Source organism: Felis catus, chromosome B1 (genome assembly GCF_018350175.1).
Source record: "Felis catus isolate Fca126 chromosome B1, F.catus_Fca126_mat1.0, whole genome shotgun sequence".
Lineage (NCBI taxonomy): Eukaryota > Metazoa > Chordata > Mammalia > Carnivora > Felidae > Felis > Felis catus.
In genome coordinates this window covers 121774880-121919058 of record NC_058371.1, presented here as the reverse complement: position 1 = coordinate 121919058, position 144179 = coordinate 121774880, and the positions used below count along the sequence as shown (strand labels likewise).

General features: G+C 41.6%; 2 protein-coding genes, 1 long non-coding RNA gene and 1 pseudogene across 4 annotated transcripts; 2 read left to right on the top strand and 2 right to left on the bottom strand.

The window, feature by feature from the left end:
• Positions 1 to 41435: 41435 nt before the first annotated feature.
• Positions 41436 to 45317, bottom strand: LOC123385150 (annotated as a pseudogene).
• Positions 45318 to 52770: 7453 nt separating this feature from the next.
• DAPP1 (dual adaptor of phosphotyrosine and 3-phosphoinositides 1) lies at positions 52771 to 111613 on the top strand. The gene is made up of 9 exons (XM_003985144.6): positions 52771 to 53023; positions 80349 to 80471; positions 84400 to 84533; positions 97377 to 97507; positions 103373 to 103420; positions 104672 to 104734; positions 106084 to 106169; positions 108781 to 108868; positions 111120 to 111613. Exons 1-9 carry the CDS (start codon positions 52923 to 52925, stop codon positions 111186 to 111188), a joined length of 843 nt encoding a protein of 280 aa, XP_003985193.1. The 5' UTR covers positions 52771 to 52922; the 3' UTR covers positions 111189 to 111613.
• A 7000-nt stretch (positions 111614 to 118613) lies between these two features.
• On the bottom strand, positions 118614 to 139081 carry LAMTOR3 (late endosomal/lysosomal adaptor, MAPK and MTOR activator 3). Of its 2 annotated transcripts, none has more exons than XM_019829168.3 (7): positions 138939 to 139081; positions 138573 to 138618; positions 135419 to 135453; positions 129140 to 129198; positions 127416 to 127549; positions 125018 to 125081; positions 118614 to 119523 (listed from the first exon to the last, which is right to left on the bottom strand). In XM_019829168.3, exons 2-7 carry the CDS (start codon positions 138579 to 138581, stop codon positions 119462 to 119464), a joined length of 363 nt encoding a protein of 120 aa, XP_019684727.1. In that variant the 5' UTR covers positions 138582 to 138618; positions 138939 to 139081; the 3' UTR covers positions 118614 to 119461. The 2 variants fall into 2 exon arrangements, with proteins under 2 accessions (XP_019684727.1, XP_003985192.1); XM_003985143.6 differs by lacking the exon at positions 118614 to 119523 and adding an exon at positions 121350 to 122214.
• Positions 139069 to 140213, top strand: LOC102902180. Its single transcript, XR_002156175.2, has 2 exons — positions 139069 to 139873; positions 140053 to 140213. It is a non-coding gene; the product is annotated as an uncharacterized LOC102902180 (long non-coding RNA).
• Positions 140214 to 144179: the final 3966 nt, after the last annotated feature.

Here is a 144179-nt window from a genome sequence, read left to right as displayed (position 1 = left end):
GCAGGAATCAAGCCAGCAGTCCTATCCAGCTGTTCTCAGCCTGTGGCTCCCCCCACCCCTATCCACAGAGCTCAAACAGTTGCCTTACCCCAAAATAGCCCATAATAGCAGCTCCCACCTGTCCAAGGACATTACTAGCAAATACACCCAGAAACCCAAACTGAGCTGACTGTGAAAGAACTTTCTATGCCAAAGTGAACCTGTAAAGTCTGGGGGAGGAACCCAGTTACCCAAATGCACAGATACCAACACAAAGAATCAAGGATCACAGGGCGCCTGGGTGGCTCAGCTGGTTAAGCATCCAACTTCGGCTCAGGTCATGATCTCCTGGTTTGTGGGCCTGAGCCCCATATGGGGCTCTGTGCTGACAGCTCAGAACCTGGAGCCTACTTCGGATTCTGTGTCTCCCTGTCTCTCTCTGCCCCTCCCCCACTCACACTGTCTCTCCTTCTCTCAAAACCAAATAAACATTAAAAAAATTTTTTTAATTAAAAAAAAAAGAATCAGGATCACAAAAATTCAGGTAAATATGACACCACCAAGGGAAAATTATAAAGCTCAAATAACTCACCTAAAAATAAAGAAAATAGAGATCTACAAACTGTCAGACAAAAAATTCAGAATAACCCTCAGAGTTTGGGAATTTTTCTCAGAAAACTTCTAAGGAGGAGTTCGAAAACTCCTCAGGAGTTCCTCAGAGTTCAGAAATTTTAGTGAACTACAAGAAAACACAGATAACTAAACAAAATTAGGAAAAAAAACTAAACAAAATTAGGAAAACAATGCATGAACAAAATGAGAAATTTGACAAGGAAGTAGCAACTATCAAAAAACAAACAAAATCACAGACATCTTAGAGTTGAATAATTCAATAACTGAAGAATTCAATAGAGAATTGCAAAAGTAGATCAGTGATCTGGAATATAAAGTATTAGAAATTATCCAGAGGAGCAAAAAGGAAAAGAATTTTTTTTTTAAGTAAATAAAGCCTATGGGAATTTTAGGACACAATGAAAAGAAACACTATTTGCATTATGGGAATTTCACAAGGAGAAAAGAAAGAAAAGGGAACAGAAAGTATATTTAAAGCATTAATGGTTGAAAACTTCCTGAACTTGGGGAGAAAAATGAACATCCAGATCCATTATACACATTGTAATTAAATTGTCAAAAGGCAAAGACAAAGAATTTTAAGAGTAGCAAGAGAAAAGAGAGAAGTTACGTACAAGGGAACCCCCATAAGACTAGTTGCAATTTTCTTAACAGAAACTTTTCAAGGCAGGAGAGAAAGGGATGACATATTTAAAATATTGAAACTGTCAACGAAGAAGTCTCTACTTGGCAAAGTTGTCCTTCAGAAATGATAAAAATGTTCCCAAACAAAAAAGCTGAGAGAGTTTATTGCCATCAGAGCTGCCTTACAAGATATACTAAAGGAAGTTCTTTGAGTGGAAGTAAAAGAATGCTAATTAACACCATTAAAGCATAAAGAGGTAGTGTAAATATCACTGGTAATAGTAAATATATAGTAATTCACATAGTAATTCACAACATAGTAATTCACAATTACTTACATAATTCACTTACAATTCTAGTTTAAAAGTTTTAAAAAATGTAGTAAAAATAACCAAAACTATAATAGTATGTTATTAGTAACACAGTATAAAAACATGTGAATTATAACAGCAATCATTTAAAATGTGAAAGGAACGGGGTGCCTGGGTAGCTCAGTTGGTTGAGCGTCTGACTCTTGATTTCGGCTCAGGTCATGATCCCAGAGTCATGGGACAGAGCCCCACATCAGGCTCCTTGCTGAGTGAGGAGCCTGCTTAAGATTCTCCCTCTGCCCTTCTCCCCTGCTCACACACTCTCTCTCTCTCTAATAAGAAAGAAAGAAAGAAAGAAAGAAAGAAAGAAAGAAAGAAAGAAAGAAAGAAAGAAAATATATGAGGGAAAGAAGTAGCAATGTGAAGTTTACTAATTTTATTGAAGTTAACTGCAATCAGTTTTTAAAAAGGTGTTATATATTTAAGATTTTCTGTAAGCCTCATGGTAGCTACAAAGGAAAATCCTATAGTAATTACACAAAAGAACAGGATAAAGAAATAAAAACACACTCATACTAAAAGACATCAAAAAAAAAAAAAAAACCAAAAAACAAAAAACAAGAAAAGATAGCAAGATAAGAAATGAGAAACAATGGATCTACAAAACAACCAGAAAACAATTAACAAAATGGCAATAGTAAGTTCTTACCTATAGATAATTATTTTAAACATAAAAGGATTACATTCTCCAATTAAAAGACATAGAATGGCTGAGTGGATTAAAAAAAGCAAGATACAATAATATGCTGCTTATAAGAGACTCATTTTAGCCTCAAAGACACATATACACTGAGAGTGAAGGGATCGAAAAGACATTTTGAGCAAATAGTAATCCCCATAAAGCTGTACTTATTTCAGACAAAATAGACTTTAAATTGAAAAGGATAAAAGGAGACAAAGAAAATAATTATGTAATGATAAAGGGGCAATACATCAAGAAGAGACAACAATCATAAATATTTATGCACCCAATATGGAAGCACCTACATATATAAAGCAAAAACTAACAGAACTAAAAGGACAAATAAATTGCAATACAATAATAGTTAAGGACTTTACTGCTTCACCCTCACCAACAGAGAGATCATCTAGACAGAGAATCAATATGGAAACAGCGAATTTAAACAGCACTATAGACCAAATGGATCTAACAGATCTATACAGAATATTCTATCCAACAACAGCAGAATACACATTCTTCCCAAATGCACATGAAACATTTTCTAGGATAGACCATATGTTAGGCCACAAAACAAGTCTCAGCAAACTCAGGAAGATTGAAATCATACCAAGTATCTTCTCTGACCACCATGGCATAAAACCAGAAATCAATAAGAGGAAAACTGGAATATTCATGAGCACATGGAAATTAAATGACAGTCTTCTGAACAACCAATGGAGCAAAGAAGAAACTCAAGAGGAAATAAAAATGTTTCTTTTTAAAAAAAATTTTTTTTAAATTTTTTTTTTAATTTTTATTTTTGAAGGAGAGAGAGACAGAGCATGAGCCAGGGAGGAGCAGAGAGAGAGGGAGACATAGAATTTGAAGCAGGCTCCAGGCTCTGAGCTGCCAGCACAGAGCCTGACGTGGAGCTGGAACTCACAAACCGTGAGATCATGACCCGAGCCGAAGTCGGACGCTCAACCGACTGAGCCACCCAGGCGCCCCAAATGTTTCTTGAAATAAGTGAAAATGGAAACAAAACATACCGGAACTTGTGGCATGCAACAAAAACAATTCTAAGAGGGAAGTTCATAGCAATAAACACCTACATTAAGAAGCAAGAAGAATCCCAAATAAACAACCTAATTCTATATCTTAAGACACTAGAGAAAGAAAAACAAACTAAGCCCAAAGTTAGCAGGAAAAAAACAATAAAAATTAAAGCAGAAATAAATGAAATACAGAATAGAAAAAAATAGGAAAGATTAACCAAACTAAGAGTTGTTTCTTTGAAAGTATTTTTTTAATTGACAAACCCTTAGCTAGACTAACCAAGGGAAAAAGAGAAAGTTCCCAAGTCAACACAACAAATTAAAAAGGAAACATTACAACTAATTACGCAGAAATTCAACGGATCATAAGAGGCTACTATGAAAAACTATATGCAACAAACTGAACAACCTTGAAAAATTCGTAGAAGTATACAACTTTCCAAGAATGAATCAGGAAGAAATAGAAAATCTGAATAACCCAATTATTAGTTGGAAGATCAAAGCAGTAATAAAAAATCTCCCAATGAAGAAAAGCCCAAGACCAGACAGTTTTACTGGTGAATTTTAGCAAACATTTAAAGAAGAATTAACACCAATCTTTCTCAAATCCTTACAATAAATTAAGGAGGAGGGAACACTCCCAAACTTATTTTACAAAGCCAGTATTATCCTGATATCAAAGTCAGAAAAGGATACTACTACAAAACAAAACTTCAGGACAATACCCTTGTTGAATATGGTTGTAAAAATTCTCAATAAAATACTCCACACTGAATTGAACAGTACTTTAAAAGCATTATATACCACGATCAAGTGGGATTTATCCCTGGGATGCAAGAATGGTTCAACATATGCAAATCAATTACTATAATACATCATATTCATAGATTGGGTAAGATTGGGTGCCCACTCTCACCACTCCTATTCAACATAGTACTAGAAGTCCTAGCTAAAGCAATCAGTCAAGATAGGGAAATAAAAGGCATCAGAATCGGAAAATTGTCTCTATTTGAAGATGACATGATTTTATATATAGAAAATCTTAGAAACTCCACAAGAAAACTGCTAGATCTAATGAATAAAATTAGTGTAGTTGCAGGATACAAAATTAATATAAAAATCGGTAGTGTTTCTCTACACTAACAACAAATTTTCTGAAAAAGAAAAAGAACTTAATTGCATTTACAATATCATCAGCACCAATAAAATGCTTAGGAATATATTTAACTAAAGAAGTGAAAGATCTCTACTCTGAAAACTATAAGACATTGATGAAATAAATTGAAGAAATGGAATAGTACCCTATATTCATGGGTTGAAAGAATCAATACTATTAAAACATCAACACTACCAAAGCCATCTACGATCCAGTGCAATTTACATTAAGATTCTAACGGCATTTTTAACGCAAGTAGACAAACAATCCTGAAATGCATATGGAACCACAAAAAGACCTTGAAGAGCCAAAGCAATCCTGAGAAAGAAGACCAAAGCAGGAGACATCATACTTCCTGATTTCAAGCTATACTATAAAAGCCACAGTCATCAAAACAGTATAGTACTAGCATAAAAACAGACAAATAGCCCACTGGAGCAGAACTGAGAGCCAGGAAGAAACCCAAGCATTTTTGGTCAACTAATATTTGGCAAAGGGGCCAAGAATAATCAATGGAGAAAAGACAGTCTTTTCAATAAATGGTGCTGGAATGATTGCATATTGTCATGTAAATGAATGAAACTGGACCCAGGTCTTACAGCACTTACAAGAATTAGCTGAAAATGGATTAAAGACTTAAATGTAAAACCTAAACTCCTAGGGGAAAAAAAAATAGGAATAAAGCTCCTTGACATAGGTCTTGGTAATAATTTTTTGGATATGACACCTAAAGTACAAGCAACAAAATTAAAAATAAACACTTAGGACCACATTAAAAAACTTCTACATGGGAAAAGAAGCCATCAACAAAATGCAAAAACAACCTACAGAGTAGGAAAAAATATTTGCAAATTATATATCTGATAAGGGGTTAATTTCCAAAATATATAAAGAACTCATACAACCCAATAGCAAAAAAAAGCCAAGTAACCCAATTTAAAAATTGGCAAAGGATCTGAATAGACATTTCTCTAAGGAAGATATACAATAGCCCAACAAGGATATTCAAAGATGCTCATCACTAGTCGTTAGGAAATGCAAATTAAAACCATAAAGAGGTATCACCTCACGCCTATTAGAATAGCTATCATGAAAAAAAATAATAAATGCTGGCAGGATGTGGAGAAAAGAGAACACTTGTACACCATTAGTGGGAAGGTAAATTGGTGCAGCCACTATGGAAACAAGATGAAGTATCCTGAAAAAATTAAAGATAGAACTATCATATGATCCAGCAATTCCACTTCTGGGAATATATCCAAAGAAAATGAAACTTGAAAAGCTATCTGCACTGCCATGTTTGTAGCAGTGTTATTTACAGTAGCCGGGACATAGGAACAACTTAATTGTCCATCAGTGGATGAATAGATAAATTATGCAGTGGAATATTACCCAGCCATTAAAAAAAACAAGGAAATCCTACCACTTGTGATAACCTTGAAGGCATTGTGCTAAGGAAAATATATCAGAGAAAACAAATACCATATGATCTCACTACCATACGGAATCTAAAACAAAACAAAACAAAAACAAAACAAAGTCAAAAACAAAAAATCAAACTCATAAAAAAGAGATTAGACTTGTGGTTGCTTGCCAGAGGGCGGGGAGTGGGGAGAGAAGAAGGTAGTCGAAAGGTAGAAACTTCCGGTTTTAAGATAATTAAGTGCTAGGGATGCAATGTACCACATGATGAGTGTAGCTAACACTGCTGCATGATATATAGGAAAGTTATTAAGAGAGTAAATCCTATGAGTTCTCATCACAAAAAGAATTTTTTCCTTTTTTCTTTTTTCTTTTCTTTTTATTGTATCTATATGAAAAGATGAATATGTAAGCTGAATCTATAGTGGTGATAATTTCATTCTACCTGTAAATCAAACTATCATGCTGGACACCTTAAACTTATACAGTGATATATGTCAATTATTTCTCAAAAACAAACAAACAAACCTGGAAAGGAAAAGAACTTGTTGAACTAATTAACTCATTTAAGAATGTTAATACTATCAAGTCACACCTAATACTGCAAAAGAAATCTAGTATTGAAATTTCTTTAAAACATCTCAATCAAATGACCGAGAGACCATCGTTATTTGATAGCTCAATATGTTAGCGCATTAGGGTTTGTGATAAGACAACTAAAGCGATTGAATCTGGTTAATTACTGTACCATGGAGCTCTCATCTAGAGAGAATGACCATGAACATCTGAGAAAGTGTGTGTTAGTTTCTGAGGCTGAACTGAACTCCTTTCCTAAGTAGGGCAGTAGGAATGAGGCAGAAGAGCTGACTCTATTTGTCTCATGTTGGTCTTCTTTCCCTCTCTGGCCTCCTGGGCGTAACAGATGCAAAAGAAAGGCTTTGCACAGTTATAGCTAAGCCAGGAGAACCATCCCCAGGGAGGGTTCAGTTAACCTTCATTAGTTGCTAACTATCTTTTGCAGGTTGTTTCTAAATTAAGTTCTGTAGATTAGTGGCTTTCAGTCTTTCCATGCACAAAGCAGACTGTTCTTGCTCCTGTGAGTAATCCCTAAGGAAGTCATAGCCACAATGATCCATGCGGGGGTGAAAGCTAAACTCAAGACCGGAGGGGTTTTTAGGGTAATAAGATTTTTTTTTATGTCATTTTCAGTTAGGAATGTAACATAATGATGTAGAATGCTAGCCAATTAAAATGCAGTTACTGTCCAAACAAGAGCGTTTACAGAATGACTTACAAAGAAAAGACAGTGTGTCTGTTTCATCTGACATTTGGCTATCAGCCACAAAGACCATGGGGGTAAATGGAGAACCTCCTTCCCTGCTTGTCTCAGATTTCACTCTATCTGGAAACATAAATGTCAGACCTCTTGTTCCAGGTGGAGCTTCTTTGATTCACAGCAGAATTTTATCTTGCCATGAATTGTAGTTGCATTGCCAAGGATGAAAAAGGATGTGAAATTGGACATGTTTTTGCTGAATTTGTTACAAGGCACCATAATTTTGAGGTCAGCCTTACTGGAAAGCAATCTGGAAATATGTATTCAAAGTTTCAAAATTGGCCTGTCCTTTAACCAAGAAACTGAACTTCTGGAAAATTAATCTAAAGAAACAGATAAAGATTTGTTTTAAATATGTACCTCCAAGAATATTTGTATGAGAACAATTTGTAGCAATGAAAAGTCAGAAATAACCTAAATGCTCAACAATAGAGGGTCGGTTAAATCAACTTTGGTCCAGCCATATCCTTGAGTACTTTTCAACTCTTCAGAGTGATGTCATACAAAAATTATGTATTGAAATAAAAAGATATTCTCTATATATTCTTTTAAAATTGTATCTTATGCCCATTTTTGTAAGAAAAACAAATGGCTAAAATGTGTTGAATATTTACTTTGCACTAACATTCATATGCATCTTCATATTTAATCCTAATGCAGTTCTATGAAGTAGATATTAACATTGCTACTACCTTCACTTTACAAATGATGAATGTTCTCAAGGTCACATGAGTAGTAAATGTCAGAGAGAGAGAGAGAGAGAGAGAGAGAGAGAGGAGGAGGAGGGGGACAGTAAGGACAGAGAGAGATTGGGAGGTATAGATTAGTATATTACATTGTAAAGGATCTGCTCCAAGATGTCAAAAGCTGTTATCTATGATTATATGGGATTATGAATATTGTTGTTTCCTTCTTTTTGTGCATGTATTCTGGGTTTTTTTTCCTATGAGACTGAGTTGGTTTCATAATTAGAATTGCTTAGTCTATCGAACATCTTTTCTTTTCCTTGATCCTTTTCAAGATAGCCTCATATGTATGGGAGAGAGCACTGGCTCCTGTGACTTCTTGGTTACAGGGCTGGTGGGGAGGGCAAGAATTCATGAAGAATCCTCTAGATCTTGCCAAGCTCTGTTGCAGAGTGGCTGGTCCCAGCTGCTCCTTGGACTGGTGAATAGAGAGATAAAATGAGTCCAATTTGACTTGTGGATAAATCAGATAAGTGGATAAATATCCACTACTAATGACTACATGGTCTTTGGTCATTGGGTTGTCCATTCTCAGAGGCCTCCTTTTCCCAACACCAGACTTTGCTCACCAATGATGCTCTAAGAAACACTGTGCTCCTCTAAGTCAGCACCTGGGCACATTTGCACCCCATGAAAATTCTGTGTAAACTGAGGCTTTACCTCTTTTTTCAATTGTATCAAGAACAGATAACATGGGGTGCGTGGCTGGCTCATTCAGTAGAGCATTTTGATCTCGGGGTTGTAAGTTTGAGCCCCATGTTGGGTGTAGGGATTACTTAAAAAAAATCTTAAAAAAATATATATATGTTTAATAACAGAGAACATGAGATCTATCCTTTTAGCAAATTTTTAAGTGTACAATACGGCATTGTTAACTGTAAACTCAGTGCTATACAGCAGATCTCTAGAACTTACTCATCTTGCATAACTAAAATTTTATACTTTATATAAAGTTTTATATGGACAGTAACTCTCCATCCCCTGCCTAAGCCCTTCTACTTTCTGCTCCTATGAGTTTGACTATTTTACCTTATTATTTTTTTAATTTTTGTTTTCAACGTTTATTTATTTTTGGAACAGAGAGAGACAGAGCATGAACGGGGGAGGGGCAGAGAGAGAGGGAGACACAGAATCGGAAACAGGCTCCAGGCTCCGAGCCATCAGCCCAGAGCCTGACGTGGGGCTCGAACTCACGGACCGCGAGATCGTGACCTGGCTGAAGTCGGACGCCTAACCGACTGCGCCACCCAGGCACCCCTATTTTTTTAATTTTTTAACATTTATACATTTTTTTCAATATATGAAATTTATTGTCAAATTGGTTTCCATACAACACCCAGTGATCATCCCAAAAGGTGCCCTCCTCAATACCCATCACCCACCCTCCCCTCCCTCCCACCCCCCATCAACCCTCAGTTTGTTCTCAGTTTTTAAGAGTCTCTTATGCTTTGGCTCTCTCCCACTCTAACCTCTTTTTTTTTTCCTTCCCCTCCCCCATGGGTTTCTGTTAAGTTTCTAAGGATCCACATAAGAGTGAAAACATATGGTAGCTGTCTTTCTCTGCATGGCTTATTTCACTTTTGAGAGATAGAGTGTGAGTGAGGGAGGCACAGAAAGAGAGGGAGACACAGAATCTGAAGAGGCTCTAGACTGTGAGCTGTCTGCACAGAGCCTGATGTGGGGCTCGAACTCACAAACCATGAGATCATGACCTGAGCTGAAGTGGGACGTTTAACTGACTGAGCCACCCAGGTGCCCCTAAAAGTATAATCTCTCAAGCTCACTCCTGCCGGTACCTCTCCACTATCTCTCTGAATCTTCCTGGACGACATTGCAAATCTGGCTTCTCTTAGCACCTTGTACCCTTTCTCCAGCATGCTCAGGCGAGTAGGATTCCTCCAGGTGGTTCCTTCCCTGTCACCATCTGCATCTCCCTTCTTCTCTTACAGCCCATCCCCAGATGAACGAAATCTTTCCTTTATTCTTTTTTCTGTCAGATCAGCGCTTTCCTTTCATAAATCTTTACGAAGAGGTGCACCAGGCCTGATTCACGATATGCTAAAGGTGGGGACATTGGAATGTTACAATTTTCTCTTTCTAAAATGACTACCTTCCAGAATTGTTATTGCAAAATTATGTTTAGGCACCAGAAGAGGAATATTAACTCTTTATCTCTCTTGATATTCCTTCTGCAACAATTTGAAAACATCCCTAATGAATCAGTCAGAGGTATCAAATGAATTTCTTCAGAAGATATAGTTCAAGAAAATTCAAAGACCTAATATTTATATTTCCTTAGTACATAGTTACAGAAAAGATTGAAATCTGGCATAATGATTATATAATTAGGGAACAGGACAAGTTATGTGGGCGTCTGGAGTTATAGAAAACATCTCAGTTAGTGAGGGTTTGAGAAAAATGATCAGATGCTTTGTCTTTCTATAAACATCTGGAAACAATATTCTGAGAACACTCTCTGAGAATGCTAGGTAGTGGTGTTCAATGAAGGAGAGTTGGAACAGAAAGGCAAATTTGAAAATAGTCGTAAAAAAGTACTAAATGAAATATGTAGGATACTTTGAAAGAAAAGTCAAGAAGCCAACTCAGAAATAAAGGAACTGAAAGAGATGATAGTAGAGAACCATATGCAACTACTTGCAACAAAAGTTGTCAAGTACAAGGAGCTTGATTTTTGAGGTCAAACAGAACACGAATTAAATGCAGCTTTGCTAGTTACTGACTATATGACAACCAGAAGTGATCAATCCTGTCTCTTGCCAACCATTTATTCATCTAAAACATGGGGTCCCTGGGTGGCTCAGTTGGTTAAGTTCCCAACTCCTGATTTCAGCTCATGTCATGTTCTCATGGTTGTGAGATTGAGCCCTGCATCATACTCCATGATGATCATGCAGCCTGTGTAAGATTCTCTCCCTCTCTTCCTCTGCACTTCCCATGCTTATGCTCTCTCTCTCTTTCTCTCTCTCTCTCTCTCTCTCTCTCTCTCTCAAAATACAAGACTTCCTAAAGAAAAGAAAAGAAAAAATAAAAGATAGAGATGAGAATATCTAACTCATTGAATTATACAGAGAATAAAAATCAGATAATGAGTAAATGACATATGTAAATTCTTCAAAGTAATGTGGGGCATATAATACCTGTTCAGTAAGACTGGCTAAACACATATCATCATCATCATCATCATCATCATCGTCATCATCACTACCACTATCATTAGAAAAGGCACAGAATATCTGAAAAACAACTAGAAAAAAGGTTATGGTCCAGGCTTAGGAGAAGCCATGTGAGATCATCGCAAGAATGATGAGTGAGAGCCACAAAAGAAGATAGGAGATAAGCCAGACACTCAAGAAACTCCAAGCGAAAGCACAAGGAAAATGGGGATATATATGATTTCCTTATGGATATGGAACCAGGTGTGGTAGTAAATCCAGAGTCTATGCAACTGAGTTTAAAAAGGTCATCTTGCTTCCTCTGCTGAGTCACACAACTCTGAAACAAGAGAGGAAGAAGAGGAAGAAGAGGGGAAAAACAGCACCCACTATAGTTGGATTTTACACTGATCACGATAAGAGCCGTGAAATCCTAAATGCATCCTCCGCACATGTGGCTTCAATATCCAGAACATGAAGCCCTCTCTGAACACAGGATATGTTGCAACCTGGATGTTCTCCTGGAGCTTCGACGCAGGGCCTCTTCCTCCCATCCCGGTCTTCATTTCTTTGTCTGCCTGTGCAAGAGAGTTTTAACTATTGCAAAACCTTTACGAATTGCTATGCCTGGTGCTGTGCTAGGGACACGGCTCCTGACACTTACGGGAGCAAGATGGCCTAATGTTTGCGACTGGCATGCCAAGAAAAGGGAAGGGTGCCACAGTGAGGCTTAATCTGTGAGAGCCCCCCTTCAGGCACAGTACCTAGGAGAGGTGTTCAATACTTGCCCTTTGTTTAAATCTGCTATTTTTTGATGTTTCACTGCACTTCTTCAAATTTGTGGAGCCTTGTTTCTAGCCTACAGTGTGCAAGGTCCAGGACCCCACAATGAATATGCTGACGAATTACTGCCTTCTTCCTTGGGCTCTCTTGTCTCGGAGCTTGCATAACTATGTGACCAATTAGCAGGTGCGTCTGCTGTCTGGTTTGTTGTCTATTTCTCCACCAGGCAGGAAAGCTTTATTTGGGAACATTCTATCCTGGCATGAATAATTTTGCTTACCTCTGCCAACAGCCCAATATATATGTCTGTTCCCACACTGCATATAGGTCCACAGCTGAGCTGCTATAATTATGATTGGGAATTATTTTTGATCTAAACTAATATTACTATTTGCCTACAATGTATTTTTAGGAGAGGGGAGCTGAAATATCTCGTCTTCATTAATGCAAACCTGTATGTAAAGAGGAGATACAGAAAAAAGCAATTTGCACATTCAGAGAACTTGGAAATGAAAGTTTGCATTATTTATACTATAAGAATGCTTTTCTCCCACAATAGAACTCCAGAAATCCTTTATTCAAATCACTTACTGTGATATAAATATTGTGGATAAAAGTACTAGCCTTTGGCTTTTTCTATCCTCCAACTCTCAAAGCTATCTGTTCATTTAATTAATGCTTCATGCCTCAAATCACATTTATTAGCATATGAAAACACAAGTCAGGTTCAAATCCCCAAACACTTCTGAAACTCAAACACAATCATGAAATCCGAAGTCAGTTCAATTTATTAGTGATCAGTATTTGTTAAGAAATTGCTAGTCTCATTCCATTCCATTCAGTTCAACAAATAGAATGCGTCATGCCAGGAAGAGGGGAAACAAAGGTGTCCTCAAAGACCTGAAGGTCTCCTGGGGAGACTGGAGCATGAACGGATCATTTCAACCCGAAGGTTAAGTGCTTTCATTGGCCTTTGCACAAGTTGCTATGGAAACATGGAGAGGGAACCTTTTACCAGTCGGCCATTTGGAGAAGATCTGGACAAAATGTCCACCAGAACTAAGATGTGAAAGTTGTATATGAATTGATCAGGCCAGTGGGGATGATGGGCATGTGTATTCCAGCAAAGGAATTCACCCTTATATGTGAAGTGTGAGTGAGAAAATGACAGTAGGTTAGGTCAGAGTTTTAGGTGAACCATAACACATTCCTAGAGTCAATCATTTTGACCTACAGAAGTGGCAATTTCGTATGGTTCCTCCTATCAGTAAGGGTCAGTTACAGACAACTTTGTATTAATTCCAGGTTGAACAACATGTGCTTGATCTTGCATGGGGTAGAAACTAATGAATTTTAATGAGGCGAGTTTCTGTCTAAAGTACAGATCTGTGTCACAGATGAGGTGACTCGTCTGTGGGTGGCCCAAGCCAGGTTACTCTTCAAGTCGTTTCTCCCTCTCATTTTTTCTCATCAGGTAATAGCCCAGATGAGAGCTAGTGGAGGCCTGAACTAAGACCGAGGTACTAATGCATAGAACAATTGGAAAAGGTAATCACAAGATAAAATCTGTCAGGTTTTCAGTGGAGTAGAAGAGAGAGAAGAAAGGCTCAGGTTTCTGGTTTGTGTCACCAGAGGGAATGTGGAGCCATTAACTCAAATGAAGAAAGAGAAAAGGAGCCGGACTGGGGTGAACATAATGAGTTACATTTTGGATGCATAGATTAGGAGGTGCCTGTGGAACATTCCAACAGAGATAGTTATCTGGAAGGAAAGTGAATATAGGAGGCTAATCCAGGAGGACTCTGAACTGGAACGAGAAATCTGGGGACCATCAGATCATCAGCAGGGTGGGAACGGGAGGGCCAAAGCATAAGAGCAGCCGACACTACTTAGAGGCACACAATTGTCAAGGGAACTTCAGAGAGCTGATGTTTTCTTTACATGCTTTTCAGCTGAAGAAGCTTTAGAAATAATCTTATTTGTGGGGTGCCTGGGTGGCTCAGTCGGGTAAGCATCCAACTTTCAGCTCAGGTCACGGTCTCACGGTTCGCAAGTTCGAGCCCATGTTGGGCTCTGTGCTGACAGCTCAGAGCCTGGAACCTGCTTCGGATTCTGCATCTCCCTCTCTCTTTGCCCCTCCCCTGCTTGTGTTCTGTCTCTTTCTCTCTCAAAAGTAAACATTAAAAAAAATCTTATTTGTAAATATGAAAGAGTTGCCCCAGTTGAAATGGGGGCAAGAGTCACAGAGCCCCGCTTGCTCAGACTCCCTCCTCCTCCTCCTTCTCTTAAGACAGCCCCCAGAGATCTCTGAGGAACACTTGGGAAGTGATTGATCTGGATCAGGGCTCAGAAAACCAAGTCTCACGGGCCACATGCCTACTTTTGTGAATCAAGCTATATTGGAACACAGCTACACACATCCTATTTCTTATTGTCTGACTGCATTCATGCTTTGGTAGCAGAGTTGAGTTGTGGCAGGGACTGTGTCGACCACCAGAGCCTAAAATATTTACTATCTGGCCCTTTACAGAAAACAGTTTACTGACCCCTGATCTAGACTAAACCCTTTAGTTCACAAACGAGGAAGCGGAAGCCCAGAGAATTTAAAAACATCTGACAAGCTGTTCAGGCTAGAACCCATCTTGGGATCAAAGCTCCCACTGTCCTAATTAAAAAAAAAAAAAGGCAGAATTAGCAATTAACATGCCAAACAATGAACTGGATGCATTGCCCACCCACAATAATTCTCGTAAGAACAGCAAACGAATAGCTCTTTTACTGAACTTCCTTTCACCATCCAGCAAAATACAGTTTTTAGTATTTCTTTGTTGCTATTATCTTAGAAATGAACTCCCTTTGTCTATTTTACTGATTATTCTACTACTTTTTCTTGCCTAATTCGATGAACTTAATTCTTCCCTAATTTAACATTTTATGTTAAAACGTGAAGTAGGGTATCCTCTTTCCTACAGTAAGGAGCATGGATTGAGATGTTAGTTCTCCAAGGTGGAGTCAGTATGGTGGTTCACAGAGGTGTAACACCTGCTGTTCCAGGTCACACTACACAACCTCATTACACTGCCCCCCCCCCCCCGCCACGTGTAGCTCCTTCCCCTTCCTTACATGTCACTCCTTTTACACATCACTCCCATCAGCAGATGCCATGTAAGTGGGACCAGAAACGAGCTGGCGCAGAAAGGTGCCCGGAGCTGCAGAAGTGGACAGGTGGACGTGAGGTGGGAGGGTCAGGGAGGGAAGCACAGGGACCAGTCGTTCCAGCAGGTGCACGCGCCATAGTCCTGCCTCTGGGTCCTCCCCCTCACTGGAGTCCAGCTCCCACACTTGGGCAGAGAGGAGAAACACAAGGCAGGAGGCACACATTGCAGAGTTCTAAATGTAGTTCAGACAGCACCAACTGGGAAGGGAAATTTTTCCCACGGCTTTCCAGAAGGATTTTCATGTAGTCAGAGGTCTGGCGGTGAAGAGACTTGATCTTGGTTCATCTGCTGATGACAAAGCAGTATTGAAGAGCCTCCATTTTCTCCAATCCATATCCTGTTTTTCTAGAGTGATAAAATGAATATAGAGGCATGAATAATAAACACTTATTTGTTATGTTTCTTTTAAGAACAACAAGGGAGAAGTGATCAGCAACTAATGAAAAGGAAGAGGTTATTTTTATAGATAAAAAGAACTACAGTGTTTAAGAATATCAGAATAAAGTTCCCGCTGTGTTTAGTTAAGACTTTGTCTGGACACATGAGGTGGGGAAGAGAAGTGTGAAGGAGGAGCATCGAATAAAGGAGGTCTTTGTAAGAAAATGAGACAGTTAACTCTTTTATTTACAAGCTTACCAGCCCTCTTAACATACTCCACTGGTTTTGTAACTCATCAGTTCCATTTCTTATCGTTAGCCATGTTGATTTCAAGTAAAATGAAGAAAAGCATATGGGGATAAATTCTTATCTTGAGGGTGGATATTTTAGTATCATGCATTTATTTATCAAATATTTATATAGTTGCTCACTATTTTACTAGTTTCATAAATATTAACTCTTCCTTGAATAGTTATGGAGTACATCAGGGAAAGAACTGAACACTAAGTTATAAAAGTTGGTACAGGGGAAAAAAAAGGAAAATATTATTAGAAGCAAGATTCAGGGGAAACAATGCAAACAGTATGTTGACAACTGGTATTTTATCTTACTCTACCTTGCTTCTACAGAACATCTCCTCTCCTGAACATTTTGTTGCTTCATTTAGAGTGTTTCTGTGAGAAAAAGAATCCCATACCTAAAGGCTCAGCTGCAAGGGTGCTTTTATCTCCCCAAGGGGATGCTCACTTTAGTGACCGATTTTCATCACTGCTGGGATTTAAAAGAAAAAAAATTGCCTAAATTTATATAATGCTTTTGAAGTTATACTATGCACATCATTTTACAGATTTATATGAAAAAATGTATTTAAATATGTAAATTGGAATACCAAAAATTATTTAACTACAGTATTTGTATACTTCCAGTTGCCAAGAATTTTTTATGAGTATATGACAGCCATTTTCTATAACTGCAATCTCCTCATGTTTTCATTATTTTCCTTTCAACTATTAGAATCTTCTTTTTTAAGAACGTGTCCCATCTTTCTAATTGGCTCTTCTTCTGGATCTTTACATGTCTCTGACGTACACATTTCCAGTGGATCAATATGCAAGTTTGTGAGCTTCCTTTCCTCCTTCAATTAGCCCATACCTAACCAATTTTTATTCAGAGAATTCAAAGACCCAGCATTATTGTCTTTCCTCCAGCCTCCTCCATCTTTGGTCAGAAGGTTGCTATTGGCCCTGCCTGCTTCATTGCCTGTAGCCAGCAGGGGGCTCTGTGAATTTTCCATGCGTTACTCCCATGTGTTACTGCTGTCTGAGCCCATCGATTCCCTGAGCTCATGCTTCATCCTCAGTCCACTCCTTTCTAAAGATCTTCTTTATTTCTTTTTATTATATGAAACAGCTGTGTCTATTTCATTTCATCCTTTCATCTCACAAATACTTGGGTGTTGAACTTCTAGTATGTGCTAGGCACAGGTGCATCATCTCTACGCATCCAATGATGAACAAAACAGACATCATCCCAGTTCTCATGGAGCAATAAAAAAGTAAACAAATATTGTTTCAATTGTTGGAAGTGACAGGAAGGAAATAAACAAAGATCACTGAGGAGAATAAAAGAACTAGGACTTAGGACGCCCGGTGGCTCAGTCTGTTGAGAGGCTTCAGCTGAGACTTCGGCTCAGTTCACGATCTTGAGGTTTTTGAGTTCGAGCCCCTCATCAGTCTTGCTGCTGTTGGTGCAGAGCCTGCTTCGGATCCTCTTTCCCCTTTCTCTACCCCTTCCCTGCTTGTGCTCTCTCAAAAATAAATAAACATTAAAAAAAAAGAGCTAGGACCACTTACGATGGTCAAGAAAGGCTTCTCTAGTGAAGTGTCACCATAGCATCCTTTTACAGAGGGGCTTTTCTCTGTTAGCAAAACTAGATTAACACACACTTCCTACAACTTTTTTGAGAACTGGGAAAACTTGTTGTTTTTTTTTCTTTTGTTGTCACCTCTTGTCTTAGAAATAAAAGAGCTCTATCTTCTGGTGGACTGTGCATGGAAACATACACCATACTGTTTTCTACCTCAGGGTCGAAATAAGATCCCCTCCATAGATTGCTGTCCTGGTGGCCCAGCCAAACTTGGCCAACGGGAAAGAGGCTTGGCATCAGGGACCACTTGACTAATTTTATCCTGTTTTCCGAAGACTTTTTGATCCGGTCCCTTCCCTCCCCAAGATATTTTTTCCACATTTTAACTTTTATTCTGTTTATCTCCTGTTGTCCTCATCCCCTCTGAATGACAAATCAAGACTCTCTAAACCATCCTTCACTCTTACATCTCTAACAGATTGAAGCACCTTTATTTCCTGAACTCCTAGCTTTGGGGAGGCAGTCCAGCACAGCACGTAGACACCCAGCAATGCAAGAGACCCACCATACTTGAACACCAACCTTACCACTTTCTAGTAGTGAGATCTGGTGCATGTGATGAACTTCTAGATTTCATTTTCCTTACAGGTAGGGTGAAGGACAATACATCTATATTAACTTCCTAGTTCCATGTACTGAATTACCATAAACTTAGTGGCTTGAAACAACACACACTCTTGTCCGTAGCTTCTGTGGGTCAGGAGTCCAAGTACAGCTTAGCCAGGTCCTCTGTCTAGGGGGTCACCAGGCCACAGTCAAGCCATCAGCTAAGCTGTATTTTCATCTGGAGGCTCAGCTGGGGAAGAATCTGCTTCTAAACATCCTTAGTTTGTTGGAAGAATTAATTTTCTTGCAGGATCAGGACTGAGGACCCCAGCTTCTCCTTGGCTGTTGGCTGGGGGCTGCCCTCGGGTACAAGAGGTCATGTGAAGTTCCTTGACACATAGCTTCTCCAGTGTGGCCACTTATTTCTTTAAGCCTGAAAGTAGAGTTTCTAGCTCCAGTGTGCCAAATGGGAGTCTTAAATAATGCAACATAATCACCTGGCCTTTGCCGCATATCGTAACCCAATCAGGGGATTGGTTGGTGACATCCCATCACTTCTGCCATATTCTATTGTTAGAACTCTGTCTACCCCAATGTCAATCATAGGGCTGCTTAAATAAGTACATTAAATAAAATTACACATGTGTTCAGTGTTTTACAGGTCCTAAGTGTAAGCAGGTCCTAAATACTCAACAATTAGCTATTGCTGCACTGCTCCTTTGTTGTACTTTTTAAAATCTACTGCCAGAGGGATGTCAGTTTTTTAACTTATAACTGAGCACTGGTCACATCTTCTAATCACCATTTAACCTTCACAAGCTTGTCTTTTAAATACATTTTCTGAGACCCTCATTTCTTCTCTTTTTGCTGGTCATTGGATTGGCATTCCCACCTGCTGAGGACGAGGATGAATGAAGGTCATATTATCCGCATCTTCTCTAGCACATTATGCCATGGATGATCTTAAGGAGAGAATTACATTTGCCTGATCAGCTTTTTTCTGTAGTCCTGGACATAATAAATATTTTCCCATACTCCTCCTTTGGCACATTTGTTATTTCTCTGCTGCTTTTTTGTACCTCTGCACCATCAGTGCTGTGCCCTGTGCAATCCTTGGCAGCTTTGCAGAACGTTTACTTCAAAACCTCTTAGAACAGTGTTTAAAATGTTAGCAGCTTCCAGTGTCTAATTTCACTTTGCTTAAATGAAATTGACTGCCCCTGTCCTTATATGATTGAGCTGGGTCATGTCTGTACCCAAGGCTCTTGGCATCCCATGGGATCCTAGGCCTTGTGTGAAAGGGGACCTAAAAGTTCACTGTCCAAGAGGCAAATAAAATCTAGGGTTGAAAGAGATGCTGTAGTTACTGTTTGAATATGTCAGAATCTGGCTTTAAAAATGGTGCAGTACTGGAAAGGAGGGTCCAACCTTAAGGAGAGATTAAAAAGAGAGAGAGAGAGACAGACAGACAGACAGACAGAGAGAGAGAGAAGAAGGAGGAGGAGGAGCAGGAGGAGGAGGACGAGGAGGAGGAGAAGCACCCTAAGAAGGGACCATGATATCTACATAGTAACCAGACTGAGATTAGAGATGGAATCCTACTGTCTAGTGCTCCTGCTAAAATCAAGTGGACTGAGAGACCCAAAAGGGAATTGAAGCAAAAAAAAGGAAGAACTCCTCTGTGCTTTGGCATTGATGCACATAGACCCGGGGGTAGAAATGGTGGCTGGTCAGGCAGGTGGGCCAGGAGGACAGTGAACTGGAGGGCAAAAGTATCATACCGTATAAGATGATTCTTGCATCTTTAGCCTCAGCCATATCCAGTCACTTGTAGAGTGACTGTTTTTGCAAGCTGGCACATTGGCATGACCCATCCAGTTTATTAGCCACTGGTTCAGCAAATGTGATTCTGAAGACCGGGGTTATCCTGGTGGCCCTGTTGCCTGGCCTGTGGGTGCCATTTACAGCATTTTCCTATGTGGACCATGGCTGACTCAGGCCATCTTCAGGTGTCAACTATTATGACAGTAGCTGCTTTCATTTTTGCCCATTGATTAAAATCCAACCTGTGTTATTTCCCTTCTCTCTTTACTTTTCCTGCCTCCAAAGCAGTCCCTTGAAAAGGAAACTCCACTTTCAAAATTTTAGCTAGGTAAAAAATATACATACACACAAAAATATGACTTAACATGTTAACACATATGTAGTAGTTTTCTTTGGCTGTTGTAACAAGTTACCACACACAGTGACTTGAAAACATACATTCATCATCTTACAGTTCCATAGTTCAGACGTCCAAAATGAGTCTCACTGGGCTAAAACCAAGATGTCAGAAGCTGTGTTCTTTTCTGGAGGCTTCAGAGTAGAATGCATTTCCTTGCCTTTCCCGGCTTCTAGAGACCACCAGTGGCCCTTGGCTTATAGACCCTTCCTCCGTCTTCAAAGTCAGCACATGAGGCCAGGGTCTTCTGCCAGCCATCTCTCTGGTTTTGTCTTTAGACTTTCTCTTCTACTTTAAGGAACTTTATGATTACATTGGGTCTATAAGAATAAATGATAAGACTCTTCCTACCTCCAAGCCAGTTGATTAGCAAACTTAATTCCATCTGCACCTTTAATTCCCCTTTGCCATGTAATCTGACATAGTCACAGGTTCCAGGACTGGGATGCGGACATCTGTGGGGGCCATTAGTGTGCCTCCCATACTAGGATTAGGGGTGATTTTGTTGTTGCTATTTTCATTTCACCTTATGTGTATTTTTAAATTTCTATATAATAGACATGGATTACTTACATACATTTTTAGAAATCACTTCACAAAATGATACAACTTTCTTATCCAAAATTTCCCCATCAGTGTCCCCCCCAACGCCACCATGACCACTACCACTTAAAGACAAAATAAGTTGGGAGTGGAGAAAATATTTGTTTTTAGAACTTTCTCCATCAGAGTCACCATTGCCTCTTTTACTTGAGAGAATTTTGACATATTTATAACATATACCGCCAGTCTCTGATATTTAGAAAATTCAATCAGCATTTTCTCCATGGATCTTGCCTCATATAATAATAAAAGCTTACATTTATGTAGTACTTATGATGTTCCAGGCACCGTTCTATTTTTTTTTTAATTTTTTTTAACGTTTATTTATTTTTGAGACAGAGAGAGACAGAGCATGAAGGGGGGAGGGGCAGAGAGAGAAGGAGACACAGAATCGGAAGCAGGCTCCAGGCTCTGAGCCATCAGCCCAGAGCCTGACGCGAGGCTCAAACTCACGGACCGCAAGATCGTGACCTGAGCTGAAGTCGGAGGCTTAACCGACTGTGCCCCCCAGGCACTGTTCTAAGCACTTTACATATATTAAGCTAACTCACTTACTGTACACAACCATTTACTGAGATAGCTACTATCCTTATAACTATTTTATTTTTTTAATGTTTATTTATTGACTTATTTATTTGGAGAGCACAAGTAGGGGAGGGGCAGAGAGAGAAGGAGAGTAAGAATGCCAAGCAGGCTCTATGCTGTCAGCATGGAGCCCAATGTGGGACTCAATCTCATAACCATGAGATCGTGACCTAAACTGAAATCAAGAGTAGGATGCTTAACCAGCTGAGCCACCCAGGCGCCCCCTTATTACCATTGTAAAGGTGGAAATAAGGTACAGAAGAAGGAAGAAACTGAAACACAGTGGAGTTAAGTAACTTGCGTAAGGCCACACAGCTAATAAGTGATGAAGCTGGTATTCCAACTCCAGAATCCAGAATCCATCCTCTGATATTTTGTTATATTGCCATTCATATTTTTGTATCTTCTTTTCCCAACATTTTTTTTCTTAATTTACAATATTTTTTCATCTCTTATTCCTTTTGCCCAAATTACCATTTTTTTGAGAATATAATTTTTCCTATTAGCATACCAGGATTAGGAAAGGAAGTACAGCATCTCTCATAATCTCTATTCTTCACAAATGCCACAAATTCTACTGGTGATTACTCTTTTTGGAAGAATATTCCTGACTGTTTACTGCTGTGCTTTTCAGTCCTGTATCCATGCAAGTTGATTCTACGTATTCGGTGTCCTTTCACTTGTTTATTATTCCTGATCATGTTTGAATGCTTTCTGCAACATAGTTAGATCCTGTTATATCATAATCAAGACAAATATTATACCCTACAATAAAATTCTTTTTTACATTTGTTTTAGAAGGAAAACTAATGTATATTGATTGGCTCTTGAGCCAGGAAAGAGGAGATGCTTTTTCAAATGTTTGTTTAACCTTCACAAGACAGCTGTGAGGCATGTGGTGCCGTCCTTGCTTTACAATTGAGAAATGAGATATTAGAGAATAATTCTATCTACAATTTACTGAAGGCTTGCCTTGGCCCACCATCTTTTTTCATGCATTATCTTAGAAACTTCGAAGGTGGTATTGTTTATCTCCATCTACAGAGGAGGAAACTGAGTCCTAAGGAGGTTAATTAATTTCCCAAAAGCTTATAGTAATGATGGTTTCTCTGACTTCAAGGACTATTGCCTTTTCTCATTACCACACAGAGATTTGGGTTCCAACTTCTGCTGGAAAATCTGTTGTTCTTATGTTCTTCACTCTTACTCTTCAAGAGTTTTTATTTTTGTTTTATTTTTTTTTTAATTTTTTTTTTCAACGTTTATTTATTTTTGGGACAGAGAGAGACAGGGCATGAACGGGGGAGGGGCAGAGAGAGAGGGAGACACAGAATCGGAAGCAGGCTCCAGGCTCTGAGCCATCAGCCCAGAGCCCGACACGGGGCTCGAACTCCCGGACTGCGAGATCGTGACCTGGCTGAAGTCGGACGCTTAACCAACTGCGCCACCCAGGCGCCCCTTCAAGAGTTTTTATAAATTGAGGTGAATTCAAATGCCTGCAGGCCCCAAACAGGTAACAAAATGGAGCAAGACAAACCACGTGTCGGGTACACAATGGTGTAAGCTAAATGGAAGTCACAACTGATCCTGGACCTTAATATCTCCAAAGGCACATGGATAGAGCTGATGGTGAGGCTGCGTCCATGCACAAAATAGAGGGTGGAAGCCCCACATCCAAGAGTGAGACCAGCTGGCTGAGGGCTCAGGGGCTTAGAGTTAGTGTAACATTTTCATGGGGGAATGCCATCACATGTTCCAGATCATCAGATTTTTTAAGACAAGACAGAAAGTTATATTTTTAAATTATAGTTTCTAATGTTTCAAGGATGGCAATCAATATGGCCCTTTGTTCTTGGGCCTCCAGTTTGGGACCTCTCTTCTAAGGCTGTCTTGTGCCTTCTTACCCATTTTATCTTTACTTTCCTCCTCCTTTTGCAAATGTCATAGAATTTCTTTTCCTTATTTCTTTTCTTTTTTTTTTTTTTCTTTTTTTTCTTTTTGAGACAGAGAGAGATAGAACATGAGCAGGGAAGGGGCAGAGAGAGAGGGAGACACAGAATTGGAAGCAGGCTCCAGGCTCTGAGCCATCAGCACAGAGCCCGATGCGGGGCTTGAACTCACAGACTGTGAGTGAGATCATGACCTGAGCCGAAGTTGGACGCTCAACCAACTGAGCCACCCAGGCGCCCCTCTTTTCCTTATTTCTTATACCATTTTTTAAGAAATATTTCATTTCTAACTTTTTTTATTGAGGTATAGTTAACATACAATTTTATATTAGTTTCAGGTGTACACCAATATGATTTGACATTTATATGCATTATGCAGTGATCACCATAAGTCTAGTTACCATTGTCACCGCACAAAATTATTACGGTATTATTGACTGTATTCCCTATGCCATACTTATATCCCTGTGACTTCTTTATTTTATAGGAAGTTTATACCTCCTAAACCCCGTTCACCTATTTTACCCATCCCTCCACCCCCTTCCTCTGGCAACTACCTGTTGTTCTCTGTATTTATGAGTCTGTTTCTATTTTGTTTTGCTTGTTCATTTGGTTTTCTTTTTAGGTTTCACATATCAGTGAAATGATACTGTGTCTGTCTTTTTCTTTCTTACTTCACTTAGCAATAGCCTCTAGATCCATTCATATTGTAGCAAATGGCAAGCTTTTTTTGGTTGAATAATATTTCATGGTGGGTATGTATGCATATATATTACATCTTCTTTATTCATTCATCTATCCATGAAAATTAGGTTGTTTCCATATCTTGACTACTGTAAATAGTGCAACAAACATAAGGGTGCATGTATCTTCTCGAATTAATGTTTTTATTCTCTTCAGATAAGTACTCAGAAGTGGAATTATGGGTCAAAAGGTGTTTCTATATTTAATTTTTTGAGGAAACTCCATACTGTTTTTCACAGTGGCTGTACCAACTTACAGTCCCACTTACAGTACACAAGAGTTTCCTTTTCTCCACATCCTCACCAACACTTTTTATTTTTTGTTTTTTCGGTACTAGCCATTCTGACTGGGGTGAGGTGATATCTCATTGTGGGTTTGACTTGCATTTCCCTGATGTGCCAATGTCGATCATCTTCCCATGCATCTATTGGCCATGTCTATGCCTTCCTTGGAAAAATGTCTATTCAGGTCCTCTCCCCATTTTGTAATTGCATGTTTGCTTTTTGGTATTGAGTTGTACGCATTCTTTATATATTTTGGATATTAATTCCTTATCAGATGTATCATTTGAAAATTTCTTCCATTCAGTAGGTTATCTTTTAGTTTTATTGATGTTCCTTTACTGTGCAAAAGCTTCTTAATTTGATGCAGTCCCAATTGTTTATTTTTACTTTTGTTGCTCTTGCCTGAGGAGACAGATCCAAAAACATTTCTAAGGCGTCCAAGAGTTCACTGCCTGTTTCCTTTGAGGAGTTTTATGCTTTTAGGTCTTACATGTCAGTCTTTAATCCATTTTGAGTTGGTTTTGTGTATGGTGTAAGAAAATGGTCTAATTTCATTCTTTTGCATGTAGCTGTCCAGTTTTCCCAGCACCGTTGCTGACTCTCTTTTCCCCATTGTATATTCTTGCCCTTTTTGTTATAGATTAGTTGACCATATAAGCATGGGCTTATTTCTGGGCTCTCTGTCCTGTTTCATTGATCTATGTGTCTGTTTTTGTGCCAGTACATACTGTTTTGTACTAGATCTTGAAATCTGTGAGTATGATACATCTAGCTTTGTTCTTTCTCAAGATTGCTTTGGCTGTTCAGGGTCTTTTATGGTTCTATAAAAATTTTAGGACTATTTATTCTAGTTTTATTTTTTAAAATGCCATTGGAGGGGCGCCTGGATGGTTCGGTTGGTTAAGTGTCTGACTTCAGCTCAGGTCATGATCTCACACTCCATGAGTCTGTGCTGACAGCTCAGAGCCTGAAGCCTGCTTCGGATTCTCTGTCTCCATCTCTCTCTGCCCCATCCCCATTCACACACTGTCTCTCTCAAAAATAAATAAACAGTAAAAAAATAAAAATAAAAATGCCATTGGGTTGCACTGAATTTGTAGATTGCTTTGTTTGTAGATTGTAGATTGGACAATTTGTAGATTGTAGTGTGGACATCTTAACAATATTAATCCTTCCAATCCATGAACATGACATATCTTTCCATTTATGTGTGTCTTCTTCAATTTCTTTCATCAGTGTCTCATAATTTTCAGAGTACAGGTCTTTCATCTAATTGGTTAGATTTATTCCTAGGTATTGTATTCTTTTTGATGCAATAGTAAATGAGATTATCTTTTTAATTTCTTTTTCTGATAGTTTGTTATTAGTGTATAGAAACCAAACAGATTTCTGTATATTAATTTTGTATCCTACAACTTTACTGAATTTATTTATTAGTTCTAATCATTTTTGGTGGACTTAACAATTTTATTTTTCTATATAACCTCATGCCATCTGCAAACAGTGACAGTTTTAATTCTTTCTTACCAATTTGGATGCCTTTTATTTCTTCTTCTTGTCTGGCTGGTGTGGCTGGAACTTCCAGTACTGTGGTAAATAAAAGTGGTGAGAATAGACATACTTGTCTTGTTCCTATCTTAGTGGAAAAGCTTTCAGCTTTTCAGCCTTGAGTATAATGTTAGCTGTGAGTTTGTCTTATATGGCCTTTATTATGTTGAGGTGTGTTCCCTCTATACCCACTTTGTTTAGAGACTTTTTTTTATCATAAATGGCTGTTGAATTTTGTCAAGTGCTTTTTCTTCATCTATTGATATGATCATATAACAATTTGTATTTTTTAATACTACCTTTAATACGAAGTAATATAACCTTTATTATACAGGGGGAAGACAGCCATCTACAAAACAAAAGAGGCTTCCAACAAATTCTTTCCTCATGGCCCTCTGAAGAAACCAAACCTGCTGTCATTCTTAGTTTCAGACTTCTGGTTTCCAGAACTGAGAGAAAATACATTTCTGTTGTGTGGGCCAACCAGTGTGTGGTATTTTGTTATGGCAGCCCAAGCAGACTGTTACATCCTCCTTCAGTCTATGTTCAACATAGCAGCCAGAATGAACCTAAATCAAATCATGCCTCTTCTCTGTGAAAACTCCCCAAAACCAAAGTTCTTCTACTGCCCTGAACTGATCTGCTCTCCCTGCTGCCTGCCCTACACCCTCTCCTGCGATGCTCCCCTCACTCTTGCTCTGGCCAGGGCAGCCTGTTGGCCTGACGTGCCTCAGGCACTAGATTCTGATTCTGCCCCAGGGTCTTTTCACTGCTGGCCTTCTGCCAAATGTTCTTCCCAGGATAACCACCTGGCTCTCACTCCTCACTTCCTTCAGGCCTTTCCTCAGGTACAATATTTTCAGTGAGGCCTTTCCTAGCCATTTAATGTAAAAGTGCAACCCTCCCACACCCTACTATCCCCTTGCCTGAATTCTTATTCTCCTTAGTCCCTATTACTATCTAACACAGGATATATTTTACTTATCTTTTAATATTGTCTGCCACCCTATTCAAATGTAAATTCCAATGGGGGCAAGGATTGACTGTTGTGTCCATTCCTTTAGCTATTGTGCCTGACACATCATTGATGCTCAATAAAGAGCTCTTGAATGAATAAAGGAATTAATGAATGAAGAAACTCTTTATACCAGTTAGAAGTCTTCCTTCTTCCTAAACAAAAAGCCTTGGTAATATTATTATCAACTTACCATGCCACATTTAACCATGGTACAATACCGCTTAAAAATCCTAAACAGTCTTGAAAGAGAATGAGAGGCCCTTTTTTCTCCATAACTGCCAATGACTCTTTTTATCATACTTTTTCCCTGATAAAGTAAATCTAATAAATCTAATTTCTTTGCTGTTCCAAAGTTCCTCCCACACCCATTTACAATGGTTCCTCTCTATTACTCCTTACATCTATTCTTACTGCATAGCATTTGAATTATTCCAATAATATCCCTTCAATTTATCTGTATGGAATTAATAACCAAATGCTCAGTGCCTTGTTACAGCAAATGTACAATGTCTGCTTTCCTAGGAAAGCTATGGATTCCTGCTTTCTACTTGAGGAAGAAATCCCGAGCAATATTAAAACCACTGTAACTTTACCAGGATGCTAAAGATAAAGAGTAATAGATTTCTTTTCTTTTTTTAATGTTTATTTATTTTTGAGAGGGAGAGGGAGAGGGAGACACAGAATCCAAATCAGGCTCCAGGCTCTGAGCTTTCAGCACAGAGTCTGAGGCTGGGTTGAACCCATGAACCACAGGATCATGACCTGAGCCAAAGTCGGACACTCAACTGACTGAGCCACCCAGACGCCCATAGATTTCTTAATTTTCAAAAATAGAACCATAATCTAAACCTGACAAAACAGAGTTATAAACCCTGTGTTTTTCAAAATATGGCCTAGAAAAGTTTCAGAGTGATTTTAAACATCCAATGGAGCAAATTGTAGCTTCTAACCACTTCTGTCCCCAGTAAGCCCCTGAGCTAATCCTGGCCTTCTTTTGAACAGGACTGCTGCTTTCCTGCCCACCATGTGACTCACAAGATTAGAAACCAGGCCTTCCTTAAAGTCCCTTCCATCAAGATTCTATGAATTTTGTTCCTGCTGGGTAAGGCACTGACCACAGAGGACTTAAGCTGTCATTGGTGTAAGATTCCTTGTTGGAATATTTTTGGAGTTTAAGGAGATATGTTTTTAAGCAGCAATCCAGTCTGCTCTTTAGTTTCTAAAAGATTTCTAGGAATCAGGGTTATCAAGAGACTGCCCTAACCGTTGAAGCTTCAATTACGTCTTATTCTTCAACTTGATTTCAATGGCTTCCAAGAAGTATTTGCCAAGTGAAGCCATGGTGGGAGGCAAAAGAGATGCATAGTGTCAGCCCTAAAAATGCTTGCCTTCTGGTAGGGAAAATCAAATTAACATCTTTAAAACAGTGAGAGGCCAAAAAATGCAAATTGGGTAGTGTTGATCAGAAGGGCAGGAGTGGTTCAGAGAAAGGAGAGCAGTGTGGTCTGAAGAAATCAAGAAAAGCCTCAGGAAAGAAGCAGTATGTCAGGCTGAAATTTAGAGGACAATAAGATTAGGGTTAGGAAGGGGGGTCACCGTAGTTAAGAGTAGGAAGGGGGGCGCCACAGTCAAGAGAAATAACATAAGCAAAAGCATGGACATCGTTCCTGAGGAATTCTAAGTGGAGGATAAAAATCTTCATCCTCTGGCCTTTTCCTCTCTTCCTCCAAAATGCATGATTGCCTGGCCCCCACAGGGCTCTGAAAGCACCCCGAGACTGAAGTCCATGTGTACCAGGTGAGAAAGCATGTGGAAGTCTCTTCCCAGAATAATAAGTGAGTAGTAGTCCCTTGGTTTCTCCACTACATTTTGAAGAATATAAATGAGCAAATGTCAGATTCAAATAGATCCCTCAAGAAGGATAATTTTAGTTGACTGTTTGGGACTGGAAGCCTGTCTGGGCACGTACAAGCACACAGATATCAGTTACCTTTGGTTACTGAGGAGGAGCAGGTGTCTAAACAAAGCCGCTGCTAGCCAAACTGATTTAAAATGACACTGTGCTCCTCCACAGCCCCAGGGATTAGTGAGCATGCAGCAGGCCCAAGATCACCTTCTTTACAGATGGCTTTTGAGGACACCTGTACTTAATTAACTGTCACAGTCAATGGCTACATCTGAGCCTGACATTTTGTCCTGAAAGGATCATGAAGTTATACGAGCATAACACTGCTGAGCTTAGAACCTGGAGAAAGTGACTCCAGGCTGTTTGTTCCAGGCTCAGTGGCTGCTAAAACCTCCCAAGTCTCTCTGAGCTCCCATTTAACTTTAAGTACATTAGGCAAAGGTGCAACTTATTCGTTCTCATTTCTGTGCTATTGCCTTTTCTATTTGCCTAAACATGTTTATTGAGTGCTTACTCTGTGAAAGGCTCTCTGCCAGATGTTTGAGTGAAGAAGGGAAACACAGAGATGAATGAGGCAATTTATGTCCTCAAACAGTGTGAACTCTCCTCCAGTAGTAGCTCAGTGGGGTAGAGTAAGTCTGAAGCCATCAGGGATACAGACTATGCCAAGGGGAGGCAGGGCAAGGAGCAATTAATTTTGAGGGAAAGTTTCTGCGAAGACTCCTCAGAGGTATTTTTTGACTTGTGTTTTCAAGAACAGATGTATTCTTATTGGGAAAAGAAATATTCAATAACAGAGGAGTGTAAACAAAGGAAAAAAATATGAAAATGTATGATATATTTGGAAGATGATCAGGAACCCAGGGTAGTTGGAGGGATATAATGAAAAATGTGTTTTAAATGGTAGGTTGAAGCCAGATGATGGGGAAGTTCAATGGCAGGCTAAGGAGATAAGATTTTTTCTCTGTGTACGAATAATAAAGAGTTACTCAAAGTTTTGAGCAAGAGGATATAGCATGACCACATGTAATTATTAGTATGTGAAGGGTGGCAAGATATGCCACCTAAAATATATTCTTTTGGCATAAGGATTATTTTGAGTGGAAGGGAATGGAGAAGAAATTGATAGAATAGCTCCTTAGCACCACCACCGTGCCATTTGCCTAAAAGCAGGGCATAAATTTGTAAAGGTGTCCCCTTCCCTTCTGTACTAGAAAGGACAGAAGTTAACACTGGAGACAACTCTAGACCTTTATTGGCCCAGAGAAATCTATACAAAAGGAATCTATAAAACAAACCTTGTTAAAACTAGTCCTTAGGTATCATTTGTTCCCCCATATATTTGCCTTCCCACAATTTGCCACCTCTAGAGGCTCAAAGTCTTTTTCCTTTGTCTTGTCACTTCTCTGAAAAAAACTGCTGTCTTTGTTAGGCTTTATAAGCCCAAGTTCTAACCACCCCTTTGAGTTACTCACCACTGGAAGCTCCCATGTGTGTGCACAATGCACTTGTTGATAAACTTGTTTGTTTTTCTCTTGTTAGTCTGTCTTTTGTCAGTCCAGTTTATAGGCCCCAGCCAATACACCTACAATGGGTGGAAAGAAAATAATTCTTCCCTCCTCTACTTGTACTATCAGGAATGTGATGGATGGACTGAAGATAAAAAAACGCCAGTGAGGACCAGCAGTCACCATATTTCTAGAATGAGATGACAGAGGCCTGACCTGGTCCAGAGATAGTGAGAATGACCAAACGGGGCAGATTCAGTAAGCTGGCTGAGGTACAAGGAAGAATGGAGGTTGGCTCCAACTTTAGTTGGAGTTGGTGTTCACATGTCATCTTCTACCATACTTTCTATGCGCATCCCATCTCATGGAATAGGACTTGAACTTATTTCTGTTCACAAAGAAACTTAAACTTACAGACCTTTTCGATCTTCCCAGAACACAATCAGTTTGAGTAGATTAAGACTGACAAAGGATCAAATCCAGTAGCTGCAAGAATAGAGATACTTTCAAATGAGAAAGAGGAAACAGGAACCAGTTCATGATGAAAGAGACTGGGGACACATTTGATGTTCAGCTGCCTGGTGGTCATTAATGTAGAGATCGCCTCACTGTAATTAGGAATGCTCACTTGGTGTTCTCTCATAGCAGTTGACAGAGGTCATGACTGCTGTTTCAGATATTTGTGAACATTTAGGGTAATCTTTTGTTTGTTTTTCTTCATTTGTTTCTTTGTCAGTTAACTATTGGAGAAACATAAGTTTCAGTTCTATTGAGTCTTCCACGTTGAAGACAAGATAGAAAATTCTCTCAGAGATTGAATCTCTTCTAGAAAACTTCATCAGCATTGAAATAAACATTAGGGGAAATCTTGTAACAAAGCTATGAAGGCCAGAACCTTTCTTTTAAATTTTTCTTTTTTTTAATGTTTATTTATTTTTGAGAGACAGAGAGAGACATGGTATGAGTGGGGGAGGGGCAGAGAGAGAGAGGGAGACACGGAATCTGAAGCAGGCTCCAGGCTCCGAGCTGTCAGCGCAGAGCCTGGCGCAGGGCTCGAACTCATGAGCTGTGAGATCATGACCTGAGCTGAAGTCGGATGCTCAGCCAACTGAGCCACTCAGGTGCCCCAAGAACCTTGTCTTTTGAGGGGGAGACCAGGCCTTTCGTCTGATGGTACAGGATGAGGATGATTTATTTTAATTTTATCTGTTAAGTCCCTTATTGACATAAGCAATTGCTTTTGGTCTATTACAATGGCTTATGCCTTCCTGAATCCAATCCTGGAGCATCATCCTTCCCAGAGATTCTGAGGAGGAAGGACTTCATTTGTGATCTCGGGAGCTACAAAGAGGCGGCACCTCAAGAGCGCACCTCCGTACTGGGCAGCCTGCCTTGCCTCAGGAACAGAGGAGGCAGCCAGCCCTTTGTCCACAAAGCTTTTTCATGACTAACCGACAGTGAAACTGTTAGGTGGAAAACGTGCTGCAGAGTCTCCAATTACTCTGAAAGCAAAACTAATGCCCTCATGTACTTCCAGAATAATTATTAACGTCTTTCGTGATTGAAAACCTTAAAAAGATTCAGATCATTGGAATTAATATGTTCAAGTGATCTTGCCTAGCATCTAGATCATCTTGAGTAATTTAGATCAAAACGTTTGCTTTTATGCTCTAAAACAGTTGTGAGACATAATTTTCAAAAATACATTCGTGAATGACAAAAAAATATATATATATATAAAGCAAATGCTGTGGCCCAGGGAATTTTGATATGTTCACTCATAGTTATACTTCAACAGTGTGTTGACCCAACTGACAGTTTTTGAGACTTGTTACCTGCCAAAGAGTATTCATAGCCTAGGGTTCATGAGCAATTGTGAGTTTGTGGATACACACACACACGTGTGTGTGTGCGTGTGCGCGTGCGTGTGTTTGAGGTTTGCCTCTACTAACAGAAGAAAACTTGCATAAATTTGCCACTTAAGAAACAATCTTCCTCCAAAAATAGATCTTGATTCTTGTACTATGTCATCACCTTACAGTTTGAGGAAGAGGAAAGCATCATCTGTAAGGAAAAATATGCTTAGGAAATTCACTGTGACTCTCTGATTTTTAGGTGGTTTCCACAAAGCTGAAGTGGTTTTGTGTGTGTATGTGTGACTGTTTCTCTCACAAAAGAAATGAGCAAATATATATCAAAGGAGATGTGTTAGCAAGACTGAGTTTCGCCTCTGTTTTTGGTCCTAAAACCAAATATTTTCAAGGTAAAAACTTTCCAAGCAAGGGGAAAACAAACAATAGCGTTCTTTGTAAAAATGCCTTCTTGCCGCTAATTTGAATGATTTTAGGTAATTACAGTTGGCCACGATGCAAATTCTCATGATGCAGAGTCAGTATGGCAGTAGGAATAGAAAGTACAGACTCTTTCTCAGAGCCTTGGGCACCATCTCAAGTTAGGTTCTCTCTGCCCCAGGCCTCCCGCTGGCTCATTCCCAACCCATGGCCTCTCATGCTAAACCTTGTCTAAATCTGACAGCTCCACCGGGTCCTACGCTCGGTGGAAAAATACCATGTGCACATGTTATTTCCCATCCTCTATGGCTGGAAGACACTGATGACATGTAGTGCTCCAGACTTCCAGAGTCATTTCCAGTAACGAGATATTTTTCATGGCAGGTGTCCACGAATCACTCCGTCCTATAGATGGTCGGGCTGAGTCTCAAGGATTGAATGACCTGCACTCTGAAAATCCCTACAGAGCAATGACAGAGCCAGTTTCAAAAGGTAAGGCCTCCAAAGAAATGGGTCAGCCCACATGCAAAGTCAGGAAATGAAAATGTGGCCTCGGGCTCAGTTGCAGGGGAGAAATTTTAGGAGGGCTAAATATAGTCACCCAAACTGGAAGACAGCCAGCGCTCAGGGTGCCCCCTTTAGGGGCTTACACAAGACCACTCTGGCATCCTTAATTGCCACAGGTGTGTTACGTAGTTCTTTTAATCTCTTTTAATCTCTCCTAAAAATAAATCCTTAATGAGTCTAGCTCCAAATGTTGACTGTATTATCATTTTTAAGTTAAGGATGAAAAGAGGCTGTGGTGAGGACTAGAAAGAAGAGGTGTTCCTTCTTGGGAAATCAGAGGTGTAGCCCATGAGTTGCTAAGGGATGATCCTGAAAGTTGACCTTCTTTCTTCTTTTTCAGACAAAATTTCTTACAGACCCCTGTTTAATTTGTTCTGTACCATATTATTTTGTGTTTTGTGAAAGCCTGAGAAATGTGTCTGTCAAAGTGTGGTTCCTCGCTGCCTGGGTCTGAGGATAAGGCCACTGCTTCGTCTGCCTCACCTTCAGAGTTGTCTGTGCGCCGCCCAGAGGTGCTAGTCCCGTGGTGGGAGTAGTGAGACCGACATATGGGCCAGCAAGGTCCCTTCACTCTCCAGGGAACCCCACCTTCCCGGGTGCAGCAGGGTGGTAGAAGAGACTGGGTGTTAGCAAGGGTTTTGGAACAACGTACGTCTGGCAGTTGAATCGAGGTTTCATTTCTTACTGTCGCGTCCATGCACAGACCTCAGGTTATTTGTTTCTACCTCAGAAATAATAACACCAGGCCTTCCAACAAAGGCTGTGAGAACAGATGAGGGAATGGTGCAGGGTAGTCATCAAAGGACCCGACACAGGATATCCTCAGTACACACTTAGAGGATCTTGCTTAGCATTGAAATGATCATCCGGAACAATCAGGCAACCATAGTTGCTTTTATTGCATCCAAAACACTTCTGGAAGAGCTCCTGGCTGGCTCCGTCGGTAGAGCATGCGACTCTTGATCCTAGGGTTGTGAGTTCGAGCCCCACGTTGGGTGTAGAAATTACTTAAAAATTAAATCTTTAAAAATAAATAAGTAAAATACTTTTGTAAAACATGATTTGGCATTTGGTATAGAGTATTGGGGACAGGGTTGGTTTTGCGAATGGCATTGTTTCCATGGGATAACTCACATAGATTACCGTATGTTATCACTACCAGAAACAGAGAGGGAAGATTCTTCTTAACTGGCATTTCAGATGTCTCCAAACTTTTTTCTTTGACTCTCAATTTAAAGCCATATCAATTTGCTTCCTTGCTAGAAGGTTTGTACATGAAGGCGGCATTCCACTATGGTAGCCCAGCTATTCCAAACTGGCTGCTTATTAAGGCATTCACCATTAGTGGTCTTCCATATTTTCCTATGTGTTTTCCCCTTCCTCAAAAGCAGGGGCCATATGGGCACCTCTCTCATTCCCTGCGCCCCTCCCCCCAGTCTTAAAACTAGCTAGAGTTCAATGAACTCTTAGCGATTAACTGTTGGATGCATGTAGAACCATTTACTGCTGAGGGATTTCTCCAAAGACACAACCTACAAGCTGAGTTTCCCATCTCATGAAAGCCACTCTCTCCACCCAAATTTCTGTATTTAACTATAATCTTCAATAGATAAGCAGGTGTTTTGGGGTTTTCGTTTTGTTTTGTTTTGTTTTGTTTTTTGGGCCACTGGTTAGCTCCTTCTCTGTTTAACTGGTTTTGTCTCCATCCAAGACTACTCTTTTGTTTTTTCTTCCTACAAACTCTTTTTTAAGAAGAGGTTTCTCTCTGCAACTTTTAGTTTCCCTGAGGCTGGGCGGATAGACTTATGAGGCTTGAATTTTGTTTATGTGCTTTGAAAAGTCTAATTATAACTCTTTGGGGAGTTGCTGTGCAAAGTGTTGTATAAAAGGAGAGCTGGATGGGGGACTGACAGGCTGGCGGGGATTAAACGTGCATGTCACTGTGGTGCTGGGTGCAGCTGCCGCAGCAGCTAATGCTACAACAAATAACCCTGAGACAAAGGTTTGCTGCAATACATTGTTGTATCTTACTGGGCTCTTAGAGGGGGGCCTGGTTAAAGGAAGGCAACATAGCACTCTTAAATATGGTGAAGTTGGCTGCCTTTCCAAGCTGACTTAGGGGAACCAAGGAGTCCCCCCCAAAATGGTGCAAGCCTTTCATTCTATAGCCGAAAGGTCAAATGTGGAATCTAAAAACTCCCTGCTAAAGCCATGGTGTGCCACTACATAAGACAGAGTCACTGACTGGTCAGGGAGTGGCAATGAGGAGAGAACTTGATGTCAAGGCCCTTAGAAGGAGAGGCTTTGCTGGGGCGCCTGAGTGGCTCAGTTGGTTGAGCGTCGGACTTCGTCTTAGGTCATGATCTCGTGGTCTGTGAGTCGAGCCCCACATCGGGCTCTGTGCTGACAGCTCAGAGCCTGGAGCCTGCTTCGGGTTCTGTGTCTCCCTCTCTCTCTGCCCCTCCCTTGCTCATTCTCTCTCTCTCTCTGTCAAAAATAAATAAACATTTAAAAAATTAAAAAAAAAAATACCCTACTTTGGAGTAGGGTATTTATATGTTTTGTTCCTAGGCTGGTCCAATGAGGATAAAGTAAATGTTCTTGTTAAGGATATCCACTGAGGAGCCTCAGGATAGCTACTTTACCCCCCTTCCACCTGCTTTACCACACAGTCTACAATCCACCATGCACGTCTAGCCTTGTGGGCTAAGAATTGTCTCTTCCCCTCCAAGTGTCTGTTTTTTGCCATTATTTGCAAAAGCGAGGGCAAGGAGAAAGTTAGTGGAAACATCAAGTTGTTTATACCTTTGCTTCTCAAAGTGTGGCCAATGGACCAGCAGCATCCACATCACCTACTGACATCCTACTTGTTATAAATGAAGACTCCAGCCCCTACCCTAGACCTACCGAATCAGAATCTGCATTTTAACAAGGTCCCCAGACGATGTACGTGCACATTAAAGTTGAAGAAGCACTGACTCAGATCTTAATGTAGATTTATTTAATTTTGGCTTGCACATTAGAAAGACAATGGATCATTTCTGGATGTTGAAAGAGGATACGAGGACGCAAGAAGCTGTACCCCGTTCTATTCCTTGATAGATTCACCGGAACGTCTCCGGGGCCCATCATTCTGTCAATCCTAGGCCAAGTCACTTTACTAGTTTATTCCTACTCCCGCTGGATCAATACACTCCACCTGCCGGTGACTAGGTCTCAGTCATCCCCCTTCTTGTGTCCGTCTAGACATTCCCAGAAGAGGAAGGGAGTAGCTCACATATGCTCACGCTGCTACAGACATCGTGTCCGACCATGCTCAGAAGAAGAGGACATCTTTCAGACCTCCACGGCCCACAGCAGCTGCACTCTGGTCTGCTGTTACCTGGAGTTCTTTGCCATCTGCTTACTAGGCTCTAATATTTATCTCTATCTCAGGTGAGAACATTTCCCTTAGAGTGGCCACCTCTTTTCTGAAGAGGGGGGCAGGAACGGAAAGGATGGGAAAAGAGGGGGTCCCATGCAAGACGGTGGGAGGTAGTGGCCAGAGAGCAAAGTGGTAATGCTCTGTAGAGATATGGGAGAAGAAATTCAGCACACAGTCTGCTGTTTCGTGTGAAGTTTCTTTCTGAGCTGTGCTCTAACGCCGGCCTCCCTCCATTTCTCCAAGCAAGACTTCAGCAAAATCCGCTGTCTCTGACTTCTTGGCAAGAGAGCTGAGCTTCAGAGACCGTGTGTAGCCTGTGGTCAGGTGATGTGGTGAGTTGAGATATTACCTCACCTTTGAAGGCACACCACATCAGCTGGCTAAGTGACCTAGATTTCAGGGGAGACAAGAAGTTGAGAACAGTAACTATGGACGTGTAAGTCCCCCAAATTCTAGAAACCTTGGGGACATCATTGATTTCCCACAGAACATGGGATGAGGGAGGTTCGAGCAATTACTTTTTACATTAAACACATGAGTGCTCCCAGTAGGGACTCGGAAACAATTCTGCTAGTGAGTGTAACTGTGTCCTTTCCTGCCAGGACAGAAAGGTTCTGGAAGGTTAGGGAGATTAGTTTGAATTGAAGTCACGAAAAGCCACTGCTGCCTGCCTGCACTTAGCCCTGAGGACCCCCTTTGCCGCTCTCTGAAATCCAGCTTCCATCCCTTTGCCCTCTGCCCCTTGTCTGTCAGACACGTATGTGTCTGAACCCTTTTTTTAAAAAAAAAAATTTTTAACATTTATTCATTTTTGAGAGACAGAGCATGAGCGGGGAAGGGGCAGAGAGAGGGAGACACAGAATCGGAAACAGGCTCCAGGCTCTGAGCTGTCAGCACAGAGCCCGACACGGGGCTCGAACTCACAAACTGCGAGATCCTGACCAGAGCCAAAGTCGGACACTCAACCGACTGAGCCAAGCAGGCACCCCTGAGCCCTAAGTTCTAATTCCCTCCCAGAGTCACCAGTGATATTGAGGAACCTATAACCCCCAAGAAGATTTTGTCTGTGGAGCACATTTAAAGGGTCTACACTGGGAGCCACCAAGTCCTGACATCTGCAAAGCTGAGCCTCTGCTGAGCTGTAGCTGAGAGACACAGGGACAAGAGAACTTGAGTTTACTTAGCTGCTACCACACGAGCATGAAAAGTCACCTTTCCTGTTTCTGGAAGTTCTCCTCGTTCTACCTACCCAGCCCAGTGCCTGCCAACGTACACAGATGCTTCAAAGGAATGACTGAGCCTTCTTTTATGCAGGGGTGTTGACTGGTACAAACACGTATATCTAGTTGGGTCACTAGATGCTTGGTTTTCTTCATTCAGGCTTAAAGCACTTATTCATCTAGAAGCCTGAAAATCTATCACCACACCACTCGTGGTCTGCTGGCTCTGCCACCATCTCCAATAGTCCTCAACCTTTGGAGGCCATGAGAATCACTTGGGGTGACAGTCAAAGATGCAGATTCCTTGGCCCTGAGCTCAGTTGAGACTTTGTCCTGGTGCACCATGGGCAACACTGGAGAATCCCTGCTCCAGGGTGCTAACTCCAAGTTCCCTATCCTCCAGAGTCATTAATTTCTGCCCCTCCATAGCCTTTGGATTCTTTTTTTTTTTTAATGTTTATATTTATTTTATTTTTGAGGCAGAGAGAGACAAAGCATGAGCAGGGGAGGGGCAAAGAGAGAGGGAGACACAGAATCCGAAGCAGGCTCCAGGTTCCAAGCTATCAGCACAGAGCCCGATGCAGGGCTGGGACCCACGAACCATGAGATCATGACCTGAGCCGAAGTCAGATGCCTAACTGACTGAGCCACCCAGATGCCTCCATAGCCTTTGGATTCTTAAATTCCCTTCAGAGGTAGGTTCATCCTTTTTGCTTCAGGCATATTGTGGCTTTAAGAGTCGCCTATTTATTTTCCAGCGTAGTCAGGTTCCTCTTTTTTAGTTTCTCTGACTCCATTTTTTCCCCCTAAAACTCTCTCCTCATTCCTCATAATTCTGCCCTTCCTCCTGCTTCATCTCTCTACTTAACCTTCTGGAAGACATTAACCTTGGTAATAGTCCCTTTTATACAGACCGCAAAACACAACAAAACACACTTACATTTTAAGGGAAACTTCTCTTTACTATCATTAAAATGTTTGAAATACCAAAGACTCCATCTATATATGATTAACAGAAGAACCTCAGACCTGTGCGCATGGAAGGAGCAGTGACAAACGTAACCTACCTTAAAATTGTTGCTGTGGCCAAATCATGTTCCCGGTAAACGGGGAGCCACCCTCAAGCTGCTTTCACTGTGAGATCGAGGACCTAAAGCTGTCTCACTGTTCCTAGTCACCATTACAATGAAAAGATGCTACTTTAATAAGAGACTCTTAAAAAATGAGAACAGGGGCGCCTGGGTGGCGCAGTCGGTTAAGCGTCCGACTTCAGCCAGGTCACGATCTCGCGGTCCGTGAGTTCGAGCCCCGCGTCGGGCTCTGGGCTGATGGCTCAGAGCCTGGAGCCTGTTTCCGATTCTGTGTCTCCCTCTCTCTCTGCCCCTCCCCCGTTCATGCTCTGTCTCTCTCTGTCCCAAAAATAAATAAATGTTGAAAAAAAAAATTTAAAAAAAAAAATGAGAACAAACTGAGGGCTGGTGGGGGATGGGAGGGAGGGGAGGATGGGTGATGGGTATTGAAGAGGGCACCTTTTGGGATGAGCACTGGGTGTTGTATGGAAACCAATTTGACAATAAGTTTCATATATTGAAAAAAAAAGATGCTACTTTAGCAGTTTAATAGTACCTACATTCCTTATAAATAAATAAATAAATAAATAAATAAAATGCTTTGAAGATTTATATTTACTAAATGGGTGGGAAAAATAAGTGCTTCAAATATTGCAGGAACCGAAGAATCATTTTTTTTAGGTATAAAATTCGAAGTTTTAGATTCAAATTACTTTTTACTCATTCAAATCCTTTTGGTGAGGTCTCAAATCTTTCAAGGAAAGGACAGCTAGCTGAATTAAGAATTGAACTGCTTAAAACTTGATGAGACAGATAACGAATTATATCTAAATCATTTAATGGTTTCGTGTTTAATGTATCTTCTGTAAATGTGGTGTTGGGTAATATTGCTTAAATTCTGCTTTTTTAATAAAGAGCTAAACTTTTATAGAAAGGAGGAAGAAAAGCAATGGATTTAATCTCTACTCCAGAGAAGTCAGAGCCCCCAAACCAATGCGGTATGACTGCCACCTAGTGGCAGTATATCCTCATCACAGAAGCCGTGCCTCCTGGAAGTAGGGGAGAGGGCTACAGCAGGTGCCCTGACTGCAGAGCTAGTTTACAAGCTGGTGGTGATTTAGTAATCACCACCAGGTGACTGCAGTAGAGTTTTATTTTCCACCATGTCAATTTTCATCGCTTCTAAAGCTATTTTAAGAAATATTTACTTGTTAACATAGTTTCAAAGACAGTTATACAAGGACATGTAAATCATGGTTTTCATTCTCCGGGAGTTTATCTTTATTTCACTCAGGCTCCAAATGGGCAAATAATATATATTTGAGGTTCAAGTTTCCTATCAATTTAATTCTATCTTAGAAAACACTTTGTGATTTAAAAAAAGCACTAAGTTTTGCTGATTTTTGTATCTTTGGCATCAGTAAGGGAAAGAACAGTGGGGCTAAATCGGATTCACCCAGCTCCAACACTGACCAGCTGTGGTACCTTAGGCAAATATTTTATTATTTTCTAACTCATTTGTTCAACCTGTTAAACAGAAGAGCTGGAATAGATTGTCTCTAAGATGATCTCCATGAAAAGTTCCAAGACTTCGCCTGTTTCTTAACTGCTACCCCACTGTGGACCAAAACATTTTTAAACTTTAGCTGAGTGGCTCCATTCACCCTGTTCCAGCCCTCCCACCCCACATGATTATGGGCGATTTCAAGACTGACCCAATTTTCATAACCTGATTCTATCCTGGAGCCTTCTGGGAAAATGGAGTGTCTCCGAAATAGCTCAACTGAGTTGGTCAAGCAATTTTTGCTGCTTGCCATTTGCACCTGTGGGTTAGTAAAGCAGTCTTTTCAAATGAAGTTGGCAAAGAAGGCATAAAGGATTTGAATAAAGCCCACAAGGTTCAAAAGTGTGTAACCCGACATAGTTTCATTTTGTTGAGTTAGCAGCTATTTTTGCAAACTTAAAAACAAAAGCTGGTGTGTTCGAGGTTTCATTTCAGTCCATGCTTTCATTATTCAGAAATCAGTGCCAAGACGATTAAGCATGACCTTTCCATACAGATGGTGCCTCCCTTTGCTGGCACAAACAGCACCTGTCACACTCAACCTCAAATGCAGATGTTTGCATATTTTTAAGATACAGTGTCTTAAAATGGTAAAATGAGTGCTGACGTAAAGGCTTTGCGGAAGGGCACATAATATCACTTAATCTGTTTGAATTACTTGATAAGAAAGCCATCCTGCAGTTCTAGGAAATTAGGAGACATGTAAAACAAAGCACTCTTCTTAAAGCACATGTCCATGCGCTTTCTTAAAATTATTTGAAATGATGTACAAACACTGTTGATTCACTGTGATAAGAGGTGTTTTGTTAAACGTACATGATCCCCCAACTTCAACACAAAGTATAACGTGTACTCCGCATGTGCAGAAAAGCTTCAGCAATCCTGCATGATTGTTTCCAAAAAGTCACAGTATCTCCAAGTTAAAAGGATGCTTACAAGTCATTTCCTCCCCATATAAGAATCCCTTCACTAGTAGCTACAAAGGCAAGGGAGAGAAAGGGCTGGGAGCAATCTAACCCCAAGAATAGCCTATAAAATTGAAAAAAAAAAAAAAAGAATCAACTTGAGGAGAAGTCAGTCTGTTTTTATTATCACCAGCGACCAGCGGTTCCAAACAATGTCAATGATAAAATACTCATCCAGGCAGGAGCAGACCGCCTTCACTTCTCCACCCTGCCCCACCCCACCAACTCCCATGCTTTCTACAGGATCTGGCCTCTGATGTGATATTACATGACTTACAGCATACACCTTTTTTTTTTTTTTAATAAATCTTCTTCTTTTTATCTCCTAACTATCAAAGTGGTATTTTATAACTATAAAAACAATATAAACAAGCATTTCAAAATTTGTGCGTGATTTCATTATGCAGTGCTGCTTCCAGCCTACCAAAGCGTGTTTCCCGCCTGTCCCCCTCTTCCCATTTTTTTCTTTACATGATTCAGATCATTTGTATATCCATACTAAAGACTGTCAATCACATTTTTAAAGGCTGCATAATAATTCACCATAGAGGGCTGTGCCAAACATTTTTTAACTATTCTGTTAGTGTTACGCATTTAAGCTGTTTCCTGCCTGTCACTCTTATAAGATAATGTCATGGTAAAGATTACCATAATATTACTGCATTTGTCTAAGTATAGTGGTTAATATTCCTGGAAATGGAATTACTGGATCAAAGATTAAGCACTTCTTATGAAAATCTTAGAAATTATACTGCTAAATGGCTAGTTTGCATACCAACAGCAGTGCATGAAAACGCTGATCACACTAGATCTCACTGACAGCCAGCATTATCAGGTGGTTGGGTTAGAGAGAGAGGGGGCTGTTTGTTTATTTTCATTTGTTTGCGAATTTGATAAGCAAAAATGTATCCCATTGCTAATACAACTTATACTCCTTTGATTACAAGTAAGATTTTGCATTTGCATTTTCTCATTTATGAATTCCTCTTCAAGCCCTTTGCTTGTACAGATAGCCAGGCTTTGGAACTTATTTTTTATTAAAAAATGCACAAAGAAGCACAATTTTTTATAAGCTTGCCTGCCTGGGCAAGTCTCATACTGAAGTTTTTCTGCTGCCATGTAACCTTGACCCCACCGACCAAGTGCTGCCTTTCAGAGGCACACGCACACTAAAAAGGCATCCTTCCCTTTCTACGGCCCTCTATATCCTTACAGATAACCATCACAGTCTCCTCTGTGTTTTTCTTCCCAGACTGACCAACTGTTTCATCATCCTATTTGATCACATTTTAGTTTATTGGAGCCCACTGGAGTGGTGGACAGAAAAGAATACAGGAATCAAGCTGTGGTTTCACCAGGAGGATGGGGCAGGACTTTGACCTCCACTGACTATGGTGCTGTCTCTGTTAGTGTTGCTTAAAGCATCCTTAATCCTTTATCTATCATCTGTCTATCATCTATCTATCTATCTATCTATCTATCTATCTACTTTCCTGCACGATTTCATGGATGTTTCACAACAAGTAAGAAAGCTACCGAAACTCCCAATCTTTTTTTTAAATGACTTTTCTCAAGCCAGGTCTCTTTATTCTGTGCTCAAAGGATTGATCTGAAGACCCTAAAAGCAGATCTTTGCATGCATGAGAGGCGTGGCAGATACACTAGCAAAGCAAAAAGCAAAAACAAACAAACAAACAAACAAACAAAAAAAAAAGCACTCTCCTCTATTTGGCACGCAGCTAGATTTCAATTCCAGGCTCTGCTGCAGCTGGGTAGAGCCACAGGATAAGTCACCTTCAGTGGAATAGGAGAGGTTATATGTTTCTGTTATTGGTCCAACCCCTAAAAAGCTCCCTCAACTGCTCCTCCATGTTGACCGGATTTGGGAAACTGAGAACAACTTTGAAATCCATGTGTTAAAGACAGCACAACGACTGATGTCCTGGTATGTAAATGACTATGAGGTGGGGGAGGGGGGTTGCCCCCGCTGACTTGAATACCGTCACTGGACAGTTACGTGCATAAGAACTAAACTTCCTATGCGCCGAAGTATTAAATGTTGAGTCCACTGGAAGTAGTAATTTAGCATACCCTAAGACAGGAGAAAGCAAGCTACAGAGGAAAGAGCACAGAACGAGAATAGCATGCGTCTCTCCCATTCCTGACCTCTGCTCCCCTTTTATCACAGGAGCTGGGAGCCCACAAACTGCATCTCATTGATTCCCTTGCCAGCTGTCTTTTAGAAAGAATCTGTCTCTTGGGAGACTAGAGAAAGGAAGAAATCTTTTTTTGTGTTTTTTAGCTTTCTGCTTTAGGCAGTAGAGCCAGCAGCGGTGGTGGCATTTGCGAGCCTCAGAGGCAATAGAGCCAGTTTTCAGCTGCATCAACAGAGGTGTGTCCCCCGGGGTCCTGGACACCAGCAGTGGCAGTCTCCCTCCCATGCTCAGCAATGCAGACTTGTGTGCCCGGATCAAAGGAAGTCACAGCTTCATGATCTCCTCTTATTCTTCCAACCTCTTTGTAGCCAGTTCCCTGCATTATATCCCTTCCTGGATGAAATATCCAGAATGTTTTCTTTTTTTCTCACCTGGACACTGACTGACAACACACATAAATTCTGTTTCTGGAGCTGTGTCCTAGAATCCATGCTCCTGGAGCATGCTCTTTGTTGTTTCTGAGCCCCAACTTTCTCACATATTAAAAAAAAAATAGCAAGAAAGATGAAAACCGCTCTGCCTAATTAACATAACATTCATGATATCTAAAAGAAAGTGATTATGGAAACTCATTGTAATTTATACATCCATTATTTTTTTTTCAGTTGTCACACTTCTAATTAATTTAGGGCAAAGCTGTACAACGTAGCAAAGCCCCATTTATTACATTTTATCTCCTACAAACTTAAAAAATTTTAAGTAATAATTCCAGGCCCCAAGGTAGACCATGAACCTACTACCCATTAAAAAAAAAAATTTCCACCTTCCTAAAAGAAGTGTGATGTTTTGGGCGGACAGATCAACATCTTAGATAAAATCTGTTGCCGTGAAACATAAATTCTGACCTGGTAACCTGACAGAGCGCCAAGATTCTAACACTACAGAATTCAAGGCATTCTTTTGAATACTGTACTTTAGTAGTTTTCAAAGGAAAGTCAGGAAAAGACTTCCAGCTCAGTGAAGACCTTGATCAAAGCATGGTACAAGAGAGCAGGTGTGCAGACCTTGGGAAACGCGTGGCAAATTCAGCAGGCCATGGGAGTGCGTTTCCACGACGGGGCTCTCACCACTCATACTTCGGGGCCAGTTTTCTGTAGCCTGCTCTCCCAGCGCCCCAGTCCTGCCGTTACGCATCTGGTACCTGGCCCCCAGAACAACCACGGCCAAACTGCCTGCCCTCCTTAAAGCCTGCGTCCCAGTCTTTGGGAATGATCCGCTCGTCCTGATGAGTTCCGTTCATATACCTCATGGCATTTCTGCCTCTGCTCTTGAATAGTATTCCACAAGGCAGAACCCACATGCTGTCTTCTTCAGCTTATCCAGGCCCCTAGTGGTTTTCTTCATGTCACGTTTGCGGAAAAGTTCACAGATTTGTTCTTCAGTTGAGTAATAGGAAAGACTGCCAACATACAACCTACGGCTCTTCTTCGGTCATTTTTCCTGTTCTTCATGGTCACCTCGGAAGTTTTCCTGTTCTTCAACGTCACCCGGAAAGGGCGGGTCCCGGTACTGGCTCAGCTCCACGTAGGAGTCGCTGCGCAGCGCCTTCAGAAGGCCATGGACGCAGTGCAGAGAGGAAGACCAAGACACCGCCACTCTGGGAACGATGAAGCCCGGCGACCCATTGTTAGTATTATTAGTATTATTATTTTAATGCAACCTGGTTAAGCTTCCTCTTGTTGGTCGCATCTTTCTCTTTCTAGAATTTCAGGAGCCTCTCGAGTATTTCTAAATCTTGATCCAGTTATAATATATTAGTTATTTCATCCTCTGAAAAAGACTAATATAACCTGCTGCCATCAGGAAGAAAGCTGATCTTCTATAACCACTGAGGTGATTGTATTTCTTATTCCAGGGCAAAGCTTCAGTTGTTTCAACATTGCCTCTTGGCAGATGTCACCAAAGAAACCGTGAGCCTGGCTTCCTGTACATATGCAGAACTGATTAAATGCCAGAGATGGGCTTGGGCACAGAATACATGGTAGACACAGAGGAAGGGTGCCTCAGTATCCCAAGTGAATGTTCCTTGACTTCTACTCACTTTGCTTAGGCTCCTCTTAGAAGAAGCAGGACCTCAGCCCTTTATCACTCACAGCTTCCTGTTATTTCTGGGAGTTCCCAGAAACCACCTCATGTGTGCTGAAGACCAAGTCCCCTCCTGTTCTCTTGCTCTATCTTTTGTACCAAGGGTCCCGCAAAGACCACTTAGCCATGTCCTGCATGAGGCTGCCCTATGCAGTGTACATGGCTCCCCTGTGCTCCCCTGACTCTGTGGAGGCAGTTCAGTAAAGTGCACACAAACAGGAAAGGGCTGGCTTTTGATCCCACTACTGCTCTCCTCAGTAGGGGACTTTATATAGCTGCCTTTAATGGATTTATGACATCATCGTTTTTATGATGTTCTTGGAGTGAGAAAAAATTGTGCTTGAGGTAGACCAGGGAGAGTGACAGGATCACATTGCAGGAGATCGTGTTGGGTAAGAGATACTTTCTTGCACCATGCACAAAAATAAATTCAAAGTGGATGAAAGACCTAAATGTGAAACAGGAAACCATCAAAATCCTAGAGGAGAACACAGGCAGCAACCTCAGTGACCTCAGCCATAGCTTCTTACTAGACCCATCACCAGAAACAAGGGAAACAAAAACAAAAATGAACTATTGGGACCTCATCAAGATTAAAAGTGTCTGCACCATGAAGGAAACAATCAACAAAACTAAAAGGCAGCCCATGAAATGGGAGAAGACATTTGCAAATGACATATCTGGTAAAGGGTTAGTAGCCAAAATCTATAAAAAACTTATCAAACTAAGCACCCAAAAAACAATCCAATTAAGGAATGGGCAGAAGACACGAATAGACATTTTCCAAAGAAAACATTCAGATGCCTAACAGACACATGAAAAGATGCTCATTCATCATCAGGGAAACGCAATCAAAACCACAATGAGATATGACCTCATACCTCTCAGAATGGCTAAAATTAACAACACAAGAAACAACAGATGTTGACAAGGAAGTGGAGAAAGGGGAACCCTCTTGCTCTGTCAGTGGGAATGCAAACTGGTGCAGCTACTCTGAAAACAGTATAGAGGGTCCTCAAAAAGTTAAAAATAGAACTACCCTATGACCCAGCAATTGCACTACTAGATACTTACCCAAAGGATACAAAAATAAAGATTCAAAGAGGTACATGCACCCCTATGTTTATAAAGCATTGTCAACAATAGCCAAACTATGGGAAGAGCCCAAATATCCATTGACGGATGAATGGATAAAGAAGATGTGGTATATATATATACAATGGAGTATTACTCGGCCATCAAAAAGAATGAAATCTTGCCATTTGCAACAACATGGATGGAGCTAGAGTGTATTACACTAAATGAAATAAGTCAGTCAGAGAAAGACAAATACCATTATTTTACTCATATGTGGAATTTAAGAAACAAAACAGATGAATATAAAAGGGGGGGAGAGAAAAAGGGGGAAACCAACCATCAGAGACTCTTAATGAGTAGAGAACAAACTGAGGGTTGATGGAAGGAGGTGGGTGGGGGATGGGCTAGATGGATGACAGATATTAAGGAGGTCACTTGTGATGAGCACTGGGTGTTGTATGTAAGTGATGAATCACTGAATTCTACTCCTGAAACCAATATTTCCCTGTAAGTTAACTAACTAGAATTTAAATAAAAATTTGAAAAAGAGAAAAAAAAATGTTGGGTAAGAGATAGAAATATATATAACATATAACTTTACATGTCATATAATTGATTTGTCACAGAAGTAAGCAAAAATTCTATGTAATCCATCAGGTAGAACTAAACAGAAGTGGTATCCAAAATATATAGATTGCAAATGAATACAAGGAATCTTTTGGGGTGTTGAAAACATGCCAAAATTTAATTGTGATGACAGCCACGCAATTCTTTAAATTTACTAAAAATTGCTAAATTGTATCGGGAATTGCTAAATTGTATTGCTAAATTGTGCTAGAACAGAGTCCCAGAGGTGCCTTTCATTTGTTGGGTGGCGGGAAGGTGTCAGGCATCTGGGAACAGGGGTGGCCAAGAGGACTGGAGGACAATCAGGGGTTCAGGGCAGTGGCTATTTATAAACTTAGATGGAAGTACTTCAGTATATTAACAACCAACATTAAGTGTTTTGACAAACAATATGGCAGAGTATGGAAATTGGAAGGACAGGCCAGGGGCAGGAGGAGAAGCATTTGAACATGGTGGCTAAGGAAGCTCCTTCTGAGAAGGTGACCTTTGAACAAAACACCTGAGTGAAGTGCAAGAGGAAACCACATGAGATCTAGAGGGAGAGAAAATCAGGAAAAGGGAAAAGCTGGTATAAGGCCCTGAGGCAAAAATGAGCCGGTTCAAGTAGAAGCAAGGAGGATGGGAAAGCTAGGTTGAAGAGAGTAGAGTGCCAAATGTGTATGTTGTATAATCTGGGGGACACCCTGTCCCTGCTCCAATAACACAGCAGCTGAAAATATGGGTAGGAATGGAGATAAAGTCCACAGCATCCATCAACTTGATCCTTGGCATGCTCTTCCTATGGCCCTGATGGAGCCTGTGACTTTTGCTGTACTGTGGATTACAGTGGGTGAGGGGCACATACGGCCCTTGAGAAGTTGTGAAAGAATGGAGCTTATCCTGAATGACATATGGCAGTGTGATTCCTAAGGAGCCTCAGTGCAAGACAAGGATTTCCCACCACTGCTGGGGAGTCTTGATTCTCCACCTTCCCTGAGATGGGTTTTGTCAACTGCACTGCTATACTACTTCTATAGAACTTTCAAACACTGGAAGATGATATGAAGGAATTAAACCACATCACTGGCTTGGTGAAAGGAACAAATATTTCACATTAGATAAAGAGGGTTGGGAATGGAGTTCAAGATTAACTACTGAAAATGAAAAGTGAGAAAATGATAGAGAAGAGGGTAAATAAGAAAGAGGAACAGGGAAAGTTTGGGAAGGTTGAAGTAAATTTTACACCCTGAAGTTGGTGAGTTATACCCATATCCAGACAGCCTCCTTATTCAACAAAGAAGCTAGGACTGCTTATGGAGATGAGACAAAAATGAAATAAAGTCTCAATTAATTCAAGACAACCCAGTTACCTTAGCCTTTGATACTGGATTAAGTGATCATATAATTGTGGCAGAAAACACAGAGGTGGTGGCTTCAAGCCAAACTAAACTGGCATTTTTTTAGTGTATTTATGTATTTTGAGAGAGAAAGAGAGTGCATGATTGGGGGACGGATGGAGAGAGAGAGAGAGAGAGAGAGAGAGAGAGAGAGAGAGAATCCAAGCAGGCTCTACACTATCAGCACGGAGCCCAATGTGGGGCTCAAACCCACGACCCTTAGTTCATGACCTGAGCCAAAAGCAAGAGTTGGATGCTTAACCAACTGAGCCACCCAGGCGCCCCTAAATTGGCATATTTTTAAAAGCAATATGGCAGCTCGGAACCCACCACAGAATTAAGAGGAGAGATGGAAGCCTTTCCTTTGGAGCTTTCCTTTGGAGAGCTGCCTGCAGCTAAAAAACATGGTCAGTTCTTTCTTTCTCTGCTGTTTCTGTGCCCTAATTTACTATGAAATCATGATTCTTTTTCTTTTTCATGGGTTGGGAGAGCAGACAGTGGAAAACAAAGTTAGGCTTCCTCCACCCCAAATTATGGTAACCTCAGTACGTGATAATCCCAAGCCATGGTTTCCCTTTCCAGAATGTATCCTTTATTTCCCACCAACATAAACGATGGAGAGGAGGAGATCATGCTTATTTAATAACAAACAGTTAACCAAGGAAGCTGAAAGATGGTTCTTTCTGTGAAGAGAATAAATAGAATTGCCATTTCCAGGTAACCAGGTGACAAGCAGACATTGTGATAGTTAAGCTTCAGAAATACATTAGGAAAAGATCCAAAAGGATTTTTTAGAGGAGTCTCAAATGTTAGAAGCCCATTCTCCTAATAAGGAAATTCAACTCTGGACACAATAGCTCTCAATGATTTGGATATGATAGTCATTCCAATAGAGGCCCAAGATTTCTTTTTTTTTTTTTAAGTGTTTACTTATTTTTGAGAGAAAGAGAGTGTGAGCGGGAAGGGGGAGAGAGAGGGGGACAGAGATTTTGAAGCAGGATCTGCACTGACAGCACTGAGCCAGATGCGGGGCTCGAACTCACATACTGTGAGATCATGACCTGAGCCAAAGTCAGACAGCCGCTCAACTGACTGAGGCACCAAGGTGCCCCAAAGGCTCAAAATGTCTTGATAAATACAATTTTTTCCAACAAAGCATAAGATGTTCTAGAATTGTTAAAACAACTTGATAGTTTGTATCCATTTCTGTGTTCAAAACCTGTATGGAAAGAATTCAGTGCCTTGAACCAGCACCATTGAAATAAGTAAAAAGTCATTTGCAACTATGTGGATGGACCTCAAGGGTATTATGCTAAGCAAAATGAGTCAGTCAGAGAAAGACAAATATCATATGACTTCACTCATGTGAGAAATTTAAGATACAAAACAGATGAACATAAGGGAAGGGAAGCAAAAATAATATAAAAACAGGGAAGGGGACAAAACAGAAGAGACTCATAAATATGGAGAACAGACAGAGGGTTACGGGAGGGGTTGTGGGAGGGGGGTGGGCTAAGTGGGTAAGGGGCACTAATGAATCTACTCCCGAAGTCATTGTTGCACTATATGCTAACTAACTTGGATGTAAATTTTAAAAAATTAATAAATAAATAAGAAATAAGTAAAAAGTAAACTGTGATATGAAGCAAGAACTGCAGTTTCTTTAATTTAAAAATGAATATATAATACCTAAAAAATCGAACTTAAAATATATTATGAAATATTTGTTATGAATACCCAGAATTTTGTTGAAACCATCTGGTAATGCTCTAGCAACTGGTGCCACTGTAATCCTGAATGTGTGGAGAGTGGAGCAGGGGGGCCAGTGGGGAAGGATGGGAGCCTGGGGAAAATGGAATAAGTGACAGAAACAACGACTTCAAAGGAGAGGGTCACAGGAGCGCCTGGGTGGCTCTGTCGGTGAAGTGTGGACTCTTGATTTTTGCTCAGGGCATGATCTCATGGTGCGTGAGACTGAACCCCACATTGGGCTCCTCGCTGAGCATGGAGACTGTTTGAGATTATCTCTCTCCTTTTACTCTGCCCCTCCCCCGCTCGTGCTCGCGCTCACTTTCTGTCTCAAAATAAATAAGTAAATATTAAAGAAATATTTTTTGAAAAACGAGAGGGTCACAGGGGCGCCTGGGCGGCTCGACTTCGGCTCAGGTCATGGTCTCGCGGTCCGTGAGTTCGAGCCCCGCGTCCAGCTCTGTGCTGGCAGCTTGGAGCCTGGAGCCTGCTTCAGATTCTGTGTCTCCTCTCTCTGACCCTCCCCCGTTCACGCTCTTTCTCTGTCTCAAATATAAATAAACATTAAAAAAAAAAAAGGAGAGGGTCACAGATGGGATAGCAGAATGAGAAAAGGAGAAGGGCAGGAAGATTGAAAGGGAAGACGGTGATCTTAGTAAATTTTTGCTACTTTCCTGAAAAAAAAAAAAAGGGGGGGGGGAGAGGTTAAGTAAAAAACAAAGCAAAACAAAATTTGCTGAAATGGGAACAAAATAGCTACTGAAACACTGAACAAAAAGCTGTAGAAAGAGAACAGGAAATCTCTGCCCAGCTGCCCCTTATCTCTGCCGTGTGTACGTGCGTCACCTCCCAGGCCAGGACTGGCATCTGCTGCAAGTGGACCCAGTGCTCCCCTCTGGGCAAGCTGTAGCAAAAAGAATTTTAAATGTTCACGTGCAATCAGTATGCTGTGCGTTAGCAGAGCTTAGTCTCCCCCAGGCTGTCTTTAGACAGGCAGGAATTTCTCCCACGCACTCAGAGTAAGCCCGGGCCTTGCAAATCACTGACAGACGGAGGTAGTAGGGAAGAACTTTAAGGAGAGATGAAATGATGCCTCGGGCAGATCCTCCCCTTTAGGAACAGCTCTGCTGTCTTGGTATCCTATACGGCAGTCTCCTCAAACTTCCAGGGGCACGGGAGTCACCTTGGGGATCTTATTTAAATGCACATGCTGGTTCAGAAGGATGGAACGGAAATTCTGCATGGTAACAAGCCCCTGGTGACGTGAGCGTTGCTGGTCTTCAGACCACATTGGGAGAAACAAGCAATAAAGCACCCCGGTGACTCCTGAGTGAGTCAGGTGTGTGTGTGTGTGTGTGTGTGTGTGTGAGAGAGAGAGAGAGAGAGAGAGACAGAGAGAGAGAGAGAGAGAGAGAGAGAAGGGAGAGAATCCAGAAGAACATTCTCTCCTGCAGGTACCTAGAGAGAGAAGGCAGGAAACAATACATGTTCTGGGTCCATTTATTACTGCACTTTGTCCGATTCCCAAGGATTCAGAGTTATAGTAGTTTCCCTTTGGCGCTTTCAGGCACACAGGATTCTGTCATGAACTGGGACACAAAGCAATACCAGCTGAGAGGAAGCCCAGTGAAGGGAGCGGGAGTTCCACCATGCCCGTTAGTTGGGCACCAGGCTGGCCTCTACAACTTTTCCTATCTTCTCATCCAACCCTTCCTTCTCAGAGAAAACAGTCATGGGCGTGTTGGAAAGCTTGGGTGATTGAGGCAGAAATATCGAGAAGATGCTAAAAACCGGACTTCAGGATCAAATCTAGTGGTTTGACTCTGATTTCTTTATCCGCTGTGAGGGGTTCCTGAGATAGAAGCTTCCCTGGAGTCCCTTGTGTGTGTGTGTGTGTGTGTGTGTGTGTGTGTGTGACAGAAGGTGGGGGTGCTTGCACCCTCTTCTACAAGGTTAATAGCACCAAGAAGAAACTATGCTTGACCTCACGAAAAAAGTTAGAATTGATAGGCCAATCCCAGCCGGCATGACTTTATCTTTATTCCCTTTGACAGAAACTGCATGTGTGGGTGTCCTCAGAGGTAGCTACCTAAGTTTGCATACTTCCTGGCTGACAGAACACTCCTGCCCGTGCCTCAGGGCCAGGGTGGTGAGTGTCAGTGGGAGGAGTAACCAAGTTTCACTTCCTTGCTGGTTGGAGGCTCAACCACAGCAGGCTTCTCCCTCAGAGGAGGAGACAGTGAGAAGCAGTTGGAACTCATCTCTCTCTGCCTTCCCATAGCACCTGGCAGGGGCTCAGGAGACGCGAGGAGCGCGAATGGGCAGAGCAGAATCTCTAGAAGGGAAGATGAGCGCCCAGGATCCTTCAGATCTGTGGAGCAGATCAGACGGAGAAGCAGAGCTGCTCCAGGACTTGGGGTAAGAAAGCAGGTCTTCCTCTCCAAGTACTTCTTGGGTGAGCGTGGGCTCCCAACTCCCACCCAAATGCTCACTTCGATTGATTATCTTTAGCACGCTGCCATCTACATCTTCTGTCCCTTCCACTTCACTCATTTGTGTCTGTTAGGAATCTTTCTGCTTGGGGCCAAAAGCATACAGTCTTTTCCCAGATCTGAAAACAGGTAGGTGGAGAGAATGAGACAAAAATCAAATGTCGGGCATTCTTTGAGACTCGGGACAGGATTGAGATGCAGAAGTTGGTGTTGCTTGATTTCCTTGATATGGGTCTGCTTTATGAATGAAAGTGCTGCTCCAGAGTTTTGAGCTCGAAGCTGTATTGCTAGGAAAGTAAACAGAAAGCCCAGCCTACTGCATGGGAGAGGGACTTTTTCAAAAGACAAAGAATGAGGAAGTGTCTGCAGTGTCCCATCTGTGTTTCTCTCTCCTGACACTGCGCCTGTGAGTTCTTGTATGTATTCATGTCTGCAGGCACAGCGCTGAGGCTTTTAAATACAAACAAGTCAGGAAGAGGATAGCATTTCTGCCTCGAACAGGTTGTAAGTTTAGGGAGATGGAGACATCACAGTCCTGTCAGAAGGGACCAGATAAGACAACTCATGGGGATAGTTAATAAAAGGAGCAAGTATTATGCAAGAGGTGTAGGGGGTTTCCTAGAAAAACTGGGCCTTTACCCTAAAGCATCAGAAATGTCCTCAAGAGGCCGATTTTGACACCTGGGCTTCACGAGAGGCGAGCCCAGCCCCTGTCTTAATAAACAGCATTATCTCCACAGCAACCCACTGACCTAGAAACTGTTACCATCTCCATCACACAAAGGAAGAAAAATGGTACCAGAGGGCTTGAAAACATTGCCTACATACACGTCAACACTTGGCAAAGTTGGGATTGCAACCTGCAGAAGCCTACATTCTTAACCAGAGAAAGACTGAGACAGGGATGAAATCTCTCTGCATTAAGGCTGCAGAGATCGTATCTGTTTGTGTGGTGTTACTGTAAAAGTTCTCAAGAAGTCCTGTCTTTAGATTTTAAAATGGAGGTCTCCTCATTGAACTCTCCCTTCACAAGATAAATCAGATAGGACAGCTAGAATTTTCTAGAAAGTAAACTCCCTCTATTGGGAATTCAGCGTTTCAGGATGTCACTGTTCTCCTAGGTTGAATCTCCAAAGAGAAAGGGTAAAATGCCCCTGAGCATCCAAATGGGTGTCACAAAGTCCAGGCACTAAAGCCAGACCCTTGGGATCTCACTCCTGGCCTTATTAAATTATTAAAGTGTACTTCTTTGCATGCTTCATTATCAATATTCCCAGCCCACGATGGGTAGGAAGTTCCAGAAGAGAAGAGAGACAAAGGAGATACTCAATTCAATTAAACGATCCGAGCCCACATTCTGTGCTTGAATGACATTGTCACCTCCCTGGATGACAGCGATGAGCTAGCCAACGTCTCTTCTCTTCACCATACGCCCATAGCAGGAAGTGACTGCGGGTAAAACCCACAAGGAAAACAGAATTGTGCCTTCCCTCCTTGTTCAAAGAATGGACACATTCTCAACACAACCCAGAAACACCCAAAACAGATACAGTTATGTCCAGACTTCTGTATTTCAGAAGGCCTGGAAATTACTAAACATCTGAGGATGATTTCTGTAACAACAGATAAGCTACAATTACCTAGGAAAATTGCTCTATAGTTGTGGTTCTTCAACCTTAATTGTACACTAGAGTCACACAAAGAGTTTTTAAAAGTTCCTGTACAGGCCACAGGCCAGACAAATGCCATTAGTATCTTGGGAGTGAGCAGGTTTTTTTTGACACTCCCTAAGTGGTTCCAGAGAGAGGCCAAGGTTGGGAGTCACTGCATAGAGTATAAATCCATCAGAAGTGCTGAAAAAAGTGTGGCCTTATTTCTCATTTGTTGGGTAAGCACCTGAATCTTAAATCCATTCATAAATGTTGACTTCTTGTTTGTTGGTTTGGAGGCATTTTGCTTCACAATTTTATTGAGGTGTGTTTTACAAAAGAGTGGTACAAATATCACCATAAATTAATTTTAGAACATCTTCTTCCGCCCTAAGAAGAACTTTCAGGAGCATGGTTTATTTAAATATACTTTAAATATTTAAATATACTGCTGATACACCACTTGGATGAGGGGTGATTTCTAGAGTCTTCCTATTTCCTTGATGTAAATCCTTCTACCATGGGCAATTTCCAATTGCCAAGGGTTTAACAACCTGCTTGGAAAATTCCTGAACCTTTCATAATGGACTTGAGAAAGTCCATACTTATCCTTCCAGGGCATCGCTGATACACCTTTTATAGGTGATGATATCTGAGAAAGTTTGAAAATGACCTGTTGTCCTTGGCAGAATTCTGAATATAAACGAAACTTTTTCTTTGAAACTTGAAGTCACTGGTTAGGTATGGTCTCTACTAAAACTTCTGGTTAGTTCAGTTTTTCTAAAAGCTCCATAAAAACAAAATGATATAATGTAATCGATAGATAATAGGTGGCCGGTTTTAATGACTTCATTTTAAAATTATTTTAAATGCATTATTTGAGTAGTTAGGTAAATTCTTATGTTGGTATTTTGGGTGGTTAGAGAGATCTCATACATCCTTATTCTTTGGTCCCTATTTTCATTCAGGCTCTGCAATATCTAAGTTCTGAAAATTAAACCCTGAACTGCAGCAAATCCATCACTTGCCTTTTTCTAGGACACACATGGCTCACTCAGAGCACAGGTTTATTCTTTTCTAAAGTACCTAAGTCAAGCAACTCAGATGCATTTCTGTGTCTCATTTATACAGCGTCAATCTAAAACATTTATTTTCTTTAATCCTCAATGTGTTCATGTGTCCAAAACAAAGAGGAAATAAAACCATCTGTGATTGTTGCTCAGATTCACTTACACTTTGGGGGTGTGGGATTGGGGGAGGAGGCGGCAGGTGGGCAGGAAGGGAGGGGCCGGGGGTATGGAGAATGGTCAGCAATAAGGAAGAGGGGCTGGGAACAGAGTCAGGCTGTTTGTGCTTTCTAAATGAAGCAGTGGGGGAATGAAACAAGCAACGAATACAAGCGAGATCACCAAAATCACAAACTAGTATAAAATTGCTGGTTAGGGGCGCCTGGGTGGCGCAGTCGGTTAAGCGTCCGACTTCAGCTCAGGTCACGATCTCGCGGTCCGTGAGTTCGAGCCCCGCGTCGGGCTCTGGGCTGATGGCTCAGAGCCTGGAGCCTGTTTCTGATTCTGTGTCTCCCTCTCTCTCTGCCCCTCCCCCGTTCATGCTCTGTCTCTCTCTCTGTCCCAAAAATAAAAAAAAAAAAAAAAATTTAAAAAAAAAATTGCTGGTTAGTTAATAATTTAAAGTTCCAGACGTTCCTTGATCACAACAAAGGTCCCTGGAGGACAATGTAGGAATAGTATATACTTTGTGAATGGGTAAGCCTTCATCAACTGTGTAACTACAGACACAAAAAGGATACTATAAAACAAAAATATATTAGGACTTTTTAAATTAAATATTCAGATTATCTAGTCAGACGTATTCCTTCAAGTGAGAAATATGATAAATGTTCTCTTTTTATATACTTTCCCAAATCTCAAATTTTAAGAGAAAGCCGCAGCGTGTAGCTGTATTGGCTAGAGTCAAAAAGCTAGATTCTAAGTTCTGGCTGTTGAAAAAAATAAGGAAGTTTCTCATTTCTCTACCTCCGTACATGTAAGAGAAGGTTAGAAGAGATCAGGGGTCAGCAAACTTTGTTTGTGAAGAGCCAGATCACAAATTATTCAGGCTTTGCAGGTTTTATGATTTCTGCCACAGCTATTCACATCTGCCACTGTCATGCAAAAACAGCCGTAGATAACACGCAGACAAGTGACCGTGACAGTACGGCATTCAACAAATATTATTTATGGACACTGAAATTTGAATTTCATATTATTTTCATGAGTCACAAAATATTTCTCTATTTTTCCCTCCAACCATTTAAAAATGCAAAACCACTCTTGTCTCTTAGTCTACACAAAAACACTACCCTGGCAGGAAATACAGAAACATGTACCCTGGCAGGATTTGGCCCTCAGGTGGTGGTTTGCTGACTCAGGGAACAGACGATAATAAGCAAAAGAAGTCCTCTTTATGAGGCAGACATTTTGCATACACTAGCTCTGGTCTTCAGACGGTCTTGGCGTTCTAATTTGCTATCCAAGGAGACTCACAAGCAGAAAACTCAGACTGCCTGAGGTCCCAGAGAATCTGTTGGGATACGCGTCATTTTCTGACCACGTGCTACGTGCCAGCACCATATACCTCTTATGTGCACTATGTCATTTAGCTTTCCCAGTAACACTTTCGATGTGGTATGATTATACTCATTTTATAGAGAGGGAGAGTGAGTTCAGACAAGGTAGGTGAACTATGCAGGTCACAGACCTCATAGCGGTACAGCTGCGAGACATGCCCGCGAGCTTACCCCAAAGCTGATGCTCTTTCCACTGATCAAAACAGCCATGTGTTGGGGCGCCTGGGTGGCGCAGTCGGTTAAGCGTCCGACTTCAGCCAGGTCACGATCTCGCGGTCCATGAGTTCGAGCCCCGCGTCGGGCTTTGGGCTGATGGCTCAGAGCCTGGAGCTGTTTCCGATTCTGTGTCTCCCTCTCTCTCTGCCCCTCCCCCATTCATGCTCTGTCTCTCTCTGTCCCAAAAATAAAATAAACGTTGAAAAAAAATTAAAAAAAAAAAAAACAGCCATGTGTTCTAATCACGACAATTAGTAGTTATTGGATGCTCACCGTGTGCTGGGCAGTGTGTTAAACCGTTTGCGTGTGTGATTTATAAAATTGACACGTCACTGGGAAGTGGGTACTATTAACTAATATCACCTCCATTTACAAATGAGGAGCGTGAGGGACAGCTTTTATCACCATGCACAAGCTTACATGCTCATAAACCTTTAGATCCAGGAGTTTGCCTGTCCAGTGACGCAACTTCCTGATTTCTATCGAACTTTTCTCTTCTTGCTACATTAGCGCTATTTGTTAGTGCCAGATGAACTCGGAGACAAAAAGAAAGTTCCATGATTATTATAACCAGCAGATGTGATCGCTAAAAGACGTTTTTCTAGGGCGACTGGGTAGCTCAGTCAGATGAGTGTCCGCTCTTGATTTCAGCTCTGGTCATGATCCCAGGGTCATGGGATTGAGCCCCATGTCAGACTCTGTACTGACAGCAAGGAGCCTGATTGGGATTCTGTGTGTGTGTGTGAGTGTGTGTGTGTGTGTGTGTGTGTGTGTGTGTGTCTCCCTCTCCCCCTCCCCTGCTCATGTGTTCTCTCTCTCTAAAATTTAAAAAAAAACTAATTTAATTTAAAAAACAGACATTATTCTTTCACATTCTTCACATAATAAGCCAGGCCAACACCCTAATTAATCAAAAATTTATTGAATTTTGTGTAGGTTCCATTTTTCAGAGCTAGACAAATAGAGTAGGCTAAGAAAAGTGTAGTAAAGTCAAAGTTTTAAAAGAATCTGTTTACAGGGCGCCTGGGTGGCTCACTCAGTTAAGCATCAGACTTCAGGTCAGGTAATGATCTCTCGGTTCACAGTTCGAGCCCCTCGTCGGGCTCTGTGCTGACAGCTCGGAGCCTGGAGTCTGCTTCGGATTCTGTGTCTCCCTCTCTCTCTGCCCCTTCCCTGCTCACACTCTGTTTCTCTCTCTCTCTCTCTCTCAAAACTAAACATTAAAAAATTTAAATAAAATAAAATAAAGGAATCTGTTTACAGAGCTGTGATACCAAGTAGAGCAATAAACCTTGCGCCTTTTCTGTGCGCAACTCTGTAATCTTGGATTCTAAAAATGGAAGGTGCTTCTCTCATGGCTGTATGAGAGTATGTAACTACTGTATAGTTCAGTCTCTCCTTGACTCAAATGGATTTCCTCTTCAGTTGTTGTGTTTTCTGTTCCTCCCTGGGTGATGGTGGCTTCCTTCTACTTACGTGTGGAAATCTGTCCACAAACCTTCTCCGCACTGAGTGGAGTCACTTTGTTTCATTCATTCGCTCCTCCACCCATTCATAGATCCATGTACTGAATGAGGACATGCCTTGCATAATGTGGGGACACTGAGCTTGAGAAGACACGGCTGTCACATCGGGGAGTGTACAGCACAAAGGACAGAGAATGCACCTACATGGACAGCTGGAACACAGGCAGGGGGGGCTGAGGGCCATGACTGTGTCTAGACAAAGCACACAGCATTTGGCAGGCAGGAAGGAGATCACTGGTTGTGAAGAAGATGGCTTTGGAACTGATAGGCATTTGTCAGTTGCAGTCAGAACAGATGAGTGAAGGGGTAAAAGTGGCAAAACACATGGGTGTTCAGGAAATAAAAGAAGCCCACATGACTCAGAGCCTCTCGTCCCTGGGACCCAGCAGTTAATGAGTGCTCATTCAGTAGGTTCTGGGATCTGCCTCTCGGAGGCCCCACCGTCTGTCTGCCTCATTCTCAGAGAAGGCACCCACCTGCCTTTCCTCTTCTGGTTTCTAGTGTCATGACCAGATAAGACAACTCATGGGGATAGTTAATAAAAGGAGCAAGTATTATGCAAGAGGTGTAGGGGGTTTCCTAGAAAAACTGGGCCTTTACCCTAAAGCATCAGAAATGTCCTCAAGAGGCCGATTTTGACACCTGGGCTTCACGAGAGGCGAGCCCAGCCCCTGTCTTAATAAACAGCATTATCTCCACAGCAACCCACTGACCTAGAAACTGTTACCATCTCCATCACACAAAGGAAGAAAAATGGTACCAGAGGGCTTGAAAACATTGCCTACATACACGTCAACACTTGGCAAAGTTGGGATTGCAACCTGCAGAAGCCTACATTCTTAACCAGAGAAAGACTGAGACAGGGATGAAATCTCTCTGCATTAAGGCTGCAGAGATCGTATCTGTTTGTGTGGTGTTACTGTAAAAGTTCTCAAGAAGTCCTGTCTTTAGATTTTAAAATGGAGGTCTCCTCATTGAACTCTCCCTTCACAAGATAAATCAGATAGGACAGCTAGAATTTTCTAGAAAGTAAACTCCCTCTATTGGGAATTCAGCGTTTCAGGATGTCACTGTTCTCCTAGGTTGAATCTCCAAAGAGAAAGGGTAAAATGCCCCTGAGCATCCAAATGGGTGTCACAAAGTCCAGGCACTAAAGCCAGACCCTTGGGATCTCACTCCTGGCCTTATTAAATTATTAAAGTGTACTTCTTTGCATGCTTCATTATCAATATTCCCAGCCCACGATGGGTAGGAAGTTCCAGAAGAGAAGAGAGACAAAGGAGATACTCAATTCAATTAAACGATCCGAGCCCACATTCTGTGCTTGAATGACATTGTCACCTCCCTGGATGACAGCGATGAGCTAGCCAACGTCTCTTCTCTTCACCATACGCCCATAGCAGGAAGTGACTGCGGGTAAAACCCACAAGGAAAACAGAATTGTGCCTTCCCTCCTTGTTCAAAGAATGGACACATTCTCAACACAACCCAGAAACACCCAAAACAGATACAGTTATGTCCAGACTTCTGTATTTCAGAAGGCCTGGAAATTACTAAACATCTGAGGATGATTTCTGTAACAACAGATAAGCTACAATTACCTAGGAAAATTGCTCTATAGTTGTGGTTCTTCAACCTTAATTGTACACTAGAGTCACACAAAGAGTTTTTAAAAGTTCCTGTACAGGCCACAGGCCAGACAAATGCCATTAGTATCTTGGGAGTGAGCAGGTTTTTTTTGACACTCCCTAAGTGGTTCCAGAGAGAGGCCAAGGTTGGGAGTCACTGCATAGAGTATAAATCCATCAGAAGTGCTGAAAAAAGTGTGGCCTTATTTCTCATTTGTTGGGTAAGCACCTGAATCTTAAATCCATTCATAAATGTTGACTTCTTGTTTGTTGGTTTGGAGGCATTTTGCTTCACAATTTTATTGAGGTGTGTTTTACAAAAGAGTGGTACAAATATCACCATAAATTAATTTTAGAACATCTTCTTCCGCCCTAAGAAGAACTTTCAGGAGCATGGTTTATTTAAATATACTTTAAATATTTAAATATACTGCTGATACACCACTTGGATGAGGGGTGATTTCTAGAGTCTTCCTATTTCCTTGATGTAAATCCTTCTACCATGGGCAATTTCCAATTGCCAAGGGTTTAACAACCTGCTTGGAAAATTCCTGAACCTTTCATAATGGACTTGAGAAAGTCCATACTTATCCTTCCAGGGCATCGCTGATACACCTTTTATAGGTGATGATATCTGAGAAAGTTTGAAAATGACCTGTTGTCCTTGGCAGAATTCTGAATATAAACGAAACTTTTTCTTTGAAACTTGAAGTCACTGGTTAGGTATGGTCTCTACTAAAACTTCTGGTTAGTTCAGTTTTTCTAAAAGCTCCATAAAAACAAAATGATATAATGTAATCGATAGATAATAGGTGGCCGGTTTTAATGACTTCATTTTAAAATTATTTTAAATGCATTATTTGAGTAGTTAGGTAAATTCTTATGTTGGTATTTTGGGTGGTTAGAGAGATCTCATACATCCTTATTCTTTGGTCCCTATTTTCATTCAGGCTCTGCAATATCTAAGTTCTGAAAATTAAACCCTGAACTGCAGCAAATCCATCACTTGCCTTTTTCTAGGACACACATGGCTCACTCAGAGCACAGGTTTATTCTTTTCTAAAGTACCTAAGTCAAGCAACTCAGATGCATTTCTGTGTCTCATTTATACAGCGTCAATCTAAAACATTTATTTTCTTTAATCCTCAATGTGTTCATGTGTCCAAAACAAAGAGGAAATAAAACCATCTGTGATTGTTGCTCAGATTCACTTACACTTTGGGGGTGTGGGATTGGGGGAGGAGGCGGCAGGTGGGCAGGAAGGGAGGGGCCGGGGGTATGGAGAATGGTCAGCAATAAGGAAGAGGGGCTGGGAACAGAGTCAGGCTGTTTGTGCTTTCTAAATGAAGCAGTGGGGGAATGAAACAAGCAACGAATACAAGCGAGATCACCAAAATCACAAACTAGTATAAAATTGCTGGTTAGGGGCGCCTGGGTGGCGCAGTCGGTTAAGCGTCCGACTTCAGCTCAGGTCACGATCTCGCGGTCCGTGAGTTCGAGCCCCGCGTCGGGCTCTGGGCTGATGGCTCAGAGCCTGGAGCCTGTTTCTGATTCTGTGTCTCCCTCTCTCTCTGCCCCTCCCCCGTTCATGCTCTGTCTCTCTCTCTGTCCCAAAAATAAAAAAAAAAAAAAAAATTTAAAAAAAAAATTGCTGGTTAGTTAATAATTTAAAGTTCCAGACGTTCCTTGATCACAACAAAGGTCCCTGGAGGACAATGTAGGAATAGTATATACTTTGTGAATGGGTAAGCCTTCATCAACTGTGTAACTACAGACACAAAAAGGATACTATAAAACAAAAATATATTAGGACTTTTTAAATTAAATATTCAGATTATCTAGTCAGACGTATTCCTTCAAGTGAGAAATATGATAAATGTTCTCTTTTTATATACTTTCCCAAATCTCAAATTTTAAGAGAAAGCCGCAGCGTGTAGCTGTATTGGCTAGAGTCAAAAAGCTAGATTCTAAGTTCTGGCTGTTGAAAAAAATAAGGAAGTTTCTCATTTCTCTACCTCCGTACATGTAAGAGAAGGTTAGAAGAGATCAGGGGTCAGCAAACTTTGTTTGTGAAGAGCCAGATCACAAATTATTCAGGCTTTGCAGGTTTTATGATTTCTGCCACAGCTATTCACATCTGCCACTGTCATGCAAAAACAGCCGTAGATAACACGCAGACAAGTGACCGTGACAGTACGGCATTCAACAAATATTATTTATGGACACTGAAATTTGAATTTCATATTATTTTCATGAGTCACAAAATATTTCTCTATTTTTCCCTCCAACCATTTAAAAATGCAAAACCACTCTTGTCTCTTAGTCTACACAAAAACACTACCCTGGCAGGAAATACAGAAACATGTACCCTGGCAGGATTTGGCCCTCAGGTGGTGGTTTGCTGACTCAGGGAACAGACGATAATAAGCAAAAGAAGTCCTCTTTATGAGGCAGACATTTTGCATACACTAGCTCTGGTCTTCAGACGGTCTTGGCGTTCTAATTTGCTATCCAAGGAGACTCACAAGCAGAAAACTCAGACTGCCTGAGGTCCCAGAGAATCTGTTGGGATACGCGTCATTTTCTGACCACGTGCTACGTGCCAGCACCATATACCTCTTATGTGCACTATGTCATTTAGCTTTCCCAGTAACACTTTCGATGTGGTATGATTATACTCATTTTATAGAGAGGGAGAGTGAGTTCAGACAAGGTAGGTGAACTATGCAGGTCACAGACCTCATAGCGGTACAGCTGCGAGACATGCCCGCGAGCTTACCCCAAAGCTGATGCTCTTTCCACTGATCAAAACAGCCATGTGTTGGGGCGCCTGGGTGGCGCAGTCGGTTAAGCGTCCGACTTCAGCCAGGTCACGATCTCGCGGTCCATGAGTTCGAGCCCCGCGTCGGGCTTTGGGCTGATGGCTCAGAGCCTGGAGCTGTTTCCGATTCTGTGTCTCCCTCTCTCTCTGCCCCTCCCCCATTCATGCTCTGTCTCTCTCTGTCCCAAAAATAAAATAAACGTTGAAAAAAAATTAAAAAAAAAAAAAACAGCCATGTGTTCTAATCACGACAATTAGTAGTTATTGGATGCTCACCGTGTGCTGGGCAGTGTGTTAAACCGTTTGCGTGTGTGATTTATAAAATTGACACGTCACTGGGAAGTGGGTACTATTAACTAATATCACCTCCATTTACAAATGAGGAGCGTGAGGGACAGCTTTTATCACCATGCACAAGCTTACATGCTCATAAACCTTTAGATCCAGGAGTTTGCCTGTCCAGTGACGCAACTTCCTGATTTCTATCGAACTTTTCTCTTCTTGCTACATTAGCGCTATTTGTTAGTGCCAGATGAACTCGGAGACAAAAAGAAAGTTCCATGATTATTATAACCAGCAGATGTGATCGCTAAAAGACGTTTTTCTAGGGCGACTGGGTAGCTCAGTCAGATGAGTGTCCGCTCTTGATTTCAGCTCTGGTCATGATCCCAGGGTCATGGGATTGAGCCCCATGTCAGACTCTGTACTGACAGCAAGGAGCCTGATTGGGATTCTGTGTGTGTGTGTGAGTGTGTGTGTGTGTGTGTGTGTGTGTGTGTGTGTCTCCCTCTCCCCCTCCCCTGCTCATGTGTTCTCTCTCTCTAAAATTTAAAAAAAAACTAATTTAATTTAAAAAACAGACATTATTCTTTCACATTCTTCACATAATAAGCCAGGCCAACACCCTAATTAATCAAAAATTTATTGAATTTTGTGTAGGTTCCATTTTTCAGAGCTAGACAAATAGAGTAGGCTAAGAAAAGTGTAGTAAAGTCAAAGTTTTAAAAGAATCTGTTTACAGGGCGCCTGGGTGGCTCACTCAGTTAAGCATCAGACTTCAGGTCAGGTAATGATCTCTCGGTTCACAGTTCGAGCCCCTCGTCGGGCTCTGTGCTGACAGCTCGGAGCCTGGAGTCTGCTTCGGATTCTGTGTCTCCCTCTCTCTCTGCCCCTTCCCTGCTCACACTCTGTTTCTCTCTCTCTCTCTCTCTCAAAACTAAACATTAAAAAATTTAAATAAAATAAAATAAAGGAATCTGTTTACAGAGCTGTGATACCAAGTAGAGCAATAAACCTTGCGCCTTTTCTGTGCGCAACTCTGTAATCTTGGATTCTAAAAATGGAAGGTGCTTCTCTCATGGCTGTATGAGAGTATGTAACTACTGTATAGTTCAGTCTCTCCTTGACTCAAATGGATTTCCTCTTCAGTTGTTGTGTTTTCTGTTCCTCCCTGGGTGATGGTGGCTTCCTTCTACTTACGTGTGGAAATCTGTCCACAAACCTTCTCCGCACTGAGTGGAGTCACTTTGTTTCATTCATTCGCTCCTCCACCCATTCATAGATCCATGTACTGAATGAGGACATGCCTTGCATAATGTGGGGACACTGAGCTTGAGAAGACACGGCTGTCACATCGGGGAGTGTACAGCACAAAGGACAGAGAATGCACCTACATGGACAGCTGGAACACAGGCAGGGGGGGCTGAGGGCCATGACTGTGTCTAGACAAAGCACACAGCATTTGGCAGGCAGGAAGGAGATCACTGGTTGTGAAGAAGATGGCTTTGGAACTGATAGGCATTTGTCAGTTGCAGTCAGAACAGATGAGTGAAGGGGTAAAAGTGGCAAAACACATGGGTGTTCAGGAAATAAAAGAAGCCCACATGACTCAGAGCCTCTCGTCCCTGGGACCCAGCAGTTAATGAGTGCTCATTCAGTAGGTTCTGGGATCTGCCTCTCGGAGGCCCCACCGTCTGTCTGCCTCATTCTCAGAGAAGGCACCCACCTGCCTTTCCTCTTCTGGTTTCTAGTGTCATAACCATAGCCTTAGCCGTTTAAAAAAAAAAAAACCTGCATTAATGTCTCACTCCTACCACTTCCCTTGGTAAATTCCACTTCTGGCTCCTACTCCCTGATACAGACCTGTCTGAAACCAGCACAGTCCACGTAGTCAAGACTTAATCATGTTCCTTGCTTCCTCTCTAGAGTCTCTGTGGCCACATGTTCTCCTTGAGGACCCACCTGCCAGTGCCTGCCCCCATTATCTGTTTTCAGACATTTTTGTTTACAAATATTTATGACTTTAAAGAGCATAAGAACAGGGTGCCTGGGTGGCTCAGTCAGTTAAGCAACCAACTCCAGCTCAGGTCATGATCTCACAGTGTGTGGGTTCGAGCCCCGCGTCAGGCTCTGTGCTGACAGTGTGGAGCCTGCTTGGGATTCTCTCTCTCTCTCCCTTTCTCTCTGCCCCTCCCTCGTTCACGTGCTCTGTCTCTCTCTCTCAAAATAAACAAATAAACTTTAAAATAATAAGTAATTAAAATTTTTAAAGCTTTCAAAAACTAAATAAAAAATAAAAAGCATAAGAGCAATAAGCTAATTTGTTTTTATAAAAGTATGGTTAGGGGCGCCTGGGTGGCTCTGTCAGTGAGGCATCTGACTTCAGCTCAGGTCATGATTTCACGGTTCTTGAGTTCGAGCCCCGCGTCAGGCTCTGTGCTGACAGCTCAGAGCCTGGAGCCTGCTTCAGATTCTGTGTCTCCCTCTCTTTGCCCCTCCTCCGCCGTGCTCTCTCTCTCTCTCTCTCTCTCAAAGGTAAATAAACATAGAAAAATTTTAAAAATAAATTTATTTAAAAAATAATAATAAAAATAAAAGTATGGTTAGATAAGAAAATATTACTTTTTAGAGACACATGCTGAATGAACTACCTGGGATTAAAGTGTCATGATATCTGTAATTAACTTTAAAAATGTTCATCCAGGGAGGGGTGGGGGAGGGGGAAAATGGGCATCGAGGAGGGCACTTGTCGGGATGAGCATTGGGTGTTGTATGTAAGCTAATTTGACAATAAATTATATTCGTAAAAAAATGTTCATCCAAAAGCAATGGGTGTTGTATGTAAGTGATGAATCACTAAATTCTACTCCTGAAACCAATATTACACTATATGTGTAATATGTGTAAACCTAAATAAAAATTTGGAAGAAAAAATAAAAAATAAAAATGTTCATCCAAAAATACATAAAGAATATATGGCAAAAGTTTGAAATTTATTCTGCCTAAAATATGGGTACTATTACAATATGTGTATTACTTTCTTCACTACTTTATGCTATTTTTCTCCTTTATTTTTTTTAACAAAGTTTATTTATTTATTTTGAGAGAGACACACACACACACACACACAACATGTGCAGGGGAGGGGCAGAGAAAGAGGGAGAGAGAGAATATCCCAAGCAGGCTCTGCACTGTCAGCGCAGAGCCCATGCGGGGCTCGAACTCCCGAATCATGAAATCCTGACCTGAGCTCAAAACAAGAGTCAGATGTTTAACCTACTGAGCCACCCAGGCACCCCTATTTTTCTACTTTCTGAAGTTATTCATTGTAAACAGTTAAAAAAAGTAATTATCTGTATTAATTGTTGAAAATTTGAGAAATGAAAGCACCCAAATTCAGCCATGTACAACCACTCAGAATAACATATTGTTCAACTTATCGCCAGTCTTTTAAAAATATTTTTCTGTAAACACACACACACACACACACACACACGGAATTGTGGCCATACCACATATATAATTTTTCTCTTGCTTTCTGGTAGGATATTTTTCCATTATCTACTTCTTAGTCTGTGTCAAAGCATGTTCTTGGTTTTTCCCCAGCCCAGCCTGTTTCCCTCTATTAAAGCTTGAATATTTAGGTTGGTCCGAATTCCAGAAGACTTTACATAGATTAAGAGTTTGGACTTCAGTCAAATTCCGCTTGACAGTATAGAGTTATTGAATGCTTATAGGAACGTGGAATTATATGGTCATCATGTTTTGTTTTTAGCTTAATCTGGAAGTTGAGCGTGGTAGGTAGCAATGGGTCCAGAGCCAAGAAAACAAATTAGTGAGGGAGTTTACAGGTTGGTGAATGAGGAACCAGAGTGATCACCTGGGAATGGCAAGAAAGGAACAGAGGTGAAAGCCAGTAATTCCACGGAACTAAGCACAGTGAGTGATTCACGTCCGAAGAAGAACGACTTCTGCTTTTGCATCATTTTTCGAAGTAGCATCAAAGGAATTTTGAAAACCTTAATGTCACAAGTGTCTTTTAATTCATTCTTTGTTTACTTTACCACCATACATTTCTAACGTTGTCTAGGATTCATATTATTGCTTTTATGGTTCTGACTCACCACCAGTAGAGTCTATGTCTTGGGTTGATTCTCCAGATAATAGAAGCGTTTCGCAAATGTCAGTCCTAAGGCAGTAAGAGGTTTGTTGCCCTTCTCTCAGCCGAGCACAGTAAACTCTTTGATGGTGAGCTCCTCAGGAGCAGGGGGGCCCCTTGCCTGCTCCAGCCCAGCCCACCACTTGGCAAAGAGTGGGCATCCGAATGTTTGAGTTGCTTCAAGTTGAGTCAAGGTCCATAGACCATATGGACCATATGGACCGTATGGACCAAGACCATAATTCAAGGTCCCTGACTTCAGCACTCTACCGCACGACCCTGATGACATATTTGCATTTATTACTCTCAGACTCCATCTGTCCCCTTATACCCAAAAGTTTTTACCAGTGGGACAAATTGACATTGGTGACAGGCATCGTCTGAACCATGGAATACGGAAGATATAACTAATGAAACAAGTATCTGTCTATATTTTTTCATCCCCCCAAAAGTCTGGGGCTCTTTCCTGTAGCTGTGACTTGCTAAAAGTGGCCCTCGCTATCTCCTGGACCAGCCCGCAATGGCAGGTTGCCAGCAACAACCTTGTTGCCAGCAGCAATTGTCCAATGACAACTACCTGCATTTTATGCAGTACAGGCTTCAAGAGTAATGAGCATAAGTGCAAAGTCAAGTTTGACTCCACTCAGAGATGAGCCCTCCTGAGAAACCTCTGGTATGGATCCCCACCCAGCTATTCCAAGCTGCTTGAAGTTCTTATCCACGAAGTATTTGTACTGGTCAGTCTCTGAGCTTTGGATCCCTGTCCAAGTCAAACAATCACTAAGCTGTGACCCCTAGGGAAACAATGACACCCTTTTTGTCTTGCAACCATTCCTCCACCTGTGTTGGCTGACCTGGGGATTGCACCAAAGGACCTGTGCTGAAATGATATGCCCCCCTGCCCCAGTCCACGGCACTGCCTCTCTGGTCTCTGCTGGTCCTTAACCTCCCTGATGAGTCATTTCACCTACAAGTCAGGCTCCACGGGTCTCTCTTGAAGTGTCTGTGTCCTTCTCTCTTTGGTCTCCCGGCCTCTGTCTCCTGAATACTCTGCTCCCATCTGTTATATGTTCCCTAAGCCGCTGCCCTCTGTGCTTCTGCTCTCTGGGTGAGCCCCTGTGCCTTTCTCTGGCTCTGAGTTTTGCCTATCTTCTCTCTCTCTCTCTCTGTCCACATCTCTTGCTTGTTGTGTCCCTGACTCTTTGCACCAGTCTGTGTCTCCAGATATCTGAGTCTCTGTCTCTGTGTTTCCATCTCTCAGAACTGCCTGCCTCGCTCCTCAGACTCCTTCAAGAACAGGTTTGCCCTGATCTCCAACTCCCACAGAATTCTCTGCTTCCTTTCAGCCCTGTTTTCCTTTAACTGAGCCTTGACTCCTACCAGAAGAAAAACATCCTTGGGTCCCACCTTCAATTCTTTGTTTGACCGGAGAGCCAGAGCCCTGCCTCTGTAATCACTCAGGTATGCCTCCTAATGCCTGGGGCAGCTGGCCTCACCTTTTCGCTCTGCCATTAGCATATGTAAATGTGGGCATGTAGAATGGCAATATGAAAAGCCACAGACAAACTGTTCCATGACAGAAACCTCTTCAGTGGAAGGACTGTGGTGAGTTTATTTTCGGCCTAACCTATGCATCACACTCATGCCTCTCTTAGGCCTCATTAGAGCATTCAAAAACTTTGCAGGGCCTGTTCGGTTCCCTCCGCTTGGACAAAGTCTGTTGCCACGATCAATGGAAAAATCAGCTCGCATTTGTGAATATGGAACTTAATATATTTATATGGACAACACTGTCTTGTCCCCGATATTGTCACAGCCTGATTCTCATATAAATTGCAGTACTGAGAGCTCTTGAGCTAACAAGGCATTTCCCTAGCCTAAACCCATGATTTCTGATGGCACATGGGGCCAAGAGCTTTATTTTTCACAAAGTCACAGTATCTAGCACCAACCATATGCCCAACTGAACGTGAAGGAAATCAACAGCCAAGCGATCCTGTAGAACGACTCAGGTGCTAAGGACAGATGAACCCAAGTGAAGATTGCTTAGAGTAAGATTGCCCAACAGTGTCATCTTATATTCTATCTCTGTTGCATTCTGAAGGATTCCGAGGCCCAGTATCGCCTTAGCAAGGAAGAAAACAGATCAAGTAGCTATGTTATCCATGGCCTTTAAAAAGGGGAGTGGCATCATAAACTGCTGTCATTCAAAAGTGAGAATCATTTTGAAAACGAAGAAAAAAGTGAAAATTCTCTAAAGAGTGTTTTTATCGGCTGTTCGACTCCAAGGACTATTAGCTGCTGTGACACAAACAGGAATCTCTGTTCTTGCTTTAGATTGAAATACATGTTTTCTTTGTAACTCTGATGGGACAGGTCTAGGTTCTGTGTCACTTCCCTTTGCCAGGAAGGGGAAGAATAAGTCATGAAATATATGAAGAATCTGTAGAGGTGGGTTACTAAGAAATTTTCTCACCAAGAACCATATAATCTAAATGGTTGTGTGGCTCATGTTGTGACATGCAAGATCACTTCCTGTGTCCACGTGTCCTTCCAGTGTTATTTTGCATTACTCCCCAACATAAAACCTCTGTTCCAACTAGGCATTCTGTTTCCTATATACGCCATGCAAGTGTCAACCACAGTGCCTTTGCTTATGCCATTTCTCCAATTGAAATGACCTTTTTTCTCACTATTTAGTGAAACCTAAATTTATTCCTGAAGCTCCAATTCATGATCTTCCTCCTCCATGAAGCTTTCCTTGATATGCCAGCCCCTCGTGAGCTCCCCCCTCCTATACCATTTATTGGCCGTATCTCTAAGATCACAGCTATTTGGGAATTTTCTGACCAGGAGAGCAGCAAATCCTTCTCTTTTCCTCCCCATTGGTATTTTAAAGCCACTTAGGACTTTCTTTGCCCTCTTTGTACTCCTCTTTAGATGAGACACACTGTGAACTCAAACCATCGAAGTTACTGAAACAAAGATTTGGGGACCAAGAATCCTGAACCCTGTGCTTCTCAAACTCTAAACTGCATATCAATCATATGGAGCTCTTGATAAATACAGATTATAACTCAACAGTTGTAGGGGGCCTGACAATGTACATTTCTAGCAAGATTGCAGGGCACTGAGTAGCAAGGCTTCGCATTGTTTTTCAAACACCAGGCCCTACCCGTTAGTGTTCATAAAGTCAATTTAGTGGCTCACGATCAATGTTGGTTTTAAAATAAATGGAGAAGGGGCACCTGGATGGCTCAGTTGGTTAAGCATCGGACTCTTGATTCCGGCTCAGGTCATCTCACAGTTCATGAGATCGAGCCCCACGTCAGGCTCTGCACTGACCACGAGGGGCCTGCTTGGGATTGTCTCTCTGTTCCTCCCCCTCTTGTGTGCATGCTCTCTGCCTCTCTCTCTCTCCAAAAATAAATAAATAAACATTTAAAATATTTTTTAGAACTAGAGGAAAGAAAATAGTAAATAGTAAGTATCTTACAGAAGAATAGTATTGTTTCCTATAATACTTTGTGTGTGTGTGTGTGTGTATGCTATAATGTGCGTGCGTGCATGCATGTGTCTGTTTAGAGAGAGAAAGAGAGAGAGAGATAAAAATGTATTTTATACTGTGGGCTGATTGAAAAAGTTTGAAAGCTTCTCCTCTAAAGGATAGAGCAAAGTGAAATACCAACTCATATCAGCAAATTAAATTAAGGCAATAAAACCCAAAGGGATAAAAACTATGAAGTCTCCAATAATACTGAGGCAATTTCCCAGAAGGTTCTAGCACAAAGGGGCACCGCACTGGAATGGGAGAAGAAGCTGACTTGAGGAGCAGCCTTTTGGATCTAGCTCTTCTGCCCTTCTCTGTGGTTCAATTTACTTCCTGTAGTTCACTGAGAAGCAGCTATGAAAATTCTTTAGAGGGTGGGTGTTTCCTAATTTGTTACTATATCATGGAAGGGATAATACCACTGTTTCCTTCAAAGTCAACTGTTGGTTTTGGTAACCTCATAAACCCAGTGCAAATATTCTTTTGAAGCTTGGTGAGTCTCTGGTCTGTTCCCTCCATTAGCCTGGGATATAATTAACAGCAATGTGTGGGCCTCGGGGGAAAAGGAGACTATAACATTACTTGAATGTATGTTACAAATAGTAGTTTCTTGCTCTTTTTCACTTCTTCAGAAAAAAATGAGACTAAAAGATTTTTTTTTTTGAATTTTTTGTTCCAGGAAGATGAACCTTATTCCCAACTATGCCCACACTGAGCACAACACCTAGCATATTTATAACATGTTGTATAATTAGCAAATCTTGCGCCTTTCTCTCTCCTGCAAAAGTTACAGAATCATAAAAAAAAAAAAAAAAAAAAAAAAAAACAACTTTGTAAAAGAAGGCCATGTTCCAACATATGAAAATAAGAGGGTTTCCGTTCTGTGGCACTGTTATTAGTCACCTTGCCTGCTGGGAAAATTAAAGTTGCTGCTTGTGTGGGGTCACATAGCTAACAAGTTGGAAGCTGCAGCAGACAGACAAGCTAAGGAAATGACTGGAGACAAAGGCATGGTCTCCCCTCAACAAAATTCTCACTGATACTATCTAGACGTTTGTCATCCAAGTTAGCTGCTTATTAGCATTTCTTTTCAGTTGGCATTTCCCAGTAGTAGAACGGTTTCTTACTGCACTTCATTCTAAAGCCATCACCTCTTAAGGCAGCAGGAGAGGAGGTGACAGAACACCAGAGGAAAATGACTTACTTGGGGGTTGTAATCAACAATAGGTTCAGCATGAATCAGCAGCATGATGCAATTGTCAAGAAACTAATGCAATCCCAGGTTGCCTTACTGTGTACCCAGCAGCTAGAATAAGGGAGATCCTTCGGAATCCTTCGGGTCCACATGTTTTACGCCTCAGATCTTACCTTGAAGATAGATTTTTATTTTTTTTAATGTTTATTTTAAAGAGAGAGAGAGAGAAAGAGAGAGAGCTCACAGGCTGTGGAGAGGTGGAGAGAGAGAGGGAAACACAGAATCCAAAGCAGGCTCCAGACTCTGAGCTGTCAGCACAGAGCCCGACGTGAGGCTTGAACACACGAGGTGTGAGATAATGACCTGAGCTGAAGTCGGACGCTTAACCGACTAAGTCACCCAGATACCACACCTTGAGGATACATTTTTAAAATTTGGGAGGTATTCAAAGAAGTTAAGGTCCTTGAATGATAGAGGGACTGAAAGCCTGTCATAAAAAGAGAAGTTGAAGATCATGGAAAGAGAAAACAAGACAATCTAAATGCTTTTAACTGTTTATGTAAGTATCATGTATATAACTCCAAGAAGTAGCCCTGGGACCATCTGTGGAAAGCTAGACTGCAGGAAACAGCGATTCAACGCAGGCACGTTTTCTGGCCATCAACCACGGCAGTGCGGAAAGAGCTTGCCTATAGAGTAGTGGGTTCCCTGTCATTAACAATATGCAACATAGGTTGGATAAGAGTCTTGTTAGGGTTTAGAACTTTATTTATACACTGCACAAAAGAGTTTTAAAAGAAAGAATTACAAACCAACCTGATGGTTGTCATGGCGGATTATACGTGGCTTTTATTTACTAAGCTAAACATTCCTAATTGCTTAATGTTTTAGAGATTAAAAGCATAAGTGACTTTTATAATCACTAGAAATAAGTTTACTATGAAGCCAATGAGGCTTCAGCTTCAGGGCCCCTCCCTGGCAGTGATATAGTTAATAAATGTCAGCAACTCAAAGAATATTTAAGATTAGTTCCTGTACATGAAAATGTAAAATGCCCTGGAATCTTAGAGCTCATATTCGAAAGAAATTTGATAGAGGTCCCGGAATTGGCCAACAATTACAAAAACTTCATTACCAATAAACCTGAAAATAATTTTTCAATGCTATCAATAGTTTTTAAGAATATTCTAGATGAAAGACTGAATTTTTGTTTTATTCTCTCTTTAGAAGATTATATTATCAAAAAATTATCATATGAAGAAATAATCAAAGACAATACAACCGAAAATATAGGGGATAAAAGTACAAAGCTATGTGATACAATTAAGGACAATAGGCTATTTTTCTTGGTTTTGTGATGTTTGTGATATTTGTCAGCTTTTTGAGTTTCTACTTTTTTTGTGATTTCTCATTCTAAATAATTACTTTTCTTTTTTTAAATTAAACAACACCCTTTTTTTAATGTTTATTTCTGAGAGAGAGAGAGAGAAAGCACACGTGTGTGCGTGTGCAAGTGAGAGCACACATGTGTGCGTGTGCAAGTGAGAGAGCACACATGTGTGCGTGTGCAAGTGCCCCACTTGCAGACAGAGAGAGGGAGGCAGAGGATCCAAAGCAGGCTCTGCACTGTCAGCACAGAGCCCAATGTGGGGCTTGCACTCACAAAACTGTGAGATCACAACCTGATCTGAAGTCGGGTGCTTACCCGACTGAGCCACCCGGGTGCCCCTGAATAATTACCTTTCTTATTTTTTTGTAATTTGGTATGAATTTTCTTAAACAGAATTCCATATTTTACAAGCTTCAAGCTCCTTATGATCTGACTCTTCCCTCCAAGAATCAGAATAACAACACAAAAGAATTTTAAGCACAGTTCCAATTATAGGAACTTGGTTGGAACACAGTTCCATGCAGTCGGGACTCTACGTAATGAGCTGTCAGATGTGCCTATTAAGCCATAGGAATCTCTGTAGCTGTCAGCCAAGGACCTGTCAATATCTAGCGCGCTGCGTCACGCAGCCAACCTCCTGTCTTCGTCTCACCACACCTGACTGCCTCTTGCTGGCACGCAACCTGAGTCCTTCACTCCACCAAGTGGTGCTCTGATGCTAGATACACCTGCCATTCTCTTGTTTCTAGGTCTGCACTGCTGTTCTTATTCCTTTCCCATGCAACAGCTCCCTGAACGATTGACACTCCAAATCTCACCAGCCTTTAAATGGAGAAAAAGTTCCCTTCCCTCTGTCTCTCTCCCCACCCAAGTGCTAGGTCAGTTCCAGTGTTCAACTGAATAAATCAAAGAATAAAACAAATTAGTAGCAGGGCTATCTCTGGAGGTTGCGTGAAGGAAGAAGTGAACTGTTTCTCACTGTTTCAAATGTTCATTTCCCAGTTGATACCTGAATCCATTTTCTTGTTATTTTTTTCATCAGAACAAGCCACATTAAGAAAATTTGACTGAGCTAAAGTCTCCCTTAACAGCACTCCTGGTGCCTTCCAGGATTTGAGTTTGGGATGTAGTTTCTTCAGGCTTTTATTTTGTGCTTTTACATATCTTTCCACATGAACATATGTGTGCTGTGTTGTTTGGCTGGAGGGGAGAGATTTTTTTCTAAATATGTGGTATATCATACTGTGCTTTTTTTTTTTTAATGTTTATTTATTTTTGAGACAGAGAGAGACAGAGCATGAACGGGGGAGGGGCAGAGAGAGAGGGAGACACAGAATCGGAAGCAGGCTCCAGGCTCTGAGCCATCAGCCCAGAGCCCAACGCGGGGCTCGAACTCACGGACCGCGAGATCGTGACCTGAGCTGAAGTCTGACGCTTAACCAACTGAGCCACCCAGGCGCCCCTCATACTGTGCTTTTAACCACCACTGGTGCTTTTAACTTAATGACATGTTTTGGGATCTATCAGTCTTCATGCGTGTATGTCCACAAAATCCTCGGTGAGTCTTAGTGAGGGTGCCCCTGGCTCCTGAGCAGGACAGTTTTCAGTTGTTTCAGGACTGCAGTATCCTTTTTTGGGAGTTAAGCATTCCGGGCACCCCCTTCACCCTCTTGACAAAGTACTAAAGCACCTGATTGCTTGCCCTCATCATTTGGCAATGAAATGCTCTGCACACCTTTTCTCTTCCGGTTAACTTTTTACGTCTTGTATTCTACGAGCCCTCTTAACTTTGTCATTTCGCCATTGGTAGATATTTAGCATGGTTCCAAATTTTTACTCTCACAAACAAGTCTGCAGTAAACACCTTTGTTCATACTTCCTTCTGCTTCTGTGTATTTCACGAGGCAGATGCTGGAACGGCCATCGCTGGCCACACGTCCATGTTTGGTTCACATGTGCTAGATTGCCCTCCACCGTATACCCTTACCAACAGTAGGCGATAATATCCATTGCCCTGGATTCTTCAAGACTTAATACTCTCTAATTCTTCAATTTTAACCAATCTGGTGAATAAAGAAAATATCACATTCTTGTCTTAGTTTGCATTTCTCTGACTAGTATTGAGACTATTTGAAATACCCATTTCCTCTTTTGTGAAAGACTTTCACTTTCTCTTCTGTATGTGTACATATTTTAATTTTTATTATATGTGCTTTATAATCAGAAAAAATAACACACACGTTAAAAAGTAACTTATGTGTCCTTTAGGGTCTACTCAGATATTGGCTCCTTTAAACAACGGCCTTGATCTTTCTTCCTGCAACCATTCTCTTGAACGTAGTTTGCACAGTACTTGTCTTATCCTCTTGAATAATTAATGGAGACTAGACTGGGGCTCTCCCATTTGTGGTCCCTCTGACCTGCCTCGTGCAATGCCTTGTGCAATGCTCTGTGCAGATTTGAAGCTTAATAAAGATCTGAACGATAGAAGGTAGAGAAGGTTGACTATGAGAAAACTACCAACTCTACTCTGTTTTCAACCTTTAGCTCTTCGTGGACATGGTCTTGAACAATCCTTACCAAAAGTGGACATATTCCTATAAAGGACGTGTAACGTTATTTGGCTCTTGAGTCACTTCCCTGGAAGATATGCTCATCGAAATTTCTCGGAAAGGAATACTTAGCTCAACTAAAAGAGGAAGGTCAGATATTTGTGGAAGAGCTCTTGGGGGAATGAGGATCCCATTGCTCAAGGGACATCATGAAGTGATAGGAGGCTGCCTGGCAGTCCCTGTCTTGGATTAGCCCAGGCCCAGGACTCCTAAAACCCACCACATGGCAATATTGACTCAACCAAGCTGGCCACCCACAAATTAACACGTGCTGAGATGTGTCAGATTAGAGCATGGTGTGATCCTCCTTGCTTTATACTCAAGTATTCTTATGTGTTTATGATACATAGTAGTATTTAAAAGATTACCATTAAAAAGTTCTTAGTAAAAACTGCCTCCCAGCTGTAATTATCAGAAGAATTCTGTAAATGTTTTAAACACAGACTTCAGATCTCACTGAAAATAACCCGAAGGAATGTCCAAATCTTTTATATTTTAGACTTTTGTTAATCCAGTTTTGTTACGTCAGATCCAAATAAGTGATCTATTGGTTCAAGCTGAATCCTACACTAAAATGTTCATCCAGAAATTAATTATTGGCATAATGCATTTAAGAACATGTGACCTTGGGGCACCTGGGTGGCTCAGTCAGTTAAGCGTCCGACTTTGGCTAAGGTCATGGGTGGCTCAGTCAGTTAAGCATCTGACTTTGGCTCAGGTAATGATCTCATGGTCCGTGAGTTCTAGCACAGCATTGGGCTTTGTGCTGACAGCTCGGAGCCTGGAGTCTGCTTCGGATTCTGTGTCTCCCTCTCTCTCTCTGCTCCTCCCCTGCCCGTGCTCTATCTCTCAAAAATAAACAGTAAAGAAACAAAAACAAGAACATTAAAAGAATTAGAATTTTGGCTGTAGCCAAACCTGAAGTTTTTTATAGCTTCATTTTTAATTCCTCCAATTATTCTGTTTTTCATTGAGGTATAACTGGCATATAATGTATTAATTTCAGGTTCCAATTGTCCTTTGAAAGGATTTTGTAATGAGAAGATTTGAACTTGTCAGCAAATTAGCTCAATGAACGGGACTGCTTTACCCATAATTAACTTAGTGGGTTTGATTATAAAAAGTTTTTCCTAGGGCACCTGGGTGGCTCAGTCAGTTGAGAGTCCGACTTGCGCGCAGGTCATGAACTTGCGGTTCGTGAGTTGGAGCCCTGTCTGGCTCTGTGCTGACAGCTCAGAGCCTGGAGCCTGCTTCTGACTGTGTGTCTCCCTCTCTCTCTGTTCCTCCCCTGATCGCACTCTGTCTCTCTATCTCTCTCTCAAAAATAAATAAAGAATAAAAAAGATATTTTTTTTAATGTTTCTCCTTGCAATTGCTTTGAGCTAGTAGATACACTTCTAACATAGGACGGAGGCCTCTGTGCTCCCACGGAGGAAATATGCTAAAGAAACATACATTAGGAAATGCAGATTTAGAAAACAGATAGCTTGGAGACCTAGGTAGAAGAAGCTTCCTTCTTGGTCTTATGTGTGCTTTTTATTATCAGGCTGAAGTGACATGCGGTAGGGATGTCACAGTAGATGCCAGCGTGGTTCGTGACAGCAGGCTCCCTCACCCTCAGAATAGGGCTCTCCCTTGAGGCTCCTGTACATTATACATACCTCTTCAGTAGCTCTCGGTTCACTGACGTAATCGGCGTCGTCTGTATAGTCGCCCGTGTCCCCTTCCTTTCCACTGCCCAGAGGTGTGGGTCCCTGGCGGCAGCCGCTTCCCCCCCGTACCTAGCTCTCTGTTAGCCAAAATAAATTCAAAGTAATGAAAAATTATATTTGAGCAACAAGAAAATCGCACCGCAGAGGATGTATCGCAATCCATGGCTTGTGAGTCTCCGGTTTCGTGTAACAACTAACGTGTGCTGAGTTCTGCTGTTTGCCAGGCCTGTTCTGACCATTTCATGTGTGTTAATGGGAGCAGCACTTATAATTGGCCCATGAGTTATGGCTGTTATTGATCCTGTTTCAGAGGTGAGGAAACTGAGGCTCAGACTGGTTATGTAACTTGCCCAAGGTTGCACAGCTGGTAGGGGTTAACACCTGGGTAGGACTCAGGCAAACTGACTCTGGAGACCACAATCCGAATTCACCACACTGGACTGCCTCTACCAAGTCGTTAAAAAAATGTGAAAGAGCTGTCATTAGGAGAAAGGAGAAAGGTGCAGAACTGTGTGCCTAGCAAGCTCTTATTGTCATAGAATTAGGAGGTGGCAGAACATACTAGATGCCTTTAGATGCAAAGGATGGCTCTGAGGAGGAAACACAGGAAAATGGTTGACATTGGTGTCCTCTGTGGGAGCGAACAGGGAGACTGGAGACTAAGGGTGAGGACAAGGCTTTATTTTTACTAACTCTTCTTTGGAACGGTTTGGAATTTTTTTTTTTTTTCTTCTACCATGGATATACGCTACCTTTTCTAAAACAAAATTTTTTTTCATCTCCTTGGGACTTCTCTAGCTCTTCAGGTATTTGTCAGTTTGAAACAACATCTGATGGGGCTCATGCGTCATGTGTAAAACATCGGAATTCCTTGCTTTCAACTTCATTTCAGTCATTCCAGTGGACTCCAGTGTAATAATAGCCAGTGGTTTTCCACACTGCAGAAGGTAGAACCATACTTGCAAAAGAGAGTATGTGAGAGAGGGATCAAAGAAAGACAGAAATTTGGCCAAATCTTATTCTTTTTTTTTTTTTTAATATTTATTTTTGAGAGAGAGCACACGAGGAGGGGAGGGACAGAGAGAGAGGGAGACACAGAATCTGAAGCAGGCTCCAGGCTCCGAGCTGTCAGCACAGAGCCCCACGCGGGTATCAGACCCACCAATCACCGTGAGATCGGGACCTGAGCTGAAGTCAGACCCTTAACAGACTGAGCCACCTACACGCCCATGGCCAAATCTTATTCTTATGGTTATTTTTGACTTGGACTTTGAAAAGGATTTGTTTACGCGGTGACAGGGTGTTTGTTTGCTAGGACCACCATGACAAAGTGCCACAAAATGAGCACTTTAAACAACAGTAAAGTTGTGCAGGATAGAAGCCAGAAATCCAGGCGTCCATAGTATGGGTTCCTTCCAAGGGTTGTAAGGCAGGGACCTGTTCTGGCCTTTTCTTCTTGCCTTGTAGGTGGCCACATTTACATGGCACTGTCCCTGTGTGCGAGTCCGTCTCCAAATATGCCCCTTTTATAAGAGGACACCGGTCATATTAGATTAGGGCCCACCCTACATGACCTCACTATAACTTGCTAAAGACGAGAATGCTAGCTCCAAATAAGGTCACATTCTGAAGTTCCGGGAATTAGGACTTCAACATATGAATCTTCAGGACACCATTCGACCCATAACACTGCCATGATCCACTTCTCTCTACTCTCCCCTCAGCCTGGCCCAAAGAGTTCCTTGTCCTGACGTTTGGGCTGAGACTTTGGTCTTTGGGCTACCTACGGTGGAGAATATTGTTGACGTCATCCTTGAGGGGAAAACCCAATGAAGGAAAAGTCACCTGTGGTTTGTCCTGAGTGCAAGTGTGGTTCTCTCCTTCCTAGGTGGTACCATGGTAACCTCACACGCCATGCGGCCGAGGCCCTTCTCCTCTCCAATGGATGCGACGGAAGCTACCTTCTGAGGGACAGCAACGAAAGGACCGGGCTGTACTCTCTCTCTGTGAGGTAGGATGTCTAAGAACTGTGATTTCAGTCTCGCCCCATCTCTTCCTTACATGGGCATTGCTTTATCATCACACTCAAATTGCCAGATAGCAAAATTCTCATGTCACCAGATAAAATTCTCTCAATTTCTGTTAGACCTGCAGGTCCAAGGATTCCAAGCTCTGAATGGTAGACTGTAAAAAAAATATTCTTCCTCCTTCCCTTGGCAGGGAAGAAGAAAATGTTAGAGCCGAAGGATACTTTACAAATCGTTTAATGTCTTGCTTGACTGATGGAAAAACTGAAACCTGAAATGGTAAAGTGTCTTTTCACCCAATAAATCAGCAATAGAAACAGCACCGGAATCCAAATTCCTAAAACCTGGCCCAGCGCCCTGTTACTATTCATTGCTTCCTCTGGAAAATCAGAATGATTTGTGGCTGTGCAACTTTCATCACAAACTCAAGCAGGCAGTGAGGCAAATTTTAAGGTTTTTTTTCTGTAAATGGATTGACCTTTCTCAAGGCTCCACTTCCCCTGAATGTTAGTAAAACCAATCTAGTCCTTACCAACACAAACCGGTGATGGCCCAGTCCTTCTCTGGTCTTTCTCCTCCCCTGCTTCCTCCTGGTTGGCCTCCGTATCAGGGAAGATGGCCTCGCCAGGTGATAATCAGGACAGCGTCTGTTCCCTTGGCGTCTGAGGGCCTGTAGCAAGTCATTCTGGGTTTGCAGGGAGTTGGCCTCAGCTTAGACTGGGAATGTGAGGAGTCCATGAAGTCGCTCTCAGCCACCCACTCATTAACCTCAAACTGTGACTGTTTTATTACTGTTCTGATGGCGCCTCCATATACCCCTGAAAATAGTCCCTTCTCCGTTCGTCTTTCACGCTGATCTGGCACAAGGAGGTTTTCTCTATTCTTTTCTGCTCCACATGGTCTAGGCCTCCTTGTCACTAACTCAGGAGCAACACTTACACTCTTTTCTCTCTGAATCCTCTTTTTCATCTAGTTTAGCAGTAGTTTCTTTTGTTTTGTTTGTTTAATTTTTTTTTAATGTTTATTTATTTTGAGAGAGAGCACATGAGCGGGAGAGGGGCAGAGAGAGAGGGAGACACAGAATCCAAAGCAGGCTCCAGGCTCTGAGCTGTCAGCACAGAGCCCGACGCAGGGCTCGAACTCACAAACCATGAGATCATGACCTGAACTGAAGTCAGAGGCTTAACTGACTAAGACAGCCAAGTGCCCCTGTTTTGTTTTTTAAAGTCTCCTCTACTTCTGAGAGGGGGAAAAACTGGCTATAAAAGTATTTCCCTAAATAATTGATGGCGGGCTTCTATGAGCTCAAAAGAGAAGAATCACCATATTTTTTTATCTTCTCTTTGGGCTTCTGGACCTACATATTTTCTACGCCACATAACAAATTACCTAAAATGTAGTGGCGTTAAACAACATAAACTGATTATCTCACAGTTTCTGTGTGTCAGAAGGCCCAGTGAGTTCTCTGGATTCTCTGCTTGGGCTCCGACCATGCCAAAATTAAAGCGCTGGCTGAGGCTGTGGTTCATCTGGGCCTTCACATGCTCTTCCTTCAGTCTCTTCTTTCTTCTTCAGCGCTTTTCACTCATGTCCTTGTTGCTACAGGACTGAGCTCCCCACTTTCCATCTAGCTATTGGCCAGGGATCGCTGTCGGCTTCTGGAATCCACCCGCCATTTCCTGCCAAGGGGCCCCCACAGGCAGTTCATAGCATGGATGTTTGCTTTCTTCTAGACCATCTAGAGCGAGTCCCCCTCTTCTGTGACCAGCCAAGGAAACCCTTTTGCTTTTACCGAGACTTTCATGTGATTAGGTCAGGCCCACCCAGAGAATGTCCCTATTTTAAGGTCAGCTAATTTGGAGCCTCTATTACCTGCAAAATCCCTTCATAGTAGCATCTATATTAGCATTTATTGAATAAATGGTGGAAAGTGTATGTAGTCCAGGGGCTGAGAATCTTGGGGTCCTGTTGGAACACTTCCATCCAGGGCACGTCTATAAGCCTATTTTAAGGGGAGTGGAAGAAATAGGTGGGAGGGTGAGAAGGTAAGTAAGAGGGTCACAGATTTTTAAAAACCACCTTTATTAACAGTTTTCATGTTACTCTGCTCTATTTTGCTTTAAATTCTTTCTAAATAACATTTTGGAAAAATTATTAATCAGACATGAATTTGTGCATGGGTGGAAGCAGGAATGTTACTTTCTCTGATCGACAGCAAAGGTGAAAAATTTATCAAGGGGTCAGGCTGCAAATCCTTTAATGCAAAGATCTTCCCCCGATCTCCAACAAACATGTGGAATTATTAGATCAAAGAATGCTAACTTGTCATCAATATATTTCTCATCGGAATGGTTAGATCAGAAACTTCTTCCAATTAGGTGGCACATATATATCACATCTATATAAAAATGTAAAAAAAAATAACCACGGGGGGGCACCTGGGTGACTCAGTCAGTTGAGTGTTGGACTCTTGGTCTCCGCTCAGGTCATGATCTCACAGTTCATGAGCTCAAGCCCCACATCGGGCTCTGTGCGGACAGCACAGAACCTGCTTGGGATTCTCTCTCCCCGCCTCTCTCTGCCCCTCCTTGCTCTCTCCCTCTGTGTCTCAAAATAAATAAATAAATAATCTTTTTTAAAAATCACCAACATGGGGCGCCTGAGTGGCGCAGTCGGTTAAGCGTCCGACTTCAGCCAGGTCACGATCTCGCGGTCCGTCAGTTCGAGCCCCGTGTCGGGCTCTGGGCTGATGGCTCAGAGCCTGGAGCCTGTTTCCGATTCTGTGTCTCCCTCTCTCTCTGCCCCTCCCCCGTTCATGCTCTGTCTCTCTCTGTCCCAAAAAAAAAAAAAAAAAACAAAAACAAAAACGAAAAAATCACCAACAGAGGTGACAGGAACCACAAACCAGCTCAAAAGAATGCCTTTTTTTACTCATTCATTTGTTCACTCCGTTAATAATAAATATCTAAGAGCATCCACTCTATGCCAAGCTCTTTGATAAGTGTTGTGGAAGGTTCAGGCTTTGCCCTCAGGAAGTGCAGCTCACAGGACGGTAGGACGCTATACAAGTAGCTCACGACAAGGAAGAGTGCAGTGAATGACGGGAAAGGAGCCAGATGAGTGTGTGGACTGTCGAGGGGAGAAAAGCAAGTAACTCACGTTGTGAGTATCATGGCGTACTTGACCCAGCAGGTGTCTTTGGGCTGACACTTGTTCAGAAACAAAGGGGGCGATGTTGCTGGTGAAGGGGGCTGCAAGAGCTCAGGGACAACAGCGGAAACTGTGAGGAGAATTGTAGGTCCGATTGGATCGGAGAAGCAGTCCTCAGGGTGTGGTCCCCAGACTGGCGGCATCCCCAGAGAACATGTTAGGGATGCAAATTCTTGGGCCCCACACCCTGGACCTGCCAAATGAGGAATTCAGGGGGCAAGGCCCAGAAATCTGGGTTTTAACGAGCCCTCCAGGTGATTCCAATTTCTGATGCGTGCTAACGTTGGAGCAGGACTTGGACAGAGAGGAGAGGAATAGCAGGAGTCAAATACTACTTATCTATTTAGGGGCACCTGGATAGCTCAAAGCACCCGACTCTTGATTTCTGCTCAGGTCAATCTCACAGTTTCTTGAGTTCGGGCTCCGCGTCTGGTTCTGCACTGACAGCGTGGAGTCTGCTTGAGCTTCTCTCTCTCTCTCCACACCTCCCCTGGTCATGCGATCTTTGTCTCTCTGTCTCTCTCTAAAAGTAAAAATAAATACACTTAAAAAATTCTTTTAATACCAGTGCTTTCAATAATTGTGTTGTAATTCTCAGTTTTTAGAAGGGTTTCATGATGCTCATGCCTAATGTTATATTTCCCTTCAAAACAAGATAATTCATTTCTTAAATAACCTAAAGCATTTCTTTTTCCCTTTCAGAGCCAAAGACTCTGTCAAACACTTTCATGTTGAATATACTGGATATTCATTTAAATTTGGCTTTAATGAGTTCTCATGTCTGAAGGATTTTGTCAAGCATTTTGCAAATCAGCCTTTGATTGGAAGTGAGACAGGTAAGCCACGAACAGATAGATACTTGACCTATGAGACATTGTTTCAGGATGGAGGAAGGAAAAGGAGGATTTCATTAAATAGTTGTCACTTCTGTTGGGTTATGTACATACGATATGCGATTAGATATGGTTAGAAACAATTTTTTCCAATTGCTGTGCCATATGCTACATTAATAAATTTAATCTGTATCTGTATCTATATATCTGTATTACCTTTACGAGAAAACAATGTGCTTTGAACAAAGTAGACAGTTTTTTTAGAATGTGATATAATAATGGATTGATTTAAAGTACACAACTTAAAAAAAATAGTCTATTCATTTTACAATAATATATATAGTAAACAAAGAAAAAAGAAAGGCTAGAACAACTTTCTGATTCTTCATAATTTTAGACATGGACAGTTTACATATTGGGACCACCCATAAAAGATAGTGTTGAGCATTTTTTAAAACAGAATTCATACTTAAATGTTCACAAATATCACGGAATGTTAAAAATATTGACTGGAAATTGCTCTTTTGAACAATGCCTTTATTACATCATAAAATTCTGTTTCTCTTGGTTTTTGTAAGTCTTTACACTGGACTTACATATGGATGGAAAATTTTGAATTTCCCTGTTTGAATGGTTAAAGTCCAACTAGAATATTCAAGTTAAAAAACAAAAGACACACTACCCGGGTATCTGAATTATCTAACTTGTTTTTCTGTACCGATTAAAGTAAGCAAAAGATCACCCCTATATCTGTGATACAGAATCACAATTTTATGTGGCCTAAACGATGGTAATTCTTGGGTAATCAAAAGTTGGGTGATTCCAGAATGTGTAGCAGAAGAGGAACTCAAGACTTAACAGTACAGCTATCTTACCATGAATGTGTTTATACTTGCTTTCTTGGTAAACATAGCCAGTGGACTTTTTGTTAACTTCAGTGTGGTTGTAGAGATGCCTCGCCAGTCTTTCCTTCTCTGCTGTTTCTGTGGCCTGGATGGACCCTGATATGAATCACACAGTATCAAGTGTAGATGAAAAGCACAGTGGAAACCACAGAGTAGTTGCCTTACTTTATACTGACCGCATAAGACCTATACTAGAATATTCCAAACTGCAAAACCGAAGCTATAATCTTTTTTTCTGGTGGAAATTCTTCCAATCGGCCCTGAAAACTACTTTACCAGCAGTAGTTCACATAAACAAATGACAAGTGGGCATGCATTATTTATTTCCATTGCTACTTTGGCTATGGCAAGCATTTTAGCTTCTCAAATCCCTTCACTTCAAACTTACCTCCTACTTGTTTCCCACTCTATGCTCGACTTTATTCACTTCTTGATCACGAGAAATTGAGATTTTTGAAACTAAAAACTTTGTTTTGTCTACCCCTATTTGTGTCCTTCTCTATGTCCCCCAGGTCCTGATACAGTGCATGACACTTTGGGTGATGGATGGATGGGTGGATGGATGATGATTATGAGTGGGAACTCTTTGTGACTTCAAAGCCATGATAAGTGTTATCTTCCAGCCTTTTTTCTTCCTCCAAGCAACGTCAGCTTCCTTCTTTTGAACTCTCCTCCTAGACTCTATATTTAACCCATTTGATCATTCTCTGTGCTCCTTCCTGGACTTTCTCCAAGTTACGGAACAGGTATACATTCTATCTACCAAAAGGTTTCAAAAACCTTTAAGGTCAAAGTGAATGCAGTGGTTTCTGGGTGAACCTTTCTGGCACAGGTCCAATCTCCAGGCAAGAGGATCACCTAAGTCTTCTTCAAAGTAAAGGCTCCTTGACATTGAATTTAAGACAATGTTAAATTTCCCTGCAAATACAGTAATCTAACTAAAGAAGTTTTACTATTAATCCTTTGGGAGAGTGAAGATTTGTAATCCTGATTCCTAAGGTAGTTTTATCCAAAGCTAAAGTTTGTTGTATCGTTATCATTTCTATAATCATTTTTTACAATAAAACTCAGGAAACTAAGATTTTTATCCTCTCTGCTGCATCTTCTCTGCGCCCTTCCTTATCCAACAGGAAATTTGCTATTATTTGAATCCCTTGCTACAGGCTCTTGATGCTTATGGATATATACTTGGCTTCCTAGCTTCCAGGCCTTGAGTTAGATATCACCAACTCTGAAATATTCCTCTTATCTGTCCCAGCCAGATGAAGCAAAGCCACTGAAGCTGGGAACAAGGGGAAAAACCCATGACAAACAAGTGTCCCAATGTTGCCCCTCTGGGAGCAATAGGCCTCAGGAAACAAGATAACTTAGTGCTGAAGTCATGATGACTCTTAAACCCAGCAGATTTTCAGAAGCCACAACCAGCACTATGACCTGTGAACAACAGTGAATGGAAACCAGAATGCCACCCTCTAAAAATAGGCCCCTCCTTGTTCATTTGAGTATTGGCTCTTGGTGTTGAGCAGCAGTGATCAGGAGGCCTCCAGTCTGATGATTTCTTGGTCTGCATCAGAGAAGTGCAAACTCTTAAAGTTTTCATGCAGTTAAAGGTTACCAGGGGAAGCATTTGTCTGCACAGTGGATGAGGCCAGCCAGGGTTCTTACCTCCAGATCCTAGAATGGAAAGGACTAGAACGGGGGATTTCAGGCCACTCCTTTTAGCCCAGACCCCCGTCAGGCCAGCAGCACCTTGCAGTGCCTAGAGAGTGAGTTTATTTAAAAGAGACTTTCCCACACTTACCCACTGACAGGGACGGCACTGCATCTGAAGGCAATGGGCAGGACCTCCAAATAACCAATAGCTTTACCCGACTTCGCCTTGCAGTGAAATATAGTGTAGAGGGAAACCCAGAACCCTCGGTTCTGGGTCGTAAGAAAATATTTGTATTTGGGATACGTAAAAGTGTTAACCTAAAGGGAAGAATACTATTTTAAGATCTCTTCTTTCCTATTCTATTCCTTTTCTCTACTCCTCAACTTCTCAGGATTTCTGTTTCCTTCATCTGAAGAATGAAGATTTCCTAAGCAAGCGCTGAAAGCCTCCTGACAACCTGAATATTCTATGGTTATAATTTCCTTATCCCTTGCTATAATCTGCATTTAACCTTTCCAATCTCCATGAAAGTTTCTGTTCACTCTAATTTCTCCTTATTAACAGCCATCAGCAGAATATCGTTAGATATTTCTGATTGCCAAATCCCAGCCATTTCCCAAGTAAATATCATGGTGACATTCAACATGCTCTCTTCCTTTACTTTCCTCAGTGGCTCTTTTGTCTTCTAACATTGTGTTTAATTCACTTTTTAAAAAATTTTTGTTTAATGTTCATTTATTTTTGAGAGGGAGAGAGAGACAGAGTGCGAGTGGGGGAGGGGCAGAGAGAGAAGGAGACACAGAATCCCAAGCAGGCTCCAGACTCTGAGCTGGTGGCACAGAGCCTGATGTAGGGCTCTAACTCGTGAACCTCAGGATCATGACCTGAGCCTGACCTAAGTCGGAGGCTTAACCGACTCAGCCACCCAGGACCCCTGTATAATTCACTTTTTTAATTTTTTTTTTTATTTTTTTAAGATTTTTTTATTTTTGAGAGAGAGAGAGACAAAGCACGAACGGGTGAGGGTCAGAGAGAGGGAGACACAGAATCCGAAACAGTCTCCAGGCTCTGAGCTGTCAGCACAGAGCCCGACGCGGGGCTCGAACTCACGGACCGCGAGATCATGACCTGAGCCGAAGTCGGCCGCTTAACCGACTGAGCCACCCAGGCGCCCCACACTTTTTAAAAAAATCTTTGCAAAAAATTAAAAAAAAAACCACCTCTTTGCATTAGTATGTAAACCCTTTAAGAAGAGGGATATTTGTCATTTTTGTACCCTGATCATATGTCCCAGTAGGTACAAGAATGAATGGTAATAATTTTCACAACATTTCATAATTTCATGTTGGTTTCCCTTTATCTCATTACCAAAGCCTGCATTGCAGCTTGAATGACAACACATCAACCAGTGAACTTCTGACAATTAGTTTTTACTTCCAAAGTTTTGTTTTAATGTTTATTTATTTATTTTTGAGGGAGAGCATGAATGCATGCATGAGCCAGGGAGAGACAGAGAGAATCCCTAGCAGGCTCCAAAAGGGCTGTCAGTCCAGAGCTCAATCAGGGGCTTTTTGTGGGGCTCGATCTCAGGAACCATAAATCATGACCTGAGCCATCCAGGCGCTTCTTCCAAAGTTTATGCAAAGCATCATTTAAAATGATGCTTTGTGTTGTATGTATGCTCAGTAATGCTTAAATTCAGAATTTGCCTTTTTTTTTTTTTTGTACATTTATTTTTGAGAGACAGAGAGAGACAGAACGCAAGTGGGGGAGGGGCATAGAGAGACTGAAACACAGAATCCAAAGTGGGCTCCAGGCTTCGAGCTGTCAGCACAGATCCAAACACAGGGCTCATACTCACAAACCATGAGATCATGACCTGAGCCGAAGTCGGACACTTAACCAACTGAGCCACTCAGGCACCCCAGAATTTGACTTTCATTCGTTATGATAAGCTGCAATATAAAACTTTTCTTCCTACTTGTACATGGCTTCTAAATTCAACTCAAATAGACTTGGAAATTTGAGCCTTTTTTATTAGCATGGATACATTTGGGCCATTATTAATTTTTACTGTACCCTCTTATAATCAGCTAGGTTTCATACACATATATTCTTTGAACATAGAGAGCATTTATCTTTATCCTTAAATGTCTTAATATTATTAGAACAAAAATTACCTTTCCTATTACCTTGTGTTTCTATTAGAATACTTCTGTATATGAAACTGCCATATACAATTTGTTATAGGAATTACTGTGTTGTGACTTTAAGCACCCACCCAGCATGAAAAAGGATGACACGAATCAAGTGTTATGTTTGTACTTACCCTTTATAATAATCCGTTCTCGGTTTTGAAGATCCCATCTGGTTCTTTCTTAAATGTCAGATTTCCACTTCTCTTTTTGTTTTGATGTGGGGATTCCCAACCTCTTGATAACCGCTGTCATTATTATTAATTTATTTTGTAACACCAGCCTTTTTACCCGGTGGCATTTTAAAATAATTACGTTAAAATTCAGTGTAGTTTGAGAATTGTGTGCCATTTCTGAAAATAGTCGATGACAACTCAGAATTCTGCCAAACCACAGCCAAGCATCACTCCTTTAGTTTCTGCTTGCCAAAAAAGCAAGTTTTCTCAGTTTGTCATAAGGTGTGTTTGCAAAAGGAAAAGGCAGGCAGGGAAGGGAATACGGAAGCAACACGTATGGAGTACTCACTGAGTTCTGAGCGTGCCGTTGGATGTTTTCGCAGATATCAAGTTATTGAATCTCCTGAACCATCCACGGTAATGTGAAAGTGCTCCCATTTTTAGATGAGGAATTGAAAACTTAGACATGTGAACTTATTTGGCCAGCGTGGCACAGGCCAGAAAACATCAGAGCTGAGAGTGAAATCCAAGCCAACCTGGTTCTAAACCATAGGGGCTTTCCATTCACCTCACTCTGTCCTGACGCTGGTCTACCAGTGACACAACAGCACGACATTGCCACAGCACAGTGTGACCTTGAGTGGGTTTGGACAGGAAGATCTTTGCCACAACGACACAGTAGGATGTTTGTAGGACAGGGCAGAGCTATCCCCCAGTCTCTTCTTTTTTTTTTTAAAGTTTTTTTTTTTTTTTCAACGTTTATTTATTTTTGGGACAGAGAGAGACAGAGCATGAACGGGGGAGGGGCAGAGAGAGAGAGGGAGACACAGAATCAGAAGCAGGCTCCAGGCTCTGAGCCATCAGCCCAGAGCCTGACGCGGGGCTCGAACTCTCGGACCGCGAGATCGTGACCTGGCTGAAGTCGGACGCTTAACCGACTGCGCCACCCAGGCGCCCCTCCCCCAGTCTCTTCTTTAAGGTCTGTAACAATATTTTCGGTATGTGATGTAAAGGCATTGTTCTAAAGAATGTGAATCAATCTGAACTTCTGTCTTCGTATTTACCGCTGTTCCTATGCTATTTACATGAATTGCCACTTGGGAAATTATCTTGGAGGACATCTTAAAACATAAAAGGCTGACTAAAAAACATACATAGGCCCATCGCATTTATGTCTCTCCGGAAGAGATATAAGACAGCCTATGTAAATATGATACAATAAAAGAAAATGTAAAGTTTGGGGTGCCTGGGTGGCTCGGTTGGTTGAGCATCCAACTTCGGCTCAGGTCATGACCTCACAGTTTGTGAGTTCAAGCCCCGCATCCGGCTCTCTGCTGTCAGAGTGGAGCCCGCTCGGATCCTGTCTCCCCACCCCTCTGCCCCTTCTCCCTTGTGCTCTCTCCCAAAAATAATAAACATCAAAAAAAAAAAAGTGACATTATAAAAAAGTAAATAAAACGTAAAGGTTAAATGAGAATGTGGAAGAAAAGGAAAATGAGACACAAAGACGCAATGATGTCAGAAGTAAAGTACTTTAAACGGGCAGTGTGCTTGGCAGGAAACAGGACACACCCTTGGTTACTAAGTGTCCTAGTATCTCTTGCCCCTGCATTAGGCTTGTGTGTGTAACTAGATTTACAGGATATTCGAATGGGAAGGGATCCCACAGACGGTTTCATTTTTCCTTTACAAATGGAGAAACCAAGGCCTGATGAGAAACGTTGAGGCAAAAACTCTCATCTCCTTTCCTCAGGCTACCTCCTCAAGGATCTGCTTGTTCGAATTTTGATTTCCATGTACACCCTTGCGCCGACAATAAAGTACATTTCACAGGCCGTAGAGAGTTTCCATTACTCCATAATGAGTAAACACGTGAACTTCTAGTTCAGCTCCAGCCTCTGCCATTCATTCACCAGCTGTATGTCCTTGGGAAAGTGATGTAACCTCCCTGAGATTCAGTTTCATCATCTTACAGATCAGAGCTGGTGACCTAACAGTTCATACCTTAATAGTTCCTGACTTGCTATTGAGGATTGAATGAGATTGGGTATGAAAGGCTATAAAAATCATTTTTAGCTTGGCATAAATAAATAATCACTATTATTGTTTTTTAACAAAGCACCGTTATGGTAATCCCATCATATTGTCCGCAAGGGCTGCATATTCTTTGGTATACCATGAAGAGTTAGTTGGGGGCAATTAATTACATTTGTATTTATCAAGTGTTTATGTCATCTTCAAATTTTAAGCCAGCTCCGCAGAGGATTCAGATAAAGGATCAGATAAAGTGACGCCCCCGCAAAGAGCGACCTGACTTGACTTGGACATTTTAACGGAATCTTCTGACCTGGCCAGCTGATCTACTTCTCCTCCCTCTGTGTAGTTCTCCCTGTGAGACTGGAAAGGGGCTATTAAAGCCCCTGTGTATGTAAGCGAACGTAGTTTGACCAGCATCATCTTAATGATGGGTTAAAGTTCATTTGCAGGGTAGGTTGCAAAGAAGCAAGGAGAAAGAGCTTGAATATTCCTGTCACTCCCTCTAGAAAGCCGCTTCCCACCGGCAAGAGATGACAGAGAAATCCGCCATGCACACACCAGTTGCCTAGCTTGTTTTCTGAACCTGAGGGCAATAACGAAGCATGAGTGGATGTAGTCTTATTTGAATTTAATTCAACAAATATGTATTGGGCGCCAGCCACGAGCTGAGGACTACTAGCTACTGATGATGCGGTGATGAATCAGGCATCAACCTCATCCTCCAACATCTTACAATCCAGTTGGAAACCTGATGGGCAAGCACAAGCTTTAGTGCCTAAAAGAAATATTCTAAATAAAAGTTTCCCTGTTCAGAGCTAGATGTGCTCTGGTGCTACACTCCACTTCAGATATCGAACCAATGCCTGAGGCTTGAAAACTGTTCTGTGTTTCTGAAGCGCTGCGGGATACAAGATAAGGAGTCCTCCAATGCAGTCTCACCGTATCACAGACAGAGTGGGTGTCCTGTAAGTTACAGTTCAGCCAATGCAAACTGAAATGCTTGCCTTGGCCCTGCTCTGATCACCTCAAAAATGTACCTCCACCGAGTGTTTCTGAAACCAGGTTTCATATCAAAGGCAGGAAACAACAATCTCCTTCATGTAGTTCAGAAGCTGAAGTGAAACTTGCAGCCAGGTTTCCAAGAGCTGGGCTGTACAGCTTCCTCTCTCCTCCCTCCACCAGCCCCTGCCTCCTGTTGCTTTTTATCTGAATCTTCCAACCAAATCCTGGAATTAATTTGCCCTGAATATCACTAAACCCAAGTTTCTCTCTTATGGGGCCAAGGCACTACCTTGGACCTTAGGTGGAAATACAATCAGTCTGTGGTGGCTACATTATTCAAGTTTCTTTTGATTTCAACCAACCTTGGCTAGCTGAATTTAAAAAAAAAAAAAAAATGGAGGGAGGGGAATACAGGGAAATAAATGGATTTTCCTTGGGGGTGGTGGTGGTAAGGATTGGTATTCTCTCCCAGAATTTAAAAGCAGACTGAACACCAAGAGACAATAACGAATCAGCCCATGATCAAGGCACCGCTGAAGCTTTCAGCAAACTGACATGACTGCCTTGGTCCTGCTCTGATCACCTCAAAAGTGGGCCTCCACCGAGTGTTTCTGAGACCAGGTTTTATGCCAAAGGCAGGAAAGAACAGTCTCCTTCATGTAGTTCAGAAACTGAAGCTAGTGGGCCTTCTCTCCAGAGAAATCACTAAGCAGATCCCCGGAAGTAAGTCCCGTGAGTGCGGCCTGAGTGAGGTGTTTGTGGGGGAGGCCCAGGGTCTGTGGGGATCTACACTGGCGTACAAGGATGGGGCAGTGTCTACGGAAGGGGAAATCACTCTTAGCCCAGCAGCCGTGCCAGGAAGCTCTATAGATTATTGTTTTCTCTTGGGCAGACTGGTCAGCTAAGACCTTTCAGGGGGCTGGATGTTTATCAGTGGAAGTTGTCATTTTATAAGTGCTTTGCCATTTTCTTCATTCCACCATTCAATCCAGCCTCCTTCATGGTCTTACTAGTTAAAGTCAATGTATAGTCAATTGTACTTTCCTGTTGACTCAATATCATTTCCCTCAGTTTAGCTTTTGTTGGTGAAACTTTAGAAGAGGTTTTCGAAATAGAATTTGGTTCCCCCTAGTGGAGATTTGGACAGCTGTACTTGGCCTTGTGGCCGAAGCCGGCCTTGCCCGAAGCCGGGGTAGTCGTAGACCTGGGAGGCTGGTTCCTCCCAGGCTCTTCTCTGACTTAACCCTGAATTACTGTGGCATCCATTTATCTACTCACTCATCAAGCTTTCATTATGTCAGCATCTCTACCAGGAAGTGGGATTGCAAAGGTAAATTTGGCACTGCTCTAAAGAGACTCAGAGGGTGGGGAAATGCACCTGTTGAAAAGGCAATGGCTTCATAATACCAAGTGGCTATAGCATTGTGACTCAGGCAGCATTCCTTGCACACAGATCTTACACTACAGCACAACTGGCCCCCAAGGCTATGCTTATCTCCTGGGCACTGTACTATGGTAGGCAAGCTAATGGCCCACCCAAAGATGCCCGTGTCTCTCCCTGGACCTGTGAATATGTTATGTTATGTGGCATGAGGGAATTAAGATTGCAGATGGAATTAAGAGTACAAGTCAGCTGACTTTGGATGGGGAGGTGTGCGATTACAATGGTGTGTCCATTGTAATCATAAGGATCCTTATAAGTGAAAGACGGAGGCACAAGAGGGAGACCCAGAGACATGGCAGTGTGAGCAGGCCTTAATGCACTGTTACTGGCTTCGAAGATGGAGGAATGTGACCACCAGGCAAGGAATGCTGGCAGTTTCTAGAAGCTAGAAAACACAGGGAATGGATTCTCCCCCAGAGCGTTTCCGGAAGGAAAGCAGTCCTGCCAATACCTTGATTTAAGATTATGAGACGCATTGCAGACTTCTGACCTCTAAAACCGTAAGGTAATAATTTTGAGTTGTGTTAAATCACTACGTGGTGATTTGTTACAGAAGCAACAGGAAACCACTACAGGTAGTATACTTGGGTACGTGCCAGAAAAAAAAATTGGCTAGATACATCTTTCTAAAGCATCATTTAAAAAATTATTTTCATATTGGGGGACGTAGGTGGCTCAATTGGTTAAGCATCTGACTTCAGGTCATGATCTCGTGGTTTGTGGGTTTGAGCCCCCTGATGGGCTCTGTGGTGACAACTCAGAGCCTGGAGCCTACTTCGGATTCTGTGTCTCCCTCTCTCTCTCTCGCTCTCTGTTTCTCTCTCTCTCAAAAATAAACATTAATTTTTTTTTAAGTTGGGTTATAGACGTAGTTTGGATCCTTATAAAACATTATTTTCATATTAAACATGGAAAAGTAGGGGCGCCTGGGTGGCTCAGGTGGTTAAGTATCCGACTCTTTGATTTCGGCTCAGGTCATGATCTCACAGTTTGGGCTCGGTGCTGATGGTGTAGAGCCTTGGGATTCTCCCTCTCTCCCTCTGCCTCTATCCCACTCTTTCTCAAAATAAATAAATAAGCTTAGAAAAATGCATGGAAAGGGGAGAAAGCATAAGATTTCACGTTTTTTCTAACTTGCGAGCTGCTTTGAACACTGGGGTCCAGTCCCCTCTCCTCCACGATCAGACGGAAGGGTTTAGGAGGCACCAATACATCTTGGAGCTGCCATCAGTGGCTCCTAGACTCTGCCATTTTTACTCTCAGCACAATGTCACACATGGGTCTTCGTAAACTCAACATTTAAAAATTCATGCTCCCAAAGACACAATCATTAGATTTTCACTTAAGAGTTTACAACTACTCTATATCAAAGCATAATAATATCTAACATTTTCTTTTTCACTATCCTTTTCACAAACAGCTCTTTATTTGGTGCTTCAAAGAGCCTTGTGAAGACAGGGTAATTCTTCCCATGTGTCCGGGGAGGAAACAGAAGCTAGAATGACCATCCAAGGGTCAACAGGCACTGAGTGGCAGGGGTGGCTCTTTCCATGATGCCACGGTGACTGCCTGGCGCATCACCGGGGGTGGTTCTCTGTGGGGGGGTCACCATGGAGCCAACCGCACATTCTGCAAGCATCTGGCACGTTGTGATTGTGTCACACGGCCCCTGAGCCTGCACAACGGCTGCTCTTGATTCACGCGTCTCTGCTTTCCTTATGACTGTCAAACCGTAACCGGCCTCTTGTCCTGATATGACTGGATCTGTTCTCATGAAAGGGTCACGTTGACAGGAGAGCACTGACGATGTGCAAGAGTGGGACCGGGGCTTCAGATAGCTGTGAAGGCCAGTTTTCGCTGTGATCCCAATGCTATGGGTGTGAACTGGATGCTCAAGAAGGAGGAGGCCAGAGTCTCATTCTTTTCTGGGGCCAAGGTCAAGGACCCTCTCCTGGCTTCTCTCAGTGTTCCTTTTCAAGTGATAGCAGGGCGCCACGTGGGCGCAGTATCAGGGGCCACGGTTGTGTGTTTGCAGTCAGTTCGTTGGGCATGCTCGAGCCCCGTGGAATGGTTGGGCTTTGTTTGTAGGTCTATTATTGTTATCAAGTGCTTTTTAACTGCAGAGGTGGTCTTTCTCTTTCCTTGTCTCTCTCTCTCTCTCACTCTAATTCAAGGTCCATACTTTCTATAATCTGTTGAAGTACCTTTTCAAAGAGGCCTTTCTGACCACCCTTTAAAATATCACCTTCTCCCGATGTCACCCTCATCCCCCACTACGCCTGCACCTTGCTCTATTAGGGTTTCCATAACACTTCTCTCACCTGACATACTTCTTTTCATTTTTTCTTCTCCTCCCCTAGCAGAGGATCAAGTGCTCTATCTTCTTTGTTTGCTGCTGTAGTCCCGCTGCCTGGACAAGTGTCTTGCCCATAGTAGAGCTCAAGAAACATTTGTTGAATGAATTACTGTATTCTTTACATCTCTGCCCATGTCGGGTACAATCTCCGTCCTGCCTTTATAAGACCCAGTGAAATAAAAAGCAAGAAGCCATAGCAAAGGGGGAAAGAAAACCTTAACTTACTCATTTCGTAAAGTATCTAGTTCCTGTTCGCTGGTTGATTGGGGCAGGGAAGGGTGTAGAGGGGGGATGGTCAGAAACATGGTGTCAGGTGGGCTCTCAGCTTCAATGTGCCATGCCCAAGGCCCCAGAGACTGGCCCCTTTTGGAGCCCTTGTGCTGCCCAATCCCCTCCTCCAGATGGAAGTGAAGGCAATCACACATAAGCCAGTTCAGGTCATGTTCACTGGAGGAAAGCGAAAGCTTCATGTAGTTTATTTTGTTAATTGGGTGGCAGGAGACAGTAGGGAAAATGCAACGAGTCCAGTTTTTTGAGATCCACTGATTTGTTAGAAGGCTTGTTCTGAAACGAGTGAGAAATAAGGTCTATGGACTGAATCCTTCCATGCCTCCGTGCGTTTGTTGGGTTTTGCTCTCATGGTTTTTATAAAGCCTACCTGGAAAACTTCCAGTTGTAGCTTCAGGTCCGGATCCATGTTGTCTCCTCTACGAAATCTTTTCCAAAGTGTTCCAAAGGAGGGGCCTTCAGGGGCCCCGGGCACCACCGGTATGCTTTGCCCACACCTCTGACGCTGGCCTCGTCACCCTGTTCGTGCACATGACTACCCGTTAAGTGACATACCGTGCTAGTTCTATCTGAACACTACGAGGACAGAAATCATCGCATCATGCTTTGTATCTTCAGCGTCCGGCTTAAGTGCCTGGCATATAGTTGGTACTTGATAAACGTCGAGAAATGAATGAGTGAATAGGTGAAAAACAAGAGACTGAAACCTGGACACGTTATCTGGTCATTTAGCATTTGGACCTTCTTTCTGGGGATCCTCTTTGATGAGGTTCTTTTATCTTCATCCAGGCACTCTGATTGTCCTGAAACATCCCTATCCAAGGAAAGTGGAGGAACCATCCATTTATGAATCTGTCCGGGTTCACACAGCAATGCAGACGGGAAGAACGGAAAGTGACCTCGTGCCCACTGCACCCTCTGTAAGTGGCCCTCCATCTGACCACAGCGCTTTCACTGTCTAAACGTGGTAATATGCAGTAAGAGTTCAAAGGTTTTCTATATTTTTTAAATGTTTATTTTTGCAAGAAAGAGAGTATAAGCCAGGGAGGGGCAGAGAGAGAGGGAGAGAGAATCCCAAGCAGGCTCCACACTATAAGCACAGAGCCCGATGTGGGGCTCAAACTCATGTATGGTGAGATCATGACCTGAGCCTAAGTCGAAGGCTTAACTGACTGAGCCACCCAGGTGCACTGAGTTAGATAGTTTTAAAAGGATGTTTGTTCACATAAAAATTCTAACTTGTGATATAAAACCTGGAAAGAAGCATAAGGTTTGAAGCCCGTGACTCAGTTCATCTGGTCCATCTGGCAAATCATCAAAAAATACATTGCCATAGTGATAGCATTCTAAGTACCTTGAAAATGACACTTAGGGATGCCTGGGTGGCTCAGTCAGTTAAGTGTCCAACTTCGGCGCAAGTCATGATCTTACAGTTTGTGGGTTTGGGTCCCCTAGAGGGCTCAGTGTTGACAGCTCAGAGCCTAGAGCCTGCTTTAGATTCTGTGTCTCGCTCTGTCTTTGCCCCTCTCCCCTTGTTGTCTCTCTCTTTCTCTCTCTCAAAAATAAATAAATAAACACTAAAAATAAAAAAAAAGAATAAAATGGCACTTAAATTCTTCCCTTTACTTAGCTAAACAAGTTCTTGGTAGAATGGGCGAGAGATGTAGATGATCACATAGTTGGCTAAACTGTTATTCTGCCACAAGTTTCTTATATTAAGAAAATTTGGGGGGCGGGGGCACCTGGGTGTCTTAGTCAGTTAAGTGTCAGACTTCAGCTCAGGTCATGATCTGTGGTGCATGCGTTCAAGCCTCGCACTAGGCTGTCTGCAGTCAGCACAGAGCCTGCTTCAGATCCTCTGTCCCCCTCTGTCTCTGCACCTCCTCTCTCTCTCTCTCTCTCTCTCTCTCTCTCAAAAAAACAAACAAATTAAATAAAAACATTAAAAAAAGGAAGAAAAAATTGTTTTACATCTCAATGGTCTGCAGAGGAACAATATTCCCCACTTTGACTATAAAACCTCAGGATGTTATTTTTTTCCTATTCTTTTTTTCCCTCCTGAATGAAAGGTATGGACGGACGGACAGACAGAAAATATTTGCACTTCTTTTTTTAATTTCTTTTAATGTTTATTTATTTTTGAGGGAGAGACAGAATATGAGTGGGGGAGGGGCAGAGAGTGAGAGGGAGACACAGAATCGGAAGCAGGCTCCAGGCTCTGAGCTGTCAGCACAGAGCCCGATGCAGGGTTCGACGTGGGGCTCAAACTCACAAACCGTGAGATCGTGACCTGAGCCAAAATCGGGCGCTTAACCAACTGAGCCACCGGGCGCCCCGACATTCACGCTCCTTTGCAATGTGGGCCTTTGTTCAATTTCAGTGCAACAGCAGCACTCACTGTTCCTCAAGTCCATTTCTGTTTGCTCTATGAGCTGTGAGCCTGCAAGGAATCCTCCCAGAACTGCTTCCCTGCCCTGTGCTCAGAGCTCTCACACTCTCCCTCTCTGCCTTGCTTGCCAAATACTCCCGGTATAAGACATCAGGATTTGTGTGGATAATAAAGAAGACAAAAAATGAAATACGGAGAACCAACTCTAGACAGCAACTATGACACTTGAAAAAAATCATCCCTTGAAGGTATTAGGCTACAAATGACAAACGTGTGGCCTCTTTGTCTCTGCAGAACTTTTCCTACCCTGCCACCAAAGAGATCTTTCTTAAAAAGCAGATCGGTCACTTGACCTCCCTGCTTAACCTTGGGTGGTGGCCGCTGTCTTCCCCTCCCACCTGGCCCTGTTCATCCTTCTGGCCTCACCTCGGCTCCTCTCGCACTCACGGTCATGTGCATCCCTCTGGCTCTGCTCCTTCTCCTCTCCCTGCCTCAGGTACACTGCGAACACCACTGCTGTGCCCTCACCCTTCAAGGCTCATCAGAGATTGGTGCCTCTCAGGAAGCCTTCCTGGGCACCTCCTAGCTTTGGTGAAAATGCCCCCTTTTGTGCTCTGAGCACCCACTGTTCACTTTGATCCTGCCATCACCATGCTGGAGGCTAATAAACCGCTTGTGCATTTGTCTGCCGTCCCCGCGGTCTGACACTTCTCGGGACGAGAATCCGAGCTTGTCATTGGAGCTCTGTAGCCTAGCCTGGTTCCCAGGCGCACGTTACATTTTTTGCTACTCTGCTACGTCTCCTTGAAAGTAAGCATTGTGGGAATTGGGTGAAAGGGGTATTTTAGCTTTGTTAGAGTTGGAAGAGGAAGTATCAAACCTCAGAACCAGCAACATTTAGGAAAGCAAGACAAGGAATAGTCCCAAGTCAGAACAGACCAAAGGCCAAATGAAGACTCACTCTTGGGGCGCCTGGGTGGCTCAGCCGGTTGAGCATCTGACTTTGGCTCAGGTCATGATCTCACGGTTCGCGAGTTCGAGCCCCGCGTCGGGCTCTGGTGCTGACAGCTCAGGGCCTGGAGCCTGCTTCAGATTCTCTGTCCCCCTTTCTCTCTGCCCCTCCCCTGCTTGTGCTCTGTCTCTATCTTTCAAAAATGAATAAACATTAAAGAAACAGAAAAAGACTCAACTCCTAATCGTTTTCCAGCCAGCCCACCCCTCCCTGACTTCGTCTTTATGCATCCTTACCGCCTTACCAATCACTTCACATCTCTTTCATTTGTCCAGTCCATGTAACTTCACATTCTCCTCAGCTACACTCCCCCCCCCCCCACCGAGATCCCTGCTGCTACACCCGCCCTCCCCCCACCCCTCACCGAGATCCCTGCTCAGGGTCAGCTGCACCATACTCTACTACGTGTGTTCTTTATCAACAGTAAATTGCAGGACCTGATCTGTAGAGCTGGCGTGAACAGGGGATGTAGCTCCCTTAGGTAGAAATAGACCTCTTTGAACCAAATTCTGAAAGCCTCATTGCTTACCTTCTTTGTTTACTCCGAGTATGGGATGGATTCCCCTGCCCAAGTATTTCAGTATGACTATACACAGAACGTTCTGTACAATGGGGTTTTTAAAACAGTGGTGACTGATTGGTGGAGTGTGGCTGCACCCACACTGCGGAATGACAAATCCATGAAGCTTATTGTGCATCAATACAGGCAGAAAATTACCAACGTGTTCCGGTGTTGCAGGCAGAGAGAACAGTACAAAAGCCCTGAGGTGGGGACTAAACGGAGGTGCTTTGCAGACTGGCAAGATCAGAATGATTGGCATGAAGTGAGCGAGAGGGCAAGTGGTGGAAGATGAGATTATTGAGGGAAGGAGGAGTTGATCGCCTACAGCAGTGGGGTTCTTAAGGGGCCTGCTGCCCAGCTGAGTGGAAATTCGCGGTGCTTTGGGGCCCTCCTGGCATCAGTGGGTGTCAAGAACTGAGAAGAGCCTTAGACTTCACCCTGCTTGCAGACTAACAAAGCTCCACAGCCTCATGCGAGACTTCTGTGCGTCTGCCTTTCCTCTGGAGGGAAACACTATTTCTATCTTCCAAAGTCATTTGCTCAGGAGCGCCTGGGTGGCTCAGTCAGTTACGCGTCCGACTTCGGCTCAGGTCCTGATCTCGCAGTTGGTGAGTTCGAGCCTCATTGGGCTCTGGGCCGACACTGCAGAGCCTGCTTGGGGTTCTCTCCTTCCTCCTCCCTCCTCTCTCTGCCCCTCCCCCACTTGCACTAAGGTTGTTTGTTCTACAAGCATGCCTTAAAAATAGCTCTGGGACAAAGGGCTGGTGCCTTGCTCATAAGACATACGGAACCATGAGAACCCCTGAAGACTTGTTTCCCAGCAAAGGCAGGGGCCATGGAGGCTAAATGTGCCACCACACATAGGGGAGAATTATCACGTCCAAAATGTCAGCTGTATTAACAATAGGAAAGGCCTTGTAGAGAAAATAAATACTTTATTTTTGTTCTAAGTGTCGAGGAGAAATGATAACAGGTTTTGAGCAACGTAATTTAAGTTTTAAAATTTTAAGACGCTCATTCTCACCACTAAGTGCAAAGTGGAATGTGTTGCAAAGTTGGGGCGAGGTGCCCAGTTAGGGGGGCTGTTGGCGCAGTCCAGGGAGAGACGGTGGCAGTGGAAACTGAGAGCGGGGATAAGAACTGGTGAACTTCAGGGTGTGTTTTGAAGGTAGAAGAGACGAGACTTGCAACAGGTTGAATGTGGTATGTGAAGGAGTCACAGAGTAGGCCTCCTGCACTTTACTCATACGGCCAAGTTGGCAGGAGGGGCGGGTTTGGCAGATGGGAAGAAGCAGTTCTGTTTTGGCTCTGGGAAATGTGAAATACCAATTGGTTCTGCTGATGGAGATTAAGTGAGATAATATATTTCAAGAGCCTGACATAGAATAGGTCCTATCTAAAATGTTAGCTCTCTGGGGCTCTTGGGTGGCACAGTTGGTTAAGCGTCCGACTTCAGCTCAGGTCATGATCTCATGGGTCGTGGGTTCAAGCCCCACGTCGGGCTCTGTGCTGACAGCTCAGAGCCTGGAGCCTGCTTCCGATTCTGTGTCTCCCTCGCTCTCTGCCCCTACCCCACTCACACTCTGTCTCTGTCTCTGTCTCTCTCTCAAAACTAAGGACACATTAAAAAAAATTTTAATACAATACACTATAATACAATAAAATGTTAGCTTCCTGGGGTGCCTGGGTGGCTCAGTCAGTTAAGCATCGGAATCTTGATTTCAGCTCAGGTCATGATCTCACAATTTATGGGTTCGAGCCCCACATCTGCCAGTGTGGAGCCTTCTTGGGATTCTCTCTTTCACTCTCTCTCTCTGCCCCTCCCTTGCTCGCTCTCTCTCTCTCAAAATAAATAAATAAACTTAAAAAGTATAATAATAAAATGTCAGCTTCCTTAGCTTCCCTGTTATGGGATTCATCCTCTTTTTAATGACTCCTCCCTTCTAAAATTTCTGTTCCCTTTGCTTCTGCAACATTTTTCTCTCTTTATTCTGTTATCTTACTAATACAAGATACATTGTGACATCATAAAAGAACAAAATACCCTATAAGAAATTTGGTTTCTTCAGAAATTTATGAAGTTACAAAGTCTTCACCTTAAGGTCCTTGTTTTAGGCATATTTCTATTTGCACTGTTCCCCACCCTTCCTTACATTTTATAGGTGCTAGCTATGTGTGTGATAGTTACCCTTGAATCAATGCTACATGAGTGAAGAAATGACTCATTGTCACTTCAAGTGTCAATAAATCTGCATTCCTGAAATTTCTTTCCACTGAACGGAGGCCTCGAGAGATGGTCTGTGAAAAAGGGATGCTAGGATAGCAGAGGATCACGTGATAAAATAAATATGGAAATGCTACCTCTACTGTTCCCTCTTAAAATTCACAAGGCATATTAGCATCATACAGACTCGGGGAAGTAAAGAAATGTCTCTACTTAGTCCAGCGTTTCCCAAATGTATTGAACCAACATCAATCCACGGGTGTGTGCCTGGGTGCATAATACCCGTGCAACAAAGCAATGGGTTTCACATGACACACTTTACCAACCCCGACTTTTACAAGTGATGTGATGTGGCTTATTATTTGCAAATTGCTAACTCAAGTTAGAAGAGAGTCTCTCACTTGTTGTCTGTTGCTATAGGATTCCCCCAGAAGATCCAGTCGGCAAACAGTTTCTCCCCACACAGGGAGGATGTTCAAGAAGGCGATTACTCAAAGATCAATGGCAAACTTGTGTTCCTTTTTAAAATAGGGCAGAAATAGACAAAAATCACGTTGTGATAGATCTGAGCTTTACTTGGTGCTTCTCTCTTTTTCAGCTGGGCACCAAAGAGGGTTACCTCACCAAACAGGGGGGCCTGGTCAAGGTAAGGAAATGGGTTTCTGCCTGGAGCCAGCCACAGAGAAAGAGAGCATGTCAGCAGACTCAATTCCCACGTTGACATTCTTTTAAAACATGCTTGCCCGCTCATTTTGACCCAGTTAAAATATTTCTGTTTCAAGAGTTGATCTTTATGACTAATATTGGTCAAAATTCTGGAAACTCACTTGACTGTCTTTGGCAAAGTCAAATGTGTAAGAGTAGGCCTACAGTTAATACTCCCCAAAACTTACAGTCCTTTTAATGGAACAATAGAGGATGAAGGATGAAAGTAGCAAGTCGACTCTAGAACATTCTTCTTTTTCATTTTTTTCAACAAAGAAGTGAAAATTGTATAAAATGTTTACCCAAAAGTAGGCCAAAAATATCACTGGCATTAACGTAACTATGTTATAAAATCCCAAAGGAAACACAGTTTAGAACTTTACTAGTGTGGGGTATCCAACTGTCCCTCCATTTATGTCATTGTACCAAGATGGCCTTCATGGAATAGGTCTACTCTTCCCTATTTTAAGAGTCGGGGCACTTAACCTCTGTCATGGATACTGGCCTGCTTGAGTTCAACCTAAATATTTATTTATTTGTGTCCCTACTAGACTGGATGCTTTCTAAGGATAGGAAGTATTTATATTCACAGCATATCTGTTTTTAAGTTCTCTGTTACCTCTTTTAACTGGACACATTGCCACCCGAGATGAGGGTTCTGTCAGTACGTAAGAAGGAGGAGGTGGGAAACACCAGTTCCTGCCACCAATACCATGGAATTCTTAGGCAAGTCTTAGAAAATTATGTGGTTTGAGGTTCCTAAACTTCAATTTGTGTATTTGTTAAACAAGAATATTGGCATCATATAAGGATTGGCTATAATATATACGAACCTCCAAGGATAGTATGTAGCCCATAGTAGGTGCTCACAAAATGGTATATATTCTTATTATGGAGTTAATAAGACAGACATTTAGTAGTTTGTTATAAATAACCTTGGATATTTATAATAGACCATTTCTTCTTATTTGTTTAAGTATGTCAATATCTCTATCTTCATTATGAACTTAAAGCATGAAATCACTTTAGTTTTTGTAGATATTTTGAAACTTTTCTTCAGAAATGACTTACCACAACAATATTTTATTGGATCTAATCTTTTAGATACTATTGAAATTAAAGGAAACAATCCAGTTCAAAGATTGCGTTCCTATATTCAAAACCTGCATGTTTTAATTATTTTTTTTCTCAGACCTGGAAAACAAGATGGTTCACGTTGCACAGGAATGAGCTGAAATACTTCAAAGACCAGATGGTGAGAAACATAATACGTTTGCCCTTTAAAAATCAGCTCTCTAGATGCAAAGAACATCTGCCTTTGAAATCCCTGAAATTTTCTTTATGAGTACCTGAAACGCCAAGAAGTGATTGGAAATGTGTGTTCTTGATTCCTGATATGAGAGTTGTTTTCTTTTTAAGTAATCTTTACCCCCAACATGAACCCTCGGGGTTCAAACTCACAACCCCGAGATCAAGAGCTGCATGCTCCACTGACAGAGCCAGCCTTGTGCCTTAGGCAGAGTTCTTCCGCAAGGATGAGATGTGTGTCCCAGAGACGGATCTTTTGAACTGCTAAACCAGCTTCCCAAGGCACATCATTCCCTTGTTTAGGGCAATGGGTTTGTTGTCTTGCTGGGGTGTATTAGCTTTGTCTGCAGCAGTTTCTCCCTTTAGTATAAAACATGTCCATTTCCCATGCCCATTTCATGAAGCCAGTTTGAAATTATTTTATTTCTTCTCACTTTCCCTACACCAAATTTCCGAGAAAGTAGAAGTTTAAAAACATGAAAGAAAAATATGACTCCCTTCTATGTTTAAAATCCATCTCCAATAAGACAAATATATGGCTTCACTCATATGAGGACTTTAAGAGACAAAACAGATGAACACAAGGGAAGGGAAGCAAAAACAATACAAAAACAGGGAGGGGCACAAAACATAAGAGACTCTTAAATATGGAGAACAAACAGAGGGTTCCTGGAGGGGTTGTGGGAGGAGGGATGGGCTAAATGGGTAAGGGGCATTAAGGAATCTACTCCTGAAATCATTGTGGCACTATATGCTAACTAACTTGGATGTAAATTAAAAATAAATAAATTATTAATAAAATAAAATAATTTAAAAAAATCCATCTCCACTAAATTTAAATTGATAAAGGAGCACCTGGGTGGCTCAGTGGGTTGAGCATCTGACTTCGGCTCAGGTCATGATCTCACGGTTGATGAGTTCGAGCCCCCCGTGGGGCTCTGTGCTGACAGCTCAGAGCCCTGGAGCCTGCTTTGGATTCTGCGTCTCCCTCTCTCTGCCCCTCCCCCACTCATTTTCTGTCTCAAAAATAAATAAACGTTAAAAAATTTTTTTAAATAAATAAATAAAATAAATTGATAAAGACAATCTCTTCCTAACATCCAGTTTCATGAATAGCAAATCCCCAAACCAGGGGTTATGACTTCCCTTTAGGAAGGTTCTCTATGATCAGTCCCCTTAATGAAAGTAAAATCGACAAGGGCATATAATGGAAGATTTTTAGGAGGATAAATGATGGACAAATTTGTGTGTTTTATTGTGATGACATATAAGTTGCTTTTTTTTTCTTTTTTGAAGTCACCAGAACCAATTCGGATCCTAGACTTAACAGAATGTTCAGCTGTACAATTTGATTATTCACAGGAAAGAGTAAACTGTTTTTGGTAAGTTGTCTTGTAAGGAAATGATTTTAAACGTCTTCTTGGCAGACAATTACTTTAGCTGAGGAATAAAAAAACCCTGTATGTACAAATGTCTTGATCTGAGGGGCATGGATGTAACTAACACACGGTGTATGTATGTTAGGAATGCTACAGCTGAGCGTGACATAATACCTCATTTAAAGTGACTTAAACCAATAGGCAGGTCCGGCGGCATAACTGTTTATGTTGTACACTGCATAAGTATATACGTAACAGAATGCCACCAACATCTCAGCTTTATTCCTTTGGAGTTTTTTACTCATTTTAAATTTTAACTTTGTTGACTGCAACAATGGGTGATTTGTATTATTATGACTATTTCTGGCAGATAACACAAAAGTGTTTCGTTCTAATCAGTGCATCATGACAATTCTCTGACTAGGAGACGTGTCTTGAAAAAGGAATGCTTTATTTTCCATCAACCTTAATGTTTTTCAAACATACCCACATACCTTTCAGTTAGATGCATTATAAGTATTTTGCCATTACCTGCTATATCTCTATCCATTCACTTTTTTTCCTGAACAAATTGAAAGTAAGTTGGAGACATCATGGCACTTTATCTATATATACCTGGGCATGTACTCCCTAAGAATAACAATGTCACCATTACACATCCAAGAAAATTAACGTTAATTCTGTAACATCTACCAGTAATGTATATCTTCTAAAATTCACTTAAAGGGGGGTGCCTGGGTGGCTCAGTCGGTTGAGCAACCAACTTCAGCTCAGATCATGATCTCACGGCTTGTGAGTTCGAGCCCCACATTGGGCTCTGTGCTGACAGCTCAGAGCCTGGAGCCTGCTTCAGATTCTGTGTCTCCCTCTCTCTCTGCCCCTCCCCGACTCATGCTCTGTGTCTGTCAAAAATAAATATTAAAAAAAAATTTTTTTTAAGAAAAAAAATAAAAATTCACTTAAAGGTACCATATGAGCCAGCGGTGGGGCGGGGGGGGGGGGGGGTATTGGTTATATAACAAAATATCAGGAGATAGGCAGCTAACATGACAAGATGGGAGCCAGTTGTCTCTACATTACTCTTGACCTTGAGCAATTCATTTGCTACTTCAGTGTCCAAGATAACTACTCCAGCTTTAGGCCTCACATTTTCATGTCAGTCATGAAGAAGGATGTAGGGATGAGATCACCCATACCTGTCCCTTTTTATCAGGAAAGCAGGCATTTTCTCGGAAATCTATCAGATTTCCCCTCCTATCTCATTGGCCAAGGCTGGGTCCCATGGCCATCCGCAGCAGCAGGGAAAGCGAGAAAACTAGTATGATCATAATTGGCTCCAACTAATTATAATTTATTGCCTGGGGTTCTGTTAGCAAGAAGAAAGGAAAAATTATCTGCATTAATAGGCAATTAATAATGTCTCTCACAGGGAGTACCGAACAATGACAATTCCAGAAACCAGTTCTATATAGTACCACCACTATCCCCTCACCACCCAACTGGGCCTCACACCAAGGTTTACCTTCTATACACAGGGACTTACTTCTTGTCTATTCAACGTTAATCACTGATACAAACAAGATATGCTGCTTTGGCTTTAGGATATAGAAACCCTTCTGACTTAGAGCGGAAGGCTTTTTAAAAATTTTTCTCGGGGCGCCTGGGTGGCGCAGTCGGTTAAGCGTCCGACTTCAGCCAGGTCACGATCTCGCGGTCCGTGAGTTCGAGCCCCGCGTCAGGCTCTGAGCTGATGGCTCGGAGCCTGGAGCTTGTTTCCGATTCTGTGTCTCCCTCTCTCTCTGCCCTCCCCCGTTCATGCTCTGTCTCTCTCTGTCCCAAAAATAAATAAAAAACGTTGAAAAAAAATTAAAAAAAAAAAAATTTTTCTCACGAGAGAAGAAAAAAGGATTCTTAGCGTTTCGCATCTCAAGTATAAGGACGGGAAGTATGGGCAAGATGTAAGTTAGGGCTGATCTTTTTAATCAAAAGATTTGACTAGATAGCCAAAGAGAGACAGTCAATGAAGAGCTACCATATTCCTAGAATAAGTTTTCATGCCAGTAGGAAAGTTTGTCTTCTTCTAAGCAGAGACGAACTCATGACACAGTGGGCAAAATGAATAGTTGAGATTTATTATCTTTTTTTTCCTGTCCTAATTAGTTAAAAGTACCCACATCCAACAAAGCAGCTTATTTCTCACTGAATCAGGCCAACACAAATGGGTTTCTTCAGCAAACTCTTACCCGTCTTGCTGATTCTTTGAATCATAGCACGCGTTCGGAGTCATTTAACACATCAGCTGAATAAACACACAAGTGCTGTATTCAGTCTGAGACATAAGCCTACAAAAGGATATGGGGGTGTCCTGGACATGTTTTTTTTTTTTCTGTTTTGACTTCTCATTAGAAAATATAAACTGACCAGTAATAATACTATGAATCCACAACTTCCTCCACATTTCTGCCCTTTGCTGGCAGGAATCACTCTGTATTTATCAGTTCTTCAAGTTGCTCTTTGTTGATTATTTTTTCCTGTTGAATATTCTAATTACTGTTCAACGAATACATTCAACCAACCACCTGGAGTATCTTACGTTTTTCTTTCGTCTTCTCAGCTTAGTGTTTCCATTCAGGACATTTTATCTCTGTGCAAAGACAGGAGTAGAAGCTGACGAGTGGATCAAGATATTACGCTGGAAACTGGTGAGTTATACAAGTCCTCTTGATGTCTAGGACTCAGAAATAACATGTTGACAACTTCAAACATATTTCTATTGAAAGTGTCAGACTATCTCCAAGAACGAATGGGGTGTCCACTGGCAGACTTCTTGTGAGTCACAGAAGGCATGGAGATGGGGGTAAAAGAGAAAGGACAGGGCTACACTGGGGTCTCAGCCCTGGAGCCTTAGCCTCTCGCCCTCAAGATTAGTCTTCCTTTGAGTGGGTGGCCTGGTCCAATTTTTGCCTGGAGGACATGTGGGACTGGAAGGTCAGACAGAGGAAAGCCGCCATATTTCTATAGTAGAAATTCCTTTTAAATAGAGAAGGAAGGGGCGCCTGGGTGGCTTGGTCGGTTAAGCGTCCCACTCCGGCTCAGGTCATGATCTCACGGTCTGTGAGTTCGAGCCCCGCGTCGGGCTCTGTGCTGACAGCTCAGAGCCTGGAGCCTGTTTCAGATTCTGTGTCTCCCTCTCTCTCTGCTCCTCCCCTGTTTATGCTCTGTCTCTCTCTGTCTCAAAAATAAATAAACGTTAAAAAAAATTTTTTTTTTAAAAAATAAATAGAGAAGGAAGATTGATTGCTAGAGGAACTTCCCTTAGCTTCCAGTCTTTGTGAAGATCAAGCATGAAATGTGGTTTATTTTATCTGCTTTCTTATAAGGTGCTTATAAAAATTCACCAGTCAGGGGCACCTGGGTGGCACAGTCGATTAAGCGTCCGACTTCAGCCAGGTCACGATCTCGCGGTCTGTGAGTTCGAGCCCCGCATCAGGCTCTGGGCTGATGCCTCAGAGCCTGGAGCCTGTTTCCCATTCTGTGTCTCCCACTCTCTCTGCCCCCTCCCCCATTCATGCTCTGTCTCTCTCTGTCCCAAAAATAAGTAAACGTTGAAAAAAAAATTTTTTTAAATAAAAAAAAAATAAAAATTCACCAGTCTCATACATTTTTTGTATATGTGTTTGCAACTTAGTGAGTTGTTAGTCAAGAACATGTCCTTACAGCTTTCTAAAATTTTCTATAAATACCATCTTGAAACCCTTGATGTTTTCAAACATCAACAACTTTTCTTAATTTTTTTTTTATGAAGAGACTTGTTGAATATTCTTTTGTAGATGCTGGGACTTTTGCTTTTGGTTGTATTTTCAGTTTGAAATCCAAATAAGTATACCACTCATTTTTATTTTTTATTATTTAAAAACATTTTTTAAATGTTCATTTATTTTGAGAGACAGAGAAATAAGAGAACAAGCAGGGGAGGGACAGAGAGAAGGAGATAATCCCAAACAGGCTGAGTGCTGTCAGTACAGAGCCTGATGCAGGGTTCGAACACACAAACCGAGAAATCATGACCTGAGCCAAAATCAAGAGTCAGACACTTAACTGATTGAGTCACCCAGTCTCGCCCCCCCGCCCCACCCCATTCATTTTTAGATAGTTCCAATGTATTTGATACTCAGTGGGGAACTACTTTGCCACATGAAACATTTGCTCAGATAATCAATTTTTTATTCTTTGTATTCTGTAATTATGCAAGTGACACATCATTATTATAGAAAAATTAAAGTAAAAGTACATCAAACTCACACACTTTCAGACTTCTCCCTGTGCAAATAAATATTTAAAAATCAAAATTTAATCACTCTTTACATACATACTCCACTGGCAATGTGTCGTAAACATTTTTCCCTATTAATAAATTTAGATCTAAGTATTCGTTTTGATTCATTGAATAGTATTTCATTTTATGAATTACCGTAAGTATTAGGCCAGTTCCCAATTTGTACATGTTTTAGCAACTACTTTTCTTTTTTTTTTTTTAATTTTTTTTTTTTAACGTTTATTTATTTTTGGGACAGAGAGAGACAGAGCATGAACGGGGGAGGGGCAGAGAGAGGGAGACACAGAATCGGAAACAGGCTCCAGGCTCTGAGCCGTTAGCCCAGAGCCTGTCGCGGGGCTTGAACTCACGGACCGCGAGATCGTGACCTGAGCCGAAGTCGGACGCTTAACCGACTGCGCCACCCAGGCACCCCAACAACTACTTTTCAATATTTATCCTGCAAAAAGTACGGAAAGCCATACTGAAATTCGGTGGGGGGTAGGGGTGTCACGTGTTCATTAACTTACAGATGCAATGTGTCCTTACTAACCAGCATGTCTTATTTAATATTTGCTAAGTTCGTTATCATAAAATTGCTCACCAGTAAATATGTATGTGTGTATGCTCTATTACAGTCTCAAATCAGAAAGCAGCTCGACCAAGGGGAAGGCACAATCCGATCTCGGTCGTTCATCTTTAAATAGGCCTTCCCTGCCCAAGCACGCAGGGCGGAATGGTCCCTGATGTTGTGATCCACAGCAGGCTTCAGACGAAAGCTGACTAAGGCTTTTTCTTTCAAAACAAACCAAAAGCACATGCAGATTTGGACCTTTCGGAACCCACCACATTTGCTGACTTGTGGGTAACTGCTTGCCCTTCAGGATGTTGTCACCTCCGTGAGAATACCAAAGCTGTCACCGTTCTGATGGAAGCCGATGAAACCACCAACCCAGGCGTGCTCCCTTTTAGGAAATGTAGAAGACAAAGGGGTTTTGTGTTCTCTCATTGCGGTCCCCAAGCCGCATGGCATCCCAGTCTGCATCACAGTCAGCTCCTCTGACATCCAGGTTGTGCTATCAACCAGGAAGGGAACAGCTATGTGCTTTGCTTCTACAGAAAGTGTCTAGAAATAACAAACACCGGGGCGCCTGGGTGGCGCAGTCGGTTAAGCGTCTGACTCAGCCAGGTCACGATCTCACGGTCCGTGAGTTCGAGCCCCGCGTCAGGCTTGGGCTGATGGCTCAGAGCCTGGAGCCTGTTTCCGATTCTGTGTCTCCCTCTCTCTCTGCCCCTCCCCCGTTCATGCTCTGTCTCTCTCTGTCGCAAAAATAAATAAACGTTGAAAAAAAAAAATACCTTTAAAAAAAAAAAAAAAAAAAGAAATAACAAACACCGAAGATTGAGGATGGGGGCAGCGCTGGTTCTGTTTTTTGTTTTTGTTCTTTCTTTATACAGAAAACCAAACAAAACCAAAATGGGAAATTTCTTTTCTCTTCGTAACAGGCTCAGGCATCTAGTGGGTCCTTCCTTCCCTTCTAATGATAAGCCCGTGAGAAGTACATGTCCTACCGGCTATTAAGTAGGATGAGAAAGATAAAGGAAGGTAATCATTTTGGGGAAAATGTTTTAAAGAGTAGGAAAGCCTAACTTGAGGAAAGGTAATAAAAGAGCCGGTTACTTGTAGTTTAATAACAATCCGTGTTATTAGTATTATAACTAGAACAATAATAGAGTATTTGTAAGCGCTGGGTTCTCTTCATGCAACATCTCTGCGAACAGACTGAGAGACTCGTGAAGCCGAGTGTGTTGGGACAGTCCCTTCCCCAGGGCGAGCTGCCGGTGTCGGCCTGGGGCAAGTCAGAATTCCCTTGCACTGAGATGGCTGAGCACTCTCGCCTTATTCAAGAGCAACTTCTGTGGCCACGTGAAGGAGCAACACTAAGTCCGCATGAAACGAACAATGATGTGTTACACCGCATTTTCAAACTAGAAAAAGAGGATTGAAATAGGGTAACGAGATACTGGCATCCAGAGCTCAAACAGATTCTAACCCCTTCTCTTATCTTTATGAATACTGCTTTTTTTTTTTTTTTTAGATAGAAGTTTAAAGGGACAGAAAAGTGGAGGGAGACCCCAAATACAAGAGATTATGGTATATGGTGCGAAGCGATGTCCTAACACTGCTTTTGCAGTTCCAAATGCGTACCTTGACGAAAAAGTTGCTTCTGTTACTCAAAACATCTAGGACTCAGAGATTACATTACATTTTTGTGTATTTCAACAAGGTTTTTCATGTATTTTGTTGTTTGTATCATATGAGATAAAGCAAATGGCAACTTAAAAATGTATTATGTCAAGTTCACAAAGCAGTTGCAAATGAATCTTCACTGAGATGTGCGGTTCATGTTTTATTTTCTCAGAACCAAGTTTTTCTTTGTGTAGGTAATATTGTTCCTACTTTTTGTAAAATATGTCCTGTTTATTTATATTCTTTGGTTAAGTTTATTAAAAAGAGCATTTTGCTGTCCCTGTAATATTTTGCTATTAAAATATATTTTATCTGTAATTTAAAAGGAAATACAACTGATTAATGTCATATTTGGCAATGAAGAATCCACTTCTGTTAGACTGTGTGCTATGAAGAATTTGGAGTTGAAGAAATACTCTCGGTCTTGAAGGAGTTCTTAGTTAATATGGGAAAGATAATAAATAAATACATACAGGGGCACCTGAGTGGCTCAGTTCGTTAAGCATCTGACTCTGGATTTCAGCTCAAGTCATGATCTCATAGTTCATGGGTTTGAGCCCTGCATCGGGCTCTGTGTTGACAGCTCAGAGCCTTGAGCCTGCTACAGATTCTGTGTCTCCCTCTCTCTCTGCCCCTCCCCTGCTTGTGCTCTCTCTCTGAAAATAAATAAAATTAAAAAAAAAGGGGGGGGGGGCGCCTGGGTGGCTCAGTCGGTTGTGTGTCCGACTTCGGCTCAGGTCATGATCTCACAGTTTGTGGGTTCAAGCCCTCCGTCGGGCTCTGTGCTGATGGCTCAAAGTCTGGAGCCTGCTTCGGATTCTGTGTCTCCCTCTTTCTCTGCCCCTCCCTGACTCATGCTCTGTCTGTCTGTCTGTCTGTCTCTCTCTCTCTCAAAAATAAAAAGAAACATTTTTAAAAATTTTTAAAAATTAAAAAATAAAAATATGGGGCACTTGGGTGGCTCAGTTGGTTAAGTGTCTGACCGTTGGTTTTGGCTCAGGTCTTGATCTCACAGTTTGTGGATCCAAGCCCCACATCAGGCTCTGTGCTGACAGCTCCAAGCCTGCCTGGGATTGTCTCTCTCTCCCTTTCTGCTTCTCCCCTGCTCATGCTCACCTACTTGCTCTCTCTCTCTCAAAATAAATTTAAAAACTTAAAAAGTACACACACACACACACACACACACACACATACATCCATGATCACATATAGAACTAAGTAATACAAATTCTGCACATGAGGCACACAAAGCTACACGATGGAGAGTATACTTCAGCGGGGATACAGTCATTTTTTGGAGGGTTTGGACATGAAGAGGTCAAGCTCACCTATAACATAACATACTATGCATTTGTACTCCACTAGATGCTTTACCTGCTCTCAGCAGCCCTGAAAAGGGGTCACGATTTTGCCCCCTGCCAGGAGCCTGCTATTTCTCCAAAACCAAGATAAGGGAGGATGGTTTATGCCAACAGCAGATGGGACTGGGGCCATCTGGGAGAACAGCCAGCGGGGTGTCTGCATCAGGTCCCTTCCACTACCAGGTATGTGTTTATCCTAAAGGAAGTGCCACTTAAGACACAGCCAAAGTATTAGCAGGTATTCTCAGAACGCCGCCTAGGAAAATCTTGCCCCACAGCAACACTGTTCCCTCTGGACTAGCGGAGTCACCCCCAGGGTAGGGACGGCTATTTATGCCTCTGAGGGCAATCTGTCCGCTATGACAGAGCCACTAGGAATCAGAACACTCAGCGGGCCCCAGCCCTTCTCTTCCCACCCACATGATGTGGGTGCTTCCATCTTTGCCCCTCCCATTCGCCACGCACAGGTCAGAGAGTCAGGCTGTGTCCCTATTTCAGGCAAAGAGCAAGAGAACAGTATGGCGTTAACATCGATCCTACTTCCCTTCCCCTCCACTACTTCAGGTCGGTTGCAACAAACCCGTATTTTTGCCAGACTCCTCCGAGCCAAGTATGCTTCATAGCAGATTCCAGGCTAGAGCCTACACTCAATCACTTTGGACTCAGGCCGTCTGGGCATGATGCCCCACAGTTTCCTCAGTCACGTGCCGTGAAGGACCAGGCTTTTTCTTTTTTTAAATTTCTGATCTATCACCGACTGAGATTTTGTAAAATCCGATAAAAATAAGTCGTTAGAGACACGAACTCAAACTACAAATAGCACAACCTCAAGTTCTTATTATCAAAAACAACAGACATGAAGTTGGTTCCGCCTAATTGCTGTTGTTTAAACACTGACTCTCGACACTTACTCTCTTACTTCTGTACTTGTCATGTGCCGCTCACAGGCATTAACAGCCCAACCACATTTCTAGTCGCTCTGGTCTAGTGAACTGGCAGATAAAAGGAGCCAAGAGCCTTCTCGAGAAAGAATGCACCCGAGGGAAGAGAAGGTTGTGGTGCAAATGTCTTATTGATGGATTATGGACACTCGCCATAGGGGAGGGGTGATTCTGAGCACATTCTTGTCTGTTACGCCCACAGCAAGCCACAAAGGAGCGTTCTCACTAGGGTCTTAAGGGGAAGACATTGGGATACTGTGTTGTGTCACATTTATAGCTGTGAAGACCGTGCCCTTAAGTCTTCCACAGTGTCTAGGCACTCAGCACAGCAGCAGGGGCCAGGGGTTGAGCTCATCCCAGAGAATGAAATTGGCAGATGCCTGCAAAAACTGGTTTCAGGAGCGTATGGAAAGTGCTCTATGGGGAATCCCAGAGACACTTGGAAGACATCTGTGAGGAACTGGATTTTCCACAGAAGCCACGAGGATGAAACCAGAGAAGCGTGGCCAGTGAGTTCCTGAGCCTGTGGTTATTTCTCCATTTCCAGAATGCTTAATTGGTGTAGACTTACTCAGTAACTGGCAAGATACACAGCCTGGTTTTCTGAGCTGCGTTGTGAGGGCTACTATAGTCGGAAAGGACAAATGTAAGTCACTGGAACCGTCTCTATTCTGGAAGATTGTAAACCAGAAGCAATATTTGGGGAGGGGTTTCAGAGATTAGTGCCACCATCACGGACTTGAAGGATGCAGGGGGTGGTGATTTCCACCACATCCCCATGCAGCCCCCCCGGGGGACCCGTGCAGAAAATAGATGGATCCTAGAGAATGACAGTGGATTATCACAAAATTAATCAGGTGGTGACTACGATCACAGCTACTGTTCCAGATGTGATTCCATTTCTTGAGGAAATTAACAAATCCCCTGGTCCCTGATGCACAGCTATTGATCTGGCAAATGTATTTTTCTTGATAGCTATTAGTAAAGACTGCCAGAAGCAGCCTGCTGTATCCGGCACGGCCACCAATACACCTTTCACTACCCTACCTCAGAGGTTTACCAGTTCAGCCCCATGTCATAATTTAGTCCACACCAACCCTGATCACACTGCTCCTAAGACATCACATGGGTCCACTGCGCTGATGACATTAGGCTGATTGGACCTAAGGAGCAAGAAGTCGTAACGACTCTAGACTTTTTGGTAAGACATTTGTTTGAGGGTGGGAAATAAATTCAGGGGCTTTCCACATCACTGAAACTCTAGGGGTCCAGTGGTGTGGACAGGTCAGATATCTTTTTTAAAAAAAAAAATTTTGGGGGGGATGTTTATTTATTTTTGAGGCAGAGACAGAATGTGAGTGGGTTGGGGCAGAGAGAGAGGGAGGCACAGAATCTGAAGCAGGCTGCAGGCTCCGAGCTGTCAGTACAGAGCCTGACACGACGCTCGAACTCACGAGCTGTGAGATCATGACCTTAGCCGAAGTCGGATGCTCAACTGAGTGAGCCACCCCGGCCCCCCTCAAATATCTTTCCTAAGGTAAAGGATACCTTGTTGCATCTGGCCCCTTTCTCAGCCAACCAAAGGCACAATACCTAATGGACCTCTTTGGATTCCGGAGGCAATATACTGCTCATCTTGCTGATGGAACTTGTTGCCTTTACCATGTTCCCCATCATCCTAAAGTCGCAGGCCTGACAGAGTGGCAGAATGGCCTTTGAAGACTCGGTTACAGCCCAGCTGGGGCAATGTCCCCATGTTCTTGCGCTGTGCTAGTTTAGAGGCATTTGTTCCAAAGGGAGGAATGCTTCCACCGGGCGACACAATGATTCTAACACGCTGGACATTAAGACTGCTACCAGCTACTCTGGGCTCCTATCTCTGATTCAACAGATGAAGGGATAATTACCGTACCGGCTGGGATGACTGATCCTGATTCCCCGGGGGAAACGGGGCTGCTACTGCACAATGGAGGTAATAGTATGTTCCAAATACAGGGGATCCTCTAAGGGATCTCAGTACCACCAAGTCCTGTGACTATAGTCAATGGAAAACTACAATTCAATTCAGGGAGGACAGCCAATGGCCTGGACTCTTCGGGAATAAATGTTTGGGCCACCCCACCAGGCACAGCCACGACCAGCTTGCTGAGGGAGAGGGAGTATGGAATGGGTAATAAAAAGCAGTTCTAAATACCAGCTACAACTACATACCCAGTGGGAAAAACAAGGACTCTGATTACCTTTCTTCCTTGTTTTGTTTGTGTGTACATAAACAAATATGTACGTATTATAAATACACACATAGTAAGCACATCTTTTTTCTTCCCTCTGGTATCCTCTTATTACCTACCATAAGATATACTAAAAATGGTTAACCTTACATCACAGCATTTAAGTTATAGTATATGAAGGCGAGAAGTGAGCATCACCCAAGAACATCGCATCCTCTTCTGGGGAGAGTTAACATGTTTTCTGTATGTGGGTTAGTTGTTTGATGTTAGAAGTACTTTATGTGGAGATTAAGGATGCTTTAGGAAGATGTACACGATGCCAAGCTGACAAGGGTAGACTGTGAATGTTATTCTGTGTGTCAGCTTAGGGAGGCTGGAGGACCCAGTTATTCAATAGACCACGAACCTACATGTTATGTATTGTGTAGCTGTGCTTCACACCCATCTATAATCCACTGAATTTAAATAAGAGTTATCCTCGATAATACGAGGGGACTTCAATCAGTTAAAGGTTAGCCTTGGGGTGCCTGGGTGGCTCAGTTACTTAAGCGTCCGACTTCGGCTCAGGTCATGATCTCACGGTTCGTGACTTCGAGCCCTGCACCCGGCTGTGTGCTGACAGCTCAGAGCCTGGAGCCTGCTTCAGATTCTGTGTCTCCCTCTCTATCTGTCCCTCCCCCACTCACTCTCTCTCAAAAATAAACATTAAAAAAAAAAAAAAAGCCATAAGAGCAAAACTGAGGTTTCCAAGAGGAAATTCTGCCTTAAGACTGCAGCTTCAGATGTGAGGGTGATCTGGCTGCGACATCTATCACCCCACTGATCGCCAGGGTTGATTCGGTTGATCTGGCTGGCGAGGCGGGTGTCCCCTTCCTTCCTCACCACTCCCATGTGCGTCCCTCCGAAAGCTGAGTGCTCCATCGAGGCGGAGGACCTTCCCCGATAGAGGAGGACCGTTCTTTGGTCAAGGGTATACGAGTAGCTGCACTCCCCTGCTAGAACCTCCAAACAAGCTCTCAAGGTTCACCTGGAGGAGAACGTAGGGTAGCCAAGCTTCCAAGACTCCAGACACATCCAAATGAGGCGTTGCACGTGGCAATTTGCCTTTGTTTAAAAAAACAAACAAACAAACAAAAAAAAAACTGCAGGCTCAGCTCCTGCCACAGCTTTCCCAGCCTTCTAACCTGCCCTACAGATTCTGGACCAGCCAGTTTCCACAATCACATAAACCCACTCCTTGAAATCAATTTAATACATATATTGCTTACTGCTTCTGTTTCTCTGGCAATCCCTGATTGACACAATTTTCTTCCCCAAATACCCCATCACCATATTATTATAAATTGTGTTTGCTTGAATACTTAAATTTTATTGTGTTTGAATTTAAAAATTCAGAAACCACCAATGAAGTTTACAGTAAAAAGGCTCAGTCGTGGGCTCCCTGTCCCCCAGGTGCCTAGTCTACTAGTGCCACCAGGTTCTTCTGTGTATCTTCAGAGACAAGTCTACCATATGCAATCAAACATGAACACATGCGTGTATTTTTCTTCTTATACATAAACTGCAGCATACCATGCAATCTCACACCATGCTTTTGTCACTGAGCGTCATGTCGTGGATTTCTCTCTCAGTAACTAAAGAACTGCTCCGTTCTTTTTTTCATTGGGCAAATGTAGTCATTAATGTAACCAATCCTCTACAATTAGGGTGACCAAACAATTGCTTACCTAAAGTGGGACACTTGACAGATGAAAGGAGCGTTAATAATTACACCAAAACCAGCAGGTGTAACTGGTATGTTAAGCCCAGAACATAGGATCACCCTGTCTATGAGGAGTCATTCAGGTTGTTTCCAATCCTTTGTCATTACCAAGGTGCAATGAATACACTTATAAATATATAATCTTGCACATGCCCCTTTTGTATCAGTAGAAATTTCTAGAAATGGAATTGCTGGGTGGGAGGACAATTTCTTCTAATCAACTGGACTGGTCACAGGGTGCTCAAATTAAACATTTCGTGTCTTCGAGGATGTTTCCGTACCATTCCATCTGCGGACTGAGTGGATTGCCCTCTGCAGTGAGGATGGGGTTCGACCAACTCACTGAGAGTCTGAATAAAACAAAAGCTGGAGAAAGGAGGAATCTGCCCCTTTGTTTGCTTCACCCATGAGTTGGGACATCTTATCTTCTGCCCTCAGTGGATTTGCACCAGTGGCTCCCCTGGTTCTCTAGCTTGCAGATCATACTTCTCGGCTTCTAGAATAATGAGAGGCAATTCCTTATAATAAGTCTTTTATATTTGTTTAAAAGTCCTAATACGTACTTACAATAAAAGGTGTATATCCTACTGGTTCTGTTTCTCTGGAGAATCCTAATAATATAAACTAGGCCCAAGGTTATGTGCATTTGGAAGTTTGACAGATTACCAAAAAGTCCTAGAACCTAGTGGGTTGAGTGTTGGAATCTCGATTTCGCCTCAGGTCATGATCTCACAGTTGTGAGATCACCAACCCTGTGTCAGGCTCTGTGCTGAGGTTGGAACCTGCTTGGGATTCTTTCTCTCTCCCTCTTTGCCCCTCCCCTGGCTCATGCGCTCTCAAATATTTTTTTTTAAATTGCCTGTCCCACTTACTGAGTAATCCTTTTCCCACGGACTTATGTCAAATTCATAATGTTTTAAGTTCTCGTATGTACGTACTGAAGTCTGTTTCTGGGTTAGTTTGTTCCATTGATCTGTCTAAAGTACACCTAATTGAGTTCATACTACTATTTTTTTTTTTTTTAACATTTATTTATTTTTGAGACAGAGACAGAGCATGAACGGGGGACGGGCAGAGAGAGAGGGAGACACAGAATCGGAAGCAGGCTCCAGGCTCTGAGCCATCAGCCCAGAGCCTGACACGGGGCTCGAACTCACGGACTGCGAGATTGTGACCTGAGCTGAAGTCGGACGCTGAACCGACTGAGCCAACCAGGCGCCCCTATACTACCTTTTAAAAACAGTTTAGCTTCACATTACCTTTTCAAACATTTCTTAGTGATTTTCACTTTTCTAGAACAATTTATCTATCTTCTTCAAACAAATTTTAATAGTAGTAGCAGTCATCATGCAAAGGTTAGAAATAGCTCCATTTATTATTATAGTTTCCTTTCCTGGGATTTTTAGGTATATAATTATTATTACCTGAAATTAAAAGTTCTGGCTACCTCATTTATAATCGACCGTCTTCTTGTTTAAGCATCATTGCATTAGCAACAATCTCCTGGACACTATTAAACAATAGTCCAGATGATGGGAATTCTAGATTTTAATGGGTGCATCTAATGCTTTACTGGGTTTTCTTAACTACTTATAGCTTCCTGCAGGTAAAAACTTACCCTCCTGCTTACTTCCACATAAATGCTGTTGCTCAAGTCCCATTTAAATTCCCCCCTTCTGGGTTTCTACAGCCTCCCGTATAGCTTCATGATAGCTCTTCCTGTACGTACCTGTTTGTATTTACTGAGCTTTTAAGTTCTTTAAAGGAAGGTACCACAATTTAGTTTCATATTTGTACAGAAAGAGGAACGGAGGGAGGGAGGGAGGAAGAAATAGGAGGGAAGGAGGGGGACAGGAAGAAGGAGCAAGCAGCCAGTGTCTGGCTGCCCATTCACTGCACAACCCGAGGGAGAGTATTCACACACTCCACGTGCAAGGCACCCCTGGAGCACAGAAATATGAATCGTATTCCTTAGAATGCCGCAGCGTGGCAGCTCTGGGAAACGGTGCACAGTAACTGGTGCTCGATGCGTGTGAACTGAACTCTGATTGTCAAAGAACCTACCTAGGAAGGAACTACCAACTCTGAATGATGAACTGCATTCCTGAATATAAATGGCTTATTCCAGAACCAAGATACTTCTTTTGTAGAGATTAAATTAGGCTCATGAATACAGTGTACTTTCCAATTGACATTATATGGTGCGGAAAACAGTCTCCAAACCGATGTCTGTAAGAAACACTCACTACTTATTCATGTAGTTGAAAGAGTGCATTCGGTGAACTATATTCTTAAAGAAACCTATTTAGTGCTCAAACTATATACTTTAAAAAATACTATTTTATTTATACTCATGTATGAAAAAAAGTGGCTGCACTACCATGTTTACATACACACCAATACTGGAAACAATTCAATAATGAATCACTTTTAAATTTTATAAAGAACACACAAACATTAAAACACTGATTGGTTATAGAAAGCAGAGTGGAGAAAAAAAAACATTAGCTATCATTTTCATTTTCATTAAAGAGCAGCACCCTCTGAGAAGAATCAAATCAGTTAGTAATATTCATCTATATTGCAAAATAATATATACATAGAAAAGTTAGTGATTGTACGGATTTTATTACTTTTACTAAGCCATTTTATCTTCCTCACACTCAATGCAAAGAAATAAAACAATATAAAGAAAAATATGTCCTCATTATTATTCACAATAAAAAGGGTCTGCTTCATTCTGCAGGCCTGGGCATATTATACAATAGGGAGCACTTAATGGCTCCAGTGGATCAAAGTACCATTTTGATTCTGACCCAATGAATAGAATCTCATGCATATCTGGTGACTGGACTAACTCCATGGGAGCTGTGATGTATTGAACCATTTCTGTGCTATCCCCAGATCTCACTAAATTAAGACCCTACACAAGAAAAGATAACAATCAATCTGTCCATAAATTGTATCTATAGGCTCTTTCTTTAGTGGAAGAAGGTGGGAAAGGGGCCCTTTCTTGAGTATATGGATATAAGTATTGTTGTGTCTAAAGATTGCTGGATTGATACTGTGTCTGTTATAATGAAAATCAGGTGTACATCAAAACCACTGCCAGATTAAGAAACTTCCACAACTTGTCTCAATTCTTCGAATAATGGAGCAAGTTCCTTTTCTAGGCTGACAATGAGTCCTAAAACAGAGATTAAAAAAATTAGAACATCAGAAAAATATTCCTGAAAGTCTTTGACTTAAATTTCCTGTCAAAATTTAGTTACTAAAAAGCAAACAAGATCTAGTTTAATCCCCATAACTAAAGCAAAATATTGTAATTCTAAATGATCAAAACCCCATATTAAGAAGTTTATTTTCATCATTAAAGTAAATAAACAAAAAATATTTTTATGTATAAGAAGATATAAAATGAACTATATGTACTGTAACTCTATTACAGTTTTGAAAGGAAAACTTTAATTTATACTTTACTATTTCAAAATCTGTACAGATTCAGGAATGATACAAGATTTTTACTTAAAAAGCTACACTTTTTTCCTGAACAAATTTTAATGGACTTTATCAAAATATAGGTAGACAGACTGCTTCAACCTTAAGCAAAAAAAATAATTAGAAATTTATTTTATAAGTTCAGCAAAGCTAAAGCATAAATGGGTAAGTCAAGTGAAAAAATTAATTTTAAAGACGAATGGTATAAGGAGAAAACATACACTTCCATGTTTAAAATTTAGTGATGAATCTGGGAGACAAAGTAGTCTAGAAATTAGCGTATCTAGCTTCTCCTTAGTTTACCAGAGTGAAAAGCTATGTGTCTTACACTGCTTGTTTTATGCTCAAAAATCTTCCTCTATTTTGCAGAATATTAAAAACATCTGAGATTCTAAGCTCAGTCAATTGAGCATCAGGCTCTTGGTTTTGGCTCAGGTCATGATCCCAAAGTTGTGGGACAGAGCCCTGCACTGGCAGAGCCTGCTTGAGATTCTCTCTCTCCTCCTCTCTCTGTGCCCCTACCTCACGCTCTCTTTCTAAAATAATATTGACAAGAGAAAAAAAAAAAAAAAAGCATCTGTGGGGCGCCTGGGTGGCTCAGTTGGTTGAGCATCCAACTTCAGCTTGGGTCATGATCTTGCAGTTCGTGCATTCGAGTCCCACGTCAGGCTCTGTATTGACAGAACCTGGAGCCTGTTTCACATTGTCTCCCTCTCTCTCTGCTCGTCCCCTGCTCATGTACTCTCTCTCTCTCTCTCTCTCAAAAATAAGCAAACATTAAAAAATAAAATAAAATAAAATCATCTGGGATTCTCAAAAAATGTTCTAGGGACTAATATATATTTCTGTACATTATCAAAATTTATAACTGATGACTTAGTACATGATGGTGATTTATCACAACTGAGGTTTAATATATTTAAAATATCGACACCACTACCATCCTACATAATTTACAAAGTGTTTTCACATATAGCATTTTACACCTTCAAAACATTTAGAAATGGAAGAGACATTGTAGATCATCCAATCTTAACCCCTCATTTTAAGATGAGGAATGTAAAGACAGGTTTCAGTGACACAGCTGGAAATAGAACTTGCTCAAACAACTTGGAAATATAACAAATATTTATATTTGCTCAAATAACAGTTCTAAAAAGCAGTCAAATCTAAAGGAGACAATACTAAAAAAAAATAAATCCCACTTTACCCAAAAGTGACTTAATAAATTACAGAATACAATCATTATTTTATACATAAATGCCCAGTGAAGGCTACTGGATATAATGGGATCTTATGATCTACTATAAAATGTACAGCCTCCTAGTATTCTCTAATTCTTCAACCTTCACAAAGAACACATATATGTTCATCCTCGTCACGCTCTTTAAATTCTCAATCATAATTAAATATGCTATGATTCCACTCATATGTGGAATTTAAGAAACAAAACAGATGAACATAGAGGAAAGGAAGGAAAAATAAAGTAAGATAAAAACAGAGAGGGAGGCAAACCATGAGAGACTCTTAAATAAACAGAACAAACTGAGGGTGGCTGGAGGGGTAAAGGGGGAGGGGATGGGCTAAATGGGTGACGGGCATGAAGGAGGGCACTTGTGGGGATGAGTACTGGGTGCTATATATAAGTGACAAATCACTAAATTCTATGTCTGAAATCGTTATTACACTATATGTTAACTAACTTGTATTTAAATAAAATTTAAAAAAATCTATGAATAATATTGAAATAGAAATAAAGAAAGCATATACTTACAAAAAAAATTCTCAATCACATTAATCTTGCCCACTATTGTTCAAGATTTTACAAACTCTAATAGATTGGTCTACATGGAATTGAACTCATCTCTGACCATTTTATTATGTATTTTGTTTGGTTATCTTCACCATTCATTCTCTTTTTGTTTTAGGCTGTTTTAATGTGAACAAGATGTTGCATTCAAGAGGTGAAGATAACGTTTAATTTTCCTTTCTATCTTATAGAATTACTTACCCATACAATTTCTCATCTGAACTAGAAAATAACCCCATAAGACAGTTAAAAGCAGATATCAGCTCCATCACACAGCTAGAGTAAACAGAATCCAGAAAGGTTACTTTTCTGGAGATCAAGGAACAGACAGTGGAGCTGGGCCACGAATTCACGTTTTCTGATTGTAAATCTACTATTCTTATCATGTTAGACTGCTCAGATAAGGTGTTTTAAGCAATTAAAAGCTACATGGGGCGCCTGGGTGGCTTAGTCGGCTGAGCGTCCGACTTCGGCTCAGGTCATGATCTTGTGGTCCGTGAGTTCGAGCCCTGCATTGGGCTCTGTGCTGACAGTTCAGAGCCTAGAACCTGCTTCAGATTCTGTGCCTCCCTGTCTGCCCCTCCCCCACTCATGCTCTGTCTCTCTCTGTCAAAAATAAACATTAAAAAAGATTAAAAAAAAAAGAAATTAAAAGCTATTATTAATTTAATTTAATACACACCTGTATTGGCATTACTGCTGGCTATGAAACTCACCACCAAAGGTAAACGATTGAATTGAACCACCTAAAAAGAAAGTAAGCTCTAAATTAAGATGTTATTCAAGGGGCACCTGGGGCTCAGTCAGTTAAGCATCGGACTCATGGTTCGTGAGTTCAAGCCCTGTGTCAGGCTCTCTGCTGTCAGCACAGAACCTGGAGCCTGCTTTGGATTCTGTGTCTCCCTTTCTCCCTCTGCCCCCCTCCCACTTGTGCTCTCTCGCTCTCAAAAATAATTAAATAAACTTAAAAAAAAAAAAAAGGATGCTACTCAAACAAGACATTTTAATCTTTCAAAAATTTTTATTTATTTATATTTAACATTTATCCATTTTTAAGAGACAGAGAGAGACAGAGTGTGAGCAGGGGAGGGACAGAGACAGAGAGGGAGACACAGAATCCGAAGCAGGCTCCAGGCTCCGAGCTGTCAGCACAGAGCCCAATGCGGGGCTCAAACTCACGGACCGCGAGACCATGACCTGAGCTGAAGTCAATTGCTTAACTGACTGAGCCATCCAGCCACCCAGGAGTCCCTGATCTTTGTGATGGATTCAACTGAGGTATTTATTTAATGACAGTATAAATAAATATATACTTCATGACAGTATATATGCATATTTTATATGATTATTGTTTAACCTCATTTTTTAAATTACCTGACCAATTACTATTTTTTTTATTTAATTTTTTAAATGTTTTTTTATTTATTTTTGAGACAGAGAGAGACAGAGCATGAGCAGGGGAGGGGCAGAGAGAGAGGGAGACACAGAATCCGAAACAGGCTCCAGGCTCTGAGCTGTCAGCACAGAGCCTGATGCAGGGCTTGAAGTCATGAACTGTGAGATCATGACCTGAGCCGAAGTCGACTGCTTAACCGACTGAGGCACCCAGGCGACCATCTTTCAAAAATTTTTAAATGACCAACGTGTAAGATACTATGTAACATCATGTAATATGAAAGAGCTGAAAACAAGTATTTCCGTAAAAGACTTCCGATTATCTCTGAGAGATATTAATATTACTTAGCCTAAGTCTTTCAAGTGGGACTGTGTCATCCTCATCTGTCTTTAAACACACAGCAGCATGTCCATTATTACATAGCAGGGGCTCCACAAATATCTGATAATTAAACAGCTAAATAAAGTCAGTATTTCTCATTTAAGTAGTTATACTATCAAGATTTTTCTGCTTCCTGTGTACCACTATTAATTTAATTTTTTTTTTTTACATTTATTTATTTTTGAGAAACAGAGTGAGACAAAGTGTGAGCGGGGGAGGGGCAGAGAGAGAAGAAGACACAGAATCTGAAGCAGGGTCCAGGCTCTGAGCTGTCAGCCAGACGCGGGGCTCCAACCCACAAACTGTAAGATCATGACCTGAGCCGAAGTCGGACGCTCAACCGACTGAGCACCCCAGGTGCCCCTAATTTAAATTAATTTAAATTAAGTTTAAATCGACTACTGTTTAAAAAAAACTTAGTTTCTGGGCGCCTGGGGTACTCAGTCGGTTGTTTAAACATCTGACTTCAGCTCAGGCCCTGATCTCTTGGTTCGTGAGCTCAAGCCACGCTTTAGGAGCCCCGCTTCTCTCTCTCTCAGTGCCCCTCGTGGGATTCTCTCTGCCCCTCACTCACTTGAGCATGCGCGTGCGTGCGCTCTGTCTCTCTCTCTCAAGACAAAACAAAACACCAAAAAACCCCCCTAAAATTAGCTTTAACCTAATCCTTATCGGTGAAATTAAAGGTCAAAAGGGTTGGTCGTCTTTTGCCTATTACACATTAAAATATGTTAACTTCTAAAATAAAAAATATCACTTGTGTAACATCAAGCAGCACATGAATCATACCCTGGGAAACTCTGCTCTAAAGGAGAAAACTACTAATTTACTCTAAAGAAGAAAACGCAGCCAGAGATCAAGAGGTCTGTAGCAACTAAATTCTTCCCTAATAACCTCACATATTATATATACATATTCCAAATCAAATGAAGGAATTAGCAGCAGTTAACAAATAACTTATCATGTGACCAAAAAAGGAAAATTTTTTATCTGTCACAATAACACAAAAAGTATGTCATTTGAAAAATCATATTTGTTAAGCTAAGGGCACCATCTACTGGAGGTAACAGTGGCCTGACTTCCTTTTTTAGGATAATGTACTTTATTAATAAAAGTTTTAATTACTTTTCCATATTAATTAATTCCTGATGTAAAATGTAAAGAAAACTACTACAATTCAACATAACCAATTTGAAGGCTAATGGCATCCATTTCAAAACTAAAATTTAGAGTAACATAAGCTATTTTATATAAAAGACATAATAATAGTTGAAAGCAGCAAGCCATTCAATAATTATGAACCTACCTGGTAGGTGTTATAGTAACAGATGATACTTTTATTTTTTGAAAGTCCAAGTTTGCTCCCTTGATCTGTGGCCAGGGCAAAAGTAGATAAGAAACCAGGTCTCAAAGCATGTTCTGGAGCATTATCATTGGCCACTGGAAATACAAATGATTTACATAAAAATTATGCAGTGGACAGGATACAGAGAAGTTCACTGCACTTTGTTTTTTTAAACATAAATCAGTAAAAATATCAAGCACAAGGGCTTTTATGCTTCACAATATTGAAAATCCTATCACTAATCGGGTCTTACAATTTAGGCGAGATAAATTTCTCAGTCAGAAATTGACCAATAGCTAAAGGCAGAAATGCTGATTCTCGTAAATTTTTTTAAAGAATACTAAAAACGTCTATATTTTCTTAATTTCTACTCTAAAACACAGATTAATCAGTATGTTTACTAATAAACTGGATATTCTGGCTAACCAAGAGCCAAGCTAGAATAGTCAAAAAAGCTTCAAAAAAAATCTTTGCTTTCATAAAACTCATAGCAGTATCACTTATAGATATTGACAATTTTGCAGCTGGTCATCGGTTTCAAGTTTCTTTCATTCATTTAAAGGCCTGAATGAAGTCAGTTGTACCAGTTAAGTTCAGAGCTTAAGGCTTTAACACAGAGATCCTAAGAAAGAACACGAGAGCTGGAAAATCCGAGATTATTTTGATTTCGTTTAAAGCTCTTGCTACAGAACTGAGTAAAGAAACAGACAGGTGCCTTATTTGCCCATGACCCCTATGTTTTATGGTGGGTTAGAAAGCACACTGACCCACACATCAGAAGATAATGGGTTCTATTATTATCTTCTCACTGACTCATGTGCAACTTTGCCCTTGACCATCTTTGTTTACAAAAGAACTAAAATTAGGTGATTTTTAAAATTTCTTTCTAAAGTCTAAAATTATCTGACATATATAATAACCTCGGGTGGAAAATAAATTGCAAACAATATACAGAACATTATTTAATCTTTCTTTGGTAAGGCTATTATAGCATCCCTATGAACTATGACCATCCATCTGATAAGAAAGAAGTAGTAAAAATAGTCTTAATACATACTGACTCAGTGACATCATATATACTTTTTTAGAAAGCTGAAAAATAGGCAAAACATTTGCTGTTTTCTTTTTTGTTGTTATTAACAAGCTCTTCCTTAGGTGAACAAGTCTTGTTAAAGTCTGGTTAAATAACATAATTGTGAAGGTAAAAGTTTAAACAATATTTTATTTCCAGTAAAAAGGCAGAAAATCCACAAAGAGTAAACAAAACAATCAATGTATGTTGATTCAAATGTATGAAGTTTATCCCCAAACCACTAGCAACACTGATTAAAAAGTGTTGGGGGTAGTGTGTACGTATAATATATCCCGCTGCATATGTGCACAGTCTCAGCACTTACATTTACCAACGGTTTACATTATACTACAAATGTCTTCAAAAAAAAACTGGGCTTGTGATAAACCCATGCTTAAACTCTGGATGGTAACACAATATATTCAACATGTAGTTAAGTCATAAGCTTCAACCCAGCCTTCAGCATTCCAAAGCAAACATTCCCGCCCCCCAACCAAGACCATCTCCTGAAAGTATTGCAATAGCTTTTCTATGCTTGCCTTCTGCACTACTGAGACATAAATACGTTTTTACTCAAAAGCAAATGTGACACTGGTGGGGTGCACAGTTTTACCTTTAATAACAGGCACTCCATCTCTATCTGACACAACGATAGCATGGAGCCCTTCAACACTAGAAACAAAAAAAAAAAAGAAGTTAAAATATTATGAAACATTTCATCTTCTCAAAACATGTACCTCAAAGTCATTATAGGGATTTTCATGTATATTTCTGAAAAACTATGTAGACTCCGTTATTGATCTCATAAGCACCTATACACCTGAATAAGAGTACTGAATAAATTGAATGACAGTATTACTGACATGCTTATAATCTTAAAACTTTATGTAATTTACTGATAAAGATCTAAAACAATGTAACTCTCCGTTAAAATTGCTAATTATCCTTTCACTGTTTATGAAAGTATGACGGAGTTTATCAGGAGTAGTGGCTACAGTGACAAAAAGACAGATTTTTCTCTTTCTCTCCCTCAATATCAAGTGCCTAGTATTTGGGGCACTTGATATTTATGATACCATGATACAGAAATAGTCTCTGCTTTCACAAAGCTTACAATCTAGGAGGGAGACTATCAATCAAATAATCTCATGCTAACAAATGTTAAACGACAATGGTATCAAGTGCCATTAAGATATCTGTGGGGTATGAGAGTCTATAAAAGGTGGGTTGATTAGGCAAGTGGGTCAGGGAAGGCTTCCCTGAGACAGGTGATTGAGCTGAGATGTTAAGGCGAGAGATGAGGGGCAGAAAGCTCATCATTCAGGCTGAAGGAACAGGATGGAAACAATGAAGATCACATAGGAATCTTTTCAGCTATGCCTACGTAAGAAACAGTGGAGAAACGGTCCAGACTATAACCATACAGTCCAGTCTAGGCTCTTCTACATTTACTATTCATGCTACTTGGGGACAGCTATGAAACCTCTGTGAGCCTCCATTAACAATATGAAAATGGGAATAACTGTACTTATTTGGCTATCATAAAATTTAATAAAACCATGCATGTAAAGTAGAAGCTAGTACATAGTTAACATTCAAAAATATGATTATTAATTAACATCAGAGTGTCATTTGTGCACACTGACAATTTATTACTGTAGTTTAAGTAATAAATCATTAGAGAATTCCTAGAGCACAAAACTAAAGTGTTAAAAATTAAAATGAGAAAACATTCTCCAACTTTTAGCCCTATACCTATCTTATAATGTCCGAAGACTGCTACTCAGAAATGTTCAGTGCTCCTACTATAATCCACATTATCCATTCCTTATTGTGTTAACCTTAATGTTTTAACTTAGAAATGAGAAATATTTGTATTAAGATACTGAAATTAAATTTTTTAATGTTTATTTTTGACAGAGAATGAGAAAGAGAGAGCACGAGTGGGGGAGGGCAGACAGAGAGGGACGCAGAATCTGAAGCAAGCTCCAGGCTCTGAGCTGTTCACGTGGAGCCTGACATAGGGCTTGAATTCACACACCGTGAGATCGTGACCTGAGCTGAAGTTGGATGCTTAACCAACTGAGCCACCCAGGCGCCCCTGAAATTAAATTTTAAAGATCCCACTGGCAACAACTTTTAAGTCAGAGAAGTGTTAAAATTTGAGAAAATGTTATAAATACCACCATTTATGAACCTCATGTTAAAAACAGGAATGATGGAAAAACTGTGTATAAACATTCACTGGTATTATTTTTTTATTATCATTCAATCCTGAAATTACCTACGGATTAAAATGTGCTCTATGAAGTTAACATATAAAACAAATTCTTCTTAGTTAAAAACTAAATTACATAAAAATATATACCACATATATTTGCACACATAGAAACTAGTCCGTACATTTTTCAATAGCAACATCAGTTGAAATAGGAAAAGGTCGGAAACCTAACTGTCGTCAAGAAGGACAAGTTAAATAAATTATGACACATATACAATGGAATACTCTGCAGCCATTCAGAACAAAGAAACAGCTCTTTAAATGTACCGGGAAGGACTGAATTCAAAGGTACATCGTTAAATGAAAAAACAGTTTTAAACAGTGTATACAGGAAGCAACAAATTATGTTAATAACACGTGTATGCATATGTTTGCAATACACTGAATGTTTGTGTCCCCCCCAAAATTCACATGTTGAAACTCTATTCCCAGTGTGATGGTATTTGGAGATGGGGCTTTTGGGAGGTAGTCAGGCCACGGAGCTGGAACTCTCATAAATGGGAAGAGTGCTCTTATTGAAGGCTAGAGAGCTAGCTTGTCCTTCTACCACATGAAGATATGGGAAGTCTGCAATCTGCAACTCAGGAAAGGGCCTTCACCAGAATCCAACCATGCTGGCACCTTAATCTTGGACTTCCAGGCTCCAGAACCGTGAGAAATAAATTTTGGTTATTTACAGGAAATCCAATCTATGTGGTATTTTGTTATAACAGCCTCAACTAAGACCTCTGTGTATGTGTAAATATGTATGTGCTTATATGTACGTTTGTTTGCAGGTGCATAAAGTATCTTTGAAGGTGATGGGTGGCTCCGAGAGGGTTAACTGTGTAGCTGGGGGGCAGGTGTAGGAAACTTCTCACTATGTCCTCCAGTTAACTTTCGAATCTTGAACTTTATGAATATATTGTCTACTCAAAAAATAAGCAAATTAAAAGCATGTAAAGAGAACTACAAAACAATGTTTAGAAGTATCTGTGTCATCATAGGTAGTTTCTTTTTTTTTCTTAAATATTTATTTATTTTTGACAGAGAGAGGGCAAGCGTGCATGAGTGGGGGAGAGCCAGAGGATCTACAGCAGAATTCTGCCCTGACAGCAGAGAGCCCTATGTGGAGCTGTGAGGTCATGACCTGAGCTAAAGTCCAAGGCTTAACTGACTGAGCCACCCAGGCACCCCCACCACAGGTGGTTTCTTTTCTCCTATTTTCAAGGTAATTAACTTACATGCCAACTAATGCAACAAAAGAGGAAGCAGAAATAAAACGACTTTCTTTTTAATGGATTTTAAATTCACAGAGATAATGCCCAACAGAGTAGAAAAATTTCTCACACACTTAAAATACTCAAAGAAATCAGGTTACAAATATAAAAGGTGTTTCCAATTGTACACATAGTGAACAAAGAATAACATGAATAGACTTTAGCAATAGTTGAAGATAAGTATGATGCATTAACAGGCACACTACACTTCTAAAAAAATTTTTTTAACGTTTATTTATTATTGAGAGACAGAGAGAGTCAGAGCACAAGCGGGGGAGGGGCAGAGAGAGAGGGGGAGACACAGAATCCGAAGCAGGATCCAGGCTCTGAGCTGTCAGCACACAGCCTGACACTGGGCTTGAAGTCACAAACCAGGAGATCATGACCTGAGCCAAAGTCGGACGCCTAACCGACTGAGCCACCCAGGTGGCCCAGGCACACTACACTTCTCGAAGGACTTAATTATGAAATATTCTGCAGACATCTAAACCTTAATCAAACATTTTTACTCCAAAAAAGGAAATGTTGCATTAGTAACCAAACATCATACTTTGTTTTATTCATATAATAATGAAACATTTGGTTATTTTAAAACACAAAAAAGTTGTGATTATCATAAAGCCTGAGCCTGCTTTGGGTCACAATTAGACTTTTAAAATATAAATTCAAGAACTATATTTAGGAGGGAATTTTAAAATGAATAAAAACATATTCCATTAAGTGCCTTGGTAAACTGGCTCTGGTCATTATGGGGGACAAAACAAAACACACGGTCCCAATCCTTTTTCTTTCACTATAGAAAGATTTTCATTAGACTTTTACAAATGCCCTTTATACAAATACCTACTATGCTTCTGCTCCTATATTGTGTTGCCAGCGTGATACTTCCCCGCCCGCCCCCCAGGTCAACTTTAGCATGCTTTCAATATGCTGAACTTCCAACAAAGTAGATACAGATAAGAAGAGAAGGCCATTATTTTGTACGGTTTCAGTATGGACACATTTTAGTTACCACAGGTGAATTAACTAACACTATCCCCCTGGGCCAAATTTCAGGGAGTATGGTCTATTAACTGAATAACTGCATAAAGTACAAACCTCACTAACTCTTCACACAAATCACTATGTGAATAACTTTGTAAATAACAGATGCACATTATGTCAGTAACCAGTCACATCACTTCTTTCAGAGTGTGCTGGTGATTGGTCACTGAACATCTGTTACTCAGTGTATGCAGAGACAGTAGAGCATGGAGTTTTGTGATCTCCCTGTGTCTTCTAAAAATAAAGCATGTGACATTAAAAAGAAAGAAAGAAAAAAAAAAAAAAAAAGGGAGTGCCTGGGAGGCTCAATTGGTTAAGTGTCCAAATCTTGGTTTCGGCTCAGGTCATGATCTCACGGTTCGTGGGTTTGAGCCCCACATGGGGCTCTGTGCTGTGCTGACAGCCTGGAGCCTGCTTCAGATTCTGTGTCTCCCTCTCCTTCTGCCCCTGCCCTGCTCTATGCTGTCAGTGTAGAGCCTGCTTGGGATTCTCTCCCTCTCTCTCTGCCCCTCCCCCGCTCTTTCTCTCCCTTAAAATAAACTAACTTAAAAAAAAAAGAACTGAAATAGGGAACTGGCTAATAAAGATGAAATATAGCAAAGGGAGGAGAAGTGACAATGCTGGCGGTGAAATTCAAATAGAAAGTACACAGTTCTAGAAGTAACTAGCTGGAAGAATGCTGCCACTTTCATTCTTGTGCGCAAGATGTACAGCCAGAGGAACTTTGTGAAAGTGCACTTACTGACATAAATTAGGAAAGTGGTTGTGATGAAACCGATGAAACTATCCCAGAGGAAGTGACACTGGCAAAAAAAACCTTTGCATAGCATCGATAGTACAAAGGATAAAACTGTTGGCAGCTGATCCAAACTTAGAAAGGAGTGTGCCAATCTGGCAAGGTACAGAAAAGATGCCTGTTCCTTAAGGTTATACCTTTCATATATTTTAATGTTTATGCAAAGAAGTAAGTGCTATTCAGTGGGGTGGAAGGCGGGGGCGCTTGTGTGGCTAAGTCAGTTAAGCGTCCTGACTCTTGGCTTCAGCTCAGGTCATGATTGTCAGTTCGAGCCCCGCATCAGGCTCTCTACTGACTGTGTGGACCTGCTTGGGATTCTCTCTCTCCCTCTCGCTCTCTGCCCCTCCCCCACTTGTACTGTCTCTCTTTCAAAATAAATTAAAAAAAAAAGAAGACAAAACAAAACAAAAAAACAACACTGTCTCAGCTTGTATGGTCATGTTTATGGCCCTGCACCACCGTGCAAGGCTAGGACGGCCTGCTAATCATTATGTTGAGAACAGAAGCAGCACCTGTCTTTCTAGTTTGCAAGTACTGCAAGGAAGAGAGTAAAAATGAACTTAAGTACTGCATTAACATGAAATCAAAGGTAACAATTACTTAACACTTCAATAGTATTGTCTTCCTGAATACAGAAAAATATACATAAATCAAACCCACGAGATAATATCATTAATTTCTACTAGTCTGTAATCACAGTAAAGGCACAATAGACAAATCACAACAAACAATTCAGGCAAAACTCCAAACAAGAGATTTTTTTCCTTTTGTTTATCTACTGACAGAAATAATAAACTGGCATCTAAAACTTTTTAAGTTCAAACATTTGGAGAATAAAAAAAGAAGTAACATAAGGATCTCACCACGTATTCTGCTACATTACACCTCAAAGGTTATTTAATTATTCTGGAATGTGAAAATGAGTGTCTTGAGTTATATTCCTCTCTCTTAGGTCCTTATGTATTATTTTACACAGAACTAAATGTGAATTTTAATTCAATTAAAGGGACAAAGTCCTTTGAATCACAGAAATACCTAAAAGGAAGTTTGCCGGTCTCAACAGAGAGCCTAATTGATAGTGGTACATCAAACGGACTGGGTGCAGGCAAAGGAAAGCCTTGTGACTTTTCCAAGTATGAAGTGCTGCCTACGTCTAGCTTTTTCGAGCTACGCCAACTCAGCAAGTAGCTCTTAAAAGTAATACTACAGGAAACCCAAGCTCTCAGGCTTTTTTGCTCCTTAAAATTGCTCTAACTACTTCAAAGCACAATCCATTAAACAGCCCTCTGGCATTCACTAGCTAGTTAACCTCTGAAAGTCACATTAACTTCTCTAGGCCTCATGGTATTTATCTGCAAATTCAAAGGACAGTTCTCGTGCTACCTAGCATTATTTGAAATGGTAAATAATAGCATAATAGGACCATACTATTAGTCTAAAAGAAACAAAACGCTACATAATCAATCATATATTATGCAAAATTTATTTAATATCAAATGAGTAATTTTTTACCTTGGTAATTTTTTATACAGGAATCGCTTCAGGTCCTGAAAGAGAATATAAAATTATCTTATAATAATGTGCCTTGTACCGTTTCTCTAGATACTTAAGCTATCCACATTTCAGGTACTTTAAGTCATCATTCATAATCCTTCTTGCTTGTGGGTTTTTTTTTTCTTTCTGATTTTGACACTAGTTCTATGACTTGGAACAAGTTATCTAACCTTTTTCTCTAAGCCCCAGTTTCATTATTTGTTGAGGAGGGGTAATAATCATGAACCTATGTTGTAAGGCTGTTTAAATTTATTGAGAAGATACATGTAAACTTATAAGCATATCTAGAAAAATACACATATAGTAAATACACATTAGCTGTTAAATTAGATCATACTTTTCATACAATTTTACATCCTGTTGCTATTGTCATGTTCACTTGGAAATATATTATGAACATCTTTCCATGTCCACAGATAAACTTTCTAACATCACTTGAACAATCCTGGGTAAACTAAACTGGTATGAACAGATACTACACTTGATCTTAGCCAAAAGGTCAAGCAGCAGTAACAATCCTGGGTAAATTAACTCCTCTGGAACTCAGTCCCTTTTCATGAGTAAACATAAATAACAACACGTGTCAAGTGTTAAGCATGGAACATAACCAGGACTAAAGAAATAAAAGATGGGGTGCCTGAGTGACTCAGTCGGTTGAGTGTCCGACTTCCGCTCAGGTCATGATCTCACGGTTCACGGTTCAAGCCCCAGGTCGGGCTCTGTGCTGATAGCTCAGAGCCTGGAGCCTGCTTGAAATTCTGTGTCTCCCTCTCTCTCTGTCCCTCCCCCGCTCATGCTCTATCTCTCAAAAATAAAATAAACATTTAAAAAAAAATAAAAAGAAATAAAAGACTGTTTTATTTCCTCTCATTATACCCTCTCACCTGGGGAATTTCACTGACAATCCAGGTATCAGTTATGAGGTCCTCATAAGTAAATCAGGTACCTGTTGTTTTGAAACTCTAATCCCTACTATTCTCTAAACCTGAATGTTCATTTCATGTTATCACCACCATCTTACCTCTGCTCTTATCTTAAACACACACACTAAAACTCCACTCAATGTTTCATGTGAAATCCAGATTTCCTCAATCTCATTTCCACTAACGGCACTACCAAACCCATTATTCAGGTTGAAACACAGAGTAATATTTAACCCTAACCTCACCTTTGTCACTTCTAAATGACTTGTGAAGTCAAATGTTTTTAAAATGATCTCGGAGCGCCTGGGTGGCTCAGTTGGTTAAGTGTCTGACTCTTGATTTTGGCTCAGGCCACGATCTTATGGTTCGTGGATTCAAGTCCCGCTTCAGGCTCTGTGCTGACAGCGAGGAGCCTGCTTGGGACTCTCTCTCTCCTCCTCTCTGCCCGTCACCTGCTCACTCTCTGTCTCTCAAATAAATAATAAACTTAAAAAAAAATTTTTAATGATCTCTTCCTCTCCTTTTCAACTGACATTACACTCTAGGTTTATTTTATGATTTATGACTTGCCTCCCAACTGGTATGCTGGTCTCCCATTTCTATCCCACACAGTTCTACACAATGCCAATAATGCCAATTATTCTCCTTCTCTACTTGGGTTAGAGGTGCTTCCCAGATGATTCCCTGTGCAGCCAAGGTTGAGAACCAACGTCTGAATGGCTCTCCACTGTTTAACAAATTCTGTACAAATTCCTTTAACATTTGAGCCTCTCTACAATACAGTCCACACCTAATTTTACAGTCCTGCTTCCTACCACTCCCTTGTACATATCCTCAGTCCCAAAGTGGACTACTCACAGCTCCTCCACAAACATCTTTCTCTTTCCTATCTCTGAAACTTTGCTTACACTATTCACTCTAATGGTATTCTCTGTCAATCTTACTTAAAAAAAAACCAAAAAACCCTGCTTCTCATCATTTAGAGCTAATCCCTACCAAATACTTCAAATAAGCTTTCCTGATAAACACAAACGAGATGTAATCCCACTCTCCTTTGAAGTTTCACATAACAATGTATATACATTTATGATCACTTGCCTACTCTACTTTTTTATGGTTCGTGGATTCAAGTCCCGCTTCAGGCTCTGTGCTGACAGCGAGGAGCCTGCTTGGGACTCTCTCTCCTCCTCCTCTTATACCTTAGTCATCTTTATTTCACCCACAGCCTTTTTCACAACAACCTTTGCAAGGCAATGCTCAACAGATATACAGTGATTTGAGTATGCCTGAAGAATAAGGTCTCAAAAACACAATGGGAGACACCCAAAAATGGAGTGACAAAGGCATACAAAGTTCCTAAATACTGAAACACATAATCTTGCAACCTAAAAAGAAAAACCACATTCATAATAATGCTGAATGATCATTCAGTGTTATGTTTAAGAGCATAAACTCTGGAGTCAGACGGCCTGGGTTGGTATCTTGGCCCTACAACTTACCAGCTGTGTAACCTGGGGCAAGTTACTTTATCTTTCTATGTCTCAGCATCCTAATCTAGAACCCAAGGACAATAGTGCCTACTGCACAAAAGTTGTTGCAAGAATTAAATGAGTATATTATATTCAATGTTTAGAAGAATGTCCAGCATGTATGTAAGTAAAATAACAGGATGTAAATTACAGACATAAACATTAGTAGTATTAATTCCCTGTTGTTTCTAATAACTAGTACAATTAAGTTTCCTAAACTTAGAACTTGGGTTCTATTGCTGTGCCAAAGGGGTATCAGAAATCATCTCAAATTGCTCCAATGAATCTAGAAACATCATGACCACTTACTGGGGGGCGGGGGAGGGGGCGGAGATTCAAGGCAGAGAACCATCATTTACAAATTCAAATGGTATTCAGAGCCTCTCAGGCCCGCAGGCCTGGGGAGTGGGAAGAATACAATTTCCTAAACTTCAGACACCTTAGTGTCTTCGATCCCCATGTGGACAGAAACTCAGGACACCCCCCCCGCCCCCCCGCAAATCTATTTATAGTAGTTACTCGTTCCAGAGTCTACAGAAAATACTTGGGCGGGGTGGGCTGTAAAAGGAAACATTTCTACTTGGGAAGCTTTACCTCTCCCCACCCAGTAGGCCTCCACCAAACTCCCCACCCTCCCCTTCCTCTTGTGTGGGAACTCACATCCGCCATGATGAACCCCTTTCTCCCGCAGGATCAATCTCCACTCCTGGAAGAGAAACTCCTGGTGATTCTCCCCTCAAGACTGCTTCCCACCTCCGACCTGATAAGCGGGGTCGGCTCCCATCAAAGCCAGGCAAGAACCCCCGGCTCCAGGACCCGCACCAGGCCAAGCTGAGCTAAGTCGGGAGTTCCCAAATACCCAGGCGGCAGCCGGGATGCCCTACCTCTCAGCCCACTCCACCCTCTACCCGCCAAGATCTAGGCCCAAAGGAATGGGGGAGAGGAGTCCTCTCCTTCCCTGGCGTCACACCGCCCGCGCCAGCTGCGGGCCCTGGCTGAATAACGAGCAGAGGCGGCTCGAGTTACCTGGTTTGCTGGGTTGCCGTGTTCTCTCAGCTGCAGATTCAGGGACAGCTTCAAAAACAGTCTCCTCCAAAAGCCGTCGTCACATGATTTGTGACCTCTGCCGTGCTCCAGGAAGCACTTCCTACGCCTCCGAGGCCCGATGACACGAGATTTCCGGGGAAGCGCAGGGGCTCCGGAGCGCGCCTGGGGCTTTTGCGTCCGACCCACTCGGCCCCTCCCCGCGCCTCCCCGCCCCGCCCTGCGGGCTGCTCCCTGCGCTTGCGCAGAGTTGGGGGCGTCGGGATCCAAAGTGGTGGAAAAAGCGTCGGCACTAGACCTTTCGGCACTAAAAGCCCCCCAGAAAAATGCGTGCAAGGGGACATTGTTGTGTGGAGAGGGTGCGTAAGTTTCGTTAGTTGTTCCAGGTCTGTTACCTTAAAAACCTTTTCTTGTAGGTGAAAAAATTTGAAGGGGGTGGTGTTTGCACACTGAACAGCAGGCCCGATGACTGTGATTAGAAGTCCCAGGTTAATAGGTTTCTGACCCCAGTGCCCTAATCTGCCTTGGCTCTTCCTGGGTGCCACCCACGTGCTCTTACAAAAGGTCTTGTCTAGATTGAATACAGGAGCTGTGGGCTTTCTGGAGTCCTTCAGCAATGCAGACATGGGACAGCCTTCTGCGCCTTTTAAGGATGCCCGTATTATTTTTTGTTTGGTGTCTTGCTTGTTTGCACATTTAACAAAAACCTACGGTGGGTGGTAAGAAAATGAAGACTGTCAGAACTGGTGGACAACTCATCTTCAACGCCAGTCCCTAAAAGTGGAGTGCAGAAGGAATTAACTCTAGCCCAAGACGTGGTGAAGAGTCGGATGCTTATTTCCTAGTTATTCTTGAGGACGAAATGGCAGACTGCAGAGTTCCCAGATGTTACGGATGACATCTCCTCATCATTACAGGTGAACTTGACAGTTCCACAGCAACTCACATGGTTGAAGATCACTTCCTTTTTCTTATTTAAACCCTTGGATCTCTTAGCTTCTGGGATTCTGCATTACTTATTTTAGATCCTCGCCCACTCTAGTTTCCTCTCTAGATGATGACATGTAAAGCTTGTCTTTATTTTTTTTCTTTCCAGGTTCCCGAGAATGTGAGTCCTAAGTCTGCACCTTTCGTCAAGAGTTCTAGGTTCACATTTTCAGCTGCTTGTGGGTTGTTGGATATTTCTACATGCATGTCTTATTGTCAGTTCTGACTCAGAAGCTCCAAAAACTTCTCCAATAAACCTTTTTTTCCTAACGTGTGTGTATTGTTTCCATTTTGTTCCTTATGTCAGCTTGTCTTTCCCAACAGTGATTTTTGCATCTCCATTTTTTCCAGTTCTTCATTCAAACCCTTACTTTCTTTAGCAAGACTATATTAATAGCCACCTAATAATAGCCAGATAAACCTTCCCAAAACAATGTACATTACTGCTGCTCAAAAAACCTGTATTGATGTACCACTGCAGACAATGATAAAGTTGACAGTCTTTAATCTGACACAAACATACTCTCTTTTACTTCTGAATGCATTCTAATGTGAGTCCTATACTCCAGCAAAATTAATTACCCCGTCCTTCCATCACTGGTTATTATTTCTCCACCCTGGTTTTGAGGGTCCTTTAATCTCAAATGCTTGTTTCTCTTGTAGGGGAGGAAAAACTTACCTTCTACCTCTTAGGTGCTATGGCTGGGTGCAGAACTGATTAACAGATGAAAAACATAACACATTTAATTAATAGCTTTATGTTTATATGGGAGTATTCAAAAGGAAATGAAGATCCAAAGAAGCCATTAGGCCCAAATTTTATATACCTTTTTATATAAAGAGCAATAAATTGTAGGGATGTGACCAAAAAAGGGGGGCTTGGGTAAGGGATGGTAGATTGTGGGACAGTGACTACAATGTATATGAGTGAAACTAATGGAAGATAAGGATTATTTTAGTAGACTCGTTTGTACAGGTCCATTTTGGCATCAGTCTCACCTCTGGTGATAGGAATGTTCTCTTCCTGGTAGAAGAAGGTCCCCTTTCTCACAGGAAATTTTATGACCTGCTTTTTGGTAAAAAGGGAGAAGTCAAAGAACCCCTGGTGCATCTGTTTTCTTAGGGATTTCAGCTCAAAATAATCAATATACCCAAAGTATATTTTGGGGTGAAATGTTCTGAACCCCTTCACTTTCTACTTTAGCTATTTAAATATTGTTTTCCGATAATATCTTCTCACAGATCACATTCTCTTGAATGCTATTATATGTTACCAAGAATAATTGATATTTGTGAATAATTGTGTGTCATAGTTTTGGTTTGTTTCCCCAATTGAGACTATAATGTTTAAAAAGCTGGGTCATTAGTTTCTAACAATGCCTAAATGTCTTGCACTCTGTAGGCACTCATTCAGTATTTGTTGAATAACAGTGATTGAAAGAAACTATTGGAGTGCCTGGGTGGCTCAATCAGTTAAGCATCTGACTTTCGATTTAGGCTCAGGTCTTTATCTCATGTTTCCTAAGATCCAGCCCCGTGTCGGACTCTGCACTGACAGCATGGTGCCCATTTAGGATTCTCTCTTACCCTCTCTCCACCCCACCTGCTCACACACGTGCTTTCTCTCTTTCTCAAAATAAATTAAACTTTTTTTAAAAAAAGAAGTATTAATCCTGATCCTGACTAAAACTTACCTACTCCTGACCCTCACCATTTGCCCCGAAGTTTATTTTTTTATGTTTATTTTTGAGAGAGAGTGCAAGCAGAGGAGGGGCAGAAAGAAAGGGAGACAGAATCTGAAGCAGGCTCCAGGCTCTGAGCTGTCAGCACAGAGCCTGACGCAGGGCTCGAACCCACGAATCTCAAGATCCTGACCTCAGTCGAAATCAAAGAGTCTGATGCATAACCAACTGAGCCACTCAGGTGCCCCTGCCCCCAAGTTTAGAGGCTAATAAAAATATGAACCCTCAGGGCACCTGACTGACTCAGTCGGTTACAAGTCTGGCTCTTGATTTCAGCTAAGGTCTTGATCTGCCTCGTCAGTTCGAGCCTTGGGTCCAGCTCATGCTGACAATGCAGAGCCTGCTTGGAGTTCTTTCTCTCTCTGCCCCTCCTCCATTGACTCTCACTTCTCTCAAAATAAATAAATAAACATTAAAACAAATGAACTGTAGCAAGTTCTTTTGAATTCTGCAAGTACTACTTTTCATGTTGACATTTTCCATCCTAACGACCTCAATAAATGATAGCTGACCTGGGAAACACTGCTGTTTTTCTTTTTGGGTGACAAAAATGGAGAACACAGCTTTCTAAGCTCTCCAAATACCACCACGTCCTCAAATTGAAAGAACTAACAAGATTTCTAATTTCCAAGTGTGGTGATTTCCAAATTACGGCAGTCAAAGGGAGAGTTCCTTAGATACTCAGATTGATGTGTTTGAGTTTACTCACTGCTGCTGATACAGGATTAGGGGAAATATTTACTGGCCTAAAAGATTATCAGCACTATGTACTAGATCTCCAAAGTGGGGTGTACCAGATGATCCCTGAGGTTTAGGAAGAAACTAGTAGAAACTGTATATATGAATGCCCCAAATTTTTATGTTAACCGAATTTTCTAGTACACAGCATACTGGAGAGGGTACTAGCATATATTATTAAATAGCTAAACATGCACATGTTGTTGAAGTTCTAACTTTATTGGTTGTATCAAAAGCCTTTGTTTCTGCTTATTTTTAGCTTAAGTTTCTCTTAGCTTTTGTATATGGCAGAGATATCTTGATTTTTTTTTTACATTTTTTGTTATTTATTTTTGAGAGAGTGCGGGCAGGGGAGGGGCAGAGAGAGAGAGGGAGACTCTCAAGCAGGTCCCGTGCTGTCAGCACAGAGCCCAATGTAGGGTTCAAACTCACAAAACTGAGATCATGACCTGAGCCTAAATCAAGAGTTAGATGCTTCACTGACTAAGCCATCCAGGCACCCCTCAATTTTTTTAATCCTTCTTTCCTATGAAAAATTACCAATCATTTTGGTTTAGGTTGGTTCCAGTATTTATGTGAAAATTCTAGTTGGCATTCAAACTCATGAGGAGAGTCTTTCCGATTCTCCAACATACAAAAATGAAAATGTTATCACTTAGATTGGCCAAGTTGGAAAATGTCTTGCTAATATTGATTCTGGCTATGGTTTGGGATTTGGCCCATTGAGAACACAATTGCAAGATCATGTGTAATAACTTTCTCTTTTCTACTACCACTCATTGTCATCACATGCTGGATTTCAGCAGTCACTTAAGTAATCACTAATTCCACTCATCTATGGCTTGCATACAATAGGCAATCACTGAACCCCTCACTTGTCAACATCTTAAACTCTCCTACCTTCTTTCCTGCCTGCCAGAACCCCAAATTTGGATGAGTTTAACGAATTGTATTCTCCAGGCCTATGCCTAGGCTGCTGGGTTAGACTGGAGAAAATACACATGACTTAATGGACTATAAATTCTGTCACCGACCCAGCATTTGTAAAAATCCTACTTTTTCACTAGTGAGCTGACAATTCCTTCACACTGTCTTCTTCCTAAGTCTCTGTTTATTTTTCTTTTCCCCTCCCCCACTTTATACAGAGAAATTGCCTATTCATCAAGCCAACGCAAGCAAGCCATGACATCTTACTACCAACACTACAAACCTACCTGCCTTTGCACCCATCCTTTGTGCATTCCTTTCTGAAAGAATGCTCGTGGTCTCTTAGCTAAAGTAATTCTTCCATCTGGCCAGTGGACTAATATCTTCTGAACGAATCGGGCACTTACTACTAACTATCCCCTTTTCTCTATCTTTACTCTTTCACTTTCTACCTGCCCCTTTACAGAAGAATGAAAAACAACAGAATAAAACAGATCTCTCATGTAATAAATAAGATCACATATAATTAATAATTGAAAACACAGAAGCCTTCTTTAGAAACCATATCCTCAGGGCACCTGGGTGGCTCAGTGGGTTAAGCATCCGACTTCGGCTCAGGTCATGATCTCACAGCTTTTGAGTTCCAGCCCTGTGCCAGGCTCTGTGCTGACAGCTCAGAGCCTGGAGCCGGCTTCAGATTCTGTGTCTCCCTCTCTGCCCCTTCCCCACTCACACTCTGTCTCTCAAAAATGAATAAATGTTAAAAAAGAAAAGAAACCACATCCTCTTCCAGCTAACATCCTTCTCTACTCCCTTTCACAGCCAAATT

Bases quoted from the DNA above. Each gene is read 5' to 3' on its own strand.
- DAPP1 (XM_003985144.6), top strand. From the start codon at position 52,923: ATGGGCAGAGCAGAATCTCTAGAAGGGAAGATGAGCGCCCAGGATCCT. The intron at 80,472-84,399 runs GTAGGATGTCTA...TTTCCCTTTCAG, and splicing joins CTGTACTCTCTCTCTGTGAG to AGCCAAAGACTCTGTCAAAC. The intron at 97,508-103,372 runs GTAAGTGGCCCT...TCTCTTTTTCAG, and splicing joins TCGTGCCCACTGCACCCTCT to CTGGGCACCAAAGAGGGTTA.
- LAMTOR3 (XM_003985143.6), bottom strand. The intron at 129,199-135,418 runs GTAAAAAATTAC...TTTTGTTTCTAG, and splicing joins CTGTATAAAAAATTACCAAG to TGTTGAAGGGCTCCATGCTA. The intron at 122,215-125,017 runs GTGTGTATTAAA...TCTCTGTTTTAG, and splicing joins CAGCAGTAATGCCAATACAG to GACTCATTGTCAGCCTAGAA.